The 138,825-nt window shown below is 46.9% G+C and overlaps 34 protein-coding genes across 34 annotated transcripts; 20 read left to right on the forward strand and 14 right to left on the reverse strand.

Moving 5' to 3' along the window:
• Window positions 1-3,117: 3,117 nt before the first annotated feature.
• On the forward strand, window positions 3,118-4,010 carry H6S33_007610 (uncharacterized protein; the record flags this gene model as incomplete). The annotated part of the gene is made up of 5 exons (XM_044839171.1): window positions 3,118-3,297; window positions 3,353-3,414; window positions 3,690-3,739; window positions 3,798-3,889; window positions 3,969-4,010. 5 exons carry the CDS (start codon window positions 3,118-3,120, stop codon window positions 4,008-4,010), a joined length of 426 nt encoding a protein of 141 aa, XP_044688483.1.
• A 1,580-nt stretch (window positions 4,011-5,590) lies between these two features.
• Window positions 5,591-5,988, forward strand: H6S33_007611 (uncharacterized protein; the record flags this gene model as incomplete). The annotated part of the gene is made up of 2 exons (XM_044839182.1): window positions 5,591-5,772; window positions 5,832-5,988. 2 exons carry the CDS (start codon window positions 5,591-5,593, stop codon window positions 5,986-5,988), a joined length of 339 nt encoding a protein of 112 aa, XP_044688484.1.
• A 6,088-nt stretch (window positions 5,989-12,076) lies between these two features.
• H6S33_007612 (uncharacterized protein) lies at window positions 12,077-12,625 on the forward strand (the record flags this gene model as incomplete). The annotated part of the gene is made up of 2 exons (XM_044839193.1): window positions 12,077-12,378; window positions 12,451-12,625. 2 exons carry the CDS (start codon window positions 12,077-12,079, stop codon window positions 12,623-12,625), a joined length of 477 nt encoding a protein of 158 aa, XP_044688485.1.
• A 5,000-nt stretch (window positions 12,626-17,625) lies between these two features.
• H6S33_007613 (uncharacterized protein) lies at window positions 17,626-21,630 on the reverse strand (the record flags this gene model as incomplete). Its single annotated transcript, XM_044839204.1, has 13 exons — window positions 17,626-18,835; window positions 18,896-19,534; window positions 19,598-19,622; window positions 19,690-19,863; window positions 19,925-20,029; window positions 20,088-20,108; window positions 20,175-20,279; window positions 20,349-20,565; window positions 20,631-20,928; window positions 20,994-21,080; window positions 21,129-21,251; window positions 21,309-21,440; window positions 21,512-21,630. 13 exons carry the CDS (start codon window positions 21,628-21,630, stop codon window positions 17,626-17,628), a joined length of 3,255 nt encoding a protein of 1,084 aa, XP_044688486.1.
• A 6,621-nt stretch (window positions 21,631-28,251) lies between these two features.
• On the forward strand, window positions 28,252-33,695 carry H6S33_007614 (uncharacterized protein; the record flags this gene model as incomplete). Its single annotated transcript, XM_044839215.1, has 11 exons — window positions 28,252-28,320; window positions 28,373-28,382; window positions 28,432-28,896; window positions 30,346-30,737; window positions 30,793-30,904; window positions 30,971-31,107; window positions 31,161-31,206; window positions 31,301-31,495; window positions 31,673-31,804; window positions 31,858-33,585; window positions 33,655-33,695. 11 exons carry the CDS (start codon window positions 28,252-28,254, stop codon window positions 33,693-33,695), a joined length of 3,327 nt encoding a protein of 1,108 aa, XP_044688487.1.
• Window positions 33,696-34,431: 736 nt separating this feature from the next.
• H6S33_007615 (uncharacterized protein) lies at window positions 34,432-35,445 on the reverse strand (the record flags this gene model as incomplete). Its single annotated transcript, XM_044839226.1, has 4 exons — window positions 34,432-34,649; window positions 34,705-35,179; window positions 35,234-35,298; window positions 35,349-35,445. The coding sequence occupies 4 exons, from the start codon at window positions 35,443-35,445 to the stop codon at window positions 34,432-34,434; spliced, it is 855 nt and encodes a 284-aa protein (XP_044688488.1).
• Window positions 35,446-41,756: 6,311 nt separating this feature from the next.
• H6S33_007616 (uncharacterized protein) lies at window positions 41,757-43,193 on the forward strand (the record flags this gene model as incomplete). The annotated part of the gene is made up of 1 exon (XM_044839237.1): window positions 41,757-43,193. The coding sequence occupies one exon, from the start codon at window positions 41,757-41,759 to the stop codon at window positions 43,191-43,193; it is 1,437 nt and encodes a 478-aa protein (XP_044688489.1).
• A 2,177-nt stretch (window positions 43,194-45,370) lies between these two features.
• H6S33_007617 (uncharacterized protein) lies at window positions 45,371-45,981 on the reverse strand (the record flags this gene model as incomplete). The annotated part of the gene is made up of 3 exons (XM_044839249.1): window positions 45,371-45,445; window positions 45,506-45,610; window positions 45,664-45,981. The coding sequence occupies 3 exons, from the start codon at window positions 45,979-45,981 to the stop codon at window positions 45,371-45,373; spliced, it is 498 nt and encodes a 165-aa protein (XP_044688490.1).
• Window positions 45,982-54,441: 8,460 nt separating this feature from the next.
• Window positions 54,442-55,371, forward strand: H6S33_007618 (uncharacterized protein; the record flags this gene model as incomplete). The annotated part of the gene is made up of 3 exons (XM_044839260.1): window positions 54,442-54,741; window positions 54,804-55,024; window positions 55,086-55,371. 3 exons carry the CDS (start codon window positions 54,442-54,444, stop codon window positions 55,369-55,371), a joined length of 807 nt encoding a protein of 268 aa, XP_044688491.1.
• A 1,828-nt stretch (window positions 55,372-57,199) lies between these two features.
• H6S33_007619 (uncharacterized protein) lies at window positions 57,200-58,550 on the forward strand (the record flags this gene model as incomplete). Its single annotated transcript, XM_044839271.1, has 8 exons — window positions 57,200-57,332; window positions 57,397-57,520; window positions 57,621-57,731; window positions 57,790-57,891; window positions 57,956-58,035; window positions 58,091-58,307; window positions 58,361-58,437; window positions 58,492-58,550. 8 exons carry the CDS (start codon window positions 57,200-57,202, stop codon window positions 58,548-58,550), a joined length of 903 nt encoding a protein of 300 aa, XP_044688492.1.
• A 208-nt stretch (window positions 58,551-58,758) lies between these two features.
• Window positions 58,759-59,864, reverse strand: H6S33_007620 (uncharacterized protein; the record flags this gene model as incomplete). The annotated part of the gene is made up of 2 exons (XM_044839282.1): window positions 58,759-59,251; window positions 59,326-59,864. 2 exons carry the CDS (start codon window positions 59,862-59,864, stop codon window positions 58,759-58,761), a joined length of 1,032 nt encoding a protein of 343 aa, XP_044688493.1.
• Window positions 59,865-61,279: 1,415 nt separating this feature from the next.
• On the reverse strand, window positions 61,280-61,761 carry H6S33_007621 (uncharacterized protein; the record flags this gene model as incomplete). The annotated part of the gene is made up of 2 exons (XM_044839285.1): window positions 61,280-61,314; window positions 61,398-61,761. The coding sequence occupies 2 exons, from the start codon at window positions 61,759-61,761 to the stop codon at window positions 61,280-61,282; spliced, it is 399 nt and encodes a 132-aa protein (XP_044688494.1).
• A 2,110-nt stretch (window positions 61,762-63,871) lies between these two features.
• On the reverse strand, window positions 63,872-64,876 carry H6S33_007622 (uncharacterized protein; the record flags this gene model as incomplete). The annotated part of the gene is made up of 1 exon (XM_044839286.1): window positions 63,872-64,876. The coding sequence occupies one exon, from the start codon at window positions 64,874-64,876 to the stop codon at window positions 63,872-63,874; it is 1,005 nt and encodes a 334-aa protein (XP_044688495.1).
• Window positions 64,877-66,042: 1,166 nt separating this feature from the next.
• H6S33_007623 (uncharacterized protein) lies at window positions 66,043-67,256 on the forward strand (the record flags this gene model as incomplete). The annotated part of the gene is made up of 2 exons (XM_044839287.1): window positions 66,043-66,288; window positions 66,357-67,256. 2 exons carry the CDS (start codon window positions 66,043-66,045, stop codon window positions 67,254-67,256), a joined length of 1,146 nt encoding a protein of 381 aa, XP_044688496.1.
• A 1,811-nt stretch (window positions 67,257-69,067) lies between these two features.
• H6S33_007624 (uncharacterized protein) lies at window positions 69,068-70,623 on the forward strand (the record flags this gene model as incomplete). Its single annotated transcript, XM_044839288.1, has 2 exons — window positions 69,068-69,082; window positions 69,139-70,623. The coding sequence occupies 2 exons, from the start codon at window positions 69,068-69,070 to the stop codon at window positions 70,621-70,623; spliced, it is 1,500 nt and encodes a 499-aa protein (XP_044688497.1).
• A 3,557-nt stretch (window positions 70,624-74,180) lies between these two features.
• Window positions 74,181-75,252, forward strand: H6S33_007625 (uncharacterized protein; the record flags this gene model as incomplete). Its single annotated transcript, XM_044839289.1, has 3 exons — window positions 74,181-74,225; window positions 74,291-75,060; window positions 75,204-75,252. The coding sequence occupies 3 exons, from the start codon at window positions 74,181-74,183 to the stop codon at window positions 75,250-75,252; spliced, it is 864 nt and encodes a 287-aa protein (XP_044688498.1).
• A 2,397-nt stretch (window positions 75,253-77,649) lies between these two features.
• On the reverse strand, window positions 77,650-78,180 carry H6S33_007626 (uncharacterized protein; the record flags this gene model as incomplete). Its single annotated transcript, XM_044839290.1, has 1 exon — window positions 77,650-78,180. The coding sequence occupies one exon, from the start codon at window positions 78,178-78,180 to the stop codon at window positions 77,650-77,652; it is 531 nt and encodes a 176-aa protein (XP_044688499.1).
• Window positions 78,181-79,997: 1,817 nt separating this feature from the next.
• H6S33_007627 (uncharacterized protein) lies at window positions 79,998-80,725 on the forward strand (the record flags this gene model as incomplete). Its single annotated transcript, XM_044839292.1, has 3 exons — window positions 79,998-80,130; window positions 80,184-80,354; window positions 80,412-80,725. 3 exons carry the CDS (start codon window positions 79,998-80,000, stop codon window positions 80,723-80,725), a joined length of 618 nt encoding a protein of 205 aa, XP_044688500.1.
• Window positions 80,726-81,730: 1,005 nt separating this feature from the next.
• On the reverse strand, window positions 81,731-82,914 carry H6S33_007628 (uncharacterized protein; the record flags this gene model as incomplete). Its single annotated transcript, XM_044839293.1, has 4 exons — window positions 81,731-82,136; window positions 82,192-82,277; window positions 82,340-82,518; window positions 82,578-82,914. The coding sequence occupies 4 exons, from the start codon at window positions 82,912-82,914 to the stop codon at window positions 81,731-81,733; spliced, it is 1,008 nt and encodes a 335-aa protein (XP_044688501.1).
• A 4,936-nt stretch (window positions 82,915-87,850) lies between these two features.
• H6S33_007629 (uncharacterized protein) lies at window positions 87,851-91,280 on the reverse strand (the record flags this gene model as incomplete). Its single annotated transcript, XM_044839294.1, has 2 exons — window positions 87,851-88,766; window positions 88,825-91,280. 2 exons carry the CDS (start codon window positions 91,278-91,280, stop codon window positions 87,851-87,853), a joined length of 3,372 nt encoding a protein of 1,123 aa, XP_044688502.1.
• A 1,135-nt stretch (window positions 91,281-92,415) lies between these two features.
• H6S33_007630 (uncharacterized protein) lies at window positions 92,416-93,712 on the reverse strand (the record flags this gene model as incomplete). Its single annotated transcript, XM_044839295.1, has 2 exons — window positions 92,416-92,618; window positions 92,686-93,712. 2 exons carry the CDS (start codon window positions 93,710-93,712, stop codon window positions 92,416-92,418), a joined length of 1,230 nt encoding a protein of 409 aa, XP_044688503.1.
• A 1,300-nt stretch (window positions 93,713-95,012) lies between these two features.
• H6S33_007631 (uncharacterized protein) lies at window positions 95,013-95,903 on the forward strand (the record flags this gene model as incomplete). Its single annotated transcript, XM_044839296.1, has 1 exon — window positions 95,013-95,903. One exon carries the CDS (start codon window positions 95,013-95,015, stop codon window positions 95,901-95,903), a length of 891 nt encoding a protein of 296 aa, XP_044688504.1.
• Window positions 95,904-99,288: 3,385 nt separating this feature from the next.
• Window positions 99,289-99,839, forward strand: H6S33_007632 (uncharacterized protein; the record flags this gene model as incomplete). Its single annotated transcript, XM_044839297.1, has 4 exons — window positions 99,289-99,363; window positions 99,419-99,524; window positions 99,589-99,691; window positions 99,758-99,839. The coding sequence occupies 4 exons, from the start codon at window positions 99,289-99,291 to the stop codon at window positions 99,837-99,839; spliced, it is 366 nt and encodes a 121-aa protein (XP_044688505.1).
• A 1,569-nt stretch (window positions 99,840-101,408) lies between these two features.
• H6S33_007633 (uncharacterized protein) lies at window positions 101,409-102,494 on the forward strand (the record flags this gene model as incomplete). The annotated part of the gene is made up of 1 exon (XM_044839298.1): window positions 101,409-102,494. One exon carries the CDS (start codon window positions 101,409-101,411, stop codon window positions 102,492-102,494), a length of 1,086 nt encoding a protein of 361 aa, XP_044688506.1.
• A 1,294-nt stretch (window positions 102,495-103,788) lies between these two features.
• On the forward strand, window positions 103,789-104,168 carry H6S33_007634 (uncharacterized protein; the record flags this gene model as incomplete). The annotated part of the gene is made up of 3 exons (XM_044839299.1): window positions 103,789-103,926; window positions 103,979-104,075; window positions 104,158-104,168. 3 exons carry the CDS (start codon window positions 103,789-103,791, stop codon window positions 104,166-104,168), a joined length of 246 nt encoding a protein of 81 aa, XP_044688507.1.
• A 4,010-nt stretch (window positions 104,169-108,178) lies between these two features.
• On the reverse strand, window positions 108,179-111,571 carry H6S33_007635 (uncharacterized protein; the record flags this gene model as incomplete). Its single annotated transcript, XM_044839300.1, has 4 exons — window positions 108,179-108,816; window positions 109,006-109,492; window positions 109,652-111,344; window positions 111,444-111,571. The coding sequence occupies 4 exons, from the start codon at window positions 111,569-111,571 to the stop codon at window positions 108,179-108,181; spliced, it is 2,946 nt and encodes a 981-aa protein (XP_044688508.1).
• A 670-nt stretch (window positions 111,572-112,241) lies between these two features.
• On the forward strand, window positions 112,242-114,801 carry H6S33_007636 (uncharacterized protein; the record flags this gene model as incomplete). The annotated part of the gene is made up of 15 exons (XM_044839301.1): window positions 112,242-112,252; window positions 112,413-112,449; window positions 112,628-112,708; window positions 112,930-113,002; window positions 113,062-113,256; window positions 113,327-113,382; window positions 113,436-113,508; window positions 113,614-113,639; window positions 113,700-113,731; window positions 114,027-114,070; window positions 114,120-114,163; window positions 114,218-114,267; window positions 114,394-114,426; window positions 114,521-114,618; window positions 114,731-114,801. 15 exons carry the CDS (start codon window positions 112,242-112,244, stop codon window positions 114,799-114,801), a joined length of 924 nt encoding a protein of 307 aa, XP_044688509.1.
• Window positions 114,802-116,407: 1,606 nt separating this feature from the next.
• On the forward strand, window positions 116,408-116,560 carry H6S33_007637 (uncharacterized protein; the record flags this gene model as incomplete). Its single annotated transcript, XM_044839303.1, has 1 exon — window positions 116,408-116,560. The coding sequence occupies one exon, from the start codon at window positions 116,408-116,410 to the stop codon at window positions 116,558-116,560; it is 153 nt and encodes a 50-aa protein (XP_044688510.1).
• A 6,029-nt stretch (window positions 116,561-122,589) lies between these two features.
• On the reverse strand, window positions 122,590-122,880 carry H6S33_007638 (uncharacterized protein; the record flags this gene model as incomplete). The annotated part of the gene is made up of 1 exon (XM_044839304.1): window positions 122,590-122,880. The coding sequence occupies one exon, from the start codon at window positions 122,878-122,880 to the stop codon at window positions 122,590-122,592; it is 291 nt and encodes a 96-aa protein (XP_044688511.1).
• A 666-nt stretch (window positions 122,881-123,546) lies between these two features.
• On the forward strand, window positions 123,547-124,020 carry H6S33_007639 (uncharacterized protein; the record flags this gene model as incomplete). Its single annotated transcript, XM_044839305.1, has 1 exon — window positions 123,547-124,020. The coding sequence occupies one exon, from the start codon at window positions 123,547-123,549 to the stop codon at window positions 124,018-124,020; it is 474 nt and encodes a 157-aa protein (XP_044688512.1).
• A 4,967-nt stretch (window positions 124,021-128,987) lies between these two features.
• On the reverse strand, window positions 128,988-129,722 carry H6S33_007640 (uncharacterized protein; the record flags this gene model as incomplete). The annotated part of the gene is made up of 1 exon (XM_044839306.1): window positions 128,988-129,722. The coding sequence occupies one exon, from the start codon at window positions 129,720-129,722 to the stop codon at window positions 128,988-128,990; it is 735 nt and encodes a 244-aa protein (XP_044688513.1).
• Window positions 129,723-131,850: 2,128 nt separating this feature from the next.
• On the forward strand, window positions 131,851-133,502 carry H6S33_007641 (uncharacterized protein; the record flags this gene model as incomplete). The annotated part of the gene is made up of 2 exons (XM_044839307.1): window positions 131,851-132,100; window positions 132,160-133,502. The coding sequence occupies 2 exons, from the start codon at window positions 131,851-131,853 to the stop codon at window positions 133,500-133,502; spliced, it is 1,593 nt and encodes a 530-aa protein (XP_044688514.1).
• Window positions 133,503-134,238: 736 nt separating this feature from the next.
• Window positions 134,239-135,779, forward strand: H6S33_007642 (uncharacterized protein; the record flags this gene model as incomplete). The annotated part of the gene is made up of 5 exons (XM_044839308.1): window positions 134,239-134,350; window positions 134,418-134,845; window positions 134,920-135,004; window positions 135,058-135,648; window positions 135,736-135,779. 5 exons carry the CDS (start codon window positions 134,239-134,241, stop codon window positions 135,777-135,779), a joined length of 1,260 nt encoding a protein of 419 aa, XP_044688515.1.
• A 1,088-nt stretch (window positions 135,780-136,867) lies between these two features.
• Window positions 136,868-138,427, reverse strand: H6S33_007643 (uncharacterized protein; the record flags this gene model as incomplete). The annotated part of the gene is made up of 1 exon (XM_044839309.1): window positions 136,868-138,427. One exon carries the CDS (start codon window positions 138,425-138,427, stop codon window positions 136,868-136,870), a length of 1,560 nt encoding a protein of 519 aa, XP_044688516.1.
• Window positions 138,428-138,825: the final 398 nt, after the last annotated feature.

Here is a 138,825-nt window from a genome sequence, read left to right on the forward strand (position 1 = left end):
AGAAATCCGCAGAACTCTCCTCAAAGTCAGAGGGCTCATCATCCCGTATAAGGGGGTCCATCATTGGATCAAGATAAAGGCTAATTTGCCCTGGTAACACTTTCTGCTCAAGCCTCTCGATGACTTTCGCTCGGTGGTATAGCGCTGTCTTGGCGTTAGCATTGTTTCCTTATCCCTATTTCGGCTACTAAGCGCTGATTAGCCCCACCTTCAGAAGATATCATACAGGTTACAACATCTTGAAAAGCTTTGTCATCGGGTGATTTAAATTTTACCATGTCTGTGTGATTTGACGGGACAGGAAATCGTTTCTCGTTGGGCAGGAAAAGCTGAGCTGATGATCTCTGCACCATTTGGAATAGATCGCCTGATCTATCCCACACTCCTGGTGCCGCCTATCGAGTTTGACTTTAGCCTGGGAAGAATGGAAGGATACATTGCAGGGATGAGAACTCCTAGTACAAACCTCCTTTATAAGTTTTGTCTTCTCAGTTTCGTAAAACGTGAAGAGATCTCCATTGAATAGGTTCCACATACTACATAAACTGTCTTTCTGGCTCTCCAAAAATTCGCAGCCTTCTTCCAGCTGTGATAGTAGGGTCTGTGTCTTCTTATCCCATATTCTTCTATTTGCCATCTCGCTGAGCTCTTTGGTTCTCATACCGCCATGGGGAGTACCGAAAAAAAAAACTCCACGAACACAATTGAGGATGGGCTCGGATTCCTGACGCTGGGCCCATGTAAGTAGTAACTATGAAGAACCTGGTCAATGTCAGGTATGCAGGGACATGACGCTTCTCCTACCTGGTTTACCAAAAGACCCCCTAGGCTATGTGCAATAAAGATGATCGGTCTTTGCTAGACGATATATGACAAGTGTTAGAAACTTTGACACATCAGAAAAACACCATTACCGCTTGCATCGCATCCCAAGAGAGGTCATACCGGACAATCTCGCCTAGCATTCATTATACTCTGCTCGAAACCTCGCGCATAATCAAGCAAATTATAGCCAGTGGGCTTGGAAAGACTGCTGTCATAACCATATGTCATGATGCGTGTTTGGGGGAATCTTTCAGGTAGAAAGTCACGTAGCCACATTGGGCGATCAAGCGGGCGTCCGATTATACGGACCCTACTCCTCCACGAACCAAAAGCGTGGCCGCTGAGACCAGTTATCGCGATCAAGCTGAGTAGCATAGGGCGGTCAGCATTCGGAAAACATTCATTGTGCACCTTGGGAGTCTATGATTGTACTCACTCCGCACAGATCGGTCCTTCGGGGACGTTTATTGGTGTTAGATCATGGAAGTGCTTATCGAATCTGAGTGAGGCGCCTTTCCCCATGTCGATTGCCCGGAACGAGTGATATATTTCTTTGTCGAGACCAGGGAGTATATATCCCTCCAGGCGGCGGTAGACGGTTAGTAATGCCGTCCGTAAGGATTCGTGGCAGGCTGGAAATAATGCGGAAAGCTGCGAACTCTGGGGATCGAGTTTTGGATAGATACTCCGTAATGCTTCCTCGAGGTCCCCCCTGTTCCAGCCAGAAGGTATCCCACATATTCGGAAGCATATTGGTTCATCAAGTGAGAGATTGCCGACCGACAGGTTTACCTCTCCAGGATCGCCTTCCGAAGTTGACGTAGGTGTGGTCCAGGCGCTGCCCAACGAGGACGTGGTGATCGCTGACGGCGAAGAAGTCATGAGAGAGCTGATGTTGCGGTGGGAATGACAATAACTAGTCAAATATCGCGTGAAGCGTAAGAAGAGCAAGTATAGTAGACCCTGTTCACCCGTATCTAGAGACCAGAGTACGTATATCCGCCCTGCAGTTTATGATTGGTAGATATCAGATTCGCGTCACGTGAGGCCCCGACCCTGCATGTCAAGTTTACAATTAAATGATCATGTGATTTTCAACCAGCTGGCCAGGTGGTGGTTCAACGATGTATTCTATCGCCATGTTTGCCAAAATTCCGCTTATCTTAATTCCTCCTCACCACGATCCGCATATACCATCTCTTCGACTCGTGGCCCTAGGAATTGAGACAGCTCGACTCTTCAACCACACTAGCACTACCATCTGGCGCACACAGCCCCAACCAGCAAAACCAACCTCCACTTCTCCGACCCACCCCCGGCGGTTCTCTCTCGCTACGGACCAGCCACATGGTGGTCTAATTTAGGCGTTAGAGATTGCGTAAGATAATAAGACCAATTTCCCACGAGCTCGAAGCTTTTCCAGAAGCTCCAAGCTTCGGACTTGGCTTTTATATCCGCTAGCATTCTGCTTGGAAACATATGATGGTGGATGCTTATCTATACTCGCGGCAGGTAACAAGTACATACCCGAAAATGTACGTCCTAATCTGCAATTTCCATTGGAGTAGAAGTCAAAAATACACCAAACGCTTGCAGCTGCATATTCGGGTACTTCATGCCTGTCGCGAGTATGGATTCCGAGGAAGAAGTCAAGTTGGCTCAACTCAAGCTCTATCGATGACTCCACGTGCAATAGCTTGAGCTATTTGTATGTTTCTATTATTAGATCTTCGCGATCAGTGGGGCAGCTTTTGGGCAGACCTTCCTCTCGTTTATTTTAAATTTTCTTCCGGTCTTGGGCACAGTGGGGATGGCCCCGACCAGATTTTCTTATTATTCCTAATTTTAATATTTGCAACAGCACATATAATCAAGCAGAAATAGGACTTATTTTTTCACAGATAAATTCATCATTTAGCTCAGGTTAGCTTGAGAGCTTGAGATTTTTCCCACGCGCACGAGCCCAGCCTTCTAGGAGACAAATTGGCTCGAGCTATGGCCAGGGCTCGACCTGAGCCGACTCGTCGGCCACACCAGACCGTCGCCGTCACCGTCACCATGATGGTGGTGGTAGTGTAGGATGTCTGACCTACTTTGACTTGGGCGTGGATGGCATTTGTAGTGAAGTGGCAGGTAAATAGTACCACTTCCGTAAAACCTTTACCCTTCCTCACAGAAAAAATCCGATGAGCTCCCCACAACATGCCCCGTCCAAAAGGTTATAACCACCCGTCAGCGTACACCACTCCATATGACTCCACCGGTAGTGCTCTTAAGTTTAAGTGAATAGACATGCAGACCACTGAGCCGGGAGCTATTAGCCCATACTGCCATACCAGCCGAAATAACTCATACCCTATACCAGACCATCACCCCATACCATCCGTAACAACACAAGTCCCCACAAATTCTCATAAACATCCCTACAACACCCACACCCTCCCCTCCACAGCTCTACACAGTGAGAGATATGTACGCCCCCACAGTACTAGTTCTCGAAATTCACACTCATACCCACCCGGCACAGATATCCAAAACTGGAAGGCCAGTAAACGTCGGAAAGACGGTGCGCCATCATGTGAGAGATAGGTAAAGATCCAAGACTACCTCAAGTCTTCTCACGTCTATAATCCGTAGCTTGGAGTCTGCTGCGGCGTTGATATGAGCAAACAGACCCACAGGCTACAACCTACCACTTTCACCGCTCTCTCGATCGATGTGGACACGCCTTCACTCCCCATGCTACTACGAGACCTATGCCGTCGCTTTTCCGGCAGCTCTGGAGTGAAATCAGCGGGCACCCGCCAACCCGATGAAGCATACAATTAATGAAGTAATCAATCAATCAATCAAACCCGATGAAGCGGGAGTCTTGAGGTCGGTGTAGTGCGAGTGACAGGTTGTGGCCATAAATGTCTATCGCTCTTTGTTGTGAATTGTACCGTGTGTATTATTGATGCTCATCCGGATAGGTAGCAAAGCTAGAACCCTTCTTTCGGTGGATATCTTGACACTACCACAGTACCGTAAGTTTGACCTTCCATGTAGTGTTCCAGACGGACGGGTGTGAGATTCTCTCTAAATCCGCAATATCGAAACCTGCATATACTTATATCGAGATATCCGACTCCTTTACCACGCAGGAGTTCAGCTGGATGACCACACGTATAACCGCTCCAACGTGACAGCGACCATTAGGAGTGTTGGTAGCAGACATATTCGGCCCGTGGGTTCAAAGACGTTGACCTCCCTCCAGACATATTCCGCACAGATGCAGACGATCATATATGGCGTGGCTCCGATGCGGAAGTATCATGGCTGTGCAGAGCCGTAGGCGTGGGCGTGGGTCTTGGTCTAGGTTTAGGTGACGTGACTCGATGTAGTCCAGATTGATCGCGGGGTGCCCGTGCAAGTGCAATCGTGCAGCGTCTCACTTCCAGCGCCGTAGTACTGGGTCATCCGTGCTACATGTACACTCCCGCACTCCCGCACTCCCGCACTCCCGCACTCCCGCACACGCTATCCTGCGGACAGTCTCGAAACAACAGCCGCACCACCCGGGCATCAGAACCCGCCGCGAAGGTAGATATATGGGTCACTTGTGTTCAGCAGAATTCAAACAATATGAGCCCACCGAACAGGACCACCGCTAGTGCCAAAACAGCTGATATATAAAATGCGCACAAGGCCCGGTATCTATTCCGCGACCGCGTGTTGCCGAGCCGCTATGTTCTGGCCGCATTTGATTCGCCATTACATCTCGCTGCTGACGCTCACGCCGGAAGAAGAAGGGTTTATATCGCGATGTCTGTAAGGCTGGCGTAGATGGAGACACCGCTATGTCTAGTGCAATTGCGCAGGCGAAGAAACCGAGCCTCTTGATGGAGAACACATATTTTTCCCTACAGACAGACAGACAGACAGACAGACAGACAGACAGACAGGGAGCACGAGATTCACCTTCTGCCAGAAAACACAGGTGTACGTAGTAAAGGAGACAAAAGGACGGTTAAACCAACACGGATATATCAGCGTCCATGTAAACCGGAGAAACTGCCTCACATCTCCACCCACAACCTCTCTTAGTACCATGACATCTATTTCGCTGCCATTGGTACATACCGTGGGATAGGTACATACATACATACATACATACATACATACATGGTGTAGATATATCCCTTTATGATTTACCGCACCGGTATAGAAGGGCGACAGACATGAACAGCATCCTTCTGCCAACTACTCCTATCCATCTATGGCGAGCTTGCTATCAAGAATATAACGACCAGCCAAGACGCGCCCTGTCTGCTTACGGTTCTCGGGAGACAACCAACGTCGCCATGCTCGGCTCGCCTTTCTGTGTCTGCTTGGTTGTGTACAGGGTTATGTAAGTGTGGTAGGGTCACAGCTGTTTGCTCCCACGATAAAAACAACGATTCCTCCCATCCGACATTCCCAGCTGTGCCCAAGTGCGACACCGACACCAACACCGACACCGACACCGCCAATCTCAGAGCGTGTGCGTGCCCGTATGCATATGCACCACTGGCTGAGGGAGCAAGGTGGTGGTGGTGGTGGGTGGTCCGAGCACGGGCGGTATCGCTAATCTGGTATGTAGCTAGCTGGTGGGTTACGTTCCGAGAGGATATAAACCCCCCCACCCCCCCCCCCCCCCCCCCAAATCCACCGCCTGCCTCTCACCCAGTACCATACTTGAATAGCACTCCCACCAAACACCCTCCCCACCCCACATGCACGCTAAATGGAGAACCACCTCAGACCCGGCGTTGCCATCCTCACAAACTCCGCCAACGGCACCCCACTCGCGCTCTCCCACAATGTGCTCATAAACGTCGCCGACGACGGGAACGTTGTGCTGAAGCCGCGGGATCAGAGTGATGAGCAGCTGCTGTGGACGCTGGAAGATGGAAAGGATGTGTCCAGGTAAGTGTTGATTATTGTGGTGTGCTTCTTCGGAACCTGTACTGATTTGGCGTGCGCAGTGGTGTGGTGGAGGGACGCCTGCAGAGTGTGGCGAGGAGGGACCTGTATATGGCTGTGGCGGGGCATGTGCCCATGCCGCCGATTATGTTTAATGTCTCGGCGATCGCGAAGGATGGCAATGCGGAGAGGTTCAAGTGGAGGGTAGAGTACAAGTAGGGGGACGTTATATATAGATGTATCGTTTAAATACACTGTCTTATATCTTCAGAACTGTGTCTACACCGTGATGTGTATATATATGTAGATGTTTCAATGAAGGGCTTCGATGGCTGTACTGGCCTAGTCGGTGATGAATGCCGCGTTGGATAGGGCACTTTTCAATGTGATCTACAATAATACATCGACACTCGACACAGCGCAGTGCACACAGTCCGCGAGGGCGAACACACCCAACACAAGCCCTCCACCCCGCAAGTTTCTCAAAGCATACCCCATCGCACCACCAGTCTATATCCAGTGAACGCTTCCTCCAACTTATTCCCCAATACCACTTCCCCCCCGGGGGGGCCCCATCTAACACCCATATCTCCAGCATCCAACAAAACCGCACCACCCACCATACTGCCCCCGTAACGAACACACATAAAGCTAATATACCAACCAACCCGTCGAGGAACGTACGCCATACCTCCCACAACCTCACGCAGCCTCACGCAGCATCCAACAACATTAAACAGCCCCGATCTCTAAACAGCCTCTAGCTCCGATGACTGATATATACTAACTCCCTAACCCTATAGACTGGTGAAGTAACAGTGTGTATCTGGCTACGGGTCCGGATATAGGGAGGGATAGTAGTATGCGGGTGGTTGGCTTATAGCGAGTATTAGTACAGAGATAAGGGGGCGGTATGGTGGTATGAGGGCACGGTGGCGCGGTGTTGGTGCCGGGATGGCGCGGTGGTGGAGTTGGATTTACGGCTGCTATAATAGATTCTCTTCATATATCCCTCCCCTATACCCATTCCCGAACCACTTGATATTCCGTCTTCTACAGTATCTTGCCACAGTCGTCGCTCTTACAAAGACGACTCTAGAGTCTATCCGATATACCACACCGCTGACTTGGAACAATACGCTGTCCCTTTGGGAGTGTCATGATAGCGAGTGATGAGCCATGAACGAGTGACACAATATGAGCGAGTGATGGGAGATGATCGAGTGATGGGAGATGATAAAAGGTAGGTGGGTGGGTGTAGTGTTGTGACTTGGTGGTATGTGGTATCGAGAGGTGTGTTGGGGGTGTTGTTAGTTATGAAGAGGAGGTGTAGGTAGTGATTGGTGTGTCGTGTGGTGTCGTGCTGCATTTAATAACACTGCTTTCCACACGATACGAAAGTGAGGATAGAGCGTAAAATTAGATCTATTAAAAGTTCAGTATATCCTGTAGACACAAAGACCATGTAGTAGACGTATTTGTATTTTTCAAAGTCATCTTTGGTGACTTTTTTGTGTTGTGACTCACTCTATCTATACGGAATGTGTGAATTGTGCTCGACGACCCTAATAGCTCCTCGGGTTAACCGGGTAAGAGCTCCGAGGGTCCATGAATGCGCTATAAGGTGAGTTATTTCAGTTTAATAGTCAACGATGACGTTGGAGATCTCACGACCGTTCGGCAACTGAGACCTCCGGCCTTACTTCAGATACATTCGCTGAGCGTTTATGATTATATATTTATGTTCTTGACGATTACTGTTGACAAGAGGTGAGGCCTGACCTATTCTCCCCTTGCTATAGTGACATCTGTCCTAGATGCCAAGATATACCCTCAACTCCATCAGCTACATGTCAGCTCAGCCTAGATCATCAGTCTCCTCGCCCACAATGGTAATCGGTACATACATACCGCCAATAATGAACCGGGCCCGACTGAGACTGCACGAGCGTGAACACTGCTTCTTAGTGGCTCGAATGGAGAATGGACAGTGTACCTAATTCACAACGGCCAAAAGGGTAGGAGCTACATAGTACAGGAAGTGTACTAGACCGGCCTTGTTTGTTATCGCTGAGGTTTTGCGGTACTTTACTGACATCTTATACCACAATCGAATTGCCTTCATTCTAGCTTTTGACTATTGCGAGGCCGCCAAGCCCTTTTCGGTATCCAAACAGACTAGTTTTTCGAGCTCGGTGTATTCAGTCATAAAACATTTGAAAGGATATACCCTTTGGAAAGATCCGGGGCAGTTAGGCGGTGATCTTGAGGAATACAGAAGGCGTGTCCTTAACCTGGTCTAGCCCGGGAGCCAGGTTTAGGATTATCAGCCTGGATGCGGATTTGACCAAGCAAGTTTTTCCACAAACAAAAGGGTAGGTTTATTCCAGAAAGTCCTCGTACTAGAGGGGGGAAGATCAACACATGAGAGGTGTGCGAGGAGGTACATAATTCCACGTTCGACCTGCAGCTGTGCCCTCTATCTCGATAATTCTATTTTCTGCCATTGCAATTGATGTTGAAGCTAGCCGCAAAACCGGATATAAAGGTTAGTTTCCGCCAAATCTAATACATTTCTTTGATGTTCGGTATGGGGTGTTGATAGTGTCTCATGGTTTCTCGTACACAAAAAGATGATGTTTTCTGATGAGTTGTCGCGTCGAACGGTTGGCTCTAAGTGGAGGGAAGGTGGGATGTGAGCCTTGGCACAGGGTTAGGGGCACAGGGTTAGGTTATGATAGCCTGCGACAACTTATCACAGCCCCCTAAGGCAGGCGGGAACATAGGGCAACATGTATGGTTTGGGTTGGGCAACTCGGGGGGTGCGCGTAATTGTAACTAAAAAAATAAGACATGTACCTCAAGAACAAGCAGGGTCTTTTGTTTCTATTCTAGCTGCGAGTCGTCTTGGCGCCCTACTTACAGCACTGTATCAGGCATGATGCCTGACATTGTACGTATCATCATCAATTATAATCATAAATCTAGATCTTAAGATCGAAGTGATTAGTATTTTTGTCAGTATATGTACTTATCTCGCCACCAGGTGAGACAAGAACCAACAGTTTCACAGCTTGGTGAGATAGGCCTTTTGCTATTAATATTAAGATATGGCGATTTTTGGTCTAGATTTATATTGGTATTCTCAAGCAAGATGTTAAAAAAAAAAAAAAAAAAAACATATACAGCCAGACGGCTACAAGTATTCTTGGCTGCTTTTCTGCACTAGAGATTACACTTCTGGAGAGGTCCACCAGAATTACAGCCCAAGAAGATTACTTTGTACGTACGCGTAGCTCAGACTATACCAGCACATTTCAATGCATTGCCCTCAGGCTCTGAAGAGCCGGAAGCAAAGATACTGATTAATTAACTGGCTGTTGTGTTCACTCTGAAAGCACCAACTGGTAACCCCCCTGACACGCTTGCCCGGATTGTCACCACGAAAAGGACGCACCCGTTTGGAGACGAAGTTGCTGCGTATAATAGAGGAATGAGATTATAGACGACGTCCCTGTGGCCTGACGTCTCCTGTCGCGTCGATATATAGACTGTCACGAGTTTTTACCACTTTTAAGATCTTTGTTAAAGTGTCAGGAAGTCAGGGGAAGTCCTTGTAAAGTTGTCGGGAAGTCGTAGGAGGATATGGTAGCACTAGGGAATGTTTTCCAGAGAAGCTGACGACGAAGACTATCGGGAGAGCCGCCGGGAAGGTCATCGGGAAGAGTGTCGCGATAATAGAAGTTGGAGGAGTGTCCCTTGTATACTAAACGTGGCGATTGCTAATGCAGTATACTTTCCAAGTGTTTTGGGCTGGACTAGACTGCTGCTTGCGAAATTAAACATGCCGGACAAAAGATCTACGAGAAGGGTTTTCCAACTGCCGATGTAGATCCTCTCTAGATATTAATTAACCTCGAGTTCACCATGATTTGAGACCAGGACCTCAAGCTAAAAGACGATTATTTGGCCAGACTTCAATTGAGGTTGGGGTTTAAACATACCAAATTGGAAATGTATACATCCTTCAATTGTCTCTTTCCTGGTGCTGATCTAGCTCCCCTTACATCTACATGTACTCGGGTACGAGGGTTAGAACCAGAACATGCAATGAGGTTATTTGTATGGCAGAGCGGCGCCACTCCATACAAATAATCCTTGTCTCTTCACTTGCATGTTCTGGTTCTTGCTACACCCGAGTATCGAGGTACATGAATTTACTCTAGAGGCGTCCAATTATCTTGCATGCCTGTTCCAAGTTGTCTTCTGTTCATGTTCCCGGGGATGCTAGCTAGTCGATCGTTGGTAACCTTTAATTTATGTAGAATATGGGACTTTCAGGGTCCGAGAGAGTAGAGTAGAGTACATGTACTAGGTCGTGCGTTATACACTAGCGCATCTAGGTGCTCTAGAGTACCCTGCGCAGCTGCATCACTACCATGCTCGGAGGAATCCAGTCAGCGCAACCAACCTTATACTTCTTTTTTTACATCATGTATACGTAGGTATACGTACTCTTGATCAGCAGCTTCCACATTTACGATCTAAGTTCACCTTCCCTACTCTTATACGTCATGTACTTTACCTCTATGATGGACTCCATTATCAACTCTAGCCGCCCCGTACAGAGAGGAGTTTTAGCATGAGCGATCGAAGCTGATGAAATGGACTAGTAGCATAACAATTTTCTGTCTAGACTACATGTATTCAAAGATATAAACGCGTACTTTGCATTCCAATACCCACATGAGAGACAAGCGAGCATTTGCTAATATTCGAATCAGGATATATTGCCGGGTGCATGTAGTATCCATGGCTCAGGATCAATGTCCTCCATTGACCCTGCTACAGCTAATCATGCCGATCGTTTCCGTGCCACTTCGCAAAACAAGCACTACCATATGCCCTGCGCCCTTGAATATACATCAACCTCAGTGCATTGAGAGAATTCCAATTCTAATCACAATATCTACAAGTGTTGGCTGTCGCTGCACTCGATATCCGTGTAGCGGTAACGATATTGATATCACCATTGCATGGGCGATTGGACCCCGGTGTCGGTTAAGTCTTCGTTTTCTGCATGCTTTCCATTCCTTATATATCAAGATCTTTACTGGGGAAACTAATAGTGATCAGAGGCCCCCTCAATGCCCGTCGGAGATACCTGACTATCAGGAACGTTCCTTGATATTAAGTTCCCTGATTTTTAACAATCGCTTGACATCATGCACGAAATCCTTAGAACCTGAACCATGCGACTATCAGCTCGTCGGGATCCCGTGTCTAGCATCTGATCTGGTGACTTCTGCCCATAGCTACATGCAGTTGGTCCACGGGCCGGGTGTCTAGTCAATGGGAGAAGAACTAGCTACATACTCTAGAGTACTTGGAGTATGGTGCATGTGCCTCAATTGCAATGGCCAACTTCCTCATGCCGTCGGTTGATCATACACAGCTGAAAATGATTTTCACGGGTCTGTAGATGGAGGCCAGATGCCATGCATGCAGCTACGATTATTCCTCTGAATCGTAGCCTCAGCCAAGTTTAATCCTGTATAGGTGCGCCGTGCACGGACGCCGCGCATGAATGGAATCAATGATCATGCCGGAGGCTCCTAAGAGAACTCGGAAATGGTAATGCATACTTTAGTAATCCGCACGTAGAGTAGTTACGGGGAAACAAGGTTTTCGTCATCGGAAGCTACATATGTAATTGCAGTTAAACAAGAATTGGAGAGCCCTGATCCCGATTTTCCTTGCTTGCCTCTCTTTTTCCGCCCCGAGACGTGCACCGAGATTCCCGGACTGGATATTTTCTAGCTGCATCTGATGCGATCCTCTTTCGCTTCGCGCTAGAGGACTGGACAGTGGAGTCCGGGGTAAAATCTTGCTCAATCTCGCTCCCTTGTCAATGGTAGGTTAGAGCACACTCATTCCGTGGTCGCTTGAGCATACACGGTAGATATGATCGGCCCCGCACTGTTTAAACACTCGGTTCGGAGCTGAGCTCAGACACATTATGCTGCAAGGCGACGATCAACGACGCATAGATGAAGATCTCTGCAGATACCCCCCGCATTTACCAGGGTACGCTCCTGTGCGACCACTCGCGACGCCAAGCCGCCTGCTCTTCATAACCTCTCACTCGGGAGCTTGCAGGAATCCTATATCAATGCCTTCCTGCCCACGGTTTCTCAGCTCTCCCTCATCGATATCATCACCATTCTACACACTTCCTCTTAACAAATTCCCATCTAAAAAAATTTTTTTTCCCTCCCTTCAAGTAGTTATACCATATTATCGCAAGATGTCCGCACCAGCTGGAACCGCGAGGATTATGCATGGAGATAGTAACTCTCTCACCCAATTCAACGATAATGCAGTAGTAGGGCTCGGGCAGGAAAGGGAATGGAAAATTCTTCCCACGGGCGCCGGCGACGGTAATTCTGTCGTCATTATGTTGAAGGACGACAGCGGCGAGGACAAGTGCCTTACTCTCGATAGTCAATCCGGTGACTCTGACGGAATAAACATTCTTGTGAGGCCACTGGAATCACCACCCAGACCTGAGCAGATGTGGACCATAGAAGATGCCATTATGCAGCCAAGGTTAGTTTACGTGCACACGACTTTGTTGGCTTTCTAGAAATAACTGCTGATATGTGTTGGGATTGATGATAGGTTCCCGCCGATTGTGCACGGCAGAATACAGAGTTGTGCGAAGAAGAACTGTTCTGCCACAATTGGGGGTATGGTCCCGTTGCCGAGGATATTCATGAACGTAGCCGCGGTACCGCACGACGACGGCGACATGGACAGGTTCAGATGGCGCATTGACTACCTTAGCATGGAGTAGAGAGCTTACAAGCATATCACTTAAACCCATGTATTTTCTTAGTATCGTTAGCAACGGTTTTATTAGTCGGATTTATTGAGCAGACTCTACAAGTAGGGAGGAGAAGGCTGTTATCCGGAACGTGGGGATTTTGTATCGTGATGTAGTAGGTTACAATGAATAAAAGTACCCAAGACACAACCCATTCCTAAGGTTTATTTCGACGCATATGATTACACGTATGTGTCAGTATTCTGGTTTGATGGATACGTATATATACCCAATAGGCCTTCTGTGCACCCAGTACGAAAAAAATCATGATCATCGAATTCGCGAACCCTCTGTATCACCAACCAACAATTAGTAAGACGTTGTAAAACCTGGTATTTGTCTGATCTTCAGTGGATCTTTAGGATTATAGCACTCCCACCAAGGCGATGCGTCATGTTGGGCAATTGATTCATTTTACTACCGGTAGCATAAAGTTATACTCATATGGATTGAATTGTCCCGGCTTTAAACTACATATAGCTGCTGTTCCGGTACTTATATAATGGGCCCCAGTAATATCATTAATGCGGTAATATCAGTCCAACATAGCTCAAGGAATAGCGATTTCACCGCAGGTACGACGCTATTTCTTGAGTGCAAAGCCTTTTCCGGGTTGTTCTGTTAGTGGGTTGCAATTGGACTTTACCAATTCCTTTGCCTCAAAAGTTAATTACCAAGACATGAAACATCACTCGACTCACCTGAATCGAACAAATTTAGAAGCCAGTACAGTCGTAATAGGGTACATGTAGTAAAATGAAGAACATGCTGTAATGTATCGCAAATATTCCGGTGATTTATAGAGAGCTAGACTCTGTACTAGGCTCTCAGAGGCGCATGCCGGGGCCTGAGGTTACAGAAACCTCGAACCAGACTATTTCCACCTGTGGGGTAGCCCATTTAATTATGTCCCTTTTGTTAAACCTTGTTAGCATCTGACTTATCTACTCACTCGGACATTGGGGCATTTGGACATTCCTCGGGGGAGGTCTGGAGAACCTTTGGGGAATGATTACACCAGACTCAGTAGATGGTACACATGGTACACAGCACAGTCTGAAGACCAGACTACCTAGGTCCCCATGACCTTTTAATTGAAATTCTATTTCTAAAGCCTAAATGAAAGCTCGAAAGATCTAAAATGGTGGCTTCAACGGCGCGTTTTACCTGTGTTAACTCTCGTTAGACCACGCTCTTATTGTTATTCTAGTTCTGAGCCTGGTTCTGATCGGTCCTCAATTACCTGCTATAAATTTTTAATTTACCCCGCTTCTTAAGCTGAGAGCTCATAGCTGTTCAAACAACTAACACTTAAACTAACTTGCAAACCCACGCTATTGTGCTACTAGAATTAGTTTCCGTTTTCCCTTATTATTATTAATCATGAACTACTTTTTCCCTGTCCTTTACTTTTCTTGGACCACTTGGCATGTATTGTTCATACAGCGTATGACAAGATTGTTGTAGAAGTACGGGAAGAGTCCTATTGCCCGAGTCAGCCACTTAAACCGTGTTTTTAGACCCCTGTTTCTCTACCTCACGCTGTAGGCCCTCCGGGCAGAATTCAAATGGAAGAGTTAGCTTTCGGCACTAAAACAGCACCCACCTTCACTGTCCGTCACATGACGAAAGCCGATTTCCTGTGGTTTGATCATTGACACGAGTGATAGACTGTGAGTAAGACCTCTAAGGCTGGAACACTGGACGGTTATTGAGGGGAATGGCGACACCAGATGCTGGGATGGTTTTAGGAGCGGCATAGTTGTATCTTGAAATCTTGGAGTGGTCCTGGAGTTCTGGTAGTGTGTGGGGCGATTATTCGCATGGTTTAACGGCTCGGGGTGATTCCTAGATGGAATATTAGTGGAAGCATCATGAAGAAGGGTAGGGAATTATGCGTTAGTTATATGCTACTTCTCTCCATTTGTTTAGCTTTTGCCTGTATATCCTCATGTGATTTTTTCGAGGAAACCCAAGGCAGCGGCGTGCCTGTATGTACGTGTCATACCTTTAGGTATAACCATCACCTTCTGTAGCGCTGTATCTGATAGGCACACTTATATCCAGCTCGTGAATATGCGGGAAAACTATCAACTGAAAATAACGGGACTCTGAGTCGTTTTCGCTTATGTTGGGTTAGATGATACAAGTAAGTACGCCCTTGACTACTATTTTACTTGTGACGATTGATATCTGTGGCCTTATCGCTCATCCTAAAGACCGACTGATGACGCAATCACCTTAGGTAGCTCAGGGATATACATATATATAGCGATTGGTCGGCGGTGTGGCTACTAAGAACTTCCGGATACGTTTGATCACCGGATCAAGAACGCCTTTGAAAAAATGTATCACTGTAATCTGGTCGATTATCAACCCACATGTACAAGGAAGATCATTCCCGCCAATGAGCGCGGATACCAATACTACAGGGTGCGATTTTGCCGTACGTACCCGGGGCCCGTTCTCTAAGGTCAACTGGGAGTTTTGAGAAAGGGCGGACCCTTTACAACTTAGGTGTTAGATAGAACCGATTTGAAAAGTATGTAAATGTCGGCATGGAAATTGCAAAGTGTGGGGTGTAGGATATGTGTGCACGGTTGATGTGCGCGAGGGCCCCTCTGGCCAATGGGAAGGCCATGTTATCAGTCGCCTTACTGCACTCCTGCCACAAATTAGTCAAGCAGCGCATTTGGGGGGGGGTATAAATGGGTATAATACTACTGTTCCACTTCATGTAGTCTTGGCGCTTTTTACATAGAAAAATAGGCGATTTCAAGCTCTAACAACCTTTTAACCAAACCGGACTAGATAAAGCGATGATTGTATTATGAAAAAACTTTGTCTAGACAGATTTCTCCGCCACCCCCCAACCATGGTCAACTACATGGCACACACAAATGCGAGCAAACCCTGACCGCCAACACCGCCAACCCATCCAAAACAATACCACAACGCTTCATGACCACTGATACGACCGAGGCGCTGTGAGTACAGTGAAAGATGCTAAGGCGGTGACCCGGGAGGGGTTTGGTGGGCATCGTGGAGTGGGGCTGGGGGGGGGGGGGGGGGGGGAAGGTTGCGTGGTAGGATGGATGTGAGGGTGATTGTTGCTTGTTAAGTGGGGGATATTGTGCTGGATAGAGTTACGGCCCTGAACTAGTGGGTGTGGGCGTTCGAATTCCGGTGATACTTCAGCATCGGGGTCGGATGTAGGCGGGGCTTTGTATAAGGGGAGTTTATGGATGATCGTCCTCTCGGCGGCGCTGTTCCCGGGCATTTAGTAACGGAGATTTGGGCGTTTCTTGCGGAGACACATCATTCTCGGCAGGAAGGGGTCGGGTATTTTTTTTTCTCATCCCCCATTTTTCAGATACGTTGTTATGTGTATCTTGCTTGTTTATTCACCACAGATTCATATTACTCAGGCAGGTTCGCTGCCGGTGATTGTTTACTCTTACGTTTGAAATAGTCCCCTACCATGGCCAGGTTCAGGTGCGATAGGCAATTACCTAGAGTCAGTATTTCGAAAGCGGGGTTAGTTCCGATAATATACAAGCGGGGGGATAGAAGTAGAAGAGAAGGAGTGTCTTTTATCAGTTATATACTGTGCCTAGCCCTTTAGCTTGATCTTTTGGCTTGTATCTTTGCGATGCACTCCTCCTGGGATACCGGAGATAGAGTTGTATCGTTGCCAATTCTGGGCATAGGGCCTAGGTACCGAGAAGCTACCATTTACAGACCTATTTGGACTCCGCATTATATGAGAAATCCCGGGCATCACACGACCCAAGGTAGGCTCTTTCGTCTCATGTTGGACCCGACAAATATCATGCATCGAGCTAGTAGTGTTAGTGGACGAGGCAAGCGTATTCTGAACCGCGCCCCCCTCCCCCCCCCCCCCAAACCAACCCGAACCCCGCTCTCACCGAAGACAATAGAATATCACCCCTTACAGCGATAAGATGCCAATCTTGCAGAGAAAATTTAAACCGGTAGATCGAACGACCGAGTGATATCCTATGAGCGCAGCCTGCCCCCGATCGGTCGCCAGACCCGGCGGGCACCAAGAAATTGTTTTCGAAAACGTTTGATGGCCGAGCCACACCTTCCTTGCAGAGGTGATCTGCGTGGATATGTCGCTTCGGTTCTATCGTGTTACTGTCCGCTGAACGCACAACTCCGTGCGGGCTCCCGGGCGGGGATCCGGAGGCTGCCGCCGCGTCAGTCAATTTGTAGCGCGGGCTCCGGATCGCCGCGGTTGGGTTGGTAGCCAGATATATGGATATGGACTGGGGACGTGTATATACACATATATAGCCGATGCCGACGGTAATCATAAGCACTCATGGCGGTACCTTTGGATGGGCTCGGGATGGTGTGTGTGCATGGTAGCTGGGCTGTGGGGGATAATCGTGGACGGGGGTTATCAATTAAGATGAAATGAGTGCGCAGGAAGTTTCCGCACTAGAGGGCACAAAATATAACAGACCGATAGTGAGCTGTGGAAACAAGCAGGCCCGGGAACCTGCTGCACCTGTAGCTAGTATATGGAGATGGCGTCTACCTACGCATGCGCCCGCCCGGAGCTGGGTCTGAAGAGAAGTACCGCGAAGACCGCTGCAGCGCCCTGCCCCCTGCCTCAAGGTAGACGTGATAATAGATGTAATTTGCTAGCTATAGTTGATCATGAACCGTACGTTGCCAAACATAAATAGACTGAAAAGAAATGAAGGAAAAGAAACACAGATCCCCAAAAATCACGACTAGATTCCAAACCACATCACAATTTCTAATCTTCTCAAGCCAAAACACACAACTAACAAGTTTAATCCCCCCGTTCCTCCAATTGCCTCTCCATAACGGGAGAGATGCGAAAGATGCTGCTGTAGAACTATACTATCCTGGTGCTGGATGCTGGACTGTCCTTATTTGCTGCTGATAATAAGACACGTACGACTTTTTTGTGATTATTTTCCCTCGCCCATGAGCGGTGTCCGGCCGTGCTTGTCCGCTCTGTTGACATCTATGCGGCTATCCCACAGAAGCAGTTCTACCACCTTGTCGTGACCCTTCTCTACCGCCCATAAGAGTGGTGTCCGGCCATACTCAGTATCCGCTATGTTAACATCTGTGCGGCTATCCCCCAGAAGCAGTTCTACCACCTTGTCGTGACCCTTCTGTACCGCCCATAAGAGTGGTGTCCGGCCATACTCAGTATCCGCTATGTTAACATCTGTGCGGCTATCCCCCAGAAGCAGTTCTACCACCTTGTCGTGACCGTCCTCCGCCACCCATGAGAGTGGTGTCCAGCCGCGCTTGTTCGCTCTGTTGACATCTATGCGGCTATCCCGCAGAAGCAGTTTTACCACTTGGTCGCGGCCCTTCTCCGCCGCCCATGAGAGTGGTGTCCAGGAACGATGATTTACCTCATTCAAAATTTTCTCGCTGCTCGTTTCAACATTAAAAAAATCGCAAAGTCTATAATAACATGCTACCCAAAATGGAGAAACGAAAGTAGTCTCAGAAACCTTAAAAGGATCGTCTTCCTCTTTTGCAGCTGAAACCCATAAGTTATAAGCTGTTGATGGCTTTAAAAACTCTATGCACCGTTCATACAAAGTGGACTGCGGAGGAGATCCTGATAATCGCACGTGCGTCGCCCAATGCTTGATTGCATATTTCATAAGGAATCCTATTTCTTGGCGGGATTTGGACTCTGAGTGATGATATAGAAGTACTTTCAGGCATATCTCCGCCATGGTGGCATGGTTTATAGACCCTTCTTTAAATTTAGGATTACCGAGGAGATACTCCTGCACCGAAAAGTGAGCGAACCGGAGGTTCTGAGTATTGCTATCATTGACGATAAGGTTTTTGCAACAATCGAGTACTCGAGGCAGGGTTAATCTAAGAATATCTGGGTCAAACTTATCCTCGCCGGGGCCCACAGCAAGACCTTGAAGAATTGTTGAAAGTGAGCACGGCTCCTGGGCGGAGAGCAACCAACTCAGCACCGACTGGGCAATACGACTGTAGCTTTCGTTCGTCTGGGTGCGCTCTATGATCCGGTCATATGTTTCTTTTAAATCTTTTGGGAGCTTTTTAAGGGCTTCTCGAACACAACTGGCAGTTGGCTCCTCGCACAGAGCTAAAATCTGTAGGTTCACCCACATGAACCTAGCATTTGTAATGTGAGCCTAGGTAAATTTTCAAATAAACCAAGCGAAAGATACATACATTCCGTTGGCCTTTTCTTTAAGTGTCCGGCTAATCTCCTCCTTTAGCGCATCATCAACTTCCCCAACAAGCAGGAGCTTTTCCGCTCCACATCTCCGGGCATCACAACGTAAATCGAGTTGCAAATCAATATAATTATTGATATCATTGGTGTTGTCCGAGGGTTGGATATAATGGCACTTATAGCCGTCAAACATACGTTCTATATCTTGCTCATATCGACTTGCTAAAAACACCTTAATATTGCTCCCAGCGTCTACTAAACTCTTGAGGGCGTAGAACAAAACATTTCGTGTGTCTTGATAACATTCGTCGAGGGCGTCGACAATAATAATTACTTGCAAATACATTTCCGATAGCTTTAGGATGAGATCGGTGCTTTCCTGATGTCGAAGACCGCCTGACGCGTGTCCTTGTCCCTCCCTTTGCTCATATAGTGACAAAATACGTGCGGGAACTAGATTCGGGTCCTCAGGGCCCTCAGGGTCCCCAGGGTCTTTTAAGCAAAACTGTTTGATAAGAGTACGCAAAACTGTATCTGGTTTCCTGCGGTCGTCTTCCTTATAATTGCAGTAGAAATACGCCAAAACACATTCATTTCTGTCGATATTTTCTCGTAACTCGTCGATAACGTAGGAGCTATATCAGTAAATAGTAAATACGTATATCTTATATGTAGAAACGCTGATGAATTCTACTTACACTAGGGTAGTTTTGCCATATCCAGCTATGTCGTGAAAGACCGCATTTCAGCGAGGAAATTCCGTTAAATAGGAGTGAACTCTTAAACTCACCGTCCCCGCGTAGCCAAAGAAGTGAAGATGATTCAGAATCCCTCCACTCCACGAACGTTTTGTTCTCCCGCAGCCACAGTCCAGTGTTCTTCTGACGACGTTCGCGAGCAAATTGATGGTGGTCGATAAACTTGATTTCAGATAACCAATTTAAAATCTTCAATTTCCTATCCCCTATTGCTATATACGTCAGCAAATGCAATCGTAAGAGGAATATATATCAATTTTCACTTGCTTTTAATTTCTCTGTAGACCGCTTCCACTGCGTCCTTAATATTTTTAAGCGGCTCTTTTATCTCCGCTAGTAGTGCTTTCAACCTCCCGGTTTCGTGTCTCTGTTCTATCCGAGAGTAAGCTAACGGTTCCTCGGGTAAATAAAATAAGCGATGATCCCATACCTTTTCGTTCTGCTGCGGATGCTAGATATCAGATACGAGTCTTAGCTTTGTTCCTTTCTAATCCAAAAGGGACACCTCGGTACAAACCTTCTTTCTCAGCGATATCGACATTTACCAGCACTAAGCTTTCCTTCTCTCGGATAATATCTAAGAAAGTCTTCAAATCCGAAAAAAAGCTTTGGAGCACACGAGCTTAGTACGATATATGTGTCAGTATATCCTGGCCCATTTCTCGCGAGAACTGCTAAATTGACGACCTACTTCCGGTGTTCTCGCCGAGGTATTTCTTAACGTAGCAGAGGTATTTTAGGATAGAAACATATAGGTCGACAAGTGACGTATTGAGATACTGAACCGCACTAAGCTGACTAGTCCCACAGTACAATCTCTCATAGATATCACAGCAGAACAATGTGCGCACTATATATTCCAAGCTTTCCGAAACGGTGCGCATGTCCCCTGTGTAAGCTGTCCCAACCTAAGGATTTAAGTAAGCAAATGAGCTAGGGTAGTTATTGGGTTTACAATTGAGACGCAACGTACTTGTAGGAGAAACCTAAAGCCTGACCATGCGAGTGCTACGATATCAGGATGGTGCTGAAGAGCAACATCGCCGAGCTGTGCATACTTGTTGAGCTGCCCTACAAGGGCTTCAACATAAAATATATTTTCCCCCTTGCTGTTTGTATAAAACCATCTCTTTGCATTGCATGCCTTCTTTTTCTTGTTTATCTCATCAATGAGGGCCTTGACTAGATCAATGTCATCCCCCGACCCAGCGATATTTTTTCGAGTTTCGTCTTCCAACTTATCTACAGCAAGCCTCCATAGGTTTAAAGCTCTAGAAACGATTACTTCGTCAGTGTATTTCATTATATTTCCCACGCCATGAATCTATGCTCGTACCGACTGGGTGTAGCAGCAGAGGTCCCAAGGACCCCACTGTTAGGAGTTGATACTGTTGAATCAGTTTCCGTAGATATTTTCGGTCTTCTGACATATGTTAGCTAACGAAACACTAATATGAACCGGAATTCATACGTTAAGGTTACCGCGGGAGCAGCCGGTTCAAGTTTTACTTCAGGTATATATGTACCTGAACCACTCGACGATGCGATCGCAAAGGGTTTTGTAGCTATAGCATGTGCACTAGTCCTAATAGCGCTAGCACTTGCTGTTAAACACGATACTTCCGAACTTTGGGAAAGAGTATTTGATTACTCATCAATAGAATTCGAACTCTGTGCTTCCGTAGTTCCTGTGGGGCGTGGAGAACTAGATGGACCGGGAGGATCTGTTGACGAAGCTGTGGGGACCTGAATAGGAGCATTTCCCAAGCGAAATACCCCTCCACTAACAGTAAAAATAGCTGTGCGTTAGATGCGATAACATCGGACAAAAACAAAGATACGTGTTTGATTTACTCGATAATAGAATCCTGCCCTTCTGCTTCTGATGCAGGGAGCCCCGGCAAGGCAGCCGACACTTGAACCTTTTTGCGGCGACGGTTCGGCCATAGCTTCGACATAAGATATTTGCACATAATAACTTGCTATGTTCTGATCGACAGCGCGCGAACGTTTCTAAAATTAAATAAGAGTTCGTTATAGTCGAAAGGACCGCTTGAAAGCTTCTAGAATTCCCCCGCGCGGTGTGATAGTTATAGGGAGGATGAGTGTGCCAACAAGGTGACACGGCGGTATCTGGAATCGTGGCTGCAAGGTGAACTCCAAGGCCAATGAGAGGGCTTATTCCTAGCCACTTTGCTCAGGCGCTTTTTACATACAAAAACAGCCGGGTTCAATCTCTAATAACTTCACAACTAGGATAGATATCAAAAATCTGTAAAGAAAACGTAAACTTCATCATTACTACTACACTTTTACTTTACCTATTTCTTTTATGTTTTTTGGTGGTAAAGTTATAAGCGTTTGACTTTTCATCACTTTTGGTTACCTTTAAGAGTGGCTTGTCTCGAACCAAACCCTTCGGCTTGGCATTGAATAAATCAATTAAAGCCGTAGGGCAACTTTTTTTTTTTTTTTTTGTTTCATAGTTTCTATTGTTTCTGGGTACATGAATATCGCATGGAGCCTAAGCTATGGCTTGAACAAAACCCCTCCTATCCCCCGCCCAGTCCCTTGTTAAAATAACTATGGTCTGATAACAACCGCACATCTTCTTACAAAGCAGATGACAAGAAACTTCCCCTGACCTCCACAAAACGAAAAACACAACAAAGGAAAGATAAAAGAGTAACCAAATGGCTAATATAGCCGTACCGCCCGATGGGTCCGCGATCGAATGCAGTGTAATATCGAAGGGGAACTCCTCCCCGTGGGGCTGAGCCGGTGTCAAGCATTTAGCCGCTACCCGGCCGGTAGAAAGAGATTAACCGAACTTAGCCGAGGCTTGGTCCGGTTGTTGAGAGAGGAGAACTGCCATGTTTACTGTTTTCCACAGTCTCGTAGGCTGCACTATCTTTGCGTTTCTGATGAGGATGCGTTACCCAGGGAGAGAAAAAAGGTGGAGTTCTTCGGTGAGGAGGAGGCTCCAGAGAGAGGAGAAGAGTTCAACCCGAGGAGGGGAAGCCGTAGGGCAACTCCAGCTTTATTAATTAAATACACGTGACAATCAGCAAACTCGCAGCCTTCGCCAGAGGCTCTGGGCGTTCAGGGCGCTCAGGGCGCTTGGTAGATAAACCCCCTCCCCAAAGATACCGTGAGTGCTCCTGGCGCGCCGTGATATACACCCCTGCACAATGCGCACCATGGTACCGCATAGTAACGCCCGGCATCCCCAGATAGTAAAGTCAGCTACCTGACAATGCTAAGCGCCTTATCCACTCGCCAGTTATTCTCCTCTCTGTCCTGATCATTCCTGGAGAGTTCTCGACTGCTTTAGCGGTGTCGGGTAATATTCCGACCACCCCATGCTCTTCTGACGTCGCCGGAACTATATTTCTTCTCTCTGGTCCTTATTTCTATATCAGGTCTCCGCTGGAGAGTATTTCCTCCTCTATGGCTTGCCTGACAGACCGATTCCTCCAAGTCGATGCCCTGTGCACCCCTGGCATACAACAATCGCCCCCAAACGCCCTCTAGTATTCACGTTAACTCCATGAGTTCCTTAGCTCATCAAGACACCGCCCCGATATCCCTTGAACCCCCCTCTCTATTGTCTTCAGAGCAGTCATGATAGCACTGTCAGAACTATAAGTATTCACCACCCATCGAGCTAATAAATACAATACACCATTAAAGAACAAAACTACAAATAATAATATAGTGATAAATGCCCCTTATTCACTACCCGATGCCCCCTTAGCACTCGTGATTACTCCCTACCTGCCCCTGTTCCTCTCCCTTTGTAGTCCTCTACCTCATCCCCACTCTCCCCCCCTATAGGTAGTTTCAGCTTCTCCTCCTCATGCTCTTCCTAGCTATCAATTCCGCGAAGCTGCGCATTAATCACCTCGTCTTGAGCGATGTCGCTATTGTTCTGTGTAACTCCTGGAATGCTCGTGAATGCTCTCAACGCATCTCAGAATACGGTAAGGTCCGCAGCCAAAGCTTCAGCATCCTCGCTAAAACCCTCTTCCGGTATCACCTCTATCGTTGTGCCATTTTTATCTCGTATCTATTGGGGTTACTATTTAGAAAATTATAACCACAATCTAAAACTATCATGCCTTTTCTCGAAGATTATCCTTCATTACCTCTAAGGTTGCCTCTTGGTTCTGGGTACTCTTCCCCTTCCATGTGTTGCTCATTCTAGCGAACAGTTCTATTTGAAGTTGTGTATCAGCTTGGCAATCTCGTATGGCCATAGGAGCACCACTCATTGCTCTCATAGCACTTGCGGCAATCTCGTATAGCCTTTCATGGATCGATTAGTGAATACACTGGGTTACGAGGAGTTGGATTAGTCAGAAAGATTCTATTGGGTTCTACAGGATTCTGTTGGTTGTCAATGTATGAGTCACTTCGGATTTGTCATCGCTGGGATTTCCTTGGGTATATTAGGGGGGTTCGTTTGTTCTTCTTGTTCTTTTCCTTTCCTTTCTTTCTTTATGCAACGTCTTCTGTACCTACGCTGTCTATTACTATACAATATTACTCTCCTCTTCTTTACTCAAGGAGACCACCGCTTCGCTGCCCCTTGCCCCGTTGACCCTCACCGATGCTAGAATTCCTCAGGACCCCTATTGCGAGATCCCACAACAACCTCTACTACCCCCTTCGTACCCTGCAGAATACTCGCTACTCGCCCCCTTGAGAAGCCCTAAGAGCTCCAATCATTGCTCCCATTTCACTCGCGGCAAACTCATATAGCCCTAGTAGTACCAATCATTGTTCCCAGGGCACTCACGACACTAATGGAGGCATCGGGCGGTACTTACTCACAACACTCTCATTCTATGACTGAAACTTTTCAGGCTTCACGTAACTTCCTGTTGACCACGCTCGAATTCCATGCCAGACCGCATCAGCAAGATTGTACATTTTAAGCAGCCTCCCAACAGTCTCCTGAGTCTCCTGAGATTCTCCTGAGACAACAAAACGGTTTTTGATTCTCTGGAGGCTCAGGAGATGCTTTTCAGAAATTGTTCACTTTCCTGATTCGCGGTCGCTATAAGGAAAATCAGGATAGGTGTTATCTGATCGAGGAACTCTGTATCCCTAACCCCCCGCATCCTAACCCCAATAAAGTATTTGAAATATAATATATCGATAATATCTAGAGCCAGGAATCGCAAGTGGTAGGTCTAGAATCCATTAGGGTTATCTCGAGTGCTCTCTGGGCATCCACCATACCTCGTAATACTCTTTAGGGCTCAAGAAACAATCATTCTTCAAAACATGTTCCACGCGAGTGGCCCTTGCCTCCGGCCCTGCAATATTTGCAAAGCTGTATATCGTTGCGTAGGCCAGACTTCGTTTCACCTTGTGCATCAAGTAGGAACAGACACAGAAGTGCAGACTTCTACCCCATCCGATCTCAATTAGCCTATCAGAGCACTTCTCAAGGGGGCGAGTAGCGAGTATTCCGCAGGGTACGAAGGGAGTGGTAGAGGTCAGTGTGGGATCTCGCAATAGGGGTTTAAGGGACTTCAGCGTTGGTAAGGGTCAACGGGATAAGAGATAGCGAAGCGGTGGTCTTCTCGAGTGAAGAAGAGGAAGATAGTATTGTATAGTAGTAGACAGCGTAGGTACAGAAGACGTTGCGTAAAGAGGGAAAAAGGAAAAGAACAAGAAATACAAACGAACCCCCCTAATGTACCCAAGGAAATCCCCGCGAGGACAAATCCAAAGTGACTCATACATTTAACAATCAACAGAACCCGGTAGAATCCAATAGAACCTTTCTGACTAATCCAACTCCTCGTAACCCAGTATATTCACTAATCGATCCATGAAAGCACTCTTCATTTCTTCTAGGGTACTCACCTGTTTAATAACAACCTCATCAAGCTCAACTCTACACCCCACTTGGCGACTTGTGCTTGCCTACATGCTCACTCCCAGTACCGAAAGTCTTGCTGCAAGTGGAAAGGGTTCAATGAACAGATTATGCTCCCCGATTAACAAGCTATACTCTTTCTCAATATGCTGAGCCTGCACTGACAACACATTTGCACTCCTAAAGTTAGAGACCACAGACTTCTAAGTCAATTGGCTAGAAGGAATATTGTCACTGCTCTCCAAGGCATCGTGAATGTCCTCCGAAATACTAACCTCGCTTTCCGGTATCGGAATACTCTCACTTTCTGGCATCGGAATACTCTAGTCCCGCTGCATTGAGTAGTACTGGTATTCGATATCGTAGGTTCTTTGCGATCGACCTTGACTGTGGCTTGAAGGAATCTGATGACTGCTTGCAGAGCTTTTGCCAACTACCACAAGGTCGCTGCCTTGAGCAGGCGGTGAAGAGCGATATGTACCAGGGTAACTGGGGGACGACTCCACATACCGAGATCATAGCGAAGAAAGATCAATATGGCGCGTAGAAGCAGTATACTCAGAATCCAGAAGAAGTGCAGAGGGCCTCGACTGTGAGGATGTTAGAGGTATTCTCTGAAATGCCAGGGGTATTCGCTGTTACACCGAGGGTGTTCTGAAGGATGTGTTCTGGCTAATTGAAGTGGGTGCTGCTTTCCTCTGACCCCCTATTTGCATGACCTTAGCACCCGATCGAGTTCTCAGCTGAGTTATTAGCTCCTAATACGTGCATCAGAAAGAGCATCAATGATCAAGGTAGATCTAACCTGTACCACGTCCACTGACATATCAGATGAAGCAATGACCTCGGCTACTGCGCCAGTTGGTTTCCTCCAAGCATTGCCCAATGCTCTGGCAGTAGTCAGCTGAACTGAAAAAAACCTCTTTCCACCAGTTTGAGGCCTCTGCGAAGAAGGTGGAGGTCTCTATTCATCTTCGTCAGAGCCCTCGCGGTCGTTCTCTGGAGTATCATCATAGTCTGAGTGGCTATTATTAACTATCTCTTGTACTTCTGACTCAATTGGCTTCTGATATTCGAAACTGTCAGTATGATCCTCGGAGAGATGAAATACCACCTCCTAGGACTATCCCCACTGCTCCTAGGGGTTTCAAAAGTATGAAAAAGATTTTTTCGAGTCAATTGGGCGGCGGTGGTGGTGGCAGTGGCTGTCGATTGACTGCTACGGGCTGGAACTAGTAGTGTCAGTAACTGTTGAGGTATATCAGGCTCATCTGCTTCAGTCGTTGAACCTTCATATTCTTCAAGTCGACTTGAAGGGAGTCGAGTACGCTTTGCGGGGGGGTTGCTGCACCGGAGGATCGCTTGCTAGAAGCCATTCTGATGATTGGCAGGAATATCCGCAGTGCTCACGATATTTTTGATTAGAAATCAATTCTTGGCGTGAAATTTTTTGCCGTTAACCCTCGTATGGCAGGGATCATCTGGTGTTATTGGTATTTCCGCAATCAAATCATTCATCCTCACTCGTTTTACTGAACATTTCGAAGAACTACTGAGTGCTCTGAGAGCAATCTAGGAGTTTGATTCGACTTGGAAAAGCGATGTAATTATTAGGTCCACTAATTTAATCTCATCTCATCTAATCTAATCTAATCTGATATAACCTGACCTAATCTTGCAAGAGAAAGAGAACGTTTCATAAAGCCTAACAAACAAATCCGAAACACTAAATTGTAGTGCATCTGTAATGGAGCCATTTCAAATATCTGGTGTATGAGTACACACAGGGCCCGGTTACATGCTGAGAGTTATTGTTAGAAGACAGTTGCACAGTGATATGCAAGTACCGGCAGTGTAGTTAGCTACCAGCTGTTAGAGTAACTACGTTCTGAGCGCTAGGAAGAGGATATATTCATGAGAGCGATGACTGACGAGTCTATGCCTCGCCAGTGACTAGAAGGCCATCCAGACTGAAGCTCTGATTGCCCGGTGATCCTCTGTATCCTCTGAGTATTGCAAGCCTGCCGATAGTGACAGGGACTATGCCAGGGAAGTCTACAATAAGCAAAAAGCTCTATAGCAATGATTAAGCTTACACATGAGTGGCAGCTCATTCATGTAGGCCCCAGTTGTGTAGCAACCAACGCTGCAGGTGTTACAATGGCTTTGACTAAGGGTGGTTGCCTTGAATATCAGAAACACCTGCTGGCACTTAGAAGAAAGAGGGGTAGCGGTGGTATTGTCTCCCAGACTGAGGAAAGGCTTCACCGGAACTTATTAAGGAGTTAGGAGCAGGGAATAGAAGTCTTCAGAGTATAAGTACTCAGGCTCATTCTCGCCCTTGAGTCCTGTTCTCTCAGTCTTTATGAGAAAAAAAACCAAGTTCTTATCGGTAGCAGAGCCCTTAAGGATTATCGAGTTCTAGAGATAGTATCTTTGAATAATCTGCAACCTGATTGTCTATCTTGCATGGCCGTCTCTATTCTCTCCTGTTCTATTTCTCTGAGAAGAGACCCCCGTTACACTGGCACTCCCAGACGTTGCAGGAGCTCGGGGCGCGAGGCGTGCGTCAGGATGAAAGGGGGTGCGCCCTGACTAATACACGAGCTTGCTGATGCCCCAAAGTCTGGTTTGAGACAAAAGAGTTGCCACGTAGGCGCACCATAAGTATAAGAGCCCCGCACCCGCCTTTCTGGTAAGAATGGCTAAAGCCATTCAACCTCTTCGGATCCGAGTCTTCGCAGCAATAGAACGGATTATTTTCAGTGGCGTTCAAAAAGCAGAGCACTCAGTTCTTAGTATTCAAATATCAACATCATTAGAACAGTCAAAGTATGGTAATTAACCTATCACAGATCAAATCCATACTGATTCAATGCAGAAATGAGCTTCCTTTTCCAAGCGGTCGTCGAGTGCCTGACAAGCAAGGCTAGCACTGACATCGTTAAAGTTGACAACGTGGTCAACGATAAGAACCACCTCGAGTTTAAGGAGGACAAGGTGGGGCGCACTGCTCAAGATGTTGCAACCGAGGTCATCAATACGCTGTACAGCGCAGAAAAGAAGGGCCGCGATCTCGAGCAAGCAATCAATAATATCGTGACGGAGTACGGATGGACTGAAAGCATTGGGATTGCAATTCTGAATGCACTAGAGAATGCTCTCAAGAATGGCACTGCAATGGGACAGGTCATGAAAGAGGCCTTTGACAAGGCGACCGATGCAGCGATATCTTTCGTGAGAGATCACCCCGTATATTGTACCATTATTGCACTTGGGATCTTGGTCGTCCTCGCACCGTGGGTGCTTGAGGCTGTGGGATTCGGTGAGCTAGGGCCAATCGAAGGTAAGATCGATTTTCGGAATATGCGCAGACAGTGAGATGATACTGATGTCAGGCATCTAGGGTCTTTTGCTTCTGCATGGCAATCTAGATATATGGGGTACGTGCCAAAGGGCTCCTTGTTTTCATTCTTTCAACGCCTCGGGATGGTTTGGAAGCACGTACTTCAGAAGCAGAGACCACAGGACTGCAGTCTTGAGTGATTTTAGTTTGACGTTGTGTTTGGGCATTGTATGTTTGAATGGATAATATTTCCTGTTCTAGCTACTATGGAGTGTTTTGGACGATTTGGATGCGAGGGGGAGCGATGCGACCGTGGTCATGTTTTGTCACTCTGATTTATGTAATTTATTATTCAAGATATTTATTATGATGATTGGGGACCCTCCGTGAGGGAAGCGGAGCGACCGAGAACAGCGAAGCTGTGGTAGACGGAAGCGTCTCCAGCCGTGATAAAGACAGTATGTATACATACATGTACCTACATATTTAACATTCTCGCCAAGCCTTTTTTCTGGAAAAAATGTCGGAGTATGTGTGAGCTAAGCGAGCCCTACGCCCTGACGAAGAGACCGGAACGGTCTGTGCTTTTGGCTCAACTGTGCCGCCGGGCACTACATGTACTCTCTACAAAAGTTGGTATCTAGCACAGATGGTAGAAAGCTTCTAGGCTGAGTGTGCCAACATGAAGTTACAGCTGCGATCAAAATGAGCAGGATAAAATGCGCTTAGCCACTCACAAGATGTTAAGAACTACATGTACTCGCGCTGCCGGATTGAAGCCGCTCATACAAAAAAGGTACATAATTGATCTAAAGACTTATACTGTCAGATCACTCGCCATAGTAATTTAGCGGCTTTAAACCGGCCGCGCGAGTATAGGAACTGTAGGTACTACATGCACGGTGGACCACCTAACCTATTGAATCCTAGCAAATAGCTCGACACTACATAAATTACATGTAGGTACTTCATAGAGTCTCACTCGGGACTTCATAAACCCTGGTTTACAATTGCCCTAAAGTTTAATTCAGGGTTAAGCAACTCCGGAAGGTTGGGATTACAGCGAAGCTGAAGCTAGACCACAAGTGCAAGAGAGGAGGGCTAGAAAGCCGTGCAGCGGCTTGAGAGCCCGACATCGAGACATATGTATACATGTATGCAGTAGGTATTACTCTACTATGTAACTGGAACCCTGACACGTGATAACGCTTGGCAAACAACCCATTACGTACGTGTAGGACTCAACATGTAGGCCTACAACTCCCCGCCCATTCACTATCGCAACTTTGACTATCGCCTCAGCGCGGTCTGCTTCTCCGGAAACTGAGATGGAATCAACTTCCCCCTCGCGGGCGGCACGTGCCAAAACAGCTCTCCATTCCACCATTACGCGCACGATTACACGCTTTACCCACTTGAGCAGGACAATAAGCTCAAAGTCAACCACAGGCTTCCGTCCCCTACCAGTTACACTTTTCACCCTGGTCACATATCTCAGCCTCTTCACCGCATTGATCTGGATCGACCGTCGAGTTCCTGATGTTGCATCACGTAGCGAATTGGATCGTTGGGGTGTCAGTGTTGACGAGGCGTTCAAGGACCTTGAGTTTCTAACAAGGACCCACCACCCGTTCAACAGCAGATCAAACGACGGTGTTAGAGAATACCTGCTAGCTAGGATTCAACAGATCCTCTCGGAAAACGGCGTTGGTGGCTTCAACGGGAGTGATTTGGTGCAGCTTGGGGATCGGTATGATGGCACGGTGGAGCTTATCAATGACGGTGCGGACTCAACGAAGGGAAGCAATGCTACATTTTTCCAAGATAGGCTCGGCAGTACTGTAAGCCAACTATCCATCATAGGCCGCCTACAACTTTCTTTAATAGCTTGCATAGGTGTATTTTGAAGGAACGAACATCATGGTTTACATACACGGCGAAAGACCTGCATCAGAGCTCTCGCCTGCTCTCGTCAATGCCCACTATGACAGCGTTTCCACGGCGCCTGGTTTGTTTCCAAGTCAAATGTTTCTGAGAATTTAGGTTTTATGCTGACAGACAACCTCGAAATTAGGCGCTACTGACGACGGAGTTGGCATTGTCTCCGTGCTTCAAATTGTCAAATCGTTCACTCGTTCAGAGGCGAAGGGTGGAAAAAGGCTACAGAGAGGACTTATTGCATTGTTTAACAATGGAGAGGAAGATGGCTTGGTAATTAGTGGATTCACGTCCTATCCTTGATTTCCAAAGTTAATATAATACAGCACGGTGCACATGCATTTGCCGCGCATCCTCTCGGACGGCTTCCCCGTGAGTATTCCTTCTGTGTCTCTGTTATGGCGCTTGGCACATCGTGGTCTTTGGTATTTCCGTATTCTTCGCTGACCGATCGTCGCCCTTCCAGATATGCTCTTAAACCTAGAAGGCGCTGGTGCCGGTGGAAGAGCTACACTATTTAGGTCGAATGATTCTGCGGTGACAAGGTTTTATCAGAAAGGGAAAAGGCCTTTTGGCACAGCAATGAGCAACGATGGATGGAAACTAGGATTAGTTCGGTTCGTGTTCCATCAGGAATTGGCTTTCAACTTTGAACTTATTGGTTTGTTTCGATCAGGAGTGATACAGACAATTCATTCTTTCACCGGTATCTCGGTATGAGAGGCCTTGATGTGGCCTTTTACAAACCGCGGAGTCGCTATCATAGCATCGACGATGATATGAAGCATAGTAAGACCATACGATTCTCTCCGGCCTTTTCCCGCTAACCATTCTACAGTTAGCAAAGGTTCAATCTGGCATATGCTCGGGGGCTCTCTTTACACGCTACGCGCAATGGTTGATGATACTAGCAGTGAATTTGATCAGAATGGAGGCCCAGGAAAGGGCAAACCAGGTGTTTGGTTTGATCGTACGTATCTATCCATTTCTTCTGTTGACTTTAAACTCACGGGTATAACACAGTTTTTGGCCGGAAAATGGCAGTATTCGACCTGGAAACCTTATTTATCTGGACCATAGTTCTGATTGTCATTCCATCGTGTGTCGTTGCTGGGGGAATCTATATGAACCGCGACAAACTTCCTACAATTCGTGGTGTCTCCCGATTTCCAGTCGCCCTTGTGCTCGCAAGTGGCCTTTCCATGATTGCTGCTTTATTGATCCACAAGGTCAATCCGATGATTTTATACTCATCCTCGGACTCTGTATGGGCAACTGTATTGGCTGTCTGGTGGACTGTGTCGTGGTTGGTACTCCGAGGGGCGGATGCAATCAGACCAACCGCGCTTGCCCGAGGATATGCTTGTGTCGAGATGTTCATGTTTTGGTTCGTAGGCATGATTGCCGTGGCATATGGCAGTTCGTCTGGGGTAGGTTTGGCCAGCGGATATTGGGTTCCCATTTTTTACCTGGGAGCATTCCTGGCTTCCTGCATCTCCCTCTATGAAGTGAGCGTACTGCGATGGAAAGCCGGACTGGAACCAATCAACCGAACAGGCCACTTGTCGATTGGTTCCACAGGAAACGCAATCCCGTCGGGCCCCGGATCGGGCCAGGGAGCTGCGCATGACGGAGATGACTCGCCTGCTACTGAAACAACCCCGCTTTTCCGGAGCACCAATGGCACCTCTGCTCGCTTCCGGCACGTCCGCTCCAGCATTCCGCCACCGAAAGATGAGGACATCTACGGGTCTGAAGAGAGCTGGAGCAAAGACCTCCCGACCTGGACCTGGATCCCGCAATTCCTCGCCGCGGTCCCGCTGCAAATCATCTTCTCCGGCCAAATCTCTCTCCTCTTGACCGCAGCCCTAGAGCAAACCGGCTGCGACGGCGGAAACACAGCAGTGCCCTACATGATCATAGCCGTCTTCGCCACCGTCCTCCTCCTCCCCATCGCCCCCTTCCTCCACCGCGTCACCTACCACGTCACCGTCGCCCTCCTCATCGTCCTCCTCGCAACAGGCTTCTACAACCTCACCGCCTTCCCCTTCTCCTCCAGCGCGCGAATCAAACTCTTCTTCAAACAGTCCGTCGACCTCCGCACCGGCGAGAACCTCGTCCACGTCATCGGCAACCCCGCCTTCGTCGAGCGCGCCATCACAAACTTCGTCCCCAGCGCCGCCACAGGCGGCTTCCACTGCGCGCCCGAAACAGAGTACGCCCCCTACCAGACGCAGACGCGCTGCTCATGGCGCGGGCCCGCGCCCAATGTGGCGCCCACCGTGCCCGGCGCGGCCGGCAACGGGACGGCCGCGTGGCTGACCCACAGCGTCACGAAGCTGCGCGATGGCGAGGCGCTGGTGTCGCTTAAGGGCGCGAATACGCGCGCGTGTAGGCTCTTCTTTGATAACCGCAACATCACGGACGTGGAGGTGCGGAATGGCCGTGGAGGGCCGGGACAGAGGGCGCCGAGGTTGGGGAACCCGATTCCGGAGATGGGGTCGAGGCAGGTGAGGCTGTGGAGCCGTGAGTGGGGGCGTGGGTGGGATGTGGAGGTGGCGTGGGGTGGCGGGCTTAGGGAGGCGGGGGCGGGCGGTGAGGAGGGCGGGGAGGGCGTGGAGAAGGGTGGGAAGGGAAGGTTGGAGGGACGTATCGTCTGTCTGTGGAGCGACGTCAACGAGAAGGGTGCTATACCCGCTTACGAAGAGCTCATGACGCATCTACCGGCGTGGGCGGTGCTGACAAAAGTTGGTACGTATTGCGCTCTATATCTATCTATCCCCCCTTTACAAACCGTGACATGTACTAACAACGCAACAGACGATGGACTCGTCGAGGGCTGGGTGCCGTTTTCTGTCTGAGCAGATGCAGAGGGGGGGGGGGGGTATCGTTATGTTATGACAAATTGTTTTTTTGACTTCTTCTTCTTCTTTTCTCTCGCTGACTTGAAAGAGCTTTCGTTGTGGGGATGCGTGGGCGTGTGATGTACTGGTGTATTTTTAAGGACTTGTTGCGGATTGCTTGACTAGCGTGCTGATATCGGACGTAATGAACGGAAGGATATATCTTGATTCTGGTCGTCTCTGATTCCCCCGACTGCTGTGAATACACTCAGCTATAGTGCGCAGGGAGTCGACTACTGCTTTCCTTGAACGTGCTCAAATGCTGTGTAGTCATGGTACAAGTGATACTCCAATCTCACTCGATCCTACGAAGCCCCAAGCCGAGACGAACCTGTACTTCCTTCCCATAATCACAGGGCATCACTCGGGTCTTGGCAGTATGCAAATAATTAACAGGGCGCAACAAAATGTCGGGCAAACAGCATTCGAGTATGCTAAGGCCCCAGGAATAAATTGAGAGGTATAATAGGCACCCAAGGGCATATGTGGAGGGGAAATTCTAGGCTGAATTCCTGATATTCGTATTTCTCCACCAATTCCTTTCCTTTTTTCTTTAGTAGTCCATTACCAGCTGGTACATATATACGATTTCATTCCCTTTTTCTCTTTTTTTTCGTGACGGTGTGCTACATACAGTAAGATCTCATAACATACATTAAAATAACCAAATCTTGTCATCCCCCAATCCACTCCACTACAAAGGGCCAGGGCCCATGTCCCTGACAGTGCCGTGCCTGATGAAGCCCGAGAGGCCACCAGGTACCTCCTGGTATGTGCTCCAGGTGTACAGGTCCCAGCTATCGCTATAGATGTACTTTCCGCTGTCGTACCCATCTGCGAACAGCCTGTACATGCCGTTCTCGAGCGTCGTGATGCAGGGGCCTTCTGCTCGCCCGAATCCTGCAAAGTTGCCTATAATCACTTGTCAGCACTGCTAATTACGATGGGGAATTGGGGGAATAAATACCAGTTTGTACGAAGGTCCATGGCCCTGCGAGACTCGTAGCGACGGCGTGTTCGAGGTACTTGCTCGTCTCGTTCTTGGTGTATGCATGGTACATCTTGCTGTCCTCATCCCAGACGATGAATGTGTCAATATAGTTGGGGCCGATACCGGCCATGGCAACCGGCCCGCTCCAGCTTGTGAGTGTGTCGTCTGTTGCGGTGTATAGGTAGGGATTGAAGGTGGTTAGCGACTCGCCGAGCGAGACAATGATGTTGGTTTCCCCCGTGCGCGGGTCCTGGAAGATCTCGGGTGCCCAGGTACGGGCCTGAGTGGTGTCAGAGATGCTGACGGTCGTGTGCAGTGTCCAGTTGAGGAGGTTGCTGCTGCGCGCGATGGCAAAGTCGCGGCCTTCCCAGTTGGTCGTGTAGGAGACGTAGTAGTCGCCGTCGGTATGGCGGATTATGCTAGGGTCGCGAATAAGGCCGGTTGTGGGGACCTGTGCAGCGTTAGGACGAGAACATGGGGGAGATGGAGGGAAAATGTGACGAACGTAGGCAGGCCCTTTGAGGAGCGAGAAATTGAGGGCATCATCAGAAGTGTAGATGTACATGTTGCCTGGGTGAGTTAGTACATGGAGGTACTCGTAGAATATGCGGGGGACATACTCTCGCTGGTAGAGGTGAAGACGGAGAAGACGTAGACGCCCATTGCCGACTGCATGAACAGCGCGCAAAGCACCGCGAAGGAAATGATTGACCGCATGGTATCCTACTACTACTACTACTTGATGCTTCCTGAATCCTGGGGGGTTAGCTGTGGAGAAAGGAATGTGGGATTGGAAGGGGGGAGGATGCGAAACTATATACAAATCCAACATTCCTCTTTAATTCCTCATTCGGGACAACATCACCCCCTGCCTTCGTGGAAAATCATGATACTATACGATGCCCTCCCTGGTATCTAGCGAGAAAGTCCCCCGGTGTGAGAGAGAGATCTGGATTGATTTGCCAAAGAGACGCATACCGTATGGTGCAGCGGGACCAGCATCCAGAGTTCGGACCAATGCGAACCGGACGGCAATACTCGAGTTTGAATGTGTAGCGCCTTCCCGGATGAACTGCCGGGGAAAGATGGGATTGGATGGGATGGAATAAGGATCAGGCGCAGAACGTTCTCAATGCGATAATTGTGTATACACTTGGAGATGTACATACATGTATGTCCATGGATATATTCTGCCTAATGTGTGGGTGCATGTCGATCCTGTGGCGTAGAGGAGGACAGGGGAAGAATGCGGCTCTACTCCACCTACATTATACCCAGAGTGGTTAGATCTTGAGTTTTACAGAGCCGTATCGATGGCGGGTGGAAGCCATTTGAGATGTTGAAACCATCATCGTGCATGCGGCAAGGTGAACGGATTGTATGTGCAATCGTTTCACCTCCCACCAATTCCTCTTCAGAAAAAGAAAGACACTCCCAACTCCTCTACTCTCGCTCTAGCGGGTTCCTGCAGCGACGGGCGGGAACCGAACCCCGGAAAGCTTGTGCGTCCCCAAAGCCAAACCCCAATCTCTCTAGGCCGCTGCGGGAGCGATGTCTGAGACTGACAGAACGGTTGACGTCTGATTACTCGCAGGTGCTGATCCAGGAGGATCAAATCTGTAACTGGAGAGAGAGAAAATCGTGTTGTCTTCTCGAATACCCAAGATCGAAGAGCAGGATAGCTATCGAGGAGAATTCGAAGCTGGCCGCAGAGTATCTATGGCTTTTAACTTGCACCATGACTTCATCGTGTCCTTTTGATCGTGTTCTCTAGATCTGGCCGTACTTACTTGTGTCCAGATCCTTCCTCCACACACACTCTCTCTCATGTCTTTGATCCACATCGCCATTGCACCCCTATGTTACATGTAGCTACACCAACATGTACCCGTTCTGCCCTCCACCTCCACCTTCCCTGCGAGCGCGTGCAATGCCATATCCCCAAGTAGAGCAGAATAGGCACTGCGTGCACACACGGCACAGCACAACAAAGCGATATAAATACGCAATGTGTCTCTGGATCCCCCAACCCAATCACACACGCAAGCACTCGCTAAATAAACCCCATGCAGTGAGAGTACCATACACCTGCACCGCCACAGCACCGACTGCCCGTCCCTGCCAAGTGCCCACCCATCTTCTCCACATCCCTATCCCTACCGCAACCACCACTTCTGCCGGCCAACTCTATTTTAACCGAGCGCCCCATCAAGCCCGACGATTCCTCCCCGGGAGAAGAGAAGTGAAGAGTAGAGTGGGCAGCTACAGTACGTATGTAGCTCGGTTCTATGAAGCCCCGATGCGCATCCATCCATGTATGTACCCCGCGCAACACCCAATACCTGCCCTAACGGTGTGTTCTCCGATCGCTGTAAGTGCGGGGTGCGGGGTGCGGGGTGCGGGGTGCGGGGTGCGTTAATCTATGCTGGTGCTTTGATTAGGCTTTAGCTTACGGACGACGGGGTGGGGTTGTGGTTGTGGTTGTGGTTGGGATGTTCGCTGTTGGTGACGGGAGATCACCGTCGACCGGGAAGCTGGTACGTTGACGTAGCGAACTGTGCAAGCTCGGGCCGGCCGGGCACGCGTACCGGGTGTGCACGTTAAATACCGAGACGCCTTGAAGGATTGGTTGATTTTGTATGGGAACCGCCCATGGTAACCAAAAGCAGCCAATGAATTTTGGCCTTGGCCTCAAAATTTATATGGTGGAAAAAAATACCGAGACGTTTTATCTATCTTCACTTAAAAATTCAAATATTTTCCTAAAAATACAAAAAAATAACCACTGAATAGCCCTTGCTCACAGGTTCACCTGAGTACTGATTCGAAGTTATCAAAGAAGTTTTGGTGAAGTTCGAAAAGAACAGGAGTAGAAAAGAGGTTGAGGAGGTTGCGTTGCAAAAGCTGTGGGGCAGACTGTCCAAATACCTGCTTGGCTGCCAAATGTCATTTTAATTATATCAGCCCAATCAGATTCCTTTACAAACCCTCACTTTTTAAAATTCCCCAAAAAGGGGTTCTCAGTACTTACCCTCAACCCCCGGTACACCGGCGCCCGCGGCGGCATTGGAGAATGTGCGGGTGCAGGCCGACCGGCCGCCGCGTGTCCAGTCTCTCCGGTACTCTCCCGGAACGGATACTAACATTGATGACCGCGCTACCTGTGCCTTCTGTGCCTTCCCCGGATGTAGATGTGCGTGACATGCGTGACATGCGTGACTTGTGGTATTTGTTGGTTTTGGGCCTTCGGGCCTGTGTGAGAGTTGGATCCCCGGGTTGAGTTCTTGCGGGAGTTGAGGTGCTTGTATGGGTTTGGCATTCTTGTCCGCTGCTGGGTTTTATATATATATATACCAGGGACTGTTTTGTGTGGTTGTTGGAGAAGGTCGACACCGCTATGTCGGCTTCGTCTTAGTGTTCGGAATATCGAGTGATGGCCCATGATTGCAATTCACCCCACCACTTCAAAATACCCAGTATCCCTTCATCTGTCTGGTGCTCTTATCCTCGAACTTGAAGCTTACATCGCCCCTGTCGGTGCTATGACCGCGGGCGGGCTAAAAGCTATCGGGACTCGGAAGATCCGCACTAGCGAGGAACGGATCGGAGAGCTAAGGTACATATCAGCGGCGCATCGGTAAAGGTACCTTAATACCTCCCAAAGATGACCCTCTTGAGCGAACCACTCGTTGCCTTTACACTAACAGTGCATCTCAGATGTATAGCAAGAGAGTGGTAAGTGTGTGGGTGATGGGCTTGGCTCACAGCCACTCACTCGATTCCCCCACCTATGCCACGTTTACAATTTTTTTTTTTTTTTTTTTCCCATTTGATCCGCTTACTGAACGCGTAGCTAGGGAAAGCCTCATAACGCGACTGCAGCCGTGGAGAACGGCTGCAGGAGAAGATGGGTTGCTGGGGTTGTATCTCCGTCTTGTTCGAAATTTGAAGGTCTGTGGATCTAGATACAGACCCGGGACATCTCAGCCTACCTAAATAATGACAAACTACAAGTATCTTGTGTCAACACCATGGCAGGTTGGTTGTGCTATATGCCTATAGGGTTGGAACCGGAGAAGCGGTGGGCGACGAAAGGCTTTCAGCTGGGATGGGCTTTTAGCTGGAATAGGCAGCGTCATGCGGCATCACTCGGAATTGCTGGACCTATATTGAGTTTCCACAGACCGACCCCTCCCGAGCGGCGGAAGAAAGTGTATGTCAGTAAGAAATGATACGACTCGACCATTGTCACGGCGGGAAATATATGCTCACTATCGAGACGTTGATATATACGGTCGTTGAAACCAAATGGCCTTTCGCAACGTCCAGTAGTTGAAGTATCGCCTCACCAGCCTTGAGTGGGCAACACAATTTTGCGAAGTATAGTCGAGCCGCGCGCGTTCCCTCATGACGTGGAGCTTGTTACTTTGTTGGCAGGATGGATTTGTGCTGGCTGCGGTTGCATGGGGACCGGTGGGAGTCGAAATAGTGTCTACGAGACGGGGGCCATCTGTCTAGTAGTGAAGAATAAGAAGCGGGCAGACTTGTTTTTGGCTGTCTCGGTCATTCATCATTAATTGATGGAGTGACTTATCATGTTCAACTCCATGGGCTTTCTTCACTGACATCGGGGCCTGCAGGCTCAGGAAATACTAGAATACCTTAAGGGCCCAAAATCAACTGAGATAAAAATCTACTCAGACCTTCTTTTATTTTAAGTCACCACCACTGTATACATCTCTTCCAACAACAATTAACCTTGACCACCGGTACCACTACCACCATTCTCATTTAATTACCCTTATACCCATTGTTGCTAATCTATCTTGCTTATTGAAACCATGATATCTATATAGAAATCTAATATATTGTGAACTTGTATGACAGCTCAATCCTCGACTATCTTTTTAAACCTAAAATAGGGAAAGGATTGGGCTATGTATATATGCGGATTTCCAATTAAGGTGGGGTACAGATTGCATGACTGCCAAACAAGAGGTAGGCAGCTTCTCTTGGAACCAACTTAATGGAGGTAGATAAGTCGCTTGGTGGATAAGTCGTTGCAACGACCTTCTGGCTTCCAAACGGCCCCTAAGACCCCGGAAGTGGCCATGAGAATGATATTGACCAGATTACGATTTCCCCGAGTTCTTATAGTTGTGGTGCCATAGGGGTTAATGTTATCTCTGTTGTTCTTGACACGTCAGCTATGTGTGTTCTTTTGCGACTACCGTTATTTCTCGAGTAATCCGCTATCTCCGCTTAGTTAAATGTTAATTCCGGGATAGAAAACGCGTGTATCTGCACGAGCACGTGAAGTTTGATGCTGCCAATTCGCCCGGGCCCGGACTTCCTACATGTACATACAAATACGGAGATAGTGGATTTCTCGAGATATAACGGTATCCTTTTTTCAAGCAGTAAACACGTGCTAAACAGTCTCTTTTGTCTGCACTATAAATAGATCGAGGAATATATATCCCCTCTCTATATTCTATAGATCAACAAGTGTCGGTTATCGTCTTGCTTCCTCCTCTCCCCTGAATCTAAATAAAGAATCTCGAGAAGAAGCTTGATAAGGCTAATCTTTGCTGAGACTGCACTCGTTATGCGCTGGTGGGGTGGGAGCTGATAGGGCGCGCGTACTTGCAGTGGACACATGCAGGTACAACCGTGCTCTCCCGTTTGACTCAAACTAGTCCATGCGTCATCAGATAAGATCTGTACAAGTAGTCACCTCGTCGGCGGACATGAGTCAAGTACAGTCCACCGCTATACATGTGCACAGCACCAGACGATACAAGAGGAATGATCATGATACCTCAACCCCACCTTTCGACACCTCTGCTTCTCTTCCTGCATCCAGAGCCTGGGGGGGGGGGGGGCACATATATCTCAACACTGCCAACAGTGCAGTGTGTTTAGCCGGGGGAACTATCCATTTCTTCGACCGATGCTCCCTGCATCTTCACCGGGAGTCTCATGTAGAAGGATCGACAGCAAAGAGATGCGTGCTCATGCCTGCTGTAGCTGTACCTGCTATAACAGCGCAGCCCTGTAGCTATAATCAGGACCGTTCGACAGGTAGGTGCCTACATTCCCCGACAACTCATGCACAGATATCTCTCCTTATCTATACACACATCTGAGCCAGTGTTGACAGCTCCCGCAGCTTAACCCTGCACGTGCCAAAAGCTTAGCTTCAGGTCTGTGTTACACCGCGCCGCCAAGACACCCACCCTCCTCTGGCTGGGCTATGCAGCCCTGTCCGTTTTGGGGAATGCAAATCTATTTTTGACAGCAGCTGCGAGACATGCATAGCTCTAATTTATGCAAGTGCTGTTCCAGAAAAAAAACCAAAACAAGAAAAACCCGCGAGCGCTGAAAGCTACACTTTCTTTGCTAAGATATATTATATTATCTTCTAAAGCTTTGTGTGGGGAGTGGTGGCGCAGCCCACCGGCTCTTACCGGCGTATCAGCTTTTCGAACGCTGCCGGACGAGTGGTGGTAAAGAGGTACTTGAGTGCCGCGTACTTTCGAAAGAGAGGATTCGTCCAATGGACATACAATATGTGCGCCTAAATCTACAATATCTACGAGGATCTCAAGGTCTGGATATCACGCCATGGCACACACTGGGGGCTAATGGTTCCCACACACACATATGCACGGTCCGGTGAGACATCGAGTGATGGCTTAACTACAGAGGTATGTAGCTTCTAGCAGCGGCTGTCATCCGCAGCAGAGGCTATTATTCTATTCATTCTTCAAGTGCAGTGTTCAATATTGGTGCAAGTCTGGAACTCCGCCCCCCAACGCACGAGCACGCAAGCCCATATCTGATCGTTATTAGCCAAACTCTAACAAACACAGTCCTTTATCATCTCTTTTAAAGATGTCGACCTCCAGCGTTGATCGTTGGCCTGTAGACTCGCAGAACCAGCACAAGCAGTACGTTCCTCTTCTTTTCTTTTTCCCAGCCTTATTTGTCAACCCTAATCCCACATACCTACAACTACAACAACCATGAGGAGCTCTCGAATCATGGATGCCTTCTGCAAAGATGCAGCCCGCGCCGAATGGACGCCCCAGCCCACGAAACCACAAAAGCTAAAGAAGAAACACAGATTCTCTCTCTCCAAGCGCAGCACATTCGGGAAACCTATCGCCTTTTCTGAAGATGACATTCCCGTCGCCAATCCTCGCCGACTATCGCGGGCACCACGGTTGGAGGAGGACTATCGTAGGGCACAGGGGGAAGGCCCATTATCAATCTCAAAGGTCGGAAACAACCCCCCACAGCCTGTGCCGGAGCCCATTTTCCCGCCGGACCAGTTTGCGGTCAACGAGAGCATGACAGCATCATATCGGCGGCGGTCGTGGACGCTGAAGCCGCGGAATGGGGCGGGGCCTGCAAAGCCAGCGTTGGTGACCATTGCAGAGTTCGAAGAGGGGAATGAGATGAAGTCAGGGTTTGTGTCGTGTGCGGCTTCGATAGCCTATACCTCGCCGTCAGTATCACGATCGACGACCTACACTTCACCAACAACCGCAACATCTAACGCCCAAGAGAAAGGGAAAGAGCACGACACAAAGGCTCCTCTCCGCTCACCACCACCCCCAAGAACCAACCCAGACGCACCCCCAATCCCAAAGCTCCCCGACTCCACCCCCAAGCCCATCACCCCCAGCCCCGCAACCTTCAACCCGCAACCCTCCCCAGACCAATACATCCAGCAGTCCGCCCGCCGCCCCCAGAGCCAGCGCATCTTCCGCGTCAACAGCCGCGGCACCGCCCCAAAGCGCATGTCCAGCAAGAAGTCCTACCCCACAAAGGAAAAAGTAATCACCCTCGGCGCCGCCCGCCCAAAACTCATCGAGATCATCCCCGCCGGCCGGCGGCGCAGCCGCGGCATGCGAAACTCTGCGCCCCCGAAACTGGCTTCGCCGCTGGCCCTCACCGGGCCGTATGAGCTCCCGGTTGTATCGTCGCCGAAAGCGACGCGTGTGGCGGAGTTGCCGGCGGTCGTGGTCGGAGGGGCGTCTCCGACGACGCCGATACTGACCTTCACTGCGCCTACGCCCACGCCTACTCCGACGCCGGAGTCTATTCCGGCGCCGACGAGGAAGCCACCGCCGCCGCCGGTGGTGGCGGCAGAGGAGAAGACGGAGAAGACGGTGTATAAGCCGTACCGCGCGCCCACGCCGGAGGTGGTTGATGAGAAGCCGCTTCCGGCCATTCCGCCGCTGAAGACGGGGTGGCCGGCGTGGAAGAAGGAGGCGGATGTGGTGGTGGTGGAGAAGAAGAGGATGGAGGCGGTCGAGAAGAAACAGGAGGTGGTGAAGGAGGAGGTGAGGAAGACGGTGGTGATCCCGGAGGCGTTGAGGATTGGGATGGCGAGTCAGAGTTTGGAGGCGAGGTTGGGGAGTTGGGAGGCGTTGGCGGCGGGGGAGAGGTATTAGTTTAGTTTAGGTACAGCATCGTGGGTTATCTGGTGATGGCGTTTTTGTGTTTTTCATGGTTTAGTTTATTGTATCTTTTTTCTTCTTTTTTCTTTTGTTTCTTGTAGTTATATGTAGGGAGCATTGCATGCGCGTGGGGTACATGGTGTTTTTTTTGTTTATCTCTTCAGCATCATCATTGATCAAGCAGATCTTTCTTTTGTCTTTAGCATATTCTGGGTATAAAAAGTTTCATGGGTTTAAAAATGAAGGCGTCTATTACTATTCAGATTACTCATTATGTGTTCAGTTACTCGTCTGTTTGCCAGTGACGCTTGGGATTTTTAGTTATATGTGTGTGCGTATGGGTTAGGGTTATGTATGTGTAATGGATTCATGAGATATCACTCGGTAGTCTTATTACCATGTCTCGTCAGCTGTGGCATGGATTGTACAGTGTTAGAGCAGATGAGACAGCGTGTAAGTCAATTTTATTGGTAATAAGCAGCAGAGGCTGCATGGGGTGGGGACGGACAGGTATTGGTATGAAATACCACTCAGCCCAACAGCTCTCTAGATATCTCCGGACTTAGACGAGCCTCAGGACCTTATCTCGGAAGTCGAGCCCTGGCGATAAAAGTCTATGGTGAAATGCGGTGTCTCAAGATCTTTTCGCGAGTGATGGAAAAAGACGCAAAACATCCCAAAACAGGGGTGCTAGCTAGATAAATGCAAGATTTGGATTGTGTTGCTTATTGAGATCTCATGAGTTTTGCGCCAGGCCGGAATGGGTGGGGAGGCTTCTTTTTTTTTTTCCGTGTCTGTAATTATATCTCGCTTTTGACGTCTTGGGGGCTTGGGGGGTAGAGCTGGTTGGTTAGTATGTGTTGCAATTGTATCTACGCCCGTTGGCTGTGCTAGTATCGTTGGAATGAGCCGGATTTCCGGGTCGGTCTGGAAGTAGTGATGGGCACGAGACGGAAAAATCAAAGCTAGAATGAGAGAAGACACAACAAGCCAAACCGAAAAAAGTCTAGTCTTGAAATTTTCGAAACATGTGAGTGATCATCTGTGACCCGGATATCAGCATCGAAACCTAGTTCTGCTGGCTTTTTCCCCGAAGCTACTATCTGGTAGTCACTTGAACTGATACGAAAGATTAGCTGGATGACTCTAAGCCTAGGTCTCGAGACTTCGCGCAATACGTGGCTCAAGTATTGTGAATTCCGAGACCTCCCTCTGTGATTCCGGGAAAAGACTAAGTGCCGTATTGTTTTGTCTTGTGCCCATGGCTATCTGGGAGCGCTAGGTGTTGGTGGGGTATGGAATTTTGTTGGTGGAGGGTTATTGACATGGCGTTGGGAAGGGAGTGGGCTGGAGGTGGTGGGATATGCGCGATATAAAGGACAGTGTTGAGGTTGTGGGTTGACGCAGTGGCCGGCTTCGATCGACGGGCCCGGTAATAACGGTTTGGCTTTTCATCTGATAGAGTTATCAGATGGCGTGGTCTGATCATAAACTAGCACTCGTGGGCGAGCACAGTCACTTGCTGTGTACGACATGCATAATCCCGCTTGCACACACACACACAGAGACACACACAGACACACACACACACACACACCGATACATGTTTGGCTCCTCGGTATCCCGCTCCCTTGCGCTACCGATACATGTATGCACTCTACGTCAACCTCAACGGCCGGCTGTACGGCACAATGGCGTGTGTGTTTGGTTTGTATTGGCCATGTTTCTGCTGTGTTGCTTGAGGGATTGGATCGATGGAACGTGCAATACGACATGCAACGAGGGTGTTTAATAATGCGTACACGTCACCGCGTGGCCGCCCCGTGCTTCGCTATAAAGCGGTCATTTTCCTTCTACTTCTTCTTCTACACACCTGCCTTGATAATACCCTCTGTTTCCGCCTTCTCAGATGATCAAGAAGTCCCTTGGTCATCTCCGTGAAATCAACTAGGTATGGCTATATCGCGCAAGTCACAATTTAATCAGAATCACGCTTTCGGCCTAGACATCTTCTCGGTCTAATGTTTATCAATTTAAGGTTAAATTCAACATCCAAATACATCCATCGTCCGCCTAGCCAACAACTTCTCCTCCCGCCAACCAAACACACTCCTCCGCAATATCCATCGTCACCTCATCAACACATCATCATAGTTCTCGTCTTCCAAGGTTTACGGGCACACCAATTGCAAGTCGACTGGGAAGGAATCAGTGGTAGTGATGAGGCCGGCGGGAACCCAGCGGATCTTTAATCAAAAGTGTCAGTCTTTGAGCCATCGAGAAAATAATGGCCAGCAACAACATACCGTGTAAGCACCCTCAACAGCACCGTAGGGGAATGCGTAAAATCTGTCGGCCACATCACCATAGGTCAAGAGGCCGTCTGTGATAGCCCAGTCCGAGAAGCGTGCCTATATTCCCAGTCAGTACACAGTCTTGGTATTGCAGATAATCTTATTCCTACCTCTGCAACGGCAAAGTCTGCAAACACCAGCTGCTCGATACCGTTAGTCCCATATGGGACCAACATGAAGTTGTCGGCACCATCGCCATCAATACCATTCGCCATGAGCTCTACGGGTGCGACATCGTCCCAGAAAGCCTCAACGGTGGGGGCGGGAGCAGCGTTGACGACAGCATCGCCATTGTAGTTCTGAAGAACGAGACCATTGAGGTCTGGGCCGGCGGAATTGGCGACATGAAAGTTAAAGACGCGACATTGAGCAGCGGCCTGGGAGGCAAGGAAGAGGGCAGAGGCGATGAGGGGGTTGGTGAACTTCATGATTGATATTATTGAGTAGTTGGGAGTGCGGGTATACCTTGATGCTGGATTGAGGTGAGCGGGAAAGGTAGGGAGGGAAGAGACATTTGAGAGGATGGCTGAAGGAGTTTATATACACTTTCTTCTTTCTTCTACGATTGCTCTCAAAGCACACCTGATGGTGTTATCAGAGCCTTGTCGAGTGCTCATCTGCGACAATGGTTCTGCAACATTCCATCCAACCAGAGCTCGAGGGGGCGGTTCTTGGCCGCAGTCATCGCCAAGCGAATATATTGATATCACAGTTTCGAGAATAACATGATTCTGGCTTTTGGGGGCCATTTGGAATACGATATATGGGACCACAATGGCACACAGCTATCCAGACCCGAATAGAGCATCTCAACCCGGGAAAGATGAATGCTGTAAACATTCAGCCAGCAGAGGAAACGATTTTCTCCATATCAAATTCCATCACGGGCGATAGTAACCAGATCTATCTATTGCCTTGCAAGTATTTGGGTTTGGAATCTGACAGTCAATATCGGTCGCCTCGCAGATAGTGTACCTGTCCTGGTAACTACTACCCGCCCGGCCCCACGAGTGATGACAGATGACGGATCACCAATCTGACTCGGATGGATTGCGCCGCATCCGGATATTCTGATTGGCTGTACGGGGTCGGTAATGATGGGTTTGTAATAATCATCATTCCTCGCACTCTGATTAGTAGCAATATCTATACGACCTTCCGTCGCACAACTCCAACAACAATATCGGCACTGTCTACATACATGTTGTAAAAACGTCCATCAGACAGCATCCGTCCCTCCCCGCGTGCACCGTCTATAACAAAAATAAAACCTGCTCACTTACCGGTGAAGAGAAAGCTAATTTTTGCGGCATTTTATTTATCTCTTGATTAAAATCGGCCCCCGAAATCCCCGAAAGCGCCGAAACCCCCAGAATTCCGTGTCACCATGATTAGTTGCCGTTGCCAAGACCTGCAACTAGAACAGATGAAGTCGTTACTGGACAGCCGCTTGTACCTACAATACCCGGCCGGGGGTTCTTTGAAATCTCCTGAGAGCAAGAGAGGTTAATGAGCTAAACCTAGATGCCGGGCCTCGGGTGCGTTAATAACCCGGTGAAGAGTAGCTTATTGTAAGCGAAATCTATAGGCAATCTTCACGTGGTCGGGTAGAGTAAGTAAACAAGAAGTGCAGAGTGCAGCAGAGAAGAGACATACATACCCCTGCAGACGGGACTACTCTCGGCGGAATGACTCATTAGCCGGCAGCTGCACACACCTGTCAGCATAGCTAGCAGGAATATTAATCCGGGTTGAAAAACTTAAAATCAGCCTTGTTGCGGGTGTGGATTTATGTCAGTCTCGTTCCAGGACCCATTCGGCAGTTTCCTTTTGGTTGTGGTGCACGAGAGCGAGAAGGCTTTAGGGTGCACTAGATACGGATCGCAGTATCCCTTTCTCACATCATTACAGCTAAAGACGGAGTGAGGATCTGTACCTATAGGTCTCTTCAGTAATGTCCCACCATGACTACATACATACAGCCAGTGGTATTACTTCATCTCTATTTCCCTTCAGCTGCAGATCTGACCATTCATGAATATTTCTCAGCTAGATCAGATAATTGATTATGATCGATCATCATTCAGCTTTAAACAATTAGGCATTTATTAGCAGTTAACTAGCGCACACCCCTACCGTAAAACGGTCAGCGCCTCGCACATGGAATGCTAGATGTAATGCACTTGACAGAGGCTGAAAAATTATAAAGCGATCTCTTGGCAGCACCCTCTCCAATGAGAAATACTATGCGGAGAATTAATTCGAAGCCTAAGTAATGAGGGACGTTGGGATAACGTTTAAGCTACTGGAATGTATGTTTATGGATATATGGAGGTGTACTAATATGATAAAAGTGCATTTTGGGCGGACTGTGGAGTGGTGGGTTGCACTTTGGGTCTTGTGTGTGGTTGGATGGTTGGTTGGTTGGTGTGGGTAGGGGGTGGGGGTAGGGGGTGGGGGTGAGTATAAGAATGAGCATGCAGTCCGTAAGATTTGTGTCTGGCCAACACTGCTGTGCTGATTATTTGAATTTAGTTTGGATCATGAAGGTTGAGACGAAGAATGTGATGTAGTCACATTTAGTTAGACATATCAAGCCCACCGCTGCTCGGATGAATGGAGCTTAAGAATGGGCATGGAAACGGGGTTGTCAGCTCTTACACTGGGGATCTTGGCTGAGTATCGGCTTAATGCGAGTGCAGGATCGATATGAGGTCGGTGTATGTTCTACAATGGATGTTTAAACGTTTGTCGCGTGCCTAATCCGGATTTATAGGAAGTTCCATGCGTGAACTGCTGGCGGTTGGTTCCTGCTAAGGGATTTCTCATTGGTGGCCAAAGGAGCTGGTAAGTTAGAGGAGTATATGGTGACGGATATAGATATGAATTTGAATGTTTCCTTGGCGGACGTGACGCACGCGCACGTCCACCGTATCTTTCGCTCGGAACTCTTCTGGTATCATCACGTGGGTGATTGCTGAAAGCTCAAACTGGTAGATTAGTATCTACTACTAGTCCCACTCCGGATCCCCACTTCTCAAACCTACCGCTATATATACTTTATATACACCCACGTATATAGAGCCTCCACACCACGCGCACGAGTCACATCAGTCGCCATCATGAACTCCCTTCCTTCTTCACTCTCCCGCTTTCAATCATCCGGAACTACATATGTACGCCCCGTAGGGAGAACAACGTCAGAGCAGAGAGATCCAAGTAAGATACTCGGACCAAAGTGATAAAAGCAAAGGAAAAGCTGAGGTTATTAGCGCTATAGCACCGGACGTTAATAATTGTCTTGGCCTCTTAAAAAAGATTCAATATCTCGTGCCCATATAGCTAGTCAAGATATATATGTTTTACTATGTTTCCAGATCTAGACATAAATCATGTACATACTCGGGGTAGGCAGAGACGGATACATTGAGGTACCTCTGCCACGTGAGGGGCCTTTATTGAGCAATTGATCAGCAAAGAAGGCTGACGCCTCGAGGTGGTACGTACTCAACGCCTACTCGTGGCAGACAGTTGCTATATTTAGACCTATCACAAAGTTCAATCCATGGATTTGAGTGCCGTGATGACAAGAACACATGTTGATTCGACATCTTGGGGGTCATTCAGATTCATATATATATATATATGTGTTCCTGCTGAACGGATTATATATCCCCTAGGAACTGACCAATTACTATGGAATCCGTGCAACGTCAGGTTATCAAGACTACTATTTAGCTCCATACTAAGGGCCTGTTTGGTTGCAACGAAAGTCAATCCATGGATCGCAAAAAAAAATAAACCGAATTATTGCCATTCCATGGGTTGCAAGTAAAACTGGTGGTGGTTTGGTTGGGCACTATTTTTCTCTCCATTAATCCTCATTATAATCAACTTTATAACTCTATCAGTATCACTCCAATATCTATTTTTTTCATGAGATATGACATCTAGTGATAGGAAAGATCATAGCCATGTAAGAATTGAGATTTTAGAAATTGTTGTGGTGGTGGCTTTGGGTGTGGTGTTTCTTAATTCATGCGAAACTATCCGAACTTTACCTCTGGAGGTGCAGTTCAGATTACGGCCTTTCTGTGGTTTCGCTCGGTTTCAGATGGTAACAGCTGTTGTTGGCAAACACTTCAAATATTTATGCCATGGATTGGGCTTAATCCATAGATTGAGCCCAATAATCGTTGCAATCAAACGGGCCCTAATTATAAGGGCTAACTATAAACTCAGGGACTTGTGCTATTCATATCCTAGAGACAAAGAGATTGATTTCATAATGTAGTAAAATTCACAAACCCTCGGTTAATTAATGAATTAAACAAAAAAACAAAAACCCTCGGTTGTGACAATACGAGTGATATCTGGTGATTAAGGCAATAGATCACATACAACGAGCATGAAAGTCTCTGAGGGGAGCATGCTCAATTATCATTCAGTTAATCATGTGAGTATAAACATAGAGTATTTGACCGTTAAGTGGCATGATAACATGTAAATACATGTATGCACTAGTGTTTCGGTTTCAGACCAGGTAAGACGGTAACAGTGTTGGGCACGAGCCTGTTCGAGACGAGCCTGACATAGAGCTCGGGAGCATGGCTCGACCTCCCATGAGTATAGCTGAAAATAGTCATCTCCATATGCTTTTTTCATTTCTAGGGACAAATTGAGAGGATCAATAAATAAGAAAGAAAAAAAATATTGAATCGGCTCCGTCCGGGATTCGAACCCAAGGTCTCCCTGCTGTCGTCATAAGTTTCCTAAATCAGGGTGCATAGACCACTATGCTAACAGAGCTTGAAGGTCTGCTTGCTGGGGGAGATAATAAGCTCTAGTATACGTAGTAGTAGCAAAGAATGAATGACTTAGGTTACAAGTACATGTAGCTCGAGCTCTGATTACATATCTAACTGAAGATAGTCATCTTGATATACTTTTTCATTTCTAGGGACGAATTGAGAGAATTTATCTTCGATATATTAATTTATTATCCAGCTTTGCCATCACCAACTCATTATTTATAGTCCAAAAAGCTCGAGCTTTTCCAATATTAGCTCGAGTTGGCTTGAGCTCGTAAAATGGAGAGCTCAAAGTATTCGAGCCTAAACCTCGAGTCCAATTCTCGAGCCAGCTCGGCTTGTGCTCAACAGTAGACGATAATGAATGTGTCCAATCTCATAATTGGACAAAAGGCTAGGGGGGATCATAGTTTACAGTCAACTGTGAAAGTCTTGAGTTTTTGTGATTTTGAACCGGGAGCTATTTTAACCCTTTTCCGACATCATTTCCATCTTAATTGCAAGGTGCCATGACCAAGACCGTGCAAAATCTTTGCCATCTCTCCCAGCATGTACCCCTTCCAGCTTCGTTAGCATAGTAACATGTACTTTATATAGAAACTGAGATTCACGGCGAGGACCTAGATCCGATTAATTCCCGGTACGAAGCTACATCTTTTTTTATCCTATAAATTCGCAGTTTTCCCCCACCACCAGCTTTAAAACCCATAGTGCTGCTTCCTCAGCAGCACGCCCTACCTTCTCCGAGTCCCCTGGTCTCACGGCTCAGAAAACTTTGGAGTTGACAACTATGTCTCTATCACCAGTTTCTCGTTTCCTTTATTTTTTTTTGGAACGGGACTGGGAAGAGCAATCGGTGGTGGGTTAGGGTTTTTTTGTGGATTTATTTCAATTCATGGCAATTCTTCTGTAGATAGTATTTTCTTATTGGAGACCTATAAATAGTCCTTATTTGTCTCGAAAGTCCCAAGACTCTCGACGTATTATATATTTTCGAAATTTTAGTAGCTGAGAGAGAAATTTAGTCGATATATCCAACCGATAGAGCCACGTCCTAGATTAGACATCTCAATACCCGCTTTGAGAGGCCTCGTGCCGGATCGCGGACCATACGCTACTTACTACATGTAATACTCCACCTAGTCTTAGCTTCTTACCGTCCCTTATTATCACTGGAGAGTGCACGAGTGTGATCCCCTTATAATAGCTTACCCTATGCATATGGCGTTAAGTGTCGACACTAGATCTTCTTATTGGTATTCGTTCTAATTTCTTCTCTTTCCCAGTATTTCTGCAGTCTTTGGTTCCGTACGAAGAAGAGCAACTTCCTTTCCCACCCAATTACGGCAGATGCTGTCTCTTAAAATATACTAACCCTAACCCTGTGTTCTTTTTTGACCATTATCAGCCACGCCCCGCCACACGTGCACGCCACTACGATTGTACTACTTTAGAGCGTGAGAACCTATGCAACGACGGCCACTGTCTGCGGACTTGACTCGATAGGTGTACTCTTTGCGGTAGTTCTGAAAACTTTGAACAAGACTTTTGTGCCTCTTTTCATCTTTAAGCTTTGTTGGCCCCAGCTAACTCTAATCCTCATAGATACGCATATAATTCCACGATCCAGGATTCTATCTGCAAGTATAAGAGAGGGGTTGGTATTCATTGAGTGGGTACTGTCTGTTGAGATTTTCTCCGTATGAGGTTTTCTGTAGTACAGGAACCCTTCAACAAAACCTCAGGTGCCAAAAACAAAGGGTTTAGATTGGCGATTTCTAGTGCAATGATACATATGTACGCCTGGAAGTTTTTTTTCATCGGAAGATACACTTCCTTACCCCTTACCTTAGGAAACAGGTGATACAACCACCAGCGCAAAGCCGGTTGGCAATGGCTGCAGAAAGTGAAGTTAACTATCACCAAAACCTAATCTTGCCCACAGCGCACCTGAAACCCCCACTGCAAGCCCTCTTCCTCAGGCTGCAGGTGATTCTTGAATCTTCCAAGCTCTCACACCCATCCCCAACGGTGAGAGAAAAAAACTCACTTGATTACATCCACGTGGCCACCAGAGTCGGCCATGGATTTAGGGTCTCAAAACTGCCGCTGTAGCTCTCGTGGTTCGGATGTCGGCCGGGCTTAAAATTCGGGCTTACAGACCCGAGGAGAGGGGTGGTGATCGACGTAATAATCGGAGTTCAAGCATTTGGGGCCCCAGGTCAACAGTGCCAATCATCGGAGATTCATTGGATCGACGGTCGTCATGGATGTACTGGCTGGGGTGGCGATTTAGACTTTGGATTAAGGGTGGGAGAACTTAATTTTTGCAGCTGCAGAATTGTTGGTAATTTGTGTATGCATGGCGTTATCTAGGCTTTCCATGTGTGAAGAAGCAACCGGCTTTATAAGTACACTAAAGTTTGGGTTTTACATAGAACGGTCTTGGTTGACATGCTATTAGTAAAATAAATAGACGATATCGTTGTCCCCAATGTCTGGGTCGATCCTGTTCTTTGGTCCTTATGTGTTCAATCCAGTTTTTCGAGCCACTCGCAGCTGAGATCTCGAGGCTTGTATCAAATGATACGGATACCAAAGACTACCTAGACGATCTTTACCGCTAGCACAGGCACAAACCGCTATTCTTAGTCAGTGCGACTTGAGAAGCCAGAGATTGTGGAACGATAGTTCCCAACCCTTTGTTCAACTAACCCTAGCCCTGAGACGCCACCCAGGGTGAGTGAGTGATGCCACATGACTCACGCCAAAAGCTGCACCTCACCCATCACATTCGAGGCTGAATGGTCTCGGCTTTATACAGATGGTGCCGGCTAATATTTTTTCTTGTTCTTTGTTGGCAGAATTTCTGCACCTTTTTTTCCCAGTCGTGATCGGATCCATTTGAGGGAATGCTTGGCGAAGTACTATTTTTAGTAGCATATCTGGCTCTGATGCCATTGGTTGCGTAAAATGCAAATATAGTCATCAACGACATGCGCATTTAGCGAGAACCTCTTTGAGGAGATTTCCAGAAGGTGGAGGGACAATAAACACAGTCATCTAGCCAGTGGATGGATAGCCTTTCTTCTCGCTATTGAGGTTGATATCGATGAAAAACTGGAAATGTTATATATAGCTAGACTCGATCTTATGCCGAGTGGGAGCGGAATAAACGACGGAGTTTTCCACTTTTCTAGCGGGGTAAGTAGGTACTTTCCATAGTGCCTACATAGCCAAAGAACATGATGGGCGGTTTTCAGTGTTCATGAGTGTTCAGTATTAGTGATATTGTGTTCCTTGACTCGCAGGGTTCTCCATACGGTGGCTATCTACGTACCTGTATCTAGTACGTAGACCTCAGTACTATTGTAAGCCGCCTTACTTGTACTGTATACGTATTCTCCCTATTTAACCATATACTGGCTTGTCCCAAGGTTGATTGATTTGGCTTACATACCACCAATCCGCAGCGCAGAGAGCAACAGAAATCCTACGACTCGCCCCCATGAGCACCAGCCTTACAGAAGCCTTCCCGTCTTATCCATCGGACCTTAAATAAACTTATCGCGATTCTGCATAGATACGAGCGAAACGTTGAAGCAGTTGCTTTTTAACACGTTATTACCTGGCTGTGCAACAACCCCTTCGTTTCTAAAAATAGTAACATGGCTGAGGTGGGTAAGTAGAGTGCGACAGTTAGTAGACACACTAACCCTATGTACTCCTATCGAGATCTCACTTCCAACTAAAGACTTTTTTTTTGTGCTTGCAATTTTCACCGCGTGCCATACAGGCTTTCCAGCGATGAAAAGCTTTAATTCGTCAAGATAATCTTTTGAGACAGCGGAAGCCTACTGGATGGCACCCGAATTCATGATCAAGGCAGTAAATGTGCCGCTCCGCAGTCATTCGGGTTTAAGCTTTCACGTATGCATGCCTTGTTAGGTACCAGGTGCATAGCATTGCAATAGATGTATATGTAGTACCCGGATCCAGCGTCCCCAGAGTAAAGCCCAAAGTGAAGCTCAACATTCCTAGCAATCCTTTTAGCAGATCGTGCTGATATTTAACACGATGTACACCAAACCTCTCGAGCGTTCCAGTAGTGGAACCACTGATACTTCAACCGCTTCTTACCGCGCGATGGAAAAAGTTATCTCTAATAATCGTTCTTGCGGATGGCTCATCATCCGTGTAATCCAGATCATTACTTGTGTTCTAGTGCTTGCACTCTCAATATTTATTTTAACTTCGACATTGACTGAGGATCATATATGGCGAGGATTTGAGGGGGATACCGAGGTGGTTGTGTTGGGGAATGCGACGATGGAAACTATGCAGAATTTCTTTCCGTTATATATTATTCTTGGTGTGGTTAGTAATTTTCTGTCCATATCTCTGAATGGGAGACTGATTTGAAGGGTGAAATTTACTAGTCGGGGCTGTCATTCTTGTCATGCTTCATATCCCTTATTACGTATTGCTGCCACAGACTCAGTATTAAGCTGGTCGTCTTTTGGGACTTCCTCATGGCGACAGGCTGGATAATTGGCTCTGCGTTTGTTGGAACGTTTATCAACTCCCAAGGCGGTTGGGGAGAGAAGTACTGGCTGATTACCCTCTACAAAGTCAACCTTGTCCTTAGCATCCTCTCCATGTGAGTTCCTGGCCCTTCTTCCTCTTTTACTATTTACCTCTTTACTAACATATTCTCATAGCATCCAATTCATTATCTCGGCCGTCCTCGGGATTCGTCTTCACAACGCTTCAAAGCGGAGGGCAAACTCAACCTACTATGGCCCCATGCGCACCCCGGCTCCACCCTACACCTCAGCGCAGGAGAACGGAAGTGCGACTCCAGTTATAGGCAGGCCGTACCAAAGTTATAGTAACTTCCTGACGGTCCCCCCGCCAGAGCCCCCATTGCAACCACCGGTATATAGGCCATCGGGGGAATGGGAGGCGGTCTTACTCGATGGGAAAGACGCGCCAAGTTCCAGATAAGTTTAGTATAGTTCGTTCTGTTCAAGAGAGAGGGACGATCCCATCGGTTTTTTCAATTTGTATATTTCGTTTTGTTTTTGTTTTCCTTTCTGATTTTGGTGTTTGGGGTATGATATGGGCGGGCTCGACAGCTCTGGTGTTTTTCTTTTGTAAGATGGCACGATTTCCTAAGGACAATCGTTTTGGGATGTGTTTTACTCTGATCTTGACGAATCAGCAACAAAGTAAATAAATCAAATCACTCTTTGAAGTTACCTTTTTCTGATGATCACTCGCCGTTCTGAGCGGAGACCGAACAATATCACCAAGTTTTCAACTCCAGCTTCTATGCAGGCATTATTTTGTATTCGAGTCCATAACCTAAGAAATAAAAAAGATATTGCGACATACCGAGCTAGTTCTGGTCTTGTGCAGCAGGTATAGCCCAAAAGGCGTCTTCCAGTCGGGATGTCTGATTTCGGGCAATATATTAATCATTTCTCTGAGTTACGGCGAACCTATCCACTCGATCATCAGGTTGGACGTGATAAGAAGAGATATATGAATGAGAGAATCACTAACCACTCCCATCTGATGGGGTGTTGATAATATCATCTTGACAAGGCCTCTAGCTTTGAATCACGCCTGGCGCTTCGTCTGATTAACTACCTGACAGATCGATGGATCCGTCCGGACAGCTGAGGGATAGGTCCTATCAGAGATATTATCCCTGGTGCTCGTTCTTATTGAGTGACATTAGAGAATTTCTGAATATAGAGTTGAGGTTTGTTATCTTGCTTTCGGTACGTTTTTCGTGTGATTGAGTGGGGTTGGGGTGGGGGGTAGCGACGTAGAACCGAAGTCAAAATCCAATCGCGTCACGCTTACATTCTGGGTTCATTTTGATAGGTTAGCTTATTGCAGGATTACTTTAATTTATCAGCTTTTCACAACCTAAGAATTTTTTTTCGTGTACTGAGCAGCTTCTTAAAGGAATCTAGATCTCTGAAATGATCTAAATCTACTTGAGTAATTAATATGTGATAATATCAAAATCTTGCATTGGATAGCGATCCGAGTGACTTTCCATGATGCATGCTGGAGCACCAATAATCACTCGCTATGTGTGCAATGATTGATTTGATGGATTAATTCGTGCTGTGCAATGATTAAAGTACTTGTTGAAAAATAAAGTATGATCTCTAGGTAACAACGGTTTCGCCCATAGCTCTACGGTTTATCACTGCCACAAAATTCCATTTCAAGTAGAATAGAATTCTTAATATGAATTGGTTGATATGAGCATTATTCTATAGAACTATCCCACTTTTCTCGATGCCACCCGGTTTTCGAGATTTACCTTTATATTACACTCTTCTTTTTGGTAAATACACTCGACACAAGAAAATCCAATCTGATAGATTGTATATATAACTTCACACCTTATATCACAAGGACTCAACATCGAGTAAGTGACTGTCCAAATTCTATCGATGTGCAGGATCAATTACAGGTTACATGCGCATAACTCATGTGCATTTGGCATCGAGCTAGCGCTATTTGTGCGTCACTTGGTAGTCTGATATACATAAGGTTTTAGGGAACCATAATGCATATTTTACTCATTTATAAGCGTTCTCCTCATCTCCTTTTCTCCATCATCCTTCAAGAATCTCGACATCCTGAGTGCATAAGAGCAGCCATTCACGATAGATATCAAACTGTCCTTTCAGTCCCTTCAGATTGCCAGACTGTCTAAGTCCGTTTCATATATCGTCATTTACACTCTCTTCTTCTTTTGATCTCCATCACCATTAACCAACGCCATCAACACCATAGTGGAATAGAGATGGCTTCCGGGTACCATCTTATCACCCTGTTCCTGGCATTTCACCTTCTTTCCTCCTTTGCGTCTTACTCGATTGCGTTCCCCGTCGAGCCCAGGGACACCCTCAACAACCGCTGTGGCCCCACTCTTGGTGGTAATTGTCAGTCAATCAGTGGTGGCTCGCAATGTTGCTCACAGTACGGCTATTGTGGTGATAGCGTTGGACACTGTGGAGTTGGCTGTCAACCAGGTTATGGAAGATGCACTAGTGGCACACCCACAGCTCCAACACCAACACAGCCAGCACGGCCACCAGTTGGGGGAAGACCCCTCCTTGGTACCGTACCCTATGGTTCCCTTATATATTCGTGTAACACTCCTGGCACGATTGCTTTGACGTTTGATGATGGGCCTTATACGTGAGTACTTCCTCTGGCACTAGTGGCTATCATGAGTTGGCAGTGCAGTTACTGAAAGAGTCGGACATTAGACATACTCCCCGGCTTCTGGAGATACTTAGATTACGAGGCATCAAGGCAACCTTCTTCATAACGTTAGATAAACCATGATTTAACTTCTCAAGCTGTGCACTCACTAATATCATAATGTAGTGGCAATAATCTGAGCAAAGGGCAAATGGACGATCGCTCTACAGCCTGGCCTTCAGTTATCAGCAGAGCCTACAATGAAGGCCATCAGATCGCTTCTCACACGTTAGTATACCGCCTCACAATCTTTGAGTGCATTGCAAGACCTGACAGATGTGAGCATAACTAGGTGGGATCATCGAGACCTGAACACTCTGACAGAGACTGAGCGACAATATCAGATGACCCGAAACGAGCAAGCGTTCCTTAGTATTAGTCAGTCTACCCCCTCATCCGCTGCTGAAATTCTCTAACGCGTATTTAGTTGGCCGCTACCCAACTTATATGCGGGCCCCGTTCATCCAGTGCAATAGAGAGTGTCTGAGGACAATGGAGAGGCTGGGATACCATGTGGTGGTGTGGGATCTTAACACTGATGATTACAACAATGTCACCCCGGAGTTGATACAGAGATCGAAGGATAATGTGGACACGGCATTGGAAGGATTGAACAGCAATTACAATAGTCTCTTGAGCATAGCGTAAGTTGGATTGCAAGAAGACTTTAAATGACTGCTAACTGTGGCGGGACAAGGCACGATATACATGATCAAACGGTTAACAATTTGACGGATTACCAGATCACTGCTGGATATCAGCGTGGGTATAGATGTAGGGTTAGCCTATCCTATTTACGCCGATAATACGCTAACTTATGAACTACAGACGTGACTGTCGGGGAATGCCTTGGTGATCCACAGAGTAATTGGTACAGGACACAGTGATATATGAAGGGATACTTAGAAGGGGACTTTGCTTTTAAAACTTGTGAGAGACTGGGTGAAAAATGAACGGATTGCTGTCAGTCATCACTGAACTAGCTTGGTGGTGTCTGATATCAATTACATTACTCAACATTAAGAATAGAAAATAATTGCACAAGAAAAAAGAATACCACAAACTCGTCGTGCGATATGACTGACGAGACTTGCTTTACAACATAAGAGAAACTCCAGCAACTGCAACGAAACAAGTCAAATGCAGCAATAGGGAGGCGGGCGCCGGCATGCCAGGCGAAGATCCAGTGGAGTCTGTCGAATTTGCCGTGGTCAGATCTGTAATCCCATCGGCGCCACGGGAGGAAGTTGTGGTGACCCCAGTCGAGGAAATCTTCTTCTCATCGTCGAAGGGGTACATTGATCCCAGCTGGAGAAAAGGAAAAGACGATGTGACATTAAGATCCGGGCATACGTCATTGATGACAGCAATAATGTCTGCCTGTGTGGCGTTGTTTCCCTGGAATTCGCCTGTGCTGATCACGGATAGTAGCTCGGACTGCATGAAGCATGTGGCTTCACTGCAAAACGTCCGGTTCCTCTCGATCGCCTCCTCTTTCGATAGGTGCGAAAAGCGCGACGCCTCAATGGAGGGCCACACGGCTACATCCGCGTCTAATTCCGTGAGTGTGCAATACTCTGTCGAATTCCTGCCCACCACAAATCCTATTAGCCTCCCCATCCTCTCTCTCCACACTATCGGCGACTACATAGACACACTTACAGATCTCTTGTGCACTTCCCCCAAAACATGTAATCCAGCCACTCGGCCTCTCCATCCCGGTAAACAAACCCAAACGCACTTGCGCCCGAACCCGCTCCCGGCACAGTTAGTCCCGACTCGTTCAAGATCGCTTCAGGGTCCGTGAAGTCGTTATACATTGCCGAAAACAAGGTATCAAAGTCCGCCGAGCAATCCGCCTGCACCGCAGTCCTCCACGATGCTAACGAGTTGTAACAGGACTCCGTGCACACATCTTTGTAGAGGGCGTGGTATGCCGTGGCCGGGATTTCCTTCGTGATTGCGGTGTAGTTTACGTAGTCGGGCCCGACAAAGACGAGGGAGTTTGAGCAGTTCAGTGATGCGGAGTACGCTGATGCGCACTGCTCCGAGAGGACACCCGAGGGGATGATGCCGTTGAACGTCTGGTTGACGATCGTGATGCCGTTTGAGGCGAAGGTCGAGTTGAGAGAGAAGAGGGCGTGGGTTAGGGGAAGGAACCCGACGGCGAGGGCTGCCAGAAAGGCATGTGGTGAAGGCATTCTTGCTGTCGAGCCTGGCGGTGGCCTCCTGTGTGTGGTGGGTGTGTTGCGCGGGTGTGGGTGGGTGGGTGCAGAGTGATGGAATCCGGGGGAGGGGTGAGCTTAAGGGGAGCGAGGAGTTAAAAGAGTGACATCCAGTGTGTGCTTATTTTTTACTTGAATGAACGTATAGGGTGAGTTGCGGCAGAACGAACGAACGGACGGTGGTAAGGCTGTGGAGTTGTGCAAGGCCAGGCAAGCAAGTCAGGTATGTAAGTATGTAGGTCAGTCAGAGAGGTAGCCCGGCTAAGGGGTGGTCGTGGCCGTGGTTATGTTGATATGGATGGCGAGGCATGGGGCGGCCTGTCTGTTTGTCTATGCTCTGGCTCTAATCTCACCTCGACCTGCCTACTACAGATCTACCGACCGACACAACGAACCACGCGGGGTGCAGAATAGGGGTTGATCCCCGCTCAGTCGCCAGGGTCCAGCACGGGTCAATTTGTGGCACGGGTGGCGGTGCAGATGTCACGATGCCCGTTGAGATGGAGATGAGATGGGCGGTGCAGGGACCATCGCTGACTGTTATCAAACCCCAGAAGGTATTTCATATTGATTGAGCCACACAAACACATATATGATGCTAATTTCAGAACATATGAAGCAAAGTAAGGTTGATCTACGTACCCTCTCAAAGTCCCGCATCCCCAAAAAATATTCAAAACAACCTCTCAGGTCAACCATGGGTTGAGCCAGCTGGTCCTGGCTCAAGAACTTATGATGGGAATATCCTTACCCACAAACCGCTTTGGAATGCAGCCATTAAACATGGCACTTGCGGAACTTTCCCCGGCAGATGGCCCGATCCACACCGGGATCCCAAGATTTTCGGTCTTGGCTCGCTGAGCCTGATGAACCCCTAACCCTGGATTGGTTGGATAAGGTCGATAACAACCTTTTGCGCAATACATAACGCAACAAACACGAGTGGGGCAGAAATAATGTAATCTCACTGGTCAATGCTATGAGAATTTCATTTTTCTGGCGGTGGTGAATTGAGACCCAACGAAATTTGACAAACCGGAAGCAGTATATACTTATACCCTCGGTATTATATGAGATTTCTTCTGAGGCATGTCAATGATTAACCAATCACCTTGTTCATACCCGGGAAATTTAAAAGCTAGAGCGGATTTGATACACGTATTTTTTTTCTTTCGAGGTCAAGCAAGAGCCTTGCATTATATGCGTAAAGAGATGATTAAGTACATAACGACAGTCAATATTTAAAGTTTTTTTTTTTTCTTCTTTCCTGTTCGGCAGACAGTTTTTTTTGGTTTTTCCTTCCCCCGTTCCCCTAGTTCTTGTCGAGATAATCACATAGGAAAAATATGTAGCTACATGTCGTGACGAATATCGACCTCTGGGTTCCTTTACTAGTATGACATAGAGTAGTACTCCCCGGAAAGGACTAGAGTACGCGGACCAGTTAGTGACATATTCATACACTAAACACGACTACAGCTACGCCAATGCTCCAGAATGATCACTTACAAACAGGGTAATCCAGGCCAGAAAGGTAAGTAGGAGTCCCGGTGCACTGAGGGCCAGACCAGATGACAGCCGACGGATACCCCACAACCCAGGTGTAGGCAATGAGGTGGAAGTTGCAGCAGTACTTGTTGCACCAGAGGCTTCTGTTGTACTGGTAGAACCATATCTGGTACCAGTCTACGGTCGAGCTGCTGAGCGTGTTCGTGCCAGTGCTTGTTTCGGTGGTTCCCTGGCTTTCGGAGGCGTCGCCGGCGTCGAATGTGACGATGCCTTGGTCCTGGCGGGCGTCGAGGATGGGGCTGGCGAGGGTGGTGAAGAAGAGGAGGAAGGTGGCAAGGAAGGCAAGGAGTGCTTTGGGATACATCTTGAAAGTCAAGTAGCTTTGTAGAGGGCGTTATGTGTGTATGAGGTATAGAATACTAGCTGTGTTTGAGTCGATGATGGTGGATAGAAGAAAGGAGAGCTAGAGCTGGATATGCGGAAGTTTATATAGTTGATTTCTCGCTGATATTTTCTATCGGTCGATACCCAAAAGACATCACGGAGAGAATTGTTGTCAGTGCATGAGTTGATGATCGGTGCTATCCTGATCGACCTTGAGTTCACAACCCCGCTCTCCAGTTCTCGTATTGCCTTGAAGTGCCCTTGGAAGTATACACTTTTCACGATTCTCAACTAACTGCTGAAGCTGAAGATTGATATGCCAAGCTTCGCACTGCCTCCACTGAACAAGAACATTAATAAGACACTCTTCAAAGTGTTGATTCCTTGTTTATCGATAGGTGGAATCGGCGATCACTCAAAGCACCTGTCGAGCTCTCGTTGGATGAAAAGAAACGATAGTACTGGTTAGTGATGGACAAAACCACGATGTACTTGTTCTATCGCCAATAACAGGACGGGGTTTTTCATTTACCAATAATTGAGATATGTGTTGTGCAAAACTCGATCAATACCGGTACCGCAAATAAGCCCAAGGGCTAATTAACTTAAAAAGAAATGTATTCGGAACTTAAGGGCAAGGGCAATTATGATATATATGTACGCCCGTGACTTAAGCCAATCGACGTCGACAACATCGTTTCCGATCCCTATCTACCGCAAATTTTGAATTGTATCCTACTGACTCCCATTCTCCGAAAGTTCATGAGACTGGGTCGATGATTACTTAAAAACCTTTTAATATGTTAGAAAAAGTAGCAGCCTGTCCCAAAGCATCATGAAATCACAGGTGCAGTTCGAACCCACACGTGATATCGATGTTTCTGCCCTATGGTTATTTTTGGAATCTTGCACCTGAATCCCTATTTGCACCTGAATCCCTATTTTCACCTGAATCCCTATTTTCACCTGAACGTGCAATAAATAGAGCCTTTGCGCAAAGGGCTCGAATGAAAAACCCCCGCGTAGGAAGAAAGACCTGACAACGGCTTGGCAGGTGCTATTTGCAAATGATCCAATCCATCATTCATGTGGCGTACCTTTTCTCCAACAAACACTGGGACGGGTAAATACCCTAGCTTAATTTTCAAGCCTTTTTGCCTCTGCAAGATAGTGCCAAGTTCTCGTATCGAAGATGCCCTTTCACTGAATCTAGTGGCGGTGATCTGGCAAATAGTAGATGATTAATACAAGTATATATTTATGGAGCGGTAAATGTGTCAAAAGTAATTTTACCAACGGTAGTAAATTATTTACCACCGGTGGTATAAGCACTGGATTTCAGTCATTGTGTCTGCACGCCATCCTACATTAGTATATTTCCCACCGGTATAAACACTGGGTTTCGGTCTTTATGCTGCGCTATACTACATAAATAAATGTTCAATCATTAATGCCAAAACTTATGAAAATTTCCCACCGGTGGACAATTTTCATATATATTGGCATTATATGGCCCCTTTTGGCCAAAAGATCTGTGCTTTTATCATAAAAATTAGGATTATAGGTATAAATACTGGTATTATTTTCACCACCGGTGGTAAAATAATTTACTACCGTTGGTAAAATTACTTTTGACATATTTACCGCCCCATATATATTGGTCACAATAATTTTCCTCACAACTAATGGAATTATGTAGATTCATATCCAGCTATACTTAGGTATTTATTCCGTCAATGATCGTGAAACTTGTACAACGAGCTATCACAAAAATTGGATTTAACGTCAGCTGAAATTAAAGCGGTACCAAGGATAATAAACTGATATTATTGTGTTAACATCCTATGAACAGTGAAACGATCAATGGTTTTTTCAGGCTGTGAATTTCGAGTGAAGGGAACTTTGTTACTGGACGCCCTGTTCCATTCAGCTACCAACCATTTTTGCTGTCGCCATTATTGCCCGGTTAATATCCATAACTGGCACAGTAATGTGAGTAAATTTTTTCTGAAAACTACCCGAATACCAGTCCATAGTGTCGGAAATCCCTAAAACTTAAAATTCATATGGTCACCAATCACTAATTTCCCTCATAAATTCGCACTTGCACCAACAGTGACTCCTTCACTCGTTATCTCGAACCAAAACTGCCCAGTCCCACCATTAACCTCACTTACCGCCCTCTGCAAGCCCCCACCCAGTCCCACTGTATCTGAGAAGCCCACAAACCTCCTCTCCTCATCCTCCCCAGACCGAAAGTGTCGTAGCACAATCTTCACGTTGACAAACGCATTCCACGGTGCAGGTAACGCATTTCTTAAGTAAGGCCTTTCTCTAGGTGGCTTTTCCTCTACCAGGGACCTCGCTCCACGCAAGGGAGGTTGTGCATCTAGATCACCACCCCGCCACCCCAAAAATCCAAGGTTCGTGACTACTACATAGGCGCCCAGCGCTCCGGCCACCTCCTGTAGCTCCCGCACAATACTACTGTACCGCTCCTGCAGATCAATCCAATCCGGGTGCCCTTGCGATAGCATGACGGCATGATAGTCATTCCAACGGTCGCGCCATATGAAACTTGAGATGCCGTCGATGAGGATGCTGTCAATACGGCGCTTGGAGGATTGGTGCTCGGTGGTGCAGAGGTATGATTTCAGAGACTGAATCGTGAGTAGGAGCTGTGCGGAGGATGTCGGGCGAAAAATGTGGACGTGTGAAAGAGCGGTTTTGAGAAGGCCATGGAGCTGAATGCTCGAGATTGACGGAACTTGGAGGTACTGTCTGGCGCATCCCCGCATTACCTCGTATAGCCTGTTGACAGAGAATTGCGACTTGCAGTCGATTATCACGACTGCGCGACCCTTTCCCCCAAGTTTGGAGGGTAGAGTTGCGACAGCGCAGATGAGATATAGAAGGTGTGTTTTGCCGCAAGAGCCGCGAGATGTGAGTTGAATTACGGGGAGGTGAAGACGTTTTGGGAGGGCCTTTTGAGCTGCTGTTAGGGACGGGTTGAGAATAAGATTGAGAAGGGCGTCGATTGCAGGAATTTGAAGGAGATTTTGATTGAGATGGTCTTTGAGCCGTTTGCTATTCATGAACTACAATTTTACCCAATTAATGAAATAACAAACTACAATTATACCCCAGTGGTTGTTAGATTTGTTGTGGGTGGATAAGAGCTTACAGAAATAAGAGATTGACGCTTAATTTTTCCAGCCAAAGCTGGGGAGCTGAATGGGAGAGCATCTACATTTGGTGAATTTAGGGCACACATGATCGCGGGTTGGGGTTGGGGTCGTCGTGTTTATTCTCACAATCAATGACGTCGCAACGTCATTAGAGCTTATTCACCGGGCTAGAAATTACTAGTGTAGGGGTATTTTCAAGCCTGCTTCACTGACTACATGCATGACAGTATGTAGTAGTGATAAGCATGCATACACCCAACATCGTCGAGCTTACTTGTATGTAGGTACCTAGAGAAAACCCTAAATGATACATGAATTTCTGCAGATATATTACCTGGCTGCATAACTTTATAGGGGAAATCAAACACTCAATCAAGCTTTTAATGTTAAAGCAGGTGCGTAGCTTAATTGTGGATATCGTGCGCATACCTAAGAATATTAGTCGACTAAGCCTAAGGAAAGAATCCAGAAATACAGACTTCGATGGACAGGTAAATTTTCCAAGGGATACGTACCATCATTAAATATCGTTCGATGAAGATTTTGAGTACGTAGTTTCGATTTGAACTGTCATATCCCTGTAAACCGTTGTTTCAACGTAACACGAAACCTTCATCGGGATCTTGGATATTATATGTCCCTCGGCCAGAGATGGATCAAAACACAGCTCAATACGTATATATGGAAGAATTGACCCTCCCCATCCCCTCTCCCACACTATTCATGCAAACTGCCGGTTTGCCGGGTGAATAAAAAAGACTGTCCGTAGGTAAAGTAGGTGCGTGAAAACAGACATCCCATACAAACTGAGAGGATGTAGAGCAAATATATACCCTGTCAAGTAAAAACAAAGCAGGAATAGTGGGCCTTGGCGCAAGGGCCTGGCCAATAGAACCACACTGATTGACAGTAGTCAAAATCCTTCACAATCTTTGAGTACCTACCCCGCAGGGGAAAGAACGCAGCCACTGGCAGTGTCCTTACATAGATACCCCCGTACCTCTTCGCCATCGTTCCATACCTTCGTAGCCTGAGACATCGACACACAATTGGATCTTTCAATCTTGCTCACGATGAACCCCGCAAGACTATCATTGACAACGCTGCGCGTCGCAGTCAGGAGCTCGAATCGTCATGTCCAACGTCGAGGACTCGCTACTCTCTCAAGCGAGCCGGTCAATGTTGTCGCTGAACCAAAGTCGTCTTCCTTCTCACCCCTCCAAGATGCGCTTGCTGCGAAGGAATCCAGGAACAATTGGACAAAGGCCGAGATTGAGAGCATATACAACACAGGCACACTAGAATTAGCCTTTGCTGCTGTAGGTATTCCTGTCTTCCGATATATGGAATACGTCAGGTCAATTGACTCATCCGCTGCTATGTGTAGGCAACAATCCACCGCCGATTCCACAACCCGTCCTCAATCCAGATGTGCACGCTCATGAATATCAAAACTGGTGGCTGCAGTGAAGATTGCTCATACTGTTCCCAATCTTCCCGCTACGACACGGGTCTCAAGGCCACTAAACTCTCCAACGTCGAGGCGGTCCTCGAGGCCGCCAAGATTGCTAAAGCAAATGGTAGCACCCGATTTTGCATGGGCGCAGCATGGAGAGACATGCGAGGTCGTAAGACGAACTTGAAGAGAATTAAGGAGATGGTTTCTGGTGTTAGGGCGATGGACATGGAGGTGTGTGTTACGTTAGGAATGATTGATGATGAACAGGCGAAGGAGTTGAAGGAGGCTGGGTTAACAGCTTACAACCATAACATCGATACCTCGAGGGAGCACTATCCTAAGGTAATCACTACACGCTCATACGACGAGCGTTTGAACACCATCTCGAACGTCCGTGATGCTGGAATTAGTGTGTGCACGGGGGGTATTTTAGGACTGGGCGAAACACAGGAGGACCATGTTTCTTTCCTGTACACTCTGGCAACCATGCCTTCACACCCAGAATCACTGCCGATCAACTCGCTGGTTCCGATCAAGGGAACACCTCTTGGTGATACCAAGCCGCTGCCCTTCACGTCGATTCTCAAGACGATATCAACTGCTCGTTGTGTCATGCCAACCAGTATCATCCGATTAGCTGCTGGTAGAATAACGTTGTCCGAAGAACAACAAGCGCTGTGCTTTATGGCCGGAGCCAATGCGATATTCACTGGCGAGAAGATGTTGACCACCGACTGTAGCGGCTGGGATGAAGATAAGGCTATGTTTGATAGGTGGGGCCTTCGTCCGATGAGGAGCTTCGTGAAGGACGAAATCACGGCACCGTAATATAAATATAAGGTGGCCATCAACATACTGAGGACGACCCTCAGATGTAAGCGACGAGGAAAGTAGGGATGCTTTTCCTTGCGATTTCTGGTTATTTTCCTTTATTTCATTGATCATCATCCATGTGTCGTTATATGAAATAGCAATAGACTTACTGCATCTAAGATACGTATATAGAATAGTGACAAAAGATGTTTTTTGTGCGTTCGATGATTTGTATCCGCCGGGTGATATTAATAAGACGCATGAGCGGCGAGGCTGTTCAGGGCCCAGGGGACGTAAGTACTAGAGGAAGCGCTTAATGTAATCCAGAGATCTCGAGGATTACAGTCCGCCCTAGTTGTTCCCGCTTGAGCGATGAAGTACATACAGCACTTGCCGTCAGGAGAATTGATTCCAATTGTGATTGCAGGAACTATGTCTTAATGAGCGCGGATTGGATTGGGATTCGGCGGGTAACTACACAGCATAAATTTAAACCACCTGTTTTACCTGAGCCTATGTCAACCCTCCTGACCCTGACGAGCCCACTCAAAGAACCATTAAATGTTGTTTTAGCGGCTTCATCTCCTCAATCCCGACCAAGCGAACCTCTGGCTACATCAAACCACGCATCATTCATTGAATTTTTCTCTGTTCTACACCATGGATGATATCTATTATAATACGATCCTAGTATTAGACCCTCTTCTTTACGGTATCTGGATATTCCTCTGGCTATGGCTTACGGATCCGGAAGAACTTCATCGGATCCTAGCCCTTTGAAGGATCATAGATGTATTACCAATTTTTCGGGAAATTGATACTCGAGGAATCTGGTGCGTAGCGTGAAATATACGTATATGTTCGAAGGTTCATATGAGGTATCTAGGTGGAGTCGACGGAAGAATTTTTGATGGAGGTGATTTGGTTTCTCAGGAGGGATTGAGATAAGTGTGACCGGTAGTTTTCTAAATGTTTCAGGTATGTGAAGGTGGTGTAGGTTTTTCTTTGAGCTTCTAAACACAATCCCCATTTTCCATCCCTTTCACCATGTGTTTAGAAACTATTTTTCTCTCCTCGCTCCTAATTCTTTTTATATTAACTTGAACCAGTAGTTTCGGATCAAAAGCTGGTATATGCACGGATGAATACCTAAAAAACGAATCCTATCCCTATTGTATCTGTCAGCTGTCATTCGCTAGGCAGAAGATTCTTATTACTGTGGAATGGAGGAGTACGCTGAGGTATGTAGCTTCCTTCATAGCGATCGGGATTCTATCATCGTGACTAATGAGCTCCTCTAGGTCTATTGCATCTTGCCATAATACCCAGGATTATTAGGCACAGGTGGACAATACTATCGAAAGCAAACTGGTTAGACTTATTGATAGAACTTCTCAATAAAGATACACATAATAGAGAAAGAGAGCTCGAGTGCTAGAGTGAGATATCACGATGTGAAACAGCTAGCTTCGGTACTGGAGGTAACAGCTGTGCGCTGTGGGGAAACTTGTCGGGTTGGAGTGACGACGTTGCCGGAAGCAATGGTGCATGGCCAGCTCCCAATACCTACCTAAGACTTCATTTCATGCTTTCGGCACTGCGTCGTGGTATTTCCAGAGCTGTGGTTCAACCAAGCTTTGATCACAGTTTTTAATTATAGTAACTTTTTATGCACGTGACGATACCTGCATGAGGCTCCGGGGGGGAACTAGCTACCTAGAGTAAAGTTCGCGACTCCATACTTCATGATCACAGTTGCGAAAGCGCTTAAACACAGCTATAATAAATCGCCAGATTACATAGAGCTCCCTGACAAACAGAGTGCTATGGACAGGTCGTCAGTAACTCATCCCTCTCTGTAATATCTAATGAGTAGTAGTTACTGACAAAATAGCAGGAACGACATCAAAACCAATACCATAATGACGTCGACGATATCGAGGACTTTGAGGGCGAATCCCAACCACGAATACCCACATCGCAGTGCCCCCCAGCGATTGAAGTGCCATTGCGTTCAGAACAGCCGCCGATGCCAGCGGTGCGCTCGACGCCAAAGCCGCAGCAAGGGATACCGCCACAGAGTTCAGGGAAGAGGAAGGGTTTCTATGATGGCATAGATCCGGATCTATTCGCATTAGCTGATGTAAATGAGAGGAATGGAACAAAAAAGAAACCAAAGATGGGTTTCTTGGCTAGGGACAGCCTGTCGGCATTTCGGGGGGCCTCTGGTGCCGCCGACGATGATATAACATCCGCAAAGACAGGCAAAGGGTTACCAGTGCCAAAATCCGTACAAAAACAACAGCCTTTCGAGTTTCCTACACCGACCCCTCAAACCCAATCTAATAAGTCTAGAGGCTTTGCTATAGACCCCGACCTCCTCGCTGCCGCTTCTCCGGTGAAGGAGAAACCACAGCGCGCGATAATAGGATGGAAGCCGTCTATCTCACAGGCGATTGCGGCCCAGGATTCAAGCTCCAGGGTTCTATGGCCGACAGGATCGTTCCAAACCACCCCTCGGCAGATGACCAAACATAATCCAGTCCCTAGCGATGATATGGTTCCTGAAACGTCTCCACCGCCCCCCACAACACCTCCACGTCAGACCCTGCCTGTACCCAATGATGATTCCCAAATTTCGATTGCAGATTCTATAGAAGACCTTGTCTCCCCTAGAAAATCGGAATACCATCGCTCCAAGACTGAAGACTTTGATATTATACATTCAGATATCGACATCACATCCTCGCCCCCACTTAGTCCATCATCTTACTATTCCTTCAAATCAACGCATGCAGATGATGCCTCCGTTAGCGGTGACTCTGTCCCCGACCCGGATCTTATGACTCTCGATGATCTTATAACCCCGTTGCCAATACGCAAACGCCTTCTAAGAGAACTAACACAGCAACCCCCAGCGACACCTACGCCTCAAACACCCCGTCCAGGTTACTTTAACATTCACGACCTACAAAAATCTATCATTGTACCGAAAACAGAATCCTCACGTGTTCCGGACCCACAGCACCGCCGATACAGTCCTGGCGGCCTCGCTGATACAGTATTGGGATGGAGGGAGGAACTTCATAGTACTTCTGTTTTCAAGCAGAGGGTACAGCCGATTGGTGTAGACTACATTATCACTGTCATCGAGGTGGTTCAAGATGGTGACATGATAATTATCAAGGGACATGGAGAGGAAGGCGTTGTGAAGGCCATTATTTCGGGTCCGGCAAGGTTAGGGTTGCAAATTTCTGTGGGGCAGGTGGTACGGTATGGAAGGCCGTGGGTAGTAGTGAACTTACTAGAAGAGGAGTGGAAGTGTTTAATGGGAAAGGTAGAAGTCCAAGAAAGGGATGGAGATGTAGATATGGGTGAATAGGTAGCGCTGTCATCTCTAGTGAGTAATTCTATGGGTTTAAAGCAAGGTGGTGGGTAGATAGATGGCTAAGGGTAATAATGGTCATGCAATATCACTCGAATTTATTAATAGGTTATATTTGAGACTTTTATTGGTATGATTTACCTATACTTAAGTATACTCAACATAACCCATATAATATAATCCGCACCAGTCCTTGAATGCTCTTCAGAACGGGGCAATTATAGGTTCTAGAAAGATTTAGTGAATATGTTCAGCATCAAATCATAAATAACGTAGTTTTGCACACTGTTTCTAGTTTCTTGGGATGATAGCAGTTTCTTACTACGTGTTATTTCTATTGGTATATATAGGAGGTATGTGTGCGGCTTTTCGTTTGTGGCTGTACTGGTGCCGAATCTAATCCTGAAACGGCCTCTAGCAAAGATTCGGTCCTAACTTAGGATTAGTTCTTTATTTACCGTATTTTCTAGCATTTTGTTGAGCCATACTGTTATCAAATAAGGAGGTGAAAATTAATTCCTTCTGCCGTCTATCCACGAGGAAAGCACCTGTCAGAGATACCATTATCTAATATGAAGCAGTTTTTCATAGCCTTCCTCTATCAGAACGTCTTGATACTGTGGTCGCATGAAACGACCGAAATCTCCTTTACTACGGTATCTTCGTCAATACTAAGGCCAAGGTCATTTCGAGATACCGGAAGCCTAAGGCAGTAGCATCTTTCCTGTTCATGCTGGCTTTGAGATAATGCTTTATGTTCCACTATATAGAACAACCTCAAAGCACCTTATACCTTGAGTATTTATTTCCGCGGGTGGGCGTGGCCTTTATTGTTTATTGATAATTATTCTGGTCCCAGATCATGAGAGAAGGAATAGATAGCGGCCTTTCCACCTTTGTAGGTATGTCACGAGAGTGGGTACAGCAAGCAAACATTGAATCAGATATCGATCCACTAAGCGGTAAAGCCAATTCTGTTGGTGTGCAGCTATAGCTATATCGGTTCTTCGCTACTTCATCCGGATTATCAAACATTACCACGTCCATCATAGTCATGAGGTATATACAGACATATATGTACACGTCGTAAGACATGGCACGTTATCCTCTGGGTTAATCTGATTTGGTGTTGGAATTGGCGCTCAATATCTGTTCATAACCAACTGCCCATTTACGTATATGTATTTGATGTGTATACCGCCATTACCACGACAGTTTCAATCACTGGCGGCAGCTATGATCTTGAAAGTCGTTTCAGTCTTGCCTGTTTTGACTGTCTTGCCCGTTTTGCCTGTCTTCCTTGTTTTGCCTGTGTGCTTTGTCTCATGCTTGCCTCGAAGAAACGTCAGCAGTCGATGTTTGGCGCTACAAAATACAACCGCAGAAGTACAAACCCCCAAACTATTACATAGTATATTCATGCCAACTTTCGCGCTTAACTCGCTTAAACCACAGCTAGGTACATGTACTAGGGTGTAGCGAAAAGTGATCAGAATCTGATAAGACAAATACTCACGACAGGCATGAAGTACCCGAATATGCAGCTGCAAGTTTTTGGTGTATTTTTGACTTCTACTCCAATGGAAATTGCAGATTAGGACGTGCATTTTCGGGTACTTGTTACCTGCTGCGAGTACACGTATTCACCGCAACATTCACTTATCAGATTCTGATCACTTACCCTCAACACCCGGTACTAAATAACCTCAATTCTTAGCCACGTGGCGCAGCTCCGGTGGCGCCACTCCTTATTTTGGCTCGCTATTGTCTCACTAGTAGATACCGGTAAGAAATTGAGTATCATATGGTGGTGCCGAGGATGAACACAGTATAGGAATCTTCGTCACTGCGGAGAAAGGGCTGTTTACAATGAATAGTGAGCTTGTGCTGTAGTTACTTCACTAAGTTTGGCTTCTGTCGGAGAGTATGTAAATACATATCTATATCTCATGCTAGCTCAGGAAGTAGGCGCTCTTGTATTTATTTCACCGACCACAGGCTATCTCCTAAGCTTCTACAGCTTGACATGGTATTATGAAGGCTATGTCATGTTTCCCCTGCGTGTTAATGCCTATTGTTAGGTATATAGGTAGCTTAGATATCGTAGGAGGAAGAATTATCACCTATCAGTAGAGTAAGATGTATGGAGTAGAGCCGCTTCACTAACAATCTAGTACCGCTGACAAAAATGAAGAAACAGTTTCAAAACTGTTACTACCCCCCAACTCTCCTGAACCAATTAATTTAGGTGAGCAGTAGGGCTAGTAAAAGGCGCTGACCAAAGACCGGACCGCATGGCGCCTGAAGAAAACTTCCCGAAGTTACGGAGTGACGGGAGTTTTACCATATCAGCACTCTAGAATTGTTAATCAGGATGAAATTTCAGTCATCGTCTCCAGTTCCCTGGATTCTTGCTTTGAAAACGTGAACCTGCATTTACCACACGCCCACTTCACCTCGATCTGTCCGGGAAGCTTTACCGGCCTACCCTACCAAAATTCAAATCTGCCAGTTTCCAGCTCAGGTACCCTTCATTGCGGGGTGCTGAGTAGAAGGGAAGACACATAGCCGCTGAGGCTTACCGGTGGGTACTGCAAGCTCATACTATCAGTTTGATATTGCAATATTTTCGCATTAACCAACTTCCCAATGCCGGATGGTTCGGAATTTTTGTGCCACCTAGTTACTGGCCACCCTAGGGTCCTTGATAGCTAACCCCCGCAATGGATGTAGATTTTGGTCTTAATACGAACAAACCAGGCGGCGTCTTCTCACGCAGATTTCGTTTCTTGTTTTCCAGGCTACACGTTAAAACCTCTACGCATGACAGACAAGCTGAAAATGTAATCTTAAAAGCACGGGACCATTGGTTACGAAAATGCCTTGAAACTTCTCTCTCTCAGGTAAGTAAGCCCAGGTAAGTTCTGTGCTGTGCCTGTCCTCACGCATTAACGAACGCAAGCATGAATTCATTGACTACGTGTGTAGCTGAATCTTGTGAAACGTGGATCTCGATTCGACTTACACACATAACCCCTGTAGGAACAATCATGGGAGCCGAAGGCAGATCAAACCCGTTTCTAAAGCGATTTAGCGACTCAAACAAGAGGCTCTTTAGATCTAAAGATCGACAACGGGGGTGCAGGTTTGTAAGTAAATATTGTCAGATACCAAAATTAACCGAGCTTTTTTGTCCTTCCATGAGTCCAGTTTCAGACTATCTATAACCAATTATAGATTTGATGGTATAAACTTCTCGGATTGAGTCATAATCAAGGAAACACACAAAGAAATCCTTCTAATCCTAAACTGGAGTGAAGGTATCACCAGATCTCAGCCCTTACTCTCCGTTCCGGGTGTTGGTATATACGTATAGTGTTTGATAGGTCTGGGCATCTGATACCTAGCTAGCCAACTATCGATAATACGCTGCTGAAAAGATGGGTTCTTATTAAAGAAGCCAAACCCGACTTACAAAGTGAGTGTGATCCAGAAAACACTACCAGCCAACCCGGAGCGCCCCACCTCCCCCATAAATTCATCAAATCGCAGTAATGAACTCTCCCGGTGTTGGGTTGGAGGGTTCAAATTACCAAAACGTAAGTATTTCTTGATTGTGTGTGGCGGAGCCGAGCTTTCTTGCTAATTCGTATGAGTTTGAAAGCAGCCGAAAATCGAATGCAATATTTTGAAGCTTGACAGTCACGTACTCGAACGTATCCTCTTCTACCTGAAATCGCCGGGTATCCACAAGGGTCGTAATATACATCTAAATGGACAATCTGGAAGACACGAGACATACGAATCAGACCCACAAGACTTATATCACACCCTTCTTACCTGCAAGGCGATATTCAAACCATACGAGAATATCTTGCAAAAACGGAAGCTTCTTGAACTGTTCTACCTTCAGATTTCCAAACCCCCACATCATGAGTCGCGATTAATTGAGATGGAGGTCCCAGAAAAATTCCGAAAGTTTGTGGCTAACGAGGAAATGCAACATCATGCCGGTTCAGCGTTGCAGATCTCTATTGGGATTGAATTTATTTTCCAGTCGATGGGATCATTGAGTCTTGGACAATCATACAAAATCGAAAACGGCACCAGTGATGATCTGGTTGATCTCTTGAGTCAAAACTGCGTCAAGCGGGCCGAGACTTTTGGATTTAAGAATGAAAAAGACCAGTCTGAAGTGGATATATTGCGGGACCTAAAGAACCAGTTTCTCGGAATAATCAACTTCTATCAATACGATGCGACACAGGGTTATTTTGTGGGCAGTGGAAAAACAGGTGGGCACCGGCCAAAGGGATTTTGGGCCATGATCTGCCATTGCAAGAAGGATAAGTTTTTAGTCCTACATAGTGTCGGTGGGAATGTGTGGGATCGCAATTTTGCCTGCCCAAGAGTCGCCGAAGTCACTAGCAAATAGTAAGTTCCATCATTTTCTGTCCACCCTAGCTGGAAATATTGTGAGGAAATTATACGTACCATGAAATCAAGTTTAGGGAATCAACCTATTTGTCGTGATATTGCTGCATAATCATATGAACCTTGCTAACCCTGGACTTTAGTGCTCACGCGAGAAATACCTATGAAGCCGCATTAACCACAGGACACTAGTCAGCGCGGGCTTGTTGGATAGTGTCATAAAAGGTCCAAATTGTATGTTCCTGTTTTGTCTGTTTTTGCTATTGGAGGTTTCACTTACGAATGGGCATTTTCAATTGTAAATTGTAGTTCCGACGGAATGAGTGATACCTTGTGATTTGGACTGCCGTTGTGAAATGAAATCTTTCCTTTTCTCTTCATGGAAGGAGCAATTAGTGATGATCAATAAGTCGATTCAATGAGTTATAAGTGGCGAGAATGGGGAAAGTTTACCAACTGGTGTTACGCATGCTCTCTCATACCTTCCTCTCGTGAGATAATCGACAAATATAGAACTTTCCGCAGTATTAGCGTTATCGAGCTTTGACGAGAACGATGTGTAGATAAGGTCAGTTCAAATGAAGAGGCACGCAGAATTTAAGTAAACATGATAAACCTGTGAGAATCTTGAGAAGTGCGAGTGAGTGCCACAATATAAGCTCGGAACCAACCCCAGAGGGAAGCCCGAAGTGATGTTAGAGTATAAGAGCATGAAGTAAGGCACTTGTGTAACCTGAGCGTTCAGGGCATGACGTTACTTGACCACCGGGTATATCAACTGTTTCAGAATCGCTATTAGCCGGGTTGAGGCATAAAGCTTAGTATCTAGGTACACCCGTAATCAGTCATGATGTTACAACTCATCCAACCTCTATAAAATCATCATTCAATTGTTTCAGACAATGAATCACGTGATAGCCTTAATCTTATCATAATTCATCACTCGGTAAACCCAATGTTGAGGAAGTTCGATCTCGGCGGCGCGTGCTTTACACTATGGTTTCACGTAACAATCTATGTGATATCGATTCCTAAAGCGTTAATAATAAAATTCTAAGACACACTGTGTTATGTAGGGGTTCTCACATTGAGGATTGGACTGATGGACTGGTAGAGGTTGACTCTGCGGAAAGGAGTAGAGAAACAAGAGGGAGTCCCACTCTCGTAGGTAAATAGACGTGGTTGTAATTCAGTAAGTGGTAATCTTAGAGAAGTGGGAACACCAAGTACACACTAGGGCCACAGTCATAGATAGCCGCCAAGACCGAATTTGCCGCTGACTAAGCCATTTAACGGGTGCAGCGAAAGCTTGCAATTCTCGGTCCTTTTTGCCCGGATTTCTGCACAATCACCTCTTATATAAGGGTAATCTCTCTATAACGATACCAAATTCCGGTCCCGAGCGTACCGTTATAGCAAGCTTTCGCTGTATATGAATGTGCCATTAGCGCCTGACATATTACACGTAGCTACATGTACAGCCGCATTCGAAAAGTACTGGCACCCTACTATATTGAGTCGTTCATGAATTGTAGCCCACCAACAACCATGGCACTCGCGTATACTCAACTTATTGATAGGTATGAACGCAATAGAGACATTGTAGCTCTCTCTGATAACGGTCTCGAATATTAGAATTGCAAAGTAGAAAGGACTGCCTCGTGAGTTTAGCCCGGAGGTGCCAAAACTTTTCGAATGCGGCTGTACATACATAAAAACAGAGATATGATATAAAATATCTAGCTCTTTCAATGAGAGATACATTTAGATTACGTCTCGGATTAGCATGTCATCCTCTAATACTTAGCCGCTATTAGCTCCCATGCGGACAATATTTGACTTAGGAAAAAAGATAGAAGGCAAAGTTGAAGAACCCTCAAAAAATTTGATTTTAATTTTCCGCATTTAGCAAATAATCGATATCTATATGCCATTGACCTTGACAGCGTGGTAAATTACTACACACATGCTCCTCAATGAATCAGGTAGCCACGGTACCGCCCTACCTGAACAGATCATCCCCGCAATACAGGACTAGATATATCTGTTCCTAGACTCGGGGTTGATATCTCTAGCTAGGTTGAGTTTCAGGATTACATGTATGCCTGGCACGGCTCAGACATGTACACCTACCGTCAATTGTGGGGGCCGACGCTTTGATCGCGGTTAAAAAAGATGAAAGACTCGGGCCTTATTTTATATGGACCAGATGTTTTCTTTCCCTAAGTTTGATTTGACATCTTCGACCCCCACGTTATCCACAGGTTAATCTCCTTCATGTCTCCATATGTATTCTGTTCGTGTCGTTATTTAAATTCACTAAATTTCTCTCACTGACGCCTCTTCTTTAACCTAGTTTTTCATCATCATCCACTCCATCTCGTTCTTCCTTTCTAGCTACGCAGAAACTGAAATTCGAAATGATCACTATGAACCTGGAATTCCTGACAAATTGGAGTTTAATCCGTTATTGTTGACCTTAATATCGCTATCTAAATCTAGTCTTCTATCATCACTTCTATTCATTCCAAATTACCATCTCACTTCAAACCACGCATCTTCAACTTCCTCCTAGTTCTTGTATCACCTCTAGTTCCACTCAAGACCACCATCTAACTTCAAACTACGCATCGTCAACCTCCTCCCGATTCTTCTTAACGTACTCACCTTCGGAGGCGCCCCTTCCGGCACAACGTTCCGATGCTTCACTCTCTTGATTATTCTGATTCCCCGTGCTCTCAAGCGATCTCTTTTCCTCCTCATGGTCACCTCAGGCAACTCCCCAGATACCCTTTCAAGTTCCGGTAGCTCCGTGATATCCGCTTCTCCCGCAGGCGGGTAGGCCCGCCATGTGTTGTCTTCCGTGTGATGGTACATCGCTACATCCCCGCCCTCAAAATCCTCAGGCGCATGAAAGATATCGGGAAGATTATTGGGGATAGCTACTGGATCTGAGGGACCTCTAGCGCGCGTATTAGCTTCGGCTTCGGGCTCATCGCTGATGCCGGAGTAGTAATAGGCTGAGTAGGAATAGCCGCTGGGGTCGTTGGCGCGGGCGTCGGCGAGGACGGCGGCAATCTCTTCTTCGGTCGGGGTGCGGGGTCTGTTGTCGTCAGTCATATTGAGCTGGTAATTGGTGGTTTGGTTCTTAATAAAAAATTTATAATTATTCTTATTGGATGGTTTGCTTTTTGGTTGCGGATTGATCCTACTGGATGCTGGGATGAGATGGGATGGAGAATCGAAAACTACAGCTGGCTCCATGGCTTTTATTGCGATAGATTATTACAAGAGTTCTCAGAAGTGTTCTTGAAGAAACTCGCACCTTGTAATACCTGTGCAAATATTCTTCATGGTGCGCTCTAAATTCGTCAATCTCGAAAGACAAATGTGGGTTAGGGTTAGTTTTTGGTTGTGTTGAAAACGAACGCGCAGAACAAGAGAATAACGGATTCAGATGTAACCCGAAAGAGGAGAAAAGTAGTTCCCGAGCAATTGGAACTGTGGGGTAAAATCATTGATTTCCTTCTGTATTTCCTGTTGGCGAGAAAGCCTTGGTGACTAGGATGGAGTTCGTAGGATATAAACCACAAGTACATCATAGGACGACATAACATAGCCCGAAAACTATCGAAGAGTGCGATCCCTAGAAGAAAACTGAGTCAGCGTGGGAAGAGAGACAAAGGAATAATATCGCAATCTGTGACCTTACTTTGTTAAGTTTGATTGATATACGCCTAGCTAGGCAGAAATTCGAAAGGAGGAAACAAACAATTGCGCTTATCGAAGCTTCCAGGATTGTCCCTGCAAGTATCTGTAGGACAATACTTATTGCTCCCATTCCCAAAGTTGTAAAACGAGGCTAGTTGTTGGTAGTTTGCTCGATGGGTGTGTTAGGATTATCTATTAAAGCGTCATTCAAAAGAGGGATAAGGGAAAGTGTTTGATGCTATGGGTCAATACCTTAGGTTACGCTAGTTATGTAAGTCTGCTGAAATTTACGCTTCCATATCTGCCATAAGTGCAGGTAGATACAACTGTCCTGTTAAGTTCTTCTATCCGACCCCAGCATCAATCAATTCACAATCACCATCTATTGATTCACCGCTATTACCACACAGATATCCTCCAATCTGCTATCAAGCCTCTACTCGATCGACGTGTGTAACGGTCGCTTAATTATTAGGAGGCAGGTAGCTGGCATTCTTAGCCAGTAGCTGCACTCGTTCATGATCAGAAAGCCTATAGCCTCTCCATGTAAAAGACGTTCGCTTACGGTCCGAGGAGGAATCGACTCACATCTCGGCCTTATCCCTTCACAACCTCAAACCACTTGCTGCGTCCGAACATCGATTATCCCTATCTGGCATATTTCATTTCCACGCTCGCTGCCGACCCTCCCGTTGTTCTAACCGCTTTCGGCATAGTGCGCTTCGAGTGATGGTCCATGATTGGATGTATGGCAGTTGCCGATTCCCGCCAGCGAAAATATCTCGCTATATTATCTGAGCTTTGAGGGGTAAAACCGAGCTTCCGGATACGTAAGAGTGGGCTGTGCGCTTCCACAGTAGAACTTGTGTGGGCCAATTGTGCTGAGAAAGTTGTAAATTTGAGGACGTCATGGGGAATGAACAAGCCTTGATTTCCAGGGTCCAACCAAGGGTAATCAATTAATCAGTTGAAGATCAAGGCTTGATTCTTGGGAACTAGGCCTGTCTTGTCGATTATCCCTCTGTTCTGGGCCGTTTTTCAGCTCCGACAGATGCAGCTCTAGAGCCTTGTGCGGCATCAAGTGCCGAGTTGCGCAGCTTTCTCCGAAGGACAGGTGGGTATATAAGGTAGAGCTCATGGCTTAAAGAGATGAACTTCGAACTCTCTCACTATTCATACAACTCTCAGTCACTCACACTACTATATACTCAAAGACTCATACAACTATGTCTTTCAGCGAGACCACACGATACCACCAGCTCATCGACGGCCGAATCCTTGAGGCCGAATGCCTCAATGAATACGGTGATTGGGTCCGCTCCGCCATCGATCTCAACAACTACATTGGCAACATCAATGGTAACTTCTATCCCTACTCTTATTGCCAACGTTTATATACTCATCAAGAATAGGAACCCTTGAATGGGACAGCGCCGGTTTCTTTGATACCGCCGTCAACGTCAACTTGGTCGAGTTTGGACGAAGACTCGAGGCTGTTCTGGTTAGGGAGAGCGGGATGGAAGATATCTGTAGGCTGTGGCTTGACGAAAGGATCTCCAACATTAACGGGGAGCTCGTTTACCGTAAGCAGATCTCACCTTGACCACAGGATTTATGAGTACCTAACTTCTTTACAACAGAGGGCAGCGGACGATTTCAACAAGGTGGATTTCAACAACCGGGATTAGGGCAGGTAATCGAAGACGTAGCCTACATGGAAGAGCAGAGAATCGAGAACGATGTCTACAGAGATGAGGCCAGGGTTGAGGGTGCGTTCTACGGGGCTGAGGCTGCAGTCGAGGGGGCAGTCTACAGGGAAGAAGAGAGGATCTACGACGATGAGGTTAGAGTTGAGAATGACATCTACCGGGATGAGGCCGAAATCGCAGCTGTAGAGAACTTCAGGCCGGAAGTGGAGGTGGAGGTTGACTTTAACGGAAGAGGTTACTACTAGTTTTAAATCTGGGATATATCATGGAGTTTATTTCACTTAGCGTTAGCATCATTCGGAATTGAAGCCGTGTTTTAGAAAGTAACTACTAGCTCATGAAGAGGTTTTATCTTTTTGTATCTCCGAAACTATGCTCCGAAAAAATACTTAGGACGGGTCTCACACAAACGCGATAGGGTTGTTCCTTGGTGGGTGAAACCCGAAATTTCGGCATTTCTCCCGAGGTGCGCCACCAGCCCGGGAAAAGGTTTATGCGGGGAATAGTGGCGCTCCTTAGGGCTGAAAGTGTCTCGGAGCTCAGTACGGAGATCGCCGCATGACAAGGTTGCGTTATGCCAAGGAGAGAGCTTAACGTCTGACCTTCTTATGTTCGGTTTGTCTCATAGAATGTTCTTTTCTGCGTCTTTTTAGGTCCCTTGAAGATTTAACGACGATGTGGTAGCGCTCGGAATAGGGAGTTGTATGCTACTGTTTTCTTGGCGCCGAGGTTTGTACGCAGTACCCTCTGTCCTGCTCTTCTTCGATCCCAACCTTCAGCTCCGCTTCTCGCATCACCAATTCCATCGTCGTCGATGTATCTCTACATTCCCCCTAGTGTTCCATCTTTAAGAGGCTCAGGTTAATCTCTCTGAGCTTTGTATCCTGAAAAGCTACCTATATCTTGGCGCGGTGCCAAGACTGCAATGGAGGTTACTTCCTACCGTCTTTCCAAGGCTCTCGTGGTTCCTCTCTTCTTTGAGTTTACTAAGCGCATTCTTCATCAAGAAGTATGCGAGGCAAAATCACGCACGGCCCAATTTCAGCGGTCAGATAAGGGGTCCCTACCTAAGTCACATATTGCATCACTACCTGTCACTCGCAAAACCTAATTTTTTACAATGTTCCTGGCCAAGGAGACTTTTATTTTAAACAAAAAACACTAAATACATCTCTCAAAAATTTTCAATCCACCAATAACCGATCTTCCAGAGATCTCCCTTCATCCCCGCCTAAAAATACATACTCAACTTAAGAAGGAGGAGCACCCATACCACCAGTTGGGGCACCACCCGCTCCAGTACCAGTTCCGGTTCCAGTTCCGCTGCCGCTTCCAGTACTCTTGTTCGCCGTGAGGTCCAAACCGATGGAGATGGCTCCCAACAAACCGTCAGAAAGTGCGGATCCGAGCTTCTTAATAGTGACGACATCGGAATAGCCGGCGGTGACCGAAGCCTGTTCCGTGAAGACACGGTCCACAGAGTTGAGTGTGATGGCGACGGTGTTGGTGTTGTACGGCGAGGTCGCTTCGACTTCACTGATGAGGGTCTGCTCGAAGAAGACCTGGCCGATGTGAGGAATCGTGCCGCCGCTGTAGGTACCAGCGGAGCTGATGGAGCCGCCGATGTGTGCAATGAGATGGAGATGGGTTGCACGTCTTTTTAATGGGTTAGTCAATGGTAGCGAATATTTAGGAGCGAGTGGAAGCATACCCTCCGTAGTGACCGGGGAACTTGGTGAGCACCTGAACGATACCATCCTCATCGGATTCAACAAGACCACGGAGTTGAGTCTCTCCCTAAATAATTTCTATAGTTAGCGCAAGGTTTAAAGAGATTATGAGATTAGAGGAGAACTAACCAAGGTGTTCTCAGCAGAGAAGCCAGAGTAAACACCGGTGGAGTTGCAAGACCAGAAGTCAAGCATGACATTGGGAATCACTTCGCAAGTACTGACGTCAAAGACCTGGACATCAAGGAGCATGTCGACACCAGGCTCATCCTCACGGATATCATCTCTGATCAACTCGCCCGACAAATCTACCTCATGTTAGTATCGATAACAAGCAACAATGTGGAAACCCAAGGGTTTTGTTTACAGTAGGGGCCAATCTCCTCTTCGGGAGCCAAAACACAAGTTGGGATAGCGCCGTTGAATGGGTCCACGGTGGTCGCTGCAGCAACTGCGGTGGCAGTAGCGGCACGCTTTTGGTTCTGCTTCTGGTAGCGTTTGACGAAAGCATCGCGCTTGATCTTGCGCCTGTTCTCGACATTGCGTGACTTGAGCTTGTTCTGGCAGGCCTCGAGGGAACGGCGGGCGTTAGCAACGTGAACGTTGCGGGCTTCAATGCCAGCCTCGGTTTCTGCAGCGCCGTGGCCGAGGGCTACGGAAGCAAGGGCGAGAATGCCGGTGACGAGGATCGATGGGTTGACCATTTTGAGAGAATGAGTGTCCGAATGTGGGATGTATGAGAGGAGTGAAGCTGAAGATGAAGCTGATGCTGATGTTGATGGTGATTGAGGGCTGGAGAGATGGCCCTTATATACCTATCGAGATGGAGGCATACTCGGGGTTTTTCTTGCTCCTTGCTCAATTATTCTTCAGATCACTGCGTGTATCCCTATCCACCTCACCAGGAAACATCTGCCACCAAAGGATATCCCCACCAGGATCTCATCTAGATCCCCTAGCTGAGTAAAACATGCAAACTCCTCTGTGCCCATGTAGCAAGAAAGTTGATGGTTGGTATACATTAAGCTTTACCAAGAAGAGCTAAAGCTTCCAGGGTGCTTCCCCCAGCTGCTGCCAACATCATACATTGAATAGATCCGCCGGGACGAAGGTTCTGATTATCCGCTGTGGGGTGGTGCTACTACTTTCTTCGAAATAGAGACCATGGACCGGTGGTAACGTCGCTCGGAGATGTCCTATCCCGGTAGATAATGGACACATATGTCAAGCATTTCTTTGGGTATGCACTAGCAATGGTCCGAATTTTCAAACCTACATGTATATACATGTAGTTATCGTACCTAAAAAAATCCATGTGTATCCGTGTTATTAGGCTTTTAATTATGTCTAAACAACAGTTATTAACCTATTTTCAGAGTTCTGCATGGAGCGTAAACATACTATCAACGCTGGACAGCAGCCATTCCCTTACACCGTCAGTCCAGGGAGCGAAACGAAGAACGAGTTCGCGCACGTAATCCGGCGTTTTGCTCAGATCTTAGTTTCGTCTAGATTGCAAAAGTTCTGGCAAATGGCCATCTGTCCAATCAGCACGTCGTTGTTTTCAGACTGTATGTCATTGTTGCTCAACATACTACGGAGCTGCAGGGAAAGGCAACATCCGAGAACACGCGGCGCCAAGATATGCTTAAATTTGTTTTATCCCCTGGTAAGCAAGGTGTAGATCGCAGCCCTTCCCCACAACCATGTTCTGAGCGCCTGTCAGTGACATACATGTATGTACTCTAGTGACATAAAGACTTTTCGGCTCTGCATCCGCTGCAACTACCGTACATGTATTTTACCATCACCACCACCACCACCACCCCAGATTCAGTCATGGCTTTTGAAATCACTCTTACGCGTCCACACTCTACTCTGTATGAAGAGCCCCAGCAGGCGATAATAGAGGAGAGAAAGGATACATATTCTTCACATGTCATGGCTATGAGGCGAGATTACCTTTGCGTGAAATATTACTGGTTGGTTTAGCCACTCTACACGCTCTGCAATGCTCGTTAGGACTGTTTCAGGCACAAGGCCCAAGATATATATTGATTGCGTTCCGATCGGGAATGCAAGGGCCACAAAAGCTTACGCGTCTTGGCCCCATGGCAGGCACCCATCCAACCACAGCGCTCAATTATTCATCCAAAGAATCCAGACATTTGACTCCTAATCACTTTTGACTCCACGCAGCCTTGGAAGAAAAAGGCTTACTTATCCCTGACGCGATGCAGGGATAGAGAGTTGACATCTGGCATAGGCTGGCTGGAGTGAATCCCTAGCTTCCTCGGCCAGACTTGGTCTGCAGCATCACTCGCTCTCTCCCCTATAGTCAAGATATCACATCGTCATAATGCCACTCTCCTCTGGGAAAATACGGTGAATATCATGATCATCACTCTAGGGAGTGTTGAAAAATTCGTGCTGAAATCAACTTTGTTATCGATACTACGTACCCAGGACCAGGCCACATATCAATCTACCGGGTAAATATTATTCCTGGACTATATGAACGGTCAATAGGTATGTACCCAGGGTATGGCTATCATATAATAAAACTCAGCCTTGTTATGCGATCAGCTCACAACCGAATTTAGTTCACTAGAATCAAAAAGTTCCTGCAATCTATACTTCATGGGAATAAATGTGGATAGGCGGGCCGGATTATCACCGGAAGGCCATTGTTAGATGTGCGAGTGATGGTACATGACTGTGGCCTGTAACCTTGGCATTCGAGAAGTATTTCATTTGTACGAACGCTGCATGAGGGGCATGATGGTTGTGATTACCTGGGATATATAAAATGAGAGCGATAGGCATACCAACAGCCATAATAAATCCAGGAAACACTGGTTATGTTTCACACTATAGTATAGTTAACGAAGAAATCTATTATGACATGGAGATGTTGCGTGGCGTTGATTTCCCATAGGTGGTATATATGGCCAATTAACCTTGATAATGAACTATCGCAATAGCCAGGGGTCATGTCAATACACCGGCTTTCCACCGATTGGTGCTAAGAAATCAATCGTTTTGTAGGAACTCTTATCCTTCCTGCCAAGGAGGGGGCGATCTGGTATACAGGTATCACGAAAGCATAGAAACCGTTACTAGGAAACGAATCACAGGTTTACAAGAACTGTAATAAATATTAATGAAGTTTTGTCCGTTCTGGATCTATTGTCTTCGCTTTGATTAGCAAGATTGGTGGCAAAGTACACGTATCTCAATTTACTATGGCCACGAAGCGCAACGCTGGGAAGGGAAATATCTCATCTACATAAAATAAGCAGCAGGACATACCATCGGCCTAACCACCGGCCTAACCGCCGGTTACCAGCAGAATTCAATTGGGTACGCCGTGCATGCTTAGCTCCGGCCGAGCGATCGAAATCCATGACCATCGTGATCGTTCTATCAATCATGGTTTATCACTCTTATTTGCCTCTCGTCACCGACCGTACTACCTGGCTTCGGCGGTGAGTATCTATTTCACCGAGAAAGCACCTGATTCTGTTGATGGATAGTCTTTTCAGGCCGGGGAGATTTTTTCTAGCAAAATGCTTTAGTGCAGAGACGGGGAACAGCAACTTGAACGCCGTTCTATACAACTGACAGTTGATATACGGTTTTGGAAACCGGGTGAGGGTGATGGATGTCTAGACCGCCTAGTTTCTTTGCTGACTTGAACACAAATCACTAAACACTTTAATTATGGTTTTTTATGGAGCTTAAATCAAATTCATTGTTACTTGATTATCACATAATTAATTGGCAGATGGACAGACACAAGTAAGTCTATGTCTATTGTAAATACCTCGAGTATCAGTCTTTTATCGAACACAGAAAATGTCACGGTTTACCCTAGTAAGTCCGGTTAATCTTGGGAAATATACACTTAACACTATTATCGTTTTGCGAGCGTAACAGCCTCTCTCGATCTCGGTACTCCTCGAAGGTTTCCTGCCATCAAGTCATTTCCCCGCCAAGGCCCATCTATTATTCCCTGCCAAGGCCTTTATCCGAACCCCATTCCGTCCCCACAATCTACATGTACCTGTGTACATCCATAATCTCGGACTTCGCCGAGGCTGGTTTACCGAAGGGAGCCGTGGTTAGAGTAGAGTAGCGCACTTTGTACCTACGGTTTCAGCGAGGGTGGGGGAATTGGGGTCCCCAATTAATAGGGTCCTATTATGGCTAGCCAGTGGAAATGAGGCGCTTGCCCTCTTTGGGAACGGAAAAGTAGCTTTGTGATGGGTTGGTCATTTGCAACAGGCTCATGCATGCAGGGGGAGGATGGTAACCGCCCACTCTCCTGCCTGTATTGGAATCGGTATTACTCTGGCTGTAGAGGCCGATGAAGAGGAGGAGGAGAAGAAGGAGGCGGCGAGAGTTGTTTGAGGTGGGTATTTTCTCCTTTAGCGAAGGACGGGGCCGAGGTGGTGATGGTTCTCTAGTGTGGTGCGGCTGAGCTTTGTGAGGAGAGAAGGCGAGATTGTGCTTGTGAAAGAGTGCTTTTATGCCCGATATTTTCTTTTTACTGGCTTTGGCTGCCTTTTCTTAACTTCACCCCTGTTTGGGATGTTCTTTGTTCTCTCCTGAACTTTTCTTCCCTCATACATCGAAAGCGGAACTATTCCTCTGATGTCTTATGCTCAGAATTTCCAATGGTACTAACCACGGTAATAAGGTCATCATGTATTGAATAGTGGTTGCGGCGGCTGTTTTTCAGGTCATTGCTACGTGCCGGGGTATACGGTGCATATTATTCTAGACAACCCTTTCTCTTTTTTCTCTTTCCTCGGATAAATATGGTATTAGAGTTAGCTTTTGCGCTTGAACTTCCTATAGGTATTGGTTTTGGATATATAAGATGATATGTGATACTATGCGTGCACCATACATATTCTAAACACAGTCCGGAGACTCGAGTGCGTTTAAGGGTGTGATCGCAAGGCAAGAAGAATAGGAATAGTACTCGAATTCAAATGGGGATCACAGAAAATGCAGTGCACTAACTAGTTTGCTGTTTCCCACTTAATGAGTGAGCCCATGGTTGGATCGTGTAAGCACAAATCTTTAGACACGGCCTGGCCAGAAGAAATATCCGTTCTGGTTGAATATCATTTGATTTAATAAAATCCCTTACTCCCAACGGTAGGAGGTTATTTCCATGGTTTAGGGCCTGTTTGAGAGCGGCCCGAAGCAAGGTTATTGGGGTTTAAAACTTTGTTCTAGTAAACCCCCGTCCCGAGAAAATGAGTTGTGTTTGGCATACCACTTTGCGCATCTGGGAAACAACAAGTTGATTTCTTAAAAAGAGAGTTTTTAAAAATTAACCACGCTCTGGCCTGGTTTTCCACCGTAGCTGCAGTAATCATAACTCCCAACTCATCGCACTGATAGCCATCAACAACACAGCCTCTATAAGATTTCACAAATTTCTCTCAAGTCTGTTACTCCTAAACGGCACATTATTTTGAAACACCCTGTTAAAATTCCCCCGTTCTCCCCCTACTAACTAAATCCAAACAAAATATTATCAATCAATCAATCTCCATGAGAAATGAAAGGTAGAATTGATTATAGAAGCTTTTTCTTTTATTTCCGGAGGGCGATACTTGAAAATTACCGTTTAGTGGCTTTGAAGGAAGGATCTGCATGGTTCAAGATCTCATATTCTACCACAATATCCTCCATATCTGGGGGTGTATCTTCTTCGAGGAGGTATGTAGCAGGATTCCTTTTCACCCCCGCCCTCTTGGCGACCTGAAGTGCTGGCAGGGCCGATGATGAGTCTCCTTGTGGTAGGTTGACGGCTGGCCTTGTTGTCCCCGAGACTTCTTCTACCCGCGTTGTTCCAGCACCTAAGGATAACTTTTCTTGTGGCCTGCAGGCAGCATAATCTGTTTCCACAGGAACCCTAACTTTCACCTGTAGAGCTATAAGCCTCGATGATAACTCTTCTTTTGATGCCCTGAGAGATGGATGCGCATCATCCAAGATCTCATCTTCCACAACGAGAGTTTCCATGTCCAGAACTGAGTCCTCCTGCGATAAACATGGAATAGCACCAATATCTCCTATAATACCCTCTGACTGAGCACTTGCAGAAACCGAGGATGACTCTTCTTGAGGTGCCCTGGAAATAGGGTCCACAACCGAGATCTCCTTCCATCCTGTAATATTTTTCAGTTTAGAGTTCATATTCCTCCCTATCGATAGTATAGCCAAGTTCTCACTGTTCAAGCTCTCTGCATTTTTTGTAGGAGCTTGTGCAAGCTTCGGAACTAGTGCTGCTACTGTGTGTGAAGCGCTGGAACTTGGAACGGCTGGGATATTTCCTCTATTTACACAAACTACAAGAGATGGGACTGAACGGGGTCCCGAGGATGGAAGAACTGCAGCGGCTGAGGTGGTTTTCGTCCCCAGTAAAGTTGTAGAGTTTCCGGGGTCCTCTTTCGTAGCTAGTCTCATGCGAGCCAACTCTTGAAGGAAGTATTGATCTACCAAGAGGGCTTCCGCAGCTTTGCGGCCTGCAGACCTGTTCTCAAGCGGTGGTTAGCATGTCACTTGAGAAATATTTAGTTGGAGAAATGTACTCTTCACTTATCTCCCATGCATGCCCTACAATCTTCTGACGTCCCCGCCACAGTAATATAACCTGTATATGTACGTCTTTATCTCTACGTTCCGCCGCATGCCGATCTTCAAGACGTGAATAAATTAACTTGGCGTCAATTTCATTCACGAGCCTGTCAAGTGCTTTCTTTGCGGAAAAAGGTAGAGGGGCTGCCTTGATATTGTCAACGACAATCTGCTCAAGGGCCTTGAGTTCTTTAACGACTTTACTCTCCCTTCCTTCACGTTTTTCATCTTCCGAATCCGAGATAATAATGGGATTGGCTTTATCCTGCCCCAGACGTATATTGCTGGATTGGTGTGGTAGCGGTTGTAATGGCGGACTCCCGTAATCAAGATCAATGGTTTCCTTTGCGGCTTGTTGGGCAACTCTGCACCTCAATTGAAATACCCGTTGTTTCTCATCTGCCTTTTTTGCATTCCTTAAAGCCACCATACTCTGTTTTTCCTCCATCTCTTCCGACTCTGCCTCAGCCAAAGCCAAAGCCACGGCTTTGCGTTGGGCAGTCTTTACAGCCATTTCTACCTTTTCTCTCTCGGTCTTCTCAGACCTTACATTGGCTAAAACCACAGTGTCGGCTTTGAGCTGGGCAATCTTTATAGCACTTTCCACCTCTCTCTCATTTTTCTCGGATTTTGCTTTTACTGATGCCTCCCTTTTGAGCCGGGAAGCCTTCGCAGCCCTTTCCGCCTCCTCTCTCTCGAGCTTCTCCGATTCGAATCTAGCTAAGGCCTCGGGCACGAGCTGGGCAATCTTCGTTTCTGCCTCTTCCCTTTCGATCTTCTCGGATTCTGCTTTAGCAAAGGCCTCTAATTCGAGCTGAGCAGCTTCGGCAGCCCTTTCCACCTTTTCTCTTTCGATCTTCTCTGATTCGAATTTTGCTAAGGCCTCGGACACGAGTCGGGCAACCTTCGCCTCTACCTCTTTTCTTTCGATCTTCTCGATTTTTTCTTTACCTAAGGCCTCCCTTTTGAGCCGGGAAGCCTTCGCAGCCCTTTCCGCCTCGGACACGAGTTGGGAAACCTTCGTTTCTGCCTTTTGCCTTTCGATCTTCTCGGATTGTTCTTTAGCTAAGGCCTCTAATTCGAGCTGAGCAGCTTCGGCAGCCTTTTTTTCCCTCTTTTCCCCCTCCCCCTTCTCGTGTCGCACTTGCCCTTGAGTGAAGAACCCGGATTTAGCCTGGTCAGTCTTCGTAACCTGAGCAGCCTCTTCAACCGTTTCTCTCTCGATTTTCCCTGATTGTGCTTTAGCTGAGGCTAAGGTCAAGGCCTCGGATTTGAGGGGCGGAGCCTGAGCAGCCTCTTCTACTCTTTCTCGCTCGATTATCTCATATTGTAACATTTTGGCTTGAGTGGAAGCCCTGAATCCGATCTCAGCAGCCATTATGGCTAGTCTCGCTTCTTTCTCTGATTGACGTCGAATATCGCCGGCCGTAAATTGGGTATTCTGCCTAAACTCCAAGTGATATTGAAGCTTCTCTGATAAATAGGCGTAGGTCTCGTCTTTCCATACCTCATCTCCCATTGATAACAAGATAGGCTGGTACAACTTCTCCAGCCAACTCGTCAACACCTCGAAAGCACCATGTGGATTGGAAATCGCCACTGTTGCGACATACGCCCTGAATATGTCTGCCATCTCTTTGCTACCTGGGGCATCTGTGAGTGAGTTCTGTATCTTAAACTCTTCCTCTAGTCCATACCTGACTGCAAATTTGGTGAAAACCTTATCGGTGAGCAGACAATGGCGTAGCTTCCCTAATTGGACTTCCTCGAGGTTTTTGTTCCGGAAGATTATTCTTGACATTAAAAGGTGAATCCATGAGCTACCAAGCCAGCTGAGACGTTTATGATCGGGGGAAGGCCCTTGGGAGTCCTTGGTGCAAAACACTTTGGTGCAGAGGTTTCTATCCGTGATCGATGGGAGAAGGGGAGGCCATTTAATCTGTGAAGAATCATCATGGGCGGAGATACTAGATGTCTCGTCGTACTCCTCAGCTAAATTCTCAGATGGATTTTCATCGCCCTCTTCAGACAGGGATCCCGAGGCCTTGCAACCTCTGATCTCAGTTTGAGGTTGCACCATCAACTTAACTTTTTTGCACACTTCCTGTCCTTCTCTTTTATCATCGCCTAAAAACATGTACTTCTTTCCATCAAATTTACCGACCCAGCTGAATTCCCCGCCATCCACTCTGGTCTTGAGGATTCGAAGAAAGGCTTCTTTCTCTCCTCCGATACACCTTTGGGTATTTGGTACCTCTGACTCTGCGCTAAGAAGCTTACACAGTGCTTTACCAAACTTGTCGAATGCAAGTAGTAGCTTCTTCTCATCCTTGGTAGTGTGATCTGAAGGCCCAGGGTCGTGAGAGTCGGAGTAAGGTCGTTTCTTGGATTGTCCAATGTTGAATTTCATATTCTATGGTTCTCGTTGGGAAGCCGGCGAGGTGATTGCCGTGTTGTTGTTAGAAGCGGTTGAGTTGTGGGGTGTCGTAACGCAGCGGAGTGGCCCACCAATTCTGTGACCGACCTTGAGCGGCACTGGGGTAGAGAGCTCCTTCATGTACAAAGGCCCCGCGCCCCGATTAATTCCTATGGACCCTTAAAGATATAGCTATTATCTTATCTTCTTGAAGCAGTTATATATCAACGCATAAAAAAGCGAAAACTTAGAAACAAAACGAAAATTTGTTTTTCCGTGAAATGAATCATATGGTATCACTCGCTATAGCCTTGTCTTTAAATTTCCTGTTTTTTTTTGTTTTTGTTTTTTTAATTCATTAATCTTAAATTTCCTGTTCATGTTATTTACATAAAACTTCCGAGATAGGAGTTTAATTTATGCACTGTTGTTTTATATCTAGGGGTAACCATAGTGGATCTTTTGGATATCCAATCCGTTATGCCGAGGGATATATGGCTACGTATATTTGTATGAAGCCTCTAAATCTACATATTATACACATACGTATAGGTGTAACTTGGGGATACTTGTCTTTTATCGAACGTATGCAACAGATCGGACGTATCCTACTGATTTATGAACGGACTACTCAGCTGAGTCATATGCACATGCTTTTGCATAAATTCCTCCTAACTACATGTATCCGCTAGACATACCCGCGTTCCCTACACAGCTAGCGTCTGTGAAACCATCATTTAGGTTCAGGCATTATAATGTATGAAGATCTTTTTATTTTAACCCCGTCTCACTCCTAAAGAACCTAACCTTCGTTCATAATTCCTCCACCTGTTCGTGTGTGCTCTTTAAATCTTCTCTGCTATCGCATTCATAGGCCCGGTTGCTTGAAGGAGATGGATTATATTATTTAAACATACATACATGTATTTATGCCTTCATTACCTCTAGCAGCTAAGATCCTTGGGGTAGCTCTGCATAAATAGTTTCGCTCCCCCTTCCATTTGAAATTGCCTTTCCATTTTATTGACAAATGTTGACGTACTTCTTCCCGTATTTCTAAAGGATATGCTGCATGAGCTGCCCGTCATCTAAACTTGATGCGGGGATATTGATCCAAGCGAAGCCATTTCTAAAATTCGGCATTCTCTCCATTCCAGTCATCCCAAGAAAATCCCTCGCCCTTCTCTTCTTCTTCTTCCTCCTCTTCTTCTTCTTCCCACCAACTATTCGATACCTCTTTCTTCATAGATCGTAGGCGCGATTGAAGGATCTCTGGAATATCAGGGATTCTCGAACTGGTTGAGGCTGTATTTTGAGATATTCTTCCACGACCTTTGAGAATGGTGAGTCAATCGCCGGTCAGCATGTGCACCTAGTTTGTGGGTCATATCCCACTTACCTAACATAATCCCATGATGGCCCGATCTCTCCACGTACGGTATATTAGACACCCTTCTCCGCAAGTTTTCCAGGTCGCACTGGTAGTGATAATCCTTCTCAGCAACATAGTTATATTTTTGTCCGGTCTCCTCCTTCAAACCCTCATTAGCGCCATATTTCATTATCAGGAGGTCAACCATATCCAAGAGTTTGTGTTTGAACGCCACAAATAAGGCCGTCCGCCCTCTAGAATCCCTCACGTTCACATCCCCCTTCCTAGTTGCTAACAACGTTTCGATAACGCCCAGATGCCTATACTCAACCGCAAAATGTAGGAGTGGCACACCTTCCATGAAGTACTCCTCCTTCGACGTCAGAGCTGCCTCTAGGTTTTGATTGAGAACTTTCATGGAATCATTTAGTTGTCGACTGTTCTTCTTCTTGAGCTCCGACTTCCAGCGAGAAATAGCATAGTGCAGCGGTTTGGCGTTATGGTCATCGATGGCGTTGACGTTGGCGCCGGCATTGAGGAGGAGTTTAGTGAGAGCAGGACTACGTTTGGAATTTCCAAGATGGAGAGGTGTACGATTAAACCAGTCTCGCTGATTAATATCAACACTCTCGTGACCGATTGCCATGAATACAAGGCGCGTATTTTCGCTTTCGATCGCCCAGTGAAGTACACGGCACCACTTCCCACCCCGATTACAGTTGAGTGCCAGGCGCCCTCCCTCTCCGATGATGTACTTTACCGCTCCTTCGGCGACGCTGGTGTCGGAACATGGCACTAACATATTCGGCCTATTGGTGGGGGAGTTGTGGAAGTAGCAGAAATCGATAGTAGGCGAACAGCCTTCAAGGACTATCTTTTCGTCACTGACAAGGGCGCCGATAAAGATTTTTTCCATGCAGGAACATGTTCGGGTAACATCTGTCGCGCGAGACTCGACAACGTGCGATTCCAGAGACAACTGATATTCCAATAAGTTGGGTCTCGCTGGGAGGAAGTTGGTTGTGGGGGAGCGTTCTTCCCCGGCTGTGTTCATTTTTTGGAAGACTTCTGAATGTGTGGAAGTAGCGGATACAGATGCCGAAGGGTTTTGTCGTTCGTGAAGGATGTTTGGGCGGTGAAGATGGTTGTGTGGGGTTCGAAGGTTGATCGATGTGTGGTGTGTGTTGAAGAAGTTGGGAAGGTGCATATGTGCCGGATTCAAGAGAATTACGGCCCAGACGTTTAACGAGGATTTGATACAACAGGATGCCGCTGAGGTCTGTTAATCATTCTTTTTATATACGTGCAGTTACTAATTGAAATTTTAGTATTTCCCCTCAATATTCCCGGAAACAATTTTCCTATGTTATTAACTAAGGCAGTGGATGTAAATTACTTTCCCCAAGTTTGATCAATAAATAACTTAACAGCGGAAGGGGCTTCCCGAGATTGGTGGGGCATGGAGCCTACTATAAACGCGAGTGATAATCTGTGATTAAGGCAAAACCAACCTAGTTCTACTTAAACTTTTATCAAGGAGGCCGTAACTTGATCCATTTGGGAATATTTAATGAGAGAGGAAACAATCCACACGCGATCCACACAATTTACTATTGATATATAACAAGACATGTGGGCAGCTAGCCACTAACTGTGTGAGGTAAATCGCTGATTTAGGGTTCAATACCGGTACGTTTAGTGTCGAAAAAAGGAAAGCACTCGTGCTTGGGCAACGACTAATGGTCCTTGGAATTTACCTACACACATACGGTATATATTATATATGTTGTGATATAGCTCGAGTTAAAAAAACCATCGTACTAGAATGCGCATGCGACCTCTGCTCACAACAAAACCATAGCTACATGTACCCCAACACAACGATGCGTCTAGAAATTATTCGAGAGGCTAAATGTGACTCTCGGGCTCAGTGTAAATTTGATACCTTGATTGCAAAATGCCAAGATCTTAAACACATTCAAGATTTTGAGAAGGTCTTCGGGATTCCACCAACAACAATTGGCTTCGGTCATAACCTATTCCAGTTTTGTTGATTCTCATCTTGCAGAAGAAATATTGAATGATTTTGTTGTGTTACTTGGTAGTGTCGGAAATGAGCTCTGCTTTGTGGTCTTGGTAAAAAAGTCAAAGTTGAGAGAGAGACTGAAAAAGTTTCAACTCAAACTCTTTCAAGTATCCATCCTAGAGTTCGAAAATATTCAAAGCAAGTACCAAGACCCACCTGCATATATAGCCAGTCGTCCTCTTGCCCAACATCCTCTATAACATCTACCACTCACCCAATTACCTTACACCAGCAGCCCTCACATTCCAACCCAATTAAGCAAACTCAAATGGCAGACCAGGTTCCCACTCCACCACAAGCGACCACTCCAATTGCAACTCCTACGCGCCGTACCCCTTCGGATGTCTGGCGTGAGATTGAGGATGGGTACATCAACCCCCCGCCACTCTCGCCACGCCGTCAACGCTTGCAAGAACAGATTCCGGGTCCAGATACACCTGGGTTTCCTGGTACAACCAATCACCACCAATTGAGCCCAAAAGAACGGCACTTTCAGAGTCCAGATGCCCCAGCTAATTCTCCTCCCCGTACACCACCAAAACAGTACCCGCAAAGAAGTCCGAGCTCCATTTGGCGCCACATTCGCTCCGGCTATGGCCCCGACCATAACTCCAATGCCTCTTCTTCTCCTCCGGAGGACATTGATGATATTACACCGAAGGGAAACAGCGAAGGATCTGCATCTTCTAGTAACCAGGAACCTTCGTTAGTACCTGATACCCACGATTCTCATCCTCAATCTACCTGTCCTGTTCAACCCAAGTATTATCAGAGTGTTTTCCGGGAACATTTCGATGGGTTTCCACCAGCTCAAGCCAAAAAGCCTCCTAGACGGGGGTTGATTACTGGTGGAGGTGCTGGCGGGCGGAGAGATGTATACTACGATGGCACGTTGGGCGAGTGGAGAGCTATTCCCCCAATTCATGTCGATACTGATTCGGAGTCGGATAAGAACTCCGAGAAGGCAGAAGAGGAAGAGGGTGCCGGAGGGGTGGGTGGAAAGCGGAAAAAGACGGAAAACAAATTGAAGAAAGCAGTGAACTGTGTTGTCGGTGCCTTGATCAAGGGGAAGGAGGATAAAGATGATGAACCGGATAAGAGCGACAGGTTAGATAGGCCGATCGAGGAGCCAATCTTTGGATTCGAAAGCATCTATTAGAGGGTCCGACAGCACAACGAAAGGAGCCCCAGAACTAGGAATTTGAACGATCTTAACCTTAACCAAAATTAAGCTTATAAACCGTGGTGGAAGCACTTTGTAGGCCCGTGGAGTTAAAAGTAAAGGACAGCACGAGAAAGCATATCATCTGCCAGTTATGAATCAAAATCTTCAAAAATAAAAGATGGCTCACACACTATTCAAATATCAATCAAATGTGAAACCAAAATAGACTAATAGGGTTGAATGATACATCATGGGAAAACAGCTACGAATGGCCCAGCCCCCGTCCCTAGGTGTTGGATAAATACATAGATGAACAGGATTAGATTAATCCGACCAAGCCTCTCCGCTTCACGCGTACCTAGATTTCTCCCTCATCAAACCATCCTATTCTCATCTAAGATAATGCGTTCCAACATCCCCTCTCTTCACTTTGCCTGCCGAACATTGGTGACAGCTACGTGTATTACCGGAGTCATCGAATTGAGGACAAACGGTTGCAGCTTTCAGCCAAGCTATGTGAATACTTGTTACAGTATTAACGTTTTCCCGTATGTATCCGTCGCAAAGGTATTTGGTAAAAAGGCTGTTCTTTATTGATAAGGATTCAAAACCGTGATGGCGGGGTATATATCCTATTTGCTTTTGTCATGGAACAGTATGAATCCTCATGTATGTACGTACTAACGACTTCCACTCAGATTCACAGTATAGATGATGTAGTGACACCACTACGTTGCGGTCAGTTAAGATCTTATTTCCATTTCCCCAAGCGTCAACTATACTCATGCTTTGATACGATGTTAGCACTCATAAAGTACCGGTACGTACTGTATCTGTCAATTGACTACATTTAATAAATCAGGGATAGCTCAGGTGTTAGATCACGGTACACAACCTCCTCAGGCCTCATAATATATCGAGAGCCAGTGAATATCATCATAAGGACTCATCTCACCATACCAATAATCACGAAAAACAAAATATATTAGCAAAAGGATGAAGCCGAAACAGCTGTTGTTTTACAGGAGGTTTCTCAATAACATTTCCTTATAGTGCACATATACTCGGGAGTTCATTAAATGGTCGGATATCGTTGCAACCAAATCCCTACTAAGAATTCCGACCATTTAATGAACGCATGAGTATATATGCGCATGAATTTGTCAATACTTCAAGTCCCAACTCCAACTAAGAATACTTATATTATACAGCTGTTACCAAACAGAATTTATCCAACATCCGATCAGTCGTCAGGGCTTCACCTATATTATCTGGCTGAGGCTGGGCTAAGATGTACTTCTTAAGCTAAGTGCTTTGGAGCAATTGCAAGGGACTTGAATAACCGGCTATCCGTCCGCTTAGTCATCAATACTGGAGTACAGCTGATGATCGCGATAAAAGATACGAGCCTTGGCACAACCAAACTACACCAGTAGCTCTCAAGTGATGCAGATTTATTGATGTATACTTATCTAGCAAGCTTGCTTATGCAGCAATTGCACAAGAGAGATACATATAAATTGAAATCTGATAGGCCTGCAAAATATCGGCGGAAACTTAAAACTCGAGACTAGGTATCACAGCTTTGCGTTCGTTGTGAAAGTTTCGACATTTCCGAGCCACTGTACGGGACCACGACATCGGTGCACGAAGCGACGCATATGTTACAGGGAACCTACCATTGGGGCAAAGAAACAGCATCTCTCAAAGGGCCTGGTCCCACGGCGTTGGTACCACGGTTATTGGACCGATTCACCAGAAAACTGTATGTGTAACATCGATTCTAGATTGCCCATCCGACTCGTTTAGTTCTATGTTTTATAGAGGCCTTGATAGATTGAAAACGTTAAAAGCACTACGATAATACGATTGTCAGGTACAGCAGTGATTCTCAAAACCATAAAATCTAGATTTGAGTTATCTACCTGATTGGTAATCGGGTAAATATCACTAATTGGACGTTTTGGTAATATATCCTAATAGAGTATATATATAGTGTTTAAAACTGCCAATCTAATCTAAGCTGATCCGACAGTGAATGATCCTTCGACTAAGATACTGATTCAGGCTAATAACATTATTAATGCAAGTGTTATTCCCTTAGGAATTAGTAGCTACTTAGTGTGCATTAATTTCTTAATTTAGGTTAAATTGATAGGCAGATACTACTATATTCGAATCTCCAGAAAAGTCAACTGGCCTCATTTGTTGGAGTGTTAACCAAATCCTAGTGAAGGCTACTGTAACCTCGTGCCTACCAGCAGCTCGTTGTCCCTTATAGTTCTGAGAATCACTAGTGCTGTGCTTGATAATCAAATTATCTTTGTGTTTTTAACCTGCGAACGAGTTTAAGTGAAGGCCTCTACGAGTATTTTATCGAATCAAGAGTTCATAGATAACAATCAATTTTTAGGTTGTTCGGCGATTATACCCAAAATCTCTTCATATGCCTCTTGTGATTGGGTGTTTAACGCCGGAGATCTCGGAGATAGAGCAGCCATCGAAGAAATCCAGGAATCAACGAAGGCTTCGAGACATCGGTAAAGAGCCTCGGGAACTTTTGGTTCTTACAGAGATGTGTCACAAACGTTTAAAGATAAGCACGATCCTCGGAGCTTGCACAAAATTGTGCCATCCTTTCGAAACCTCATCAATAGAGCCCCGTATATGACTCACTTGATTTCTTTAAGTTTGTTTTAGAAAAGAAATGTTGAACATTGTAGTTGGTAGATGAGTTATGAGAATTCAGAGATTTCGCATCGATCTCGATCCTCCTAGAGCGAAGATGAACCTGAGGCCAGTTGGTTATATTGCTCGAGGATGAGGTGGATTTTTTAAAGCGTTTATCCAATCTCACAATGTTCTCATGAAGATGATACATGTAGGTATTGAAATAATGTACTCGTGACTGTTCTCTATCGCAGCTGTCTTTCAAAAAACCGCAGGTGATTTGTTGTCTTGACTTTGGCCCAATCCGGCTTAGCTTACTATTGAGTCAACCTCTGAGGCGATACTTCCAATAAGACTTGGGGAGGGTGAGAGTGGGTGTGGGTGTGAATTTAACTACAGAGATTCTCCAGGCTGATATTAATAGTGCAAAGGAAACCCTCTGGAGGTGCACTTGCAATTGCGGGCGTATCTCAAAACTCTATCCTTTGAGTGCTTCACAGAACAAATTGAATTGTCATCGATAAACTAATACGCGTAGCCTTTGACCTAAGCAAATATAATTCCTATCAGTTTGCATGGTTACACCACACTACAAATTCCCCCACCCTGCTTCGGTGACGTCGGCACGCTATTTTCAAATATTGGCACTCGCCCCGCAATCATCAACCCAACCTTCACTGCCATCGTCACCGTATCAGGTATTTGCATAATGGCCTCGAGCTCGAAGTCCACCTTGACGATTGGAACGCCCATCAGGGCAACTGCCGACTTCTGCCTTCTCCCGGTGAGTGACCCGGCCCCGGCCCTCATTTGAGATAAATCTAACATAGAATCTACAGCTCGGAACCTCCAGCGCGTCAGTTTCCAGACAGATTGCCGACGTCCAGCTGCTCATGAAGAACAGCGGGCTGAATTACAGCATGCATAGTGCTGGGACCACCGTTGGTATGCTCACTCACTACGAATATTTGAGACTGCAGGTAGAGCTCTGTTAACGAATATGTAACAGAGGGTACCTGGGACGAAGTCACGAGGGTGATTGGGCAAGCCCACTCGATGCTGCATGAGCAAGGCATCGTCAGAGTCCATACGGATATTCGTATTGGAAGTAGGTAAGCAAGCATTATCGCCCCATACCATATTACTTCCCACATTATTAATGAACCGGTTGAGTGCAGAACGGATAAAACAGAGAATTTCAGGGACAAAGTGACAGCTGTGGAGAACCATCTTGCGAAAGATGCCGAAGCTGCTCAATGAAATGTCAAGAGTGAGGCATGTAATAGAGCTGAGATATATACTTACATACCCACTCGACCATGTACGTACCCGGAGCTAGATATTACATAATTACATACGTACAGAATATCTTTGGAAGCTTCGGCCGTTCCTTGGAAACACTGGAAAGAAAACGAGCGCTATTGTGAAGACTGAAAAATACTCCAAAGCTGGTCGCATTGTCTCCTCCACACCCGCGGTCACAAGAAGAAAACGCCGAAGATCGGAATTTTCCCCAACGTCATGAATGTTCAATGCATATTTGTTTTACGCGAGAATTGGGATACTATAATAAATTGTAGCTGTGAATTCCCTTCCTCGAACATTTCTGAGAGAATGAAAAGGAAGGATAAAATTCGAAACTTGACTAAGATGTGCAGTACTGCAGCGGGAAAATACGATAGAAAGAACAACTATGTGACGCGCACTTATTGCGTCGTCGTCCTTCAATTGTCGAATGTCTTTTCTCTTTCCCTTCCCCTCTATTGTTTTTGTATGCTATTGGGTGAGGGGTGAAATAATATTGTGATAAACCGAATGGTCAAGCCAAAGAAAAAAGCAAGAAACAGGCGGGCAAGCAGATCAAATTCATGCCGCAGATCAGAGACGAGACAGGCAGAAACGCTTTTTGAGGTTCTACAACACAAGAAAAGCCCCGTGTGGATAAGGCTACCCTATCTACTGTACCCCTACATCCCTCCTCCTTCTCCACCTCCAAAAAACAAAGGTTTACATATAACGGCTCCCCCAATGGCATGGGGCCTGCAGGGATCACAAATTTACCTAGACCGCCAATCGAAACCTGTGCGGGTGGGTATGCTAGGTGATACGCGCAAATCCTGTGGTATAAATAAGGGTGGTTGGAGAACCTGGCCTGACCGACGAGGCGAACGTACTTTCCTTGCTTGAACTTCTTTAGCTGGCTGAATGAAAGGTCGACACGATCTACCATCTGTGCTCTGACCACCTGATACACCTGCCCGTTAAATTACTACTTCCCGACGAATATTCTATCCTACCTACTTATCTCCCCACCATTCCATCCACGACAACCTACAACTAACAACCTACTTCCCTCTCCCCCGCCACCAACCGAAACAAGACTCTGCGTATTTGAATAAAAACTCATCACCATCACACACTGACCACCACCACCACAATAATAATCCATAAGGTTAGCGCTATCCCATCTTTTTGAAATTCCATGAGCTGACGTAAACTCTAGATACAACCCCTCAGAGGAGAAAGGGCAGCCGCAAGATAGCGTGAAATTCTGCACCTCTTATAAACTGGTGAGCTCTCAAACCAGAAATAGCGAGAAAGAGAAAGAAAGAAAAAAAGTCTTCCACAAATGATCTTGCCCCGAAATGGATTGCGGGCCTTACCGCTTCACAAACAAATAGAAAGAACAAGAAGGAAAGCTGAATCTTTGCCAGCTTCTCAGCACCGGGTGAAAAAATCCCCACAGGAAAAAAATCAGGAGCAAAAAAAAACTTGCTCAGAAACGAGAAGAATAAACAAGAGAAGACAGAAAAACGACACAACACAATCATGGCTTCAGGCCGACGACTACGCACCCGCACTAGTAGCGGAGTACCAACATCACAGCAACAACAACTTTCAGATTGCGGCCACGACCGGTCTCAGCTCGACCTCAGCGGTGATCGCGATCTTCCCTGCAAGGTCTGCTGGTCCAACCGCGAGATTCTCATTCAGCGGCTCATCGAGCCCTTTGAGAACGCGCTGGAAACTCTTCAAGACGAGGGAGCCAGCGGCTCGGCAAACAGCACCCCTGAACGTGGGGTGGTGGTATCATCGGGAGATGCTCCTGTTGGTGGCAGGTCCCGAAGTTTGAGGCGGAGAGCGGGGAAAAAAAGGACAAGAAGTGCTTCCCCGACGGCGGCGACAACACCGATGGGAATTGATGGGGAGGATTTGAATTTGTTGGGTTCCGGGGGTCCGGGTGCTGTTAGGCCGGATGAGGAAGATTGCATTCACGTGCAGGATATCAGCGTCGTAACGGTGCAGAGGCCCCAAAAGAAACGGAGTAAATCTCCTCCCGATGAAAATAAGAGTGTGAAGATCGCAGCTTTGGAGCCACAGAAAGCGAGCACAAACATCATCCCGCCAACAAAGGGGAGAAATATGACAGTAACAACCGAAAAAATGCAAGAAAACCCTTCACCACCTGTAGATTATGCAGCAACAACGAAATTGCCGAAAGTGACAGAGAAAGCACCACCCACACCCCCAACACTGCCCGCAAAACTACCGAAACAGAAACAACAGAGAACTTCACAGGTGCAGCCGCCGAAAAAGGGCCAGCAAACCCTGTTTTCGTTTTTCTCCAAATCTGCCGAAGGCGCAACGGTAAAAACCGAAGAGACAAATGCGAAGCCAGTGACTATTTTTAGCGCAGGAGGGAATAGCAGCGGGCCGAGAAAGAGGGACGTGGGAACTCCAAAGGCGAATGAAGAAATCGTTGTCCGGACATGCACAAAGGTAGCATCACCACCGCCCCCACCAGCACCACCGGCAAGAGCAGGGACTAGGAAGAGCGCCCGAGATGTAACAGTAAAATCTCGAGAGACCATCAACTACAGGGAGGATTCAGATTCAGATATCGATCTCGATTAATGAAGGTTTTGATTAAACAAAAAATGGGGTACGGGTGCGCGTAGGTATGTCGGGAGCTCTCTTCACATTTGTCGATCTCTTAACAAGGATGATTGCTGAGTTTTTCTCTCTAAGTTTGGGAAATCATATAGATGCAGAACCACTCTCTTTAAAATTTCGATGATCAATGAGAATTCAAAAGCAGCGGCGTTTTTTGGGGGGGAAGAAAAGGGGAGGTTGATGTCCATTATATCTGTGGAGTTCTTTTAATTTCTTGGGGCGGAATATGGTAAATTTTCTATGTTTCATCAAAAGTCCATGTTACTTTGCTGCGCGGGGGGCTAGACTGACTGCAGATGCTTAGGTGCTGAAAATTTCCCTTACTCACTGGGTCTTTTCTTATTTTCGTAGACATACACTCTCTTAGAATCCATTTCATGAATCTTGGGTGGGTGGGAAACGAAGGCGTTGGTAATGCAAGATTCCGTGTAAGTAGCATAGCAGCTACAAAGGAGAATCAATGAGCTTACTGCACTCGATTTCCTTTCTAGCGACCTATTCAAATTTGTATAACTTTCAGTGGTGAGTTTGTAGAGGTAAACATACAGTGCGTATTATCTATCATGCTGTACCAGTATTTGAGTACTACAGCTCGTAGATTTCGCAATTCGTTCCCGTGGTGAGGGCTTTCGACCTTGTGGTTGTAAACTTCTTTTTCTCCTGTTCCCCGTACTGTAGACAACTCGCTTCTTACACCAGACGTTAGAAGTTAGCATTAGCCCTAAAGTTATCTAAGCTTAGAGCCCACCATATCTCAATTTCCTCAGGGACACGGTAGAGAACAGTACTTACCTCAACTCCGCGAGCCTTTTGCCGTACCCCCTCCCACCCATGACGTGACCACTCAGGATGGGTATGTAAACCCTCCCCGCACGTCTCGTCCCCCTGAAACCCTTCAAACTTCATCACCCTGGGAAGAAAGAAGAACTGCAGAATAGACCCTTCCCCTATACAAAATATTACACTGAGATGTCAGCAATTGGGGGTGCTGCTGGTAAAGAAGGTCTCCGAAGAGGTGCCAGGCGAGACCCAGAACTATATGTAATACATTCCCTCCCACTCCAAAAGATATTAACCTCAAAAAGCGGCATACGATACTGATATTAATGATAACGAAAGGTGTTATTCGCTCTCATGTGTGGAGCCTTTGCGCTGGCTGGGTACAACTTTTGTAAGTTGCCTTCGTCCCCACGCCTTGCTCTATCTAAGGCAAGATAGCTAATCCAGCAACCCTACCACAGCAAGAAACCCAACCATGTCCAGCTCGCAAGAGCCCCGTATCAATATGGTGCCCGACTCTGCTCCCTGGAAAGATGAAGACCTCGAGAACTCAGACAAAAACAACTATAAGTGCGGTCTCCCTATCACCTTGAACAACGCACAAGGCGAGCCCGTGACGCCTACTACACAGGAAAGACTAATGACATTACGCACGCGGATTATAGATACAAGTATCATCCAAACGCGGACTACAGAAAACCGCCAAAGAACGCCCCGAGTGCCCTACATTCAGTCATTTTACCGAATGTGACTTTGCCGAAGGTTTGTGCCAACTCTTGCTCTGGTTGAGGTGGGGGCCACTGAGTGGAATGAAGACACATGGATACTGACATTTGAGGAATAGAGGTTGCATGAGAAGTACAACAAGTACGGGAAGGATAACTACTAGCTTGGACTGAACTTTTTTGTTTTGCGCAATGAAGATAGATATGGGGCCCTAGAATAGCTTCATGTGTATATTGCACAATTGCATGTGTTCAGGAAGACTTGGCGGACATATCGCTAGAGCTATTATGAACATCTAGAACCGTCTGAGAACCGATACCGATAGTCTGGAACCCTAACCCTGACTTCAACCTCATGCCAAGTCTGTTATTTGAATCTCTGAGAGAGATAAACGAATTCAATCCCGGGAACATAATCATAATAGTAGGCTGGACGGGCAAATAAGTATCACCCTGTCCCTCTGTTTTCTGCAGTGCTCGTAAGAGCTAGGAAAACATTAAATTTAAGAGATTCCCGATCATTATATACCTGCAATCTCCTTTTGGATATTGCAATATAGTGATACTTACGTAATTAAATTGATTAATGGTGTTCTAGTGTTCGCATAGAACTAAAGTTGGTCGACGTATAAAATGGGATAAAATATAGCGCAATGATACCCCACCATGAAAACTACACAAAGATAATTGTATCTAATCAATTCATTCTTTGATAAGTATATGAATTACCAGTTGAGGCCCGTAGCAAAGAAATTCGAATGATAGTGGGCCCGTTTGCTCGTCACTGGTTTTTTTTCTTTTTTCTCTTTCTCTTTCTTCTGAAAAAACCCACACGAGAGTAGCTGTGTGACAAATGACACGCTGGAGGACACGTGAACCTATGAACTATTTAAGTATCAGCATAATAAAACCACGTTCCAGCATATACAAATAACCACGTGTCTCATTGTGTATACTATAAGTATAAGGCCCATCTTCCTTTCGCCCTTTTAAATTTTATCATCATTACAATATGTTGATCGCCGTCATCTCCAAAGCAAAGTAAGTAAAATGTATCGAGGCATGAGACAACACGTGCACTCTGTATTCATATTTCAAGTACCGAGCCTTTTTCTCTTTTATTTCTTTTCTTCTTTCTTTGCTTCCGAGCACCTCATCCCGATTCTTAAAGTCCTCCCTCTAATTTCCGGTCAGCTGACGAAGTTGGAAAAACAGACCAAAATCGATACAATTGAAATATCTCAGATCAATGACCTTGGATAGATGTCATTCTCAGTAACAGAAAGCTGGGCAGAGACTTCAAGCATTCCTGCGAGGAGCCGGTTGCCAGCAGGTTCGAGTGAGATTTCATGATTCATGACAACACCATCGGTACCCCATCAAAAATAAAGTCCTAAAACCATTTCTATAAGATCAATATAATCTCTCTTGAATTGAATATTTTTCCTCTCTTTTTCTTTTACAAAAAACGTTGTGCTAATTGGAGTTTCACGGGAGTATAGTAGGATAAAATCTTAAGAACTCAATGGGAACACAAGAATATCAAAACCGGGTCGAAGACTCAATGAATTAATACCAATTATGTTCGAATAATACTCTTTCAAGTCGACTAGGCCCAACTAAAGTTTTCATCTTACCTCTAAATTATTCTGAAACATAACCCTAGATAAGTATCAGAGTAAAAAAGCGGATACTCTAAATGCGCAATACAAGATGAATCCACGCTAGCTATGGCCTTACCTTGTCTCTTATAGGTTTCCATTTACTAAGAAATCTCATAAATAAGAAACTGCGATCCAAGAATCGTAATCCAGGAATGAAATATCTAATTTCAACTAAAATAGTAATATGTGATTTCTTCGGTTGATGGTCCTCTATATTCAGCTGGAAAACCATAATTACTATTTCCCCTTTCTTCGTGAGTACCCATTCGCATTTGAGAAGAGAAGTAAACTAACACTACCTTTGGTCAGGGGAAAAGACGAAAAAGTGTTATGACTATATAGGCACTATGATCTTTTCCGAGTGATACCGTTGCTATAATCAGGCTGCTGGTCTCGACTAAAACAGGGTAAGCTATGTCTTAACCCACTTGAACTGGGGCTCAGCTCAGCTATACACAACCCTCTACAGTATAGTCTAACGCAGTTTGAATATACCCTCTTGTCTTCCGAGCGAGTTCCCCACGCACCGATTATTGGGGTCTCACACGACACAAAGGCTGGACGTCGAACCGAATCCGCAGCCAAGAAATATTTGTATGTTAATTGAATGCGCGTTATGTCCTGTGAATAGGAACTCTCTCTACATATATGCAGGGGAAGAAAGTAGTGAGACTTAATATTTTGCAAGGCAGTGACAAATCGTGTTTGAATATGGCCGAATCTCAATTCACTCGTGCTAATTAAGTGTAAACTTTAGGAGATCGATCGAGGCTGCACCGACTTCAAGGCTGTGCTGAAAGACACAACTGTTTTTGAACTCCACCCCCGAGATGAAAGCCATAACTACCAACCATTTCGCAAAATATTGCTTCTACCCCCCTAATATCCGAGGTACGTACTGCCAGTACTGACTAACAGCTAATTACACAGACGCGCGGTAACCACGATCATCCAACCCCTAAATGACTAATCTCCTTAGCCAAGTCTTTCTCTGATTGGGCTAATCGATTGGTCGAACCAACAGCCAATCATACTCAGAGCCACCATATCACTCTCGCAGGCTTGAGTGCATATATACTCAGTGAGTTGTGGTAAATTACTCCCCAATACTTACGAGTTTACTTCTGTATTTCAAAACGCACAGGAGTAAGGTATCACTAGCCTCAATACCCAGCACATTATATCACTCGTCCTTCTTCCCCACACTAACGTTATCAAAAGATGAGTAATTTCTCCTACACCAATTTAATAATATCGATTATCCATTTCACAAGGCACCCCATACTGGGACCTGAACCCCAAACCCAAGCCCGCGGATACGTACTACCCTCCACCTCGAAGCCTGATAGGACCCAACCATGCCAGCTTACTCTACATTCCCCGCTAGTCAACGCATCTACATGTTACGGGTGCCTGATCGACCGGTCAAGTTACAGATCCTGCTGTTTCTGCCCCGTGTCTTTTATTGCCGCCTCATCTCCTCTGCCTAGTTACTCTAAATGTATGTACGCATCATCGATACGAGACGTACCTGCAGTTTACGCCCACTCTACTCGCCAATGTAGGTACCGTTTGAGGCCCTGCCCCGTGGCATTGCATATATACCATCCTAGGACCCTGAATATGCGGCTGTCTTTTCCCTCGCTTGTCGCTGGTTCGTCAATCTCAAGGGCCGATTCAGATCCGCGATCTAGTTGTAATTGATATCAACCTGGTTCTTGGACCCTTTCGTGTCACAGGTACCCTGATTTTGATATCCTGTAACTACTTACACGTGATACTCTCTCTGTGTGCCTCTGCGATCGCTCAGTGCATTTCGTTTCATGATTCCCTCCTCCCTACCCTGCCAGTTCACGCTGTAACATCCGGAAAAACAATGCAATGAAAACAATTAGTTTTTAAAAGTAGTGTTCATTTTTTTTCCTTCGTCCTTCTTAAAAGTGACAGTGAATATAGATCAGGTAGAGAAAAAAAAAAAAAAAAAAAAAAGGTATGAAAAGTTACAATCCTAATGATGGCATCAAAACGTGACTTTTTTCATCCGTCTCTGCTCCTCCCGCCGTATCTTAAAAATAAAATCCCAAAGCATCCCTCGTAAAGAAAAGTGATTCTGCCATGAGGACGTGATAAGGAAAAATAGTATGAATAAAAAATAATAAATAAAAAACTCCAAATGCCAAGCGAATGCAAACGCTGAAAAAGAAAAAAGCACCTGAAAAACAAAAATCCAAACAATCATATCCGCATGCTAATAAGATTCTGCCCGCATACCATCACCCATGCCATGCATATGTCAAAATAAAAAATAAAAATAAACAGATTTAGACCCAAATAAAACGGAAAGGAAATAGAGAAACCAAAATACTGTACACCACCGCACCGGGTGAAAGGAAATTCACATTCTCGTCGTTAGGTTCGATGTGATCCATAATCAATTTCAATAACCAAACTTTCTGTTGCTGTCCTCCGTCGTTATTTATTTCTTCTTACGTCCCCAAGCCATCATTGACGTCACTCTGCTCTTGAGCATAGGTCTTGGCGCAGGCTTCTGCTCAGCAACGACAGCAGCTGCGGCTGCTGCAGCCTCGCTGTCAACGATCGCCTTCTGTTCCTGCTCAGTAGGAGCTGGTGGAGGAGGTGCCTCAATGATCTTTGGCTGGGGTGCAGGAACCTCCGGAGCAGGCTCAGCAGCCTTGGGCGCCTCGACGACGGCAGGGGCAGCAGGGGCAACCCTTTCTACACCCTTGCCCTTATCAGTCGGGGCGGCGGCCTCAGCTGCGGGTGCCTGTGGAATCTCTTCGCTCTTGCTGGGCCCGTGGAGACTGATTTGGCTGGTGGCGGCGGAAGAGGATTTGGCTTCGCCAAGGTTCTGTGTGGACTTCTTCTTCCCGAAGGCCCATGTAGGACGGCGGGGGAGCTTGCTTGGTCGGCCGTCGTCGCTCTTCCCGTCTGATGTTGGCGGGCGTCCGTCTTTGTGGGATTTGATGGATGCGTTTGAGCGCTTGACGGGCTCGGCGGGGGTAGGTTCCGCCGCAGCGGTAGTAGCAGGAACCTCGAGGGCGGAGGAGGAGGGGGCGGCCGCGGCGGCGTCGTTTCCGGCGGCAGCCTCAAGGTCTGAAGACTGCTTAGCTGCTTGTTCTCGCTTCTCTTTGGAGGACAGCTTGTTCATCGTGTTGCTCCAGCTCATTGCTCGGGACATTGAAGATTTCTCTTTCTCAGAGCGTCTGGATTCCGGTCTTGCCGCAACAGCATCATTGGACGATGCCAATGGCTCCGGGGGAGTAGGTGGGGGCGTAAGCTCACCTAACTTGGCCTGCGAAGAGGATGCAGACGCTGGCGTCGAGTTCTCGCGCTTCATCTTCTTTCCAGGGAACACATTTGTCAATGATCGCCTGAGAGAGGAATCCTTCTTGTTTGAATCGACTGATGGAGCCCTGCTGTGGGATCCAACCATGCGGCGGAAAGATGGCTTTCTGCTGGGGCCTGACTCGGACCTAGTCGATTTGTCGTCTCCAGCAACGCTAGGGGGTTTACCTGACCTTGAACGGCGGGTGTCCTCGGCGCTGGTAACCTCGGGCTGTGACTCTTCCTTTTCGTCCTTCCCTTCGCTGTTGAGGGAGATCTGATCTGGGGAGGCGGTTGTTGGGTGCTCGATGAATGAAATATCATCATCGGCCTTGTCCTTGCCCTTGGGTTCAACCTCGAGCTTGGCGCTGGCGGGCTCAGGAACCTCGGCGAGCTTGGGGAGTGCTTCTGATGAACTGCTAAAGGACTTGCGGTAGGTAGGTGCCTTGACCTTAATGTCAGCTTCAAGCTCTTCTTCCATCTCTTCTGCCTCGGATTTTCTTGCGCGAAGGAGCGCCTTAACCTCTTCCGCAAACGCACTGCGTTCGGGAGCGGGGGTAGGGGGGATAACACCAATCTCAGGGGGTGAATTGGGGATGGCTACCGAAGTGGACTGTGTCTCCGACCCTTCGGCCTTTTTGAGCTCTTCTTTGGGCTCCTCGATAACTTCTTGCACCTTGGGAGTCTCCACCTGAGGCGATTGGATCGGGGCTTCGACGGGAGCTTCGACGGGAGCCTTGACCGGAGGTTCGATGGGGGCTTCGGCCTTGGGCTCCTCGGCTTTGGGAGCTTCGACTTTGGGAGCTTCGACTTTGGGAGCTTCGACTTTGGGAGCTTCGACTTTGGGAGCTTCGACTTTGGGAGCTTCGACTTTGGGGGCCACAACAATAGGAGCTTCAACGATAGGGGATTCCACCTTGAGGGCCTCGGTTTCCTTGAGCTTGGGAGCTTCAACCTCGAAGGGGTTAGAGATCTCGACAAGTTTGGGGGTTTCAAAATGAGTCTCAATCTCCTTAGTCTTAGGAACTTCAACCTCTTCAATCTTGGGGACTACAACATCCTCAACGACTGCTGCTCTAACCTCTTCGACCTCTGGTACTGTGACTTCTACCTCTTTGGCCTTTGGGGCGACAAAGTCTTCAACCTTGGTGATCACGGGTTCTTCGACTTGGGGGACTTCGGATTTGGGGGTTTCAACCTCCACAGGCTTAGGGGCTTCAAACTCCTCAGACTTGGGGACTTCAATGATCTCCTCGACCTTAGGAGCCTCCATTGCAACCTCAGGAACTGAAGGCCCCGCCTTCACTACTTCCTCCTCGGCAGCCTTGACCGGAACCACCTCCACAACGTCGACCTTTGGTGCCGGCTCGACAGAGACTTCGCGGCTTAGTGATGGGGCCCTGATAGATGAGGCAGCTGATCTTCCCTTCTCGACAGGAGTGAGCGATCGGGATTCTCTGTATCCTTCTCCGCCGGTGACCGGGAGGTCAGCAACAACAGATCTAGAGAGAGTCTCCACCGAAAGCGTTCGCTGGTCGTATGGGCAAGCATCCGAGTCCACGACTGCTGGGGGAACGATCACCATCGACCCTGTCTCGACCTGCAGAGCTGGTGACTCAGCTCGTACGCTGGGAGTTGGGGACGGTTTGTGACTATCAAATGTCCATGTCGGCGGATACTCCGCTATTGGTGATAATGGCTCGGCCTCCTCAGCCTCATCAATGGTCTCAAGCATCTCGTCTTCCATGATCTCTGGCTCCGTTGATTTTGGTAATATCGGGTCGGGATTCTGTATTGGGATTTGTTGTTCTACCGAGCGTGTTGCTCGGCTTTCCTCGGCATTGGTTAGGTCGATGCCGGAGTCACGTGAGCCGGCTTTGGTGGAACTTGTTGGTGTTCTTGGCGTTGTAGTTTCAAATGAAGCCTCAAGAAGGAGTGGTGTTCGCTCTGTTTTGGAAGACTTCGAACTCTCGCCCACATCATCCTCCACGACTTCAATTGCTCGTGCCTTGCCCTTGTCCCTCTGGCCCTCTCTCAACTGCTCCCCATTGGCTGTAACCGCCTCACGTGCTGCTGCTGCACCAATTGCCCTCTTATTGCGATCCCTCTGTTTCCTCTTCTCCCTGCGGAGACCGAATCCACCAATGAAAACCCACAGATTCTTTGGTGTCCAGAAACTCAGTGCAATACCGATGCCGAAAATAGCAGCTAGGAAGCTACTCGCCGAGAATCTCCCTGTACTCGCTGGAGCGGGGGTGTCGTCGGGTTCTGATGTAGTGGGAACGACGGAGATCAAACTGTCGCTCGCGCAATCCTCATGAATCGTTTTAGCCGTCACGATTGTTATGATTGTGGGGGCACTCGAGGGGGGTGGGAGGGAAGAATATGTGCTATACCCAATGGACATTCCTACGCCGCCCAACTCGCCAGAAATGCAGTTGCTTATGGGCATATCGGCGGAACCATCACTATGAACAACGCCAGTGTCGGCAGCCCTCGACCGCGAAAATAGCTGATCGAACATGGTGGGCGGGGGTGTGGGGGGTGAGAGGGAGGGGGCGGTTTCCCGTTGAGAGAGGAGGCGGTAGTGTGATGTGTATAGGTGATGTGTAAGAAGAAGGACGTGAAGGAGAAAATAATAAAATGGGAAAGGGTTACAAAAAATCAAGCAAGATAGAACCCGGTAGAGGGGGATATGAAGAGGGAAGAGGAAGAGGGAAGAGAAAGAAAGAGGAGATCGATGGTAGTAATACTAGTACTAGTAGTAGTGGATTACGGGGATGGGTAATGGATAATAATAGATTGACAAGTGTTGGTGTGGGTGATGGCTTGTGATTATGAAGGGACCGAGAAACACAGTTATCTCGGTTCAGGGAATAGCGGGGGAGAGATTGACTCCTCTTTTTTGTCGGAGAGAAGGGAGACGAAACGTCCACGAGGATATATATTCCCAGGAAGGGTAAAGATTGCAATAAGTGTGTGTGTGAGTGTGTGGTAGGCAGGCTGGTAGAGTAGCACCAGTAATAGTGAGTGTGCGTTCGAATCTTCCTTCTTCTTGGAGACTGACGGTCTACTGAGATAGAGAAGGTAGGCTGATCTGACCGATTGACGTGGTTCGCTCGAACGGGAGCAATAGAAAGACAGTATTCGAAGAAGAAGGAACGACGACGTCAGACACCACACTGCGGTCTTGAATGATTGCCGAGTGAGTGAATGGGAGTTGAATGAAAACAAATTATTGTTTTTTTACTCGTTTTTTTAAGGGGGAGTAAGTGAACGAACGAACGAACGAACGGGAACGAACGTGATAAAGGTCGCGAGAGTTGATTCGAGTGAATGAGGTTAAGTTTGATTTTCTCATTCAGATTCAGACTCAGATTTCAACTCCTCTCTTCTTCTTCTGTATGTACCTCTTTCTTTCTTCCCTCCCTATTCTCCCTATCCCTATCCCTATCCCTATCCCTATCCCCTTCTCTATCCGGAGGTGGAAGACAGTGGGCGTTCTTCCTGGGAAGCTCTACCTCCGAGATGTATGTATGTAACAAGGGCACTAAAGTGCTTTTCTCGATGTGCGTTCCAGCAACAGAAAAAGCAAACAGGAAAAGATGTGCCGGGATTGAGGTTCAATTCTCGATTCGGATTTGTGCAAGAGGCTACAAAAGTACTGGAGTGCAGGTCCGTAGCGTGGACGTCTACAGCTGGCAGCCTTTCCAACCCCCCCAGCAAGCGAGAACACGTAGACACGCTCCTGCGAGTGACAACGGGGAAACAGCCTATCGTTGAAGAGGGTGGTCAAGGAAGCGATTTGCGCCTGCAGTAAACGGTACCAAGCAGGGGCAAGCGACAACGGGAGTCAAGGTAGTTGGTTGGTTAAATTCGTAGTACTTGGTAGGACCCGTAAGGAAAGACGAAGGCAGTAAGAAAGAAAGAGGACGGCGGACAAAAAAGCATGTGGGTAATGAACGAGCAAATGGTACCGGAGAATGATAGAAAGGCTAAAGAAAGGATCCTCAGGAATTGGTCTCAATTGGATGATGTTCGGCCTCGGGAGGTGTGGGGAGCAAGACTTCGTGGACCCAGGAAATATTGCAAAAGGCTCCGTCCGGCTGGAGTCTAGATGGATCAACCACCACTCGTATCCCACCCCCATTACGCTAATCCCTGTATGTTTTGTTGTCAGTGCCCTAGCCACACCAAATCGTGATCGTGGTTGGTTCAGTGTTTCCATCTCTTCACCGCCCTTCCTATCAAACATCTTCCCCTGGGCTGCCGCGCTCAGTGATACTGGGGCTGTTCCCGGCCCATCCTTATGACCATCATCATCATCAGCAGCATGTGCGTCTCCTGCCTCCAGTTTCGCTTGATATGAGGTGGTAATATGACACCAGAGACCCTTTCTAACGGTCTTCGTTGGCCATCCTTCGTGGCTGCCCGGCGAGCAACCATCTCATCATCAGTTGAGTAACCCTGGAGGTGATGGCAGTCATCACGAAACACGAGGCTCTGACACGCCGTTTTAAATGCGGCTCTGGTTACTCTTCACGTCAACCCGAGTCCCGGGGACAGTTGGAGAGAAGAGAAGAAGAGCACTTGTAACTTGCACCTTTCAATTGACTTGATACTACTTTCCCTTCATGATTCATTATGCGTAGGTACAGATCTATCTTGGACATAATCGCAATTGGTAAGTGCAATTGCAAAAAAAAAAGTGAAGCTCAGAAACAATTGGAGGTGCCGCTCCGTACCATGTTTCCTTTTTGCTATCTTTCCACTGGCATACTGCAATGTGCGAGTACATGCGTTGGTAAACACGCTAAGCCTAATTGATACGCCAACTGGCAGAATCAATGGCCCGATCATCCGTAGAGAAATGTTTTGCTGTCTTTGCAAATTGTTTTCCTCAATCAAGTTTTCCTTTTTTTATGCTTTTTTACCGCCCGGGTTTTGCGAAACTTATTCCATATGTTATCGTGGCGGAGGGCGATCGCGATTTTTACTGATGCTGAAGCAATTCGAAACCTGAGTAAGCCGTATCAACTCTAACGGATTATATAATTGTACCGAAGTCTTAGGTCTCTCTACATATGTGCCTGTGGCGCAAATGGAAAAAGAGAAGGTCCAAGTTCTTCCGTGTCATCTCCAGAAAGCATTTATTTAACCCAGATCCTAGTACATACATGCTCTGTGGAAAAACCCCCCACTCAGGACGGCCCTGGACGGGTGCAGCTCGGGACGACTCTCTTGATTGGGGTTGTAGCCATGCATGAAGCTGCCCCGAGCTTTACTCCCCATTCAAACACTGTGTTGCTCCGTTTGTCTTCTTTTTCGCAGGAGGTGTACATATAGAAGGTGTCGTATCTACCTATGTATCCATCTATTGTGCGTTCAACTCGGGCAGAGATCCCTATTTTCCCACATACTCACTTACCTTACTGACTTACATACTTATTTCTCCCATGACCGAATATGACAGGAAACCAGAGCGATTGAGTACAGAAAAGACGGATGCCAAGAGACATATCGACATCTCTCCTGCACTGCACACAGCGCTCGATGGATGGAACCCCACAAGTAAGCAAGCAAGCTTAACCCCACAAAAACAGCCATTACACACGCGAAGGATTTCAGATCGGCCACATGTATTTCTACCAGTGGGAGAAGGGTGGGTGTTCTCTACGAGTAGAAGGTTTATCTTCGGCGAATAGCGAACACATCGAGCGCGCACCTCCGGAGAAGTTCAAGGCGATACCGTAACCACCCTCCGATTCTGATCACTATGGATAGACCGGAATGTTTCCTGCGGCTCTGCGGCTCTTACTTAGTCTCATTCGATTCGAAGGGGACCTGTCCCGCTGTTTCCCGTAACCCGGGCCTTTACTCTGGAAATTTCCCACCTTGCCCGCCTTTCCTTCTCTTCCCCGACTAAGTTGCTACCTTTGCCTCTTTGGCGATCGCGTTGATAATCCCTAAATCCGCGCACCAAGAAGAGGGCCCGGCAAGAAACTCCTCCCGACGCAGCTTGTCCCAGTAGGCAGAAACTCTGCTATCATGTAAGGGGAGGCATCTGGTTGGCGATGCGTTTAAAGGTGTTGCGCTGGCAAGCGTTGTTTCCCTTTTCGGTATTTTTCGCTCGGGTCCTACCGCACTTGGTTTGGGTTTGGTTTGGTGGGTTAGGGTTGTTTATTTCAGTTTGGACCTGCTGAGAGGTATTTCTTGGCTTGGCAGAAGTCATAGCCAAATCTAGAACTTCGAAGCGCGCGGAAAAGATACGATATGATTGTGATGGAGAGGATTCACTGGAACTTATTGTTCGACACCGGTCCACCAGGAGTTGGATTTGCAATCTGAATCGAGTGGTTGGACTGGACAAAGTCCTACCAAAATGTCTAATGAGCCTTGCAAGTCAATTAGTTAATCTAGGATACTAGGAATTATTAGTGGTGGACGCGATAAGAGATAAGAGATGCATAAAACTAGTCGCTGCTTGATATCTCTTTCTTTGGCTTGTATCGAACCAGCTGCCTCAATTTTTGTTGATGATACTGTTCCTTTGATTGGCAGGTAGCTTCTAAGTTCTCCGTACAGAATGGGGACTTATTCTTGGTCTCAGGAGGACTTACAAAATTCAAATGATTGCTCTTCCTAATTGTTTTGCCAGCATGAGTAACAGGGCACGGCGTGTTTAACTATTTTGATGAATCGAACTCATTGCTACGCATTATTTATTACTCAGAGTAAGTTCCTACGCACACTTTGTGCTGTGATCCGTTGTTGTTATGCTCGCAACGAATAATATTCATCCCTTCCCGGAGGCCCTGCAGCCCGCAGCCCTGGTTTCAACGCACGTAACTTCGCAGCCTAGTCCGTACGTGTAGAAATAACTCTGACCAACCCGAATATTCGCATTAATATTCATAGAATCATAGTGGTGATATAACCCACAGCGTGGTACTAAGCCGAGTGTAGGTATTGAGATGCTGTTCAAGGTAGATAATTCTCTATCGTTTTATTAACGACACATAACTAGCTGCATGTAGTTCTCATTGTCAGTAAATCCTTATCCAAACTCAAGGTATAGATAGTGTACATACACTCGACCTGGAGATTTACAGGCGATTTTTGATTAGTAGGCATCGTTTTAGCACCTTAACAGGTACCCTGGTCTATTAAGGTTAACTAATATATAGCGTTCTGTACTTGCTTGTCGTCAATCTAGCAAAGATTAAACGGCCAAATCGGATGTAGTTGTATTAGTGCTGTGAGACTGAAGACTGTGTATCAAAAATAGTCGAGGGTGCATGTTTAGGATGAAGGGGAATTATGATTATGATGGCTGTGATGTAGGTGACTTTGATAAAAAATGATTGGGATGATGGAGGTGGTTGAGGTGGTTGAGTTGATGGCTATTGGGATGATGACGGGGAGATTCGGCTTGGCTACATATAATACTAGTGAGGAGCGGCCTCCGGCCGCATATAAAATTAAACATCAGTTCGAGGAACCGCCGACATGAAAAGAAAAGGCTGTAAAGATCTAGCAAACTCACAGCTCTATTTAGTGTTTCGAATTGAACATACAGCTCTATACTATGGTTCGAAATAAAGATCGATTCCTCGCACGCAGTCGGGGCCGCCTGCCGCTGCGCGGCATGCTGGGCCCCTCCTTGCTCGCGTGAAGTGTTAGTTTCGGAAGAGCTCAAGAAGAACCATTGATGGAAAGTATAAAGGTTATAATATAACGTTGGTCAGAGGGGCTATTATATATCATGACAGAACTCGTGGTTTGATGACTTAGGAAAACATGCATGAAGACATGCATGTCGTCTCCCTTAATGCACCCAATTCTTTGTCTATCGACAGCTAGCTGTAGCCCACCGGACTATACTCTAGAGATGGGAGGTAACTAACCAGCCAATAGAAACCTTTCGTGGTGACAGAGATACCTGACTATTCTATTTAGATATGGAGTTTGGAGGGTTTGGACACAAACTACGCGTATACGGGTTGATGATTTATACTAGAGTTGCCAGGTAAGCTTCAGCGCAGCACCGACCCTTAAGGCATTAAATTTCTGAGCGAGCACTTTCCAAAGTTTCCGAGCCAATCGCACCATCCACCTCTTGTCTCAATCTGGAACTACTTAGTCACTATGTAGTATAGTAAGAAACATATTTCTGCTATCTAATCACTTTGACAGCTCTTGTGAAACAGATGATTCTTTTATGTGTGATCTACAATCAGTTGCACTTATTAGAATGAGTGATATATATATAAAAGACACAAATTTCGGGTTCGAATTTTAAACTTAACCTAATCCTTTTTGTTTACTACGTATATTTCCCCCTTATCAGATGCCTTATAAATATACATCTACAAAACCCCAACTTTTGATCTCTTACACTAAACCTGAATTCCCCGCCGCACATGTGCTCACGTACCAATATAATGCTACACTCGGAATCGTTCCTCGGCCACATATATGTACAGGCACATAATGAATCAATTAATCAACCAACCAATCAGTATATGTAATACATGTTCATATGTGGGGTGTGTAATTAATGAAGTAATCAATCAATCAATCAAACATGTCGGGGGGGTGACAGCGAGTGATTTACCATGACCGACCCGAGTTATTGTTTGATTGATTGATTACTTCATTAATTGGCCAGAGTTATTGTTGTTATTATGTCAATGTTTTTGAACTTCGGTCAGTCCAATTAGTAAGTCAACAACCATTGAATATCGTATATACGTATCTATTGCTCTTTATATAAAACTATTAACGAGTGACTATTATCTATATGTGTGTCCTTCAACTAATAGATATTTGTAACACTTAATGTGGGAGATCAAACACCGATTCAGAGAGATTATTTATATAGATACTTGTATATAAGTCTTACTTTACCCTTTCATATAAGCCTTGTATCCGTTGACCGATTCTCGCGTAATATTGTCAACCTCTATAGCTGTCAACCTGATCTCAATACAAATCATTTCTGGCCATCGCAAAGACAACTTCTCATGCAGATTAGACCACACAGGGAATAATTAGCATTATAATACGTGAAATATCGTGAGCAAACACTAGCGAGGGGTGCATATGTGCCTTTGCCCAGTGCGTGCATGGGCATACCTGATTAGAGACAAGTTGATAAACGTTTCTGTTAGAGCTACTTAGCTTTCCTACTACAGTCTTCTTATACGCCAATTCAATCTTCAGACTGATATGCGGGGTCAACAAAACTCAATTTTGGAAAGAATAGGAATAATTAATCATAAATTATCACTCGACTGCTAACCCTAACCCAATACGGGTTGAGGCGTTTGCTCTTGGTTAACTACACCTACAACCACCACTGGACTAAAGCAAGGTAACAGCTGCTTTTCTCTAACTATCTTCACTTAATCATTGATGTCAATGATTTTGAAAATTGAAATATTAGTTAGAAAGGATAAACTCAGGAATTGTCAATCAATCAATGAGGAAGGATAAACACCATGCAGAGCTTGGCATAGTTAAAATTACGGAAACAGTTAGCTTGCTACCTGTAGGCGGCTGCAAAGAGTCAATGCGATTTTAGAGGGCCAAACCCCTAGCTGAATCAAACTTAGCAGATCATGTTGTCGTAATTCTCTTGAAATTCGTTCCCCTGGACCCAGCGTTTCTATGATACCGGGGTTTCTGGAACAACTGCCCCAAAGTAGGGTTTGGGGGACTTAAGGTATTCCCAGAGGGATAATCAGATAAAGGTTTAAAAAGGAGTCGCTTTATAACTTGGAGTTGTTCCGGCTCATATAGGATAAGCGCCAATGAAGTCGCGTACATGAGAATAGACGCCTGTCTGTTCTATTATATATGTGTCGAGACAAGAAGCGGATCCTTCTCTAGCTTTTCATATAAAAGATATGTATTCAAAAAAAATTGTGTCTAAAAGTATATCCCGGCAGAGCCAAAGCAGGTCGACAACGTTCCGGACACAAGCTTGAGGTAGAAGGTCACATGCCATAACCTACAAGGACTCTTGATTATTAAGCCTGAGATGCCTTATTATAACTGGAGCTGCGCTGCGCTTAGCAACGCCCTGAAGCTCACGGCTCATAGGTACTCCTACTCTACAAGCTCCCTTCTCGCACTTGTAGCCTAGTTTAACTTCAGCTTCGCCGTAACTCCTGCAAAGTAAATTAACGCCTTCCTTTCCTTAATTTCGAAAGGCAACCGACGAAATTAAAAAAGTCAAGACAGCAGAATTCTTTATTTGATACAGGGATATATATATATATGCTTTGTTAGGTCATATTCTTCATGTGAAGTTGTCTAGAAACTTCCCGAATTGGGAACGGATAACTGCTTGACGGTCAAGTCTCTACATTCAAGCTTGAGCTGCTCAGCACGATGATGACTCAAGGATAACTAAGCAAATGCTGAGCGACTATGCCCACTTAACCCTGAAGTAAACTTCAGGGCACAAGGCTTAGTAACCTTTGAGACTTGAGGGTGAGGGGACACATGTTGTGATGGAGAAGAGGGTGTTTGTGGGGTTTGTGGCTTACGTCCCGCTCATCCGTCTGCTCCCGGGAAAGTATAGTTTCTGAATAAATCAATTCGATGTCGGGTTGTTCTCAATGTTATTAGCTCGATTGGCTTGATTAGGAAGTTAACCTTTTAATCCCATAACATACTGTTAATTCAAGCTATGCATATAGTGTGAAAGGATCAATCCTAAATCGAAAATAAAAGGCCTTGTTCTTGTTCAGTTATACCTCCTTATCTATACTACACATGTAATTCTCTTAGCACTATGGAACAATTGTAAGGCTCACGGGATTCCAGATAGTGATGGAGGCAAGGCTTGTCGAGACATTCACACGATTTGAGAGGCTTCTTATTAACTGCGGGTATCTCATGTATGAATAAAAAAAAAAAAAAAAAAGCGGGTGCCTCATGCGACCTGCAGGTGATCAAACTGCTGCAACCGTATTCTTAGTGTACTTCCCGTGTGCAGCTTCTTAGTGAACCCCCGGTGTGTTGGTGGAATCGCTTCAATTAGGCTGTCTCATCCTCTCTCACAAAGCCTCTTTCAATGTCGACGGGATATAGGGATCGGAAGCCTTACTTAAATTATAAAGCCTTCAGGCCTCTTGGCCTCACCTTTGTCACGAGTTACGGGCTTGTCTTCCCGAGCCGAGCGCGTGTTGTGTTAATTAAGCTCAGGTTCGCAGAGTCAACAAGACGTATTGAAAGAATCAAAAAGATAGGGTCGGAAGGGTGGACTATAAATATTCTGCTTTTCTAGTCTTGTAATGGTCTTCTGACGTTCTGGACTTATAACAGGTTGTCATTTTAAAGGTACATATGTAGATTAGCGAATATCGTAGATCGGTAAACTTGGAACTCTGTAAAATCCATGCATGCCGACTACGAGCCCTGCCTATTGTTATTAGTTATTTGGTAAGTTTGCTCTCGAGACTTTAAACCGATTCTTTTGTTGGCCTTCGAGCCTCGACATTCCGAAATTAAGTGTGGATGGCTTCTTCTCATTTCGTTCGAAATGTTAAACTGCGATATTATGCAAGTCAGTTTTCCCATCTCTACAGCGTGTGGTAAGATTATTGTTGAAGTATGGGAAGAGTCCTATTGGCCGAGTCAGCCACTTAAACCCTGTTTTTAGACCTCTGTTTTCACAATAATTCTACCTCTCGCTGCACCAGCGCTGCACAAGGGGGGATGGCCGAGGGTGTTTATGAAGAATGACTGAATACCAAGTTTGGTGGTGGGATGGCAGATGAAAGAAAAGAGGGGATGGACATCGCTGATGGAACTAGCGGCTGGCTGGTCATATTCGCAGGGGCCGTGTATATTCTAGCCTCTCTAAGTCTGGTCTAGTGAGAACCTTAAATTCGCTACCGTTCCTACGGTTGCAGGTTCTTTTAGAGATGTGGTTGCCGAGAAGGTTCTATACTAGGCCAACCCATATGAATGCTGAGATCAAATTGATTCTGGCATGTTCGATTAGTCCCTTGGCGCGTCACAACCTCATGTAGGTAATCAATTGCAAAGAAGCCTCTACATACTCGGGTATGTTCTCTCAGTATACTCGGGGTTCGCTGGTAACAATCCGAAAGGCAAGTATTATCTATGCTCCTATATAATCGGGAGTATCGAATCCGGCTATACCGGATGCTAACAACCAGACGCTATTAGTTATTACCCTATCTCCACGTGACAGCATTCAGGGTCCATTGTCACCGCCACAGTTCTATTTGCTCTACCATTGGCCCTCGGAAGCGAACCGCCACAACACAGCTGTCCTGATTCGAAGTGTTTTACTGGCTAGTAAACCTAACCCTCACTCCGTAGACCTGTTTCTCTGTGAAGTCACCGTTTGTGACTTCTTCTTTAGAGTACTTATTCTGGTGAGTCCAGAGTCTGTAGAGAGTTAGATTTCATGGCTATCACCACGCCGTCGTGGGCCTAATATGTATGTCTTCATCTGCAGAACAAAACCATGGTTTGGATGAACTGTCCAAGAGTCAATCACATGACACTCTCTGATAAGCGTTGTGGCAAAGGTCATTAACCCAATAAAGTTTAAATCCGATGATCAGCGCATGAGCCACATATCTATTCGCCACTTGCGAGGTTACTTCGCCAATTTTTTTTTCTTTCCTTGTGCTCTTTCATAAAATCATTTCCTCAACTTCAACCGATCATATCAATCAACAACTCATGTATTTCCACCGGTCATGCAACAGTGTCCGGTTTCAAATTTTACAAAGTCGATCCCGATTGGATCGCTTGAGATAGTTGCTCGTGTAGGATAGGTCTACGTACAGACTTCAGCTGGAATTGACCCAAAGTTCCGAGGCAGGGTGAAGGTAGAGCAGGGACGGATACAACTCGAGAAACTCCGAAATAAATACTACCCCTACCAAAACGTTTGTTCTTATTTAAAGTTGACTGTACTGCTTAAGTAAGGAATTCAATACCTGGCAAAGTACACTGCCGATCTATTGGATGGCGGTGTTTGTATTACCGGATTTTCCCGGGTCATGAGCCCTCACTCGAAGCTAATGAACGTGTCTTGGGCTTGTTGGGGTACCAGGTCCCTTGCTTTGGTTGAGGTTTCGTACCAGGTGGAATGATACATAGTTGATTTTTGTATGCAGGGTGTGTACCGCCATACTTAATTTTTCCTTCCCTGCGTAAGCGTCGGGTAGGGCGGAGGGGTGGGTTATGATTTCCAGGATTTCGCCTTACCAAGTCAGGTGAAACTAGCTAGGTAAAAAATGATTTCATACTAATGAATACGGGGCGGACATAGAGTGGCTTTAGGAGATGGTTGGTTCGGTGGCAAATTGTCTCCGAGTGAAATGATATTTCGATCACTTTTTAGAATTGAGGACACCTGTGGACAACGACCGGTCTACTGCAAGAGGTAGCAGCGCACAGCGGGATTATGCAACCAAGATATTGTGAAGTGGCCACCGAGAGGTGTCCACGCAAGCATCATAACCTATGATATGTATGTATTACTATTCAATTGGCAACAACCTCGTCTCGGTACCGTTTCGGGACTGTAACTCTCCCGTATTCAGTCCCTCTATCTACTGGATTTCGTATTTGCTTTTCTGGTTCTGAACACTGATTCTGATCTGTGGACGGCCTCAAGAACTTCCCATGAGCCTCTCGATCTTGAGTGACGTAGCCGGAGAAGAGAGCGGATTTGGTGTTAGCATCGTTTCGTACCTTTGTGACCAACTCTCGCTTCAACTCATCGAAAACACCGTCTTCGAAGATGGGATTCTTCAACGTAAACAGTGAAAGCATGACCTGAAGTACCTAGCGTACAGTCAGGGCACCTTATGCTATCCACACTTGGAAATTTGCTAGTTATCCGCCGAGCTTTCACTCCATGGGCGGCGGGGTTCCCCGCAATGATAATCTGTTGTTTCTAACTCCATTTTGGGAAAAGGGACATGCGAAAGGGGAAAAAAGGTTAGAAATCGGCCGGGTAAAGTGGCGAATGAGAAAGTTCAAGCAAAAACGGGCCCCGGACAGACTTTCCGTCCAATCAGCAGTGGCGTAACGGGGGGGTACCCCCCAAGAACAAGCTGGCACTCTTCAAGGACGAGGCTGCAGAACTGTCAAGCACCCTCGGTCAACCTCTACCCTTCCGAATCGCCCTTTTCGCGTTCTGGAGACTCCTCTAGCGGGCGGAAGAGAAGATCCTTACGGAATATAAGGCTTTGCTTGCCATACTCTTCAACCTTTCCGTGAAACTTCCTCCGAGTACGTACACAGGATCACCAATCCTCGCTACATCGCTCTGAAAACTGTGGGTGTGCGCCACAAACCCCCTCCCACAACCCAACTTCAACGGAGTTAGCTTACTTCTCCCATCAATCAATCCTTGGAATAGATTCCCTGTTGAACAAACGGTTCTTCTGGGTTTCTTTCTGTGGTGGTCGATATAGAGATAGATGTTGATCTCCTATGGAACCTCCTCCAGGTCGCTACAGTGTTCCGCCCAAGAAGGGTTCGTCAAGCTCCGGCCCACCATCTTCTGTCGATGCAGCATTACAGAAACCAACAATCCCAAAATCGAGACGTTTGAGCAAAGAGCAGAGGAAGAATCGCTACGATCGCATAGAAACGTTAACGAAGGAATTGAAGCACGCGCTTAAGGATGAGATGACACGAAGGAAGGACTCATGGGATGTGGAGGGAGACAGGGAGGAAGAAGAGCAGTGGGAAAGTCGGAAACAAGAAATATATGATGGGCTTTCAGAGTTGACAGGAGAGATAAAAAGGGCTCTTAGAGACAGAAACAAGGAGGCAGTTTTGGAAATGTGGGGGAAAGAAATGGAGGGAAGACGGGTACAAAGAAGCAGTGGATCAAAAAGAGACGGGGACTGGGATGGAAACGGCGAGGATGGGGGGAAAAGCGTAGCGGGAGGAGATGGATGAGTATAATATGGGGAAATTGTGGGCGGAAGGAGGGATAAACTATCTTTTCCATCATATGGGGCTACGAGCATCTTCGTTGGTGTTTTCTAGACGGAATAGAGGGTTCGTTACCATTTCTTTGGTGTTTTATATATCAGTTCTTTTCTCAAAGACTCAGTTGATACCTCACCCCGAGGAGAAGTTTTACTAGTAATTTTATTGATGAGAGGTAAATTTTGTTTAACCTTGATTTTGCACCTGTTAGACCGGATGCCATCCTCTGGTAATATTTTGCATATATTTGAGCATAGTTACCGCTTTGTTTACCCTCGTTCTCCTTTCCCTCTGCGTCTTTCATACAAAGTACACATTTGTTGACACGAATACAGACAACTGAGGGTGGGCACCACATCATCCAGCGCACTGCCTATCACTCCTTTGCAGTTCCCCTGATTCTGAATCTACCGGGTTTGCCGAGTTGGCCTTAACACATGCCCCTAATTGGTATCGTGTAGGCGCTATATCGATACAATATTGTCAACCCTGCTCTCAGATAAGGGAACTTTTGGCAAGTCTCTTGTAGTATCGCTTGCGATCCTCGATGCTCGATGTCTCCTTCGTATAGTAGCGGTTGATAGTTCCGGCAGTGGCGTGTGAAGTGGAGTTGGATGCCTTCCCTTGGTCTGCATGCCTGTATGTAGTCGAGAGCACCGCCACCACAAAGACAGTTAGCAATCCCGGCCAACCGGATAGCAGTATTCTAATAGATTCAATTAGGTTATCTATCCCCCGGGACTTATGATACCAGATCGGGGATAGGGATGGGACGGAGGACGATGAGAATGTGACATTATTCGTGCTTGTAAATGAATCTTTCCCAGGATATATTTGTATCAGGTGTGAAAGAGTAATGACAAGGCAAGTTAACGTCCGTGAGCCACTATAACGCCTATGACCTTACCAATAACGGCGAGAAGAGACGTTTGCAATCCACTCATTACCAGTACTAGGGTGGTGATGTGCGTAACAGAAATCGCAGAAAGAAGTTTTGCGGAGTGATGAGTCGTAAGCTTGTGGTTTTAGAGCATTCACGGAAACCTTGTCGTATGTGGTCAGTGTTATTCCCCATACCTCCCTGCAAGGCGGTTGTTAATCGACAGCTGATAAAATCGCAATGTTTGGCTTCTGTATGCAGATCACTTCCTGTTTGACCCGGGTTGCTGGCGAGCGCCACACCGAATCCGGCCGGGTGGCAACCACTAAAAAAAGAAGCTGGCTCCTCTCTCTCTTCTGATATACGCGTATCCTCAACCCTTCCTCCCTCCGAAGGTACATTTGGACAACTTCGGCTAATCCGTTTCGCCGGGATGGAGCTCCGTTGAAAAAAAAAACGCCCTGCCAAGAGACACGCATAATTTGTGTAGTAATTTAAACCTTGGAAATTGAGGCAGGAATTAAACGCAGGGCGAAGGTTTTTTTGTAGTTGGGTAGGGGAAACCCTCGGACGAAGCTATATACGGAGCGAAATGATGGTGTCAGGATAGTGTAGAATCAGGTTTTCCGAGACATGGGATCATGAAAGTCTTGGCAAGGCGGACGTCAGACAAATCGCAAGGAAATGAATGAAAATCCCAACGACAATAAAGCGGGGAGCATGTAAAAGGCGAGTGGCAAGAGTACTGGTTAAGTGCAGGTCTTAAGTTCCAGAAAGTTTTGACGAAGCCGAAGCCCGCAATGCCGTGCCGATCGCCCGAGTGATATTCTATGATTCTATTATCGTTTGTTTGTTGTTAGATCCAAATAAGCTTTCAAGTACGATCTCAGAAGTGAAAAGGTCGAACAGATTTGTAATATCATAGTTTTCCTTATCTAAAAGACATCCCATATCTTCATTCGAGAAATAGTGTTGTTAAAGTCTGGGCCTGTGGTCCCAAGTTACCCTGTATCAAAGGCCAATTTCGCTTAAAAGCTTAAACCGTTTCCATACTAGCCTTGCTGTCTAGGAATCCCTTAGATTTTGGTAAGGTATATTGACACCATATCATGGATGACGTCGTTCAAGAACTCCTGTCAGGATCCCGTGAATATGCAGATTGGAATACCGGTATTCTGGTATTCGGGCATTCCTGCAAAGCATTTCGACGGGGCACTTATTTGCCACACCTTATTCAATAGCTTGGCAGTACGTGGTGGGAAAACTATTTCCCGAAGTGTTGTCAGGGTGGATTCGGTGCCACAGTGGCGGCGATATTGCAGCAGTTTAACGCCCTGTGTGGTGCTTTGTGGCTTCAGCGCGAGATGATGCTATTGGTGCTGTATGTTGGGACTTCGAGCCCAAGGCTTCTGGCACCGTAAGGAATCTGAGCCCAAGAGGTTATGGGAAGATGATTACGGCTTCGATCAGGAGTGTGTCTGAGGGGGTATGAAAAGAAAGAAGGTGAGATCAACGATGATAGATATTGAAAAAAAACTGCCAACTCACTCGAAATCACCCCCCTTTGAACTAGGTATCTCGCCATCCTGCAGCTGTCCTGTAGTCCCAATTGGTATTGCCGGTTGCCGGAATCTTAGCGATCACATGACAGAAATAATTAATAGAATTAATTGAACTGAGGTGCTCGATACCCTTAGATCCTCTCATCTATAGGAGGAGAGTTAACAAAGCTGGACGATGTTTCCATACTCAAGGTCAACTATGCTAGTGCCAGAGACAAGTTAAGTTTTAAGCCAATCAAGGATCCTCCCAGATTGATCAGTAGGGTAGTTTGAAAAAACTGCGGGGTTGAAAGGGGTTGATGTTGTCTAAGTGGGACATAGGCACTAGGACTAGACAGGCTGGTATCCGTTAAACGCCTTCCCGGGCCACACGAGTACTCCCTCGCTCGAATAGTTGGATATAGAAACCGATTAAAGTGTTTATCATTTCTTTTCTTTGTTAACTGTCCGAGTGAGGAGGGATTTCAAGTGGCTCAGGAAGACATTTACCAAAGACTATGTCACACCGAACTTTGTTCAGACTCAACCCCAGTTTTTCAACTGGGATTTTGCATTCTGAAAAGCTGAGATGAGCTTTCTGGCCCCGGCTCTAACTCTAACTCTGGCTCTGGATGGCTTGTTGCTTTGAACCATGAAAAGGGGATGGCGATGTGAGTAAGGGACATAGTGGGCTGTGATCATATAATTGTGATTGGAGGATTGCATAGATCGAGATTTTGCCCTGGGTGGTGGAAATCTGACAGTGTCAGGGTCCGGGGTGGCACAAATTTGGGGCGCATCAGTTATCCGCCAGTAAACACATCCAGACATGCGCCGTCTACCACTTTGTCGACTTCGATTCTTTTTTTTTTTTTGTTTAATTCATCGCGATCGTCGACTTCGATCAATATCTAGAGTAATTAGATGTGTTTGACCCACAAATCCCCATCCCAGTCAGATTTTGATAGCTGAAAAACTCAATAAATTATCTAATTTATGAACAGAGCCAGCCCCGTTTTCCGTTAACCTGATCAATTGGTGTCAATCCTCCATGATCCGCAATCGAGACCTTCCGAATTTAGAGCCGGCCGCGGAGGCTTTGGCGCAAATTGAAAAAAGTTTAGGAATGAAATATCAATATATCTGCTAGCTAGGCAGACCTGCAGCTACTAGAATTATTCCAATATACGCCTTCGTTTTGTTCAGAAAGAATAATCCCCGAAGATTCAATATATGATCCCGGCCAGCATGCGCAAGAAATACTAGTACACATAATTTACGTACCTGCTGGGCCTATCGTGGGAAAGAAGAAAGCTATGTATATTAAATGTAAGTATTACTAGCTGATTGATTTTTGCCGTAATAATGTCTGTTATTGCTGAAAAGGTATATATATGCCTCCCCAGCTGTAGCGGTTGTCTGGTGTTGCAAGCCCTTGGCACTTCGGGTTCAATCTCGCCCTACTCTAAATTCCAGATTCATCAAGCCACCCGCCTCATATCCAAATCTTGGCCATTTCCCCATATTCATGCAAATCCGGGTCGCGTCAGGTACCATAATAATAAAGCCTGTGATTACGTCATCCATGATGTCAACGCTCAACGTATCCCGGTCCCCGGTTCATGATCAGGAATCGAGACACAACCAAGGTAAAACAATGCATGTAGATCGCGGGTTGTCCCGCTGAGAGACATTTGGAGGCTGGGAACCTATTATAAAATATCTGAAATGTGACATGTTGCTTCGAGAATTAACAGTGGGACTCATTTTCAGCTTGGATTTTAGTGCGGGAGAAGGGAGGTTGGGAAACCTCGTGTTTAGAACCGCTCATATTCTAAAAGTTGATTCCCCGAATTGCAAACGAATCATAGATCATCACTCGACTGTTGTATTCTTGGCGCGAGACACGCAAAACAAAACCCCCCCCCCCAAAAAAAAACCATGAGAACCAGACGAGATGAGAATGAAATTGAGAGATCTCGTTTAGACTAGCCTGCCCATCAGCGAGCGTCCACCAAAATTTGGTGGGTAACCTGGGGGTAGCGGGCAAAATAGCGGGCAACGCTCGCTGAGGGGCCGCGCTCGCTAATGGGCGGACTGGTTTATATAACAGAAAGGTCTCCTAATTTCATATGACTCTATTTTATCTTTCTCTCCATTGACTCTTGGAAAGTGAGGTTGTATCAATTTCGATTGATTATTCTGCAAAGCTGTAGGTAGATATTACAATTAAAGTGGGTGCAAAGGACTTTATATTCGTTCGAATCATAATAACTAATATTTAGTTAGCCTGTATTAGAGAGTTGTCAACGTCCTGGGGATAATACTCATGATTAGTGGTCAGATCTTCAGAGATCTATGTGTATATTGTAGGCACATGAATCACTGACTACCCTATCAATTTCCATAGATCTTAAACGTCTCTAAAGCCTATTCCAACTTAGACATCTGTTTTTTTGCAAAGAAAAAAGCCATTCTAAATTCGTGGTCACTTATAGGAAATATATCCTCCTCTAATCCCTTAATCTTTCCGTGACCTTGCTAAAAGATCTCCTAATCTTCTTGACGAACCTTCTGAAGCTTGTCCTCCTCTTCCCACCTGTCGCCAAAGACTGAGTGACCCCAGTCATGGACTCATCTTCGGCCTCTTCATTCTCATTCTCAGCCTCACCCTCCTCTCTAGTCGCTGGGTTCAAGGACAATCCTTCATGCAGCGACAGCCTCTCCATATCCATTAGTGGCCAGGTTCTCGCTGTGTCATTTGACGGTTCAGGTCCCTGTTCCGATGCCGAGGGCGTCGCCAAACCTCTCTTGACCGTCTTTCTCGCCTTGACCCTACCGTCAATGCTCCATCCTCTATCTCTGTCCCTCAGACTTCCTGGCGCCGACGACACCTCCCTAGGCAATCGTTCTCTTTTCCTCCCTGGGGGCGTCGGGGTCTCTGGAGTCGGGACCAGTCTCGGGATTCGGGAGAGACCTGGGTGCTCACGCCACTTTAGAGGATGAGGCTGCGAAGGGAAGAGGACACGGGAGACGGGGAGAGCCGGAGGGTTGACACGGATATAAGGGATCGCCATAGTGGTGTTTGCCCGGGGCGGAGGCAAGGGGGTTGTCGGGGCCTGGGGCAGAGGGAGCCGGGACTGGTACTGATAAGGGGGGGCGTAGGGCGTGGCTTGGTGCGGACGGGAGGCCTGGGTTATGCCGGAGCTAGTGGAGTATGAACGGGTGGGGGGCGCCTGGTTTGACATTGTCGTGGTGTTGGAGGGATTGGTGATGATGGGTTAGTGGGGTGAGGCCCTTTTATCGTGGTTAATTGGAGAGCGGATTTCATGCAGCTGGGGATACTAACTTGAAAGCAATGCTCAAAAAGTTGAAGTTGCGACCATGCGAGGTGCTTGATGGTGTGATGTTGAAAGTTTGGTTGGGTTGAATGTGGTTACGACAACAGTCATGCATGTGGATGAGCTTGCATCATATGTCGTCACTCGGAATCACGGAGCGTATCGATCTATCAAGAAATCTTTGGGCCTCTATGCAGTGATCCAGAATCCTTTCTTTACAAGAATTATTAACTACAACTCTCCCGCCCCAGGCTCAAGCCATTCTTTGAGTTTGATATCTCAGGATCGCCAAAGGACATGTATCGCTTCCAAAATGGTTCATAAGCATGCAATACCGAAACCAAAGAGGATGTACGCGTCCGTTAGTTCTGTCGCAATCGATAAAGGACGACAATGGTAGCAGGCCAGTTAGAGGAACGGGTACTGGATCAGTTGAGAGGGTGGGTACGTGGTTCTCAAGTTGCAAGACGATATACCTGTCATCGTAGATGAGTTCAATACATATTAACTTGACTCCGTCTTTGCAACAAACCACGCCTTACCAGTTTATCGAGTTGGATATTCGGAGATTCTGTTTCCATCGTTTCTCCTGCGACATCGTCAGCATACATAGGCTTTCACCTATTCACCTTGCCCCTCAGGATTACCTATCACGATCGATGAGGGACTCCGGCGGCTCAAGACTGTTGACTGAAAAGATTGTTTGGTGGATCATATGTGCTCTTGCTTATACTCCTACGCCTAATTAATTCTTGCCAACCCTCTCTTGATCCTCACACACTGGCACCTCGAGATCGCCCAATAACAAGGTATAAGAATACCGAACCCCAGATTCACCGTATTGGTGAAGGCAATGGCATTCCAGGTATTTCAATCTCCATTCCGAAATCGTTCTATATATTAAAATTTATGCTAATGCAATCTCAGGGGTCTCCTTCAGATACGTGATTCATCCGTAGGAAGGACTCACGTACTTCGCTTCCATGCCCTACTTCTCGTTGATCAATGGCTTCTTCCTCCTCGAATAGACTGCTTCTTAAGAGTGTCGGGGGCGATGTCATCAAAACGAGAATCAAAATCTGGCTGCATCATCTGTTCCGCCTTCTGCTTTCTACTCCTTTCTGAGCATGCACGTTAATCACATAGTACAATCACTATAATAGCGTATGTTTTAAGGATATCAAGCTATCTCATCTGCGGCCTTGATACCCCCCATTAAACAAGAATAATACAAAATAAGACCAGCTAGTTCCGCACCAACGCTAGTGTCATGAATGGACTTTGCGCAACAAAGTAGAGAAGATTAGCACGCATCTAGAAGGACCCAGTCCAAGGGAAGACCGTGTCCAATTTCTCGGGACGATCGGCAACAATGCAAGCTTTTAATCTCCTAGTTATACCCACCGGTACGTACAACGATCTATGCAAAAACTCGAACTTAATCGATCTAAGTGCCCTGGTATCTAGCTCACGTATCTGCCCACCCAGCCCCTGAAGGGAAACAAGGTTTTCCAAACACAACCCATAGCCAAGAGACAGAAAGAAGCTCGGGTTTCAAGTTGGAATGTTCACCAGTTTTGCCGAGAGATCCAACCGAACTTGGCCTGGGTTGGGGTTATATACGAAACATCGATCCCTGCGCAGATCGGAACAACAATTGGCTTTTAAATCAAATAGGCTTGGTGCGCAACCAGGGAGGTGTTGCCGAACCCTTAATAAAAGAACGAAGCGGGTTAGAGCGCAAAGGTCTTACCACCCCGCGGTGAATAAAGTGGAGAGAGTACTAGCAATTAATATGTAGACCGTCACAACTATATTAAAATATTTTTTGAGCTTCGGAGACCAAAGCGCGTACAGAGATGTATGAATAAAAGGACATCACCATCCCCCACCAGCTCTACCGACCGTTCGTTTGTTCTCTCGCACAGCAACAACTGGATTGATTGTACTCCTTCATTCCGTCCTTTCTTTTCACTTCTTTTCATTCACATATTCAGACCTGCAGTGCAGCGTCTATACCACATTCATTTCCAAAATGCGTTTCCAGACCGCACTATCCCTTGTTGCAGCTCTTGCCCCGGCGGTTTTCGGGCAGCTTCTCGAAGGCACGGCCGTAGGCCCTACTACTGCCCTGTCGGCAAAAAGCACAATCTGTAACGTGCTGGATTACGGTGGTGTAGCTGATGGAGCTACCGATATTGGTCCTGCGATCACGAAGGCTTTTGCATGCGTTACTGCCGCTAAGAATGGAGCAACATTGTATGTTCCCGAGGGAAACTACTTGAGTAAGCTTTCTCCTTTCCTTGCCTGGCCTTCGCAGATAGCGGAAACTAACGCCTTTCAGTGTCTACCGGTGTCGTCTTGAACGCAGGATCAAACTGGGCTTTCCAGCTTGACGGTCTCATCACGCTCGATGTTGCGGGAAGCTTCTCTGGCAATGCCATTGTTATCAAGCGTGCCACAAACTTGGAGATGTACTCCAGCAACGGCAAAGGTGCTATCCAAGGAAACGGGTACCAAGTACGCATTTCCGGATCATCACAGAACGCCCGTTTACTCCGCTTCATGAACTGCACCAACTACTCCGTCCACGACCTGTTCCTGATCGATTCCCCCACGTTCCATCTTATCCACAACAACGCCGTCAACATGGAGACATACCACATCACCATCCGTGGTGGAAACAAGGGTGGCCTTGACGGCCTTGACTTGATCTGTGACTCCAACTGCTACCTCCACCACATCGAGGTTACCAACAGAGACGAATGTATCAGCGTCAAGACCCCCTCCAAGAATGTCCTGATCGAAGATATCTACTGTAACCAGTCTGGTGGAATGTCAATTGGCTCACTCGACGCTGCCAGCGGCGGTTCAGAAATCGAGTACATCCACATGCGCCGCATCAACGTGTACCAGTGCACCCAGATGCTCATGATCAAGACCTGGCCCGGCGGTACCGGCGCCGTCGGCTACGTCCGCAACAGCATTTTCGAGGACTTCTGGGCATACGACACTACATACGCTCTCGACATCGATCAATACTGGTACTCCCACACCACACCCAACACAGGTGCTATTGCGTTGTCGAACCTTGTATTCAGCAACTGGACCGGCACGGTGGATAACGGCATCAACCGTGGACCCATCGTGATTAAGGGATCGGATGTGGTCCCGTTGACCAACATCACGCTTGAGGACTTCTCAATGTGGACGGTGAACAAGGACCGTGTGGTGCTGCAGTGCAACAATGTCTACGGAAGCGGATACTGTGCCAGAGAACTTGCAAGCGGGGCGACACCAACCGCGTTTAGCAGCACCGTTACCATCACTACCACGATGTCAGGCTTCACAAGCCCGACTAGCCCGGCGTGGGGTGTCGCAGGGTACGGGACTACGCAGTCAATCCCCGTGTACACTCCCGCGGCGTTGTGGGGATCGGTGGCTGCGGCGGAAGTAACAGCCAGAGAAGTTACCAGCACTGCGGCTGCTACTGCAACTTCGACTAAGGCTGCAACTTCGACTAAGGCTTCAACCTCAACTAAGGCGACGTCTACTGCTGTGGCTGCGACAACCTTGGTGACGAAGAAGGCCTCTACCACTTCGTCCTCTGCGTCGGCAACTATCACTGCGACAACCATTAGAACTAGGGGTGGACCAGGCGGACGTGGAGGGCCATGGAGGGCTTAGAAACATTTCTGTGTATATTATTTAGTTATGTTTATATTAGTTTTATTTTAGTGAATTATAAGCAAGTCGGTTAAAAGCTAGGGAATTGCATGTACGAGGGATAATTTTTGTTATTTTCAGTCCTTTGATAAACAAACCGCAGAAGCTGTAGAGATCAAAGAGCCTCTCTATAGCAGAGGATTAAAAGAGTGAGGTGTCGTGAAATATTGGATGAGTGGTTCTAATTCGGGATCGCACCCTCCCAAGATCCTATATATGATCCTTTATTTCTCCATACCCACCTCAATTCAGCACCAAAAGCCAAGTACCAACAAGTACCAACAGTGAACACGACGAAACCAGATCCCGCGCCCACTCCTGCGACACTTTCCAAAAAGCTGTCGATCCGATCATTTCCTGCTTGTCATGTAATCATAGATTCTCACTCGCCCATGTTTTGGTCGTCCTCATGCAGCTATTCATTTGTAAATCCAACTTGACGCGTTTTAGATCCACCCAGACAGCGCTTGTATTAGCGGGACTGGCGGGGGGGGGGACGAAGAGTAAGGCCCTTGCCCCAATGACCACCGGAACGGTCGGATGTCGACGTCATCGATACCTCACCACCACCCACAGGCAGGGCAGGGCAGAGGGAGGTGAGGTGAGGTGGGATATTTAAACCCCCGTGAGGGATCCGATTGTAAGTCGTGTTTCTTGGTATGTATTATTGTTACTGTTAATAGAAGACCTGTTTGCAATGTCGGACGAGGAAAACCAGTGGAAAGACCGCTCAACGCCTCACTGGCACCTATACCAGCGCCAAAACCTCATCAACGCCGCGAACGGCCAACTTCCGCCTTTCAACACCGGTATCTCCCTCTACAATATTAATTCTTCCAATTCCCCGTTCTCCTAACACCCGTGCTATAACCACAGACCCCACAAAGCTCGAGCGCGAAGCCCGCGCCAAACTCTCCCAAAACGGCTGGTTCTACGCCTCCTCCAACGCCGGCCAATCCCACACGCACCACGCCAACCGGGCCGCCTTCGCGCGCCACCGCATCCTGCCGCGCACCCTGGTCGGCACGAACCGGCGCGAGACGCGCACCGAGATCTTTGGGAGGAGCATCCCGGCGCCGATATGCTTTGCGCCCATCGGCATCAACGAGATCTACCATGCGCAGGCGGAGCTGGCGGTTGCGCGGGTGGCGGGCAGGTTGGGGCTGCCGTATTGCCTGAGTACGGCGGGGAGCAGGCCGGTTGAGAGTGTGGGCGAGGCGAATGGAGAGGAGGGGGTCAGGTGGTTTCAGCTGTATATGCCGCATGATGACGAGTTGACGATGAGTCTGTTGAAGAGGGCGTGGGTATGATGCGGCTGTCTGTCTGTTTCTGTTGGTGGGGAGGAGGTGTGAGCTGATGAGAGGCGATTGGTGTACAGGGTGCGGGGTTCGATGTGCTTATACTCACTACTGATACCTGGCAGTTGGGCTGGCGGCATGACGATATTGCGACGGGGAATTATGGTTTTGAAGAGTCTCCATCACTTTTGTTTGCTACTGTGCTGACCGCAACATAGCGTTTTATCATGGCCGTGGAGCCTCCTTGGGGTTTACAGACCCAGTATTCCAGCGTCGCCTGAAGGAGGCCGGCATAGACCCTGAAACAGACCCCAAGGCCGCCGCCCAGAAGTGGATCGACACAATCTGGCACGGCCGTTCGCACAACTGGGAGAAAGTCAAGTGGGTCCTGCAGCAATGGAAGACGCTCACCAACGGCAAGCCATTCGTGATCAAAGGCATCCAGGACGCCCGCGACGCCGAGATGGCGGTGGAAGTGGGCTGCGACGGCGTTGTCGTGTCGAACCATGCTGGGAGACAGATCGATGGCGCTGTTGCAAGCCTGGATGCGCTGGAGGGGGTTGTCGCTGCGGTGGGCGGCAGGACGACGGTGCTATTTGATTCGGGGGTACGCTCGGGGAGCGATGTGTTTAAGGCGCTGGCGCTGGGGGCGAAGGCGGTGCTAGTGGGGAGGTTGTGGGTGTGGGGGTTGTCGATACAGGGGGAGGTGGGGGTGGAGCATGTGATGAGGAGTTTGCTGGCGGAGTTTGATTTGACGATGGAGTTGGCGGGGTGTAATAGGATTGAGGATATTCGGAGGGATCGTGTGAGTAAGTATATCTATATATCTGCGATGGTTCTTCTAGCTCCCTTGGCGTTAGGTTCTGTGGTGGGCACTGACGGGGCATGGCTGGTAGGGACGGTGGAGGAGATGGACGGGAAACAAAAAGCGAAGTTGTAGAAGGGCCTACTCAGAGAATGACTTCCACAGGCCCAAAAGAACAAAGCCAGGGCGGAGTCCCATGGCTGGGCGGACTAGCCATTGTGTTTCGTGGCCTGGTCGAGCCTTGGTCATGTTGTAATTATCTATAGTTGGTTATCGAGAAAGAAAAAAGAAGAATTTTTTAGATAGAAGCCCGGACCCGGCTCGCTCAACAGAAGAGATTTGACGCTTCCAGGCCGTTGGTGATTGGGGCCTCGCTCTCTCTGAGGCCTGGTTGGTTTTCAGGAAAGATGGTTGATCAAGCTCTGCTGCTCTATATTGCTCGAATGAAAGAAGATGAGAGAGATCACGATTGGATTAAGAGGGCGCATCAGCTTACCTTTACAGGGTCTCAAAACTAACACATCTATATACTTAACCATGACAACTGCAATAGCTGTTATAACGTGTCTTAACACCCATTCCGCTACTCGCATGCCCAGACTATGTTGATGATTATCTGCGACAACAAAATCCAAAAAGCAGTCTAGGAGCGAAACTACTTGTACTATTCCGCGAGCCTGCCCCACAAAGCTTGGGGTTTTCAAATTATTATATCGAGGATTATATGTAGTTTGTTCCATGTATTATTCCCCGGTAAATATTGTAAGGGCAGAGCTGGTCTCCTTTACTTAGGTATAGCGTGATTATCAAATTACCGAGTGATCGTCTATGATCCACATTTACAGCTGAGAAATATGTGGATATCATCCCTATTCAATGCCGCCAGTACCCTCAATCGTGAATTTACATGCGCTTCCATTCAAATATAAAAAGTCAGAACTCAATGGGTAGACATAGAAATAATACTAACCTTATGAGTAATTTCCAGGGTTTGGATGAATTCTCTGGGATCGGGAGTAACTGATATTTTCAACACTGTTGGCATGGGCCGAGCGTTGATTACAGGATTGACTTTGGGTATAGATTTCGTCCACCATAGTATAAAGGTCAGCCCTTCAGGTCCACGCTGAAGCCAGGGACTCCTTCTCCGAGTTTGTGGCTTCTTCGTGTAGACATGTAAATAAAATATTAGACTACACAAAACCGACTCCCAGCACCCACTTCTACTCCTTCCTAACCTTATACGTGACCCTGGGCAGCACCCTCCCCACCACCGCCGCAACCCCACACCGCACCATCTCCTCGCCCACAACCTCCACATCCTTATACGCCTCCGGCGCCTCCTCCCACACCAGCTCCTTGTCATCACACACCACCCACCCGGCCCCCTCCATCACCCGCCCCTTCCCGCTCCTCGAAAACGGCTTCATGTTCGTCATCACCTCCGTGTCGCCATTATACTTCCTCGCAATCCCCACCCGCGCCTTCGATCTCGACATGACTCTGCCCGCGCCATGCGCCAGCGACAGCGCATTCTGTGCACCGTGCGATGTAGCCTCCGTGAATAGCGGCCGCAGGATCAAAGTCGGCGTACCGCGGGATCCTGGCAATGGGAGGAAGGGGGTAGAGGGCGTGGACGGCGCGGCGCCTTTGCGGTGGATGTAGACGTCCTTTTCGGGCGCGGCGGGGGGCCACGGCGTGAGTGTGACGTTGTTGTGGTGGATGTCCATGGCCTTGCGTTTTTGGATATCGGCGTAGGAGGCGGGGATGTTGGATTCGGGGCTGTCCCAGAGGGAGGACTCGAGGCAGCAGAGAAAGCGCAGTGCGATTAGGTCGCGGGAGCTTTGGGCCCAGGCACAGGCCGCGTTGTGGAGAGCGAGGTAGGAGATTGCCTTCGGGTCTGTGGCGGGAATGGAGATGTCCTCTTCAGTCGAGGACGAGTTGTAGAACTGCGACAAGACATGCTGGCCATACCCACGGGAGCCCGAATGCACCAGCAGAATCACCTCGTCCGGCGCAAATGGAGGTGTGTAGACCTCGCCCGTGCCATCGTCGTAGGGGATGATATCCTCCACGACCTGCAGCTCCGCAAAGTGGTTCCCGGACCCGATGGTGCCCAGGTAGCGGTCCCAGTCTTCTCCCACGCTCAGCGACTTGCCGTCGGCAGTGCCGCAGCTTAGCCATGCCTCTCGCTCAGCAGGCCCCATCCACTCACCCTCCAGGCCTACCAGGTTCCCCGCGACTTTCTTCACGCCGGCCGCGTCCCACAGTTTATCCGCCTTCAGTGTCGTCCGGTACCAGCTCATCCCGCAGCCGATGTCGCCGCCTATCAATGGCGGGTGTATGTATCCATCCGAGATGAACGTACATCCAATCGGAAATCTCGTGCCGGGATGTAGATCCGGCAGGCCAACGGCAGAGATAATGCCGGGGAGCTTTGCACACTCGTTTAGCTGCGAGAGCGAGACGGGGTCGAGGGCGAGCTCGGATGTGATTGTGTGCACTGTGCATGTAGTGCTGGGGGGTGCTTTGATGTTGCCGACATACTCTTCGCCGGCGGATATGAGCAGGACGAGGTCGTCTTTGAGGTATTGCTGGATGTCGTCTGATGTAAAGAGCTCGTGGCCGCCGCGCAGAAAGAGCCGCGTGGGCTTCTTGATGCGGAGTTTGGCCTTTGAGGTGGTGAAGACGGTTGTGAGGATGTCTGAGGAGGAGGGGAGGAGCAGAGGACAGCGGATGTTTTGAGAGGCGTTGGCAATTAGGGTGAGGCGTGTGGCTGGCATTTTTCTTGGAATCTTATCTGCTTGTATACTGTATATGTAGGTTAATATCGAGATCTAGTTGTTGGAGGGGAGGAGGAGGTGAGGTTTATATAGGGCTGAGTTGCATGCATGGGGGAGCTGAGCTCTAGCTAGGATAGCCAGCTGCTAGCTTACATGTATGCCGGTCCTTTCCCTGTGAGTCAATGCAGTCAATGCAGTCAATGATTGAGTCAGAGAGAGCCTCAAGGTCTTGGCAGTGCAGGGACCTTGCATCAATTGCAACCCAGTCGATGTATGCAGGTAGAGTACAATACTATCGTGCCATTCAGGGACGTCCATAGTACCGCAGCTTAGCATCAAATCCTCTGGAGCAGCAGAGTACCGCGCGGAGTACAGCAAGGCAGTGCGTGTTCCAACGG

Source organism: Morchella sextelata (genome assembly GCF_020137385.1).
Source record: "Morchella sextelata strain SCLS chromosome Unknown scls_24, whole genome shotgun sequence".
Classification (NCBI taxonomy): domain Eukaryota; kingdom Fungi; phylum Ascomycota; class Pezizomycetes; order Pezizales; family Morchellaceae; genus Morchella; species Morchella sextelata.